Source organism: Malaclemys terrapin, chromosome 19 (assembly GCF_027887155.1).
Source record: "Malaclemys terrapin pileata isolate rMalTer1 chromosome 19, rMalTer1.hap1, whole genome shotgun sequence".
Lineage (NCBI taxonomy): Eukaryota > Metazoa > Chordata > Testudines > Emydidae > Malaclemys > Malaclemys terrapin.
Genome location: NC_071523.1, coordinates 8,969,954 through 9,114,132, shown reverse-complemented (window position 1 = coordinate 9,114,132; position 144,179 = coordinate 8,969,954). Strand labels below are relative to the sequence as shown.

At 43.2% G+C, this 144,179-nt stretch overlaps 3 protein-coding genes across 12 annotated transcripts in view; all 3 read left to right on the top strand.

Moving 5' to 3' along the window:
• KAZN (kazrin, periplakin interacting protein) overlaps positions 1-27,025 on the top strand; it is a 744,475-nt gene extending 717,450 nt beyond the window's left edge. For 7 of the 8 annotated variants that reach the window (XM_054009195.1, XM_054009194.1, XM_054009192.1 and 4 more), the window contains 7 exons: positions 2,058-2,263; positions 3,075-3,193; positions 6,314-6,545; positions 8,139-8,240; positions 9,639-9,805; positions 23,416-23,548; positions 26,622-27,025. In XM_054009195.1, coding sequence (XP_053865170.1) covers positions 2,058-2,263; positions 3,075-3,193; positions 6,314-6,545; positions 8,139-8,240; positions 9,639-9,805; positions 23,416-23,548; positions 26,622-26,786 — 1,124 coding nt within the window. In that variant the 3' untranslated portion in view covers positions 26,787-27,025. The remainder of the gene's footprint in view (positions 1-2,057; positions 2,264-3,074; positions 3,194-6,313; positions 6,546-8,138; positions 8,241-9,638; positions 9,806-23,415; positions 23,549-26,621) is intronic. The other variant, XM_054009196.1, reaches the window with a different exon arrangement.
• A 12,950-nt stretch (positions 27,026-39,975) lies between these two features.
• On the top strand, positions 39,976-78,293 carry TMEM51 (transmembrane protein 51). The gene is made up of 3 exons (XM_054009454.1): positions 39,976-40,080; positions 71,589-72,072; positions 77,102-78,293. The coding sequence occupies exons 2-3, from the start codon at positions 71,723-71,725 to the stop codon at positions 77,511-77,513; spliced, it is 762 nt and encodes a 253-aa protein (XP_053865429.1). The 5' UTR covers positions 39,976-40,080; positions 71,589-71,722; the 3' UTR covers positions 77,514-78,293.
• Positions 78,294-84,275: 5,982 nt separating this feature from the next.
• On the top strand, positions 84,276-143,468 carry FHAD1 (forkhead associated phosphopeptide binding domain 1). 3 transcript variants are annotated; one of them, XM_054009471.1, is made up of 30 exons: positions 84,276-84,331; positions 86,042-86,124; positions 87,225-87,336; positions 88,779-88,985; positions 95,432-95,705; positions 97,796-97,869; positions 98,341-98,568; positions 100,497-100,620; positions 101,599-101,729; positions 106,617-106,721; positions 108,374-108,481; positions 110,617-110,697; positions 112,185-112,337; positions 114,046-114,241; positions 117,678-117,748; positions 118,459-118,596; positions 119,952-120,059; positions 120,891-120,980; positions 121,871-122,096; positions 122,815-122,896; positions 123,994-124,100; positions 124,953-125,112; positions 125,460-125,589; positions 128,553-128,688; positions 130,068-130,192; positions 131,192-131,287; positions 133,081-133,301; positions 134,936-135,101; positions 135,933-136,013; positions 139,819-143,468. In XM_054009471.1, the coding sequence occupies exons 3-30, from the start codon at positions 87,241-87,243 to the stop codon at positions 139,915-139,917; spliced, it is 3,813 nt and encodes a 1,270-aa protein (XP_053865446.1). In that variant the 5' UTR covers positions 84,276-84,331; positions 86,042-86,124; positions 87,225-87,240; the 3' UTR covers positions 139,918-143,468. The 3 variants fall into 3 exon arrangements, with proteins under 3 accessions (XP_053865446.1, XP_053865447.1, XP_053865448.1); XM_054009472.1 differs by lacking the exon at positions 135,933-136,013; XM_054009473.1 differs by lacking the exons at positions 130,068-130,192; positions 134,936-135,101; positions 135,933-136,013; positions 139,819-143,468 and having other exon boundaries at positions 133,081-133,170.
• The last annotated feature ends 711 nt before the right edge of the window (positions 143,469-144,179 follow it).

Genomic DNA, 144,179 nt, shown 5'->3' with positions numbered 1-144,179 from the left:
ACGTCAGCCAGATAGCAGGTGCTCAGCCTTGCGGGATGAGGCCAGGAGTGAAAAATACAGGATGCCCATCCAGCCATGTGTAGGCGCTTCCGACAGGGACCTGGGCAGCTGCGCCTAGCAAGGCAGCGTGGGGGTATGATGAGCTGAGCTAGGCACGGCATGGGGTGGGGAAAGGGGCAGGCGAATGCCCCCATCTCTTGGTAAAGGTCATTCTTTCTCTTCTTCATTGCCGTGCATTGATCTGGAAGGTATTTTTGAGAAGCAGGCCATATTCCTAGCTCATGGGTTGTGGGGACACCCCCTGTGAGTTATTCCTAGGGACTTCCATCCCCGCCAATCTATCCTCCCCCCCCCCCTCCCCATGTATCCCATCAATCTGCTTTGCCTAAGATTATGGCCAGAACACCAGTCAATGCACAGAGCATCAAACCCTCCCCTGCCATCCAGGGTATGCCAATTGCAGCCTCGCCTGGGGTTTCAGAGGTCCTGAAAGCCTGCTCAGCCCAGCCTGGAGCTTTTCTTAGCTGATAATCAGCCTGATGGATGGGCAGCTAATGCCCTACTGCGTGAGTGATCCCTTGTGCGTGATCTGTCTGTGCCTGTTGGCGATATGTCTCCTTGCAACAAGCAGCATTTGCATTTCCCTTCCAACCAGTCAGTTCTTTTCCTCTCCTTCCAGGAGCCCTGGGGTTTCCCTGCAAACAGAGAGAGGAAGAGGCTGTATGGTAGCCCAGTCAAGTAAACAAACCTGGGTCCCATTCCGGCAGCGTTTGGATTTGGCTGCGCCCTTGGCAGTGAGATGGGGAGCTGACCAGGGGCTTAGCACAGCTCCTCCTGCCTCTGCTGGGATGGGGACGCAAGCTGAGCCTTCACCGCAAGCCACACAAATAGAGCCTGCGGCCCTGCACTTCTGGAGCACCCAACAGACTCTGGGGCTTGCCCCTTCTCCCCTTCCCGCAACGGGACTAGCGTCAACTCTGCCAAATGCCCCCTTCTAGAAGTGGCAGTGAGGCTGGTGAGGGAGATGGAGGCCCCTGACCCCTCTGCTCTGGCAGCGTGGGCCATGCTTGCCTGGAGCCTTGTAAGGAAGGTCCAAGAGGGAAGTCCCCATCGGTCTCTAGTAGAACAGCTGCCGACCAACCAAGGGGCTGGTGCTGAGACATGCCGCACGCTCACAACACCCATTGGTTTCAACAGGCAGGGGAAGTGTCCAACCCCTCTCGTGACCTAAGGAGGTGCCGGCACGAGAGTCAGTATCAGTGATGGGCAGTAGATCCTGGACAAGCCCACTCATTCCAGCGACCAGGTGGCTGACTGTGCCGAGTCGCCCCATTTTCCTCCATCTGGCTCTTACCTCTTGCAGCCACAAGAGTCAACACTTGTTTCCAATAAGGTCTTTGTTTAGGAGACTGATGTGCTGTAATTCCAGTTAAAGAGGAGACGGAAAGGTTAACGGTCAGTATGTCAGTGCACTGCCTGGCTCCCTATGGAGACATCACTGGGCAAGAAGATCTTCCGTAAAGAGGCCAGGGCTGAAATTGCACCAAGAGGGTGGGAAGATGATCTGCCCTGATTAGACACTGGCTCAGGGCAAGATCACGGTAAGAGAGCTTTCAATCCCAGCCATTGTCGCTCAATGCTTCCTACTTCCTTCCAGTACCGGCTAGTGGCGCAATGGGTCGTGTCCCCCTTTAGTGGCTGGTCCACATGAGGGGTAAGAGCCTACTATTGCTATCTGCTACTGGAGTTACGGCTTTGGCTCAAGGCTTTGGTACTCAAGGTCTGAGGCTCAAACCCTGCTGATGACAAGGCAGGGGGTTGTAAGACAGGTAATATTAGCAGAGCTGAAGTGTTAGCCAGGCCAGGGTTCTTCAGGTTCCAAGAACAGTGACGTGTTCGCATCAACCTAAGCCATGAAATGTTATGTCTCCAGCAGCTGGGCCAGGTTTCTGGAGCTAGAGCCATCCGGGGAGATTTTGGAACTGAAGTGTTAGATCCCTGTGAGCTCCTTGGGCAGGGAGCCCAGCCGCATTTCCACCGTTTGCTTTGTGTTCCAGATTCCGACAGCCTTTCCAGCCCAACCCGCCTAAGCCTCAGCCTGTCTGAAGGGGAGGAACAGATGGACCGGCTGCAGCAGGTGGAGCTGGTCCGCACCACGCCCATGTCCCACTGGAAGGCAGGCACTGTGCAGGCATGGCTGGAGGTGGTCATGGCTATGCCCATGTATGTCAAAGCCTGTGCGGAGAACGTCAAGAGCGGGAAGGTAGGAGAGCAAGCTACGTCTCTGCACTGGGGTGTCTGCGCCATTGGTAGCAATCTGCTGTCAGTGCCAAAGCACGGGATCCCAAACAACCCTCTGAGTGGCGAGGGGCTTCCAAAGCCAGAACTGGGGCCACGTGTCCCAGCTCTACCCCATCCTCACTCGCAGCCAAGTTGTTTGGTGGGAAAAAAGGATTAGTTAGGCCGAGGGTTCCACGGTTAATGCAGGGGATTGTTATGTCTCTCTATGCCCTCCAGTTGGCTAGCACGACCCGACCTGCTCTGTCATCCCCCACCACACGCAGGCTGGGCACTGCTGGGGTGAGAGCCTTCTCCCCTGCAGCTTCTGCCATTTTTAACAGTTTTCTACCTCGTTGCAAAGCTTAGCTTCCCCTCTTTGCCCTCACCCACTGTTGTTAGTTAATCTCTATTGATGTTAGTTTTCATTGGTAGGCTTTTCTATGATACACTTCCCTATAGGATGAATCATTTAATTCATCCTCACAGTACCTCTGCGAGGGTGGGAAAAAAATCATTATCCCCATTTCACAGATGGAGAAACCGAGGCACAAAGACTAAGTGCTGTGCACGAGATAACAGAGGAAATTTATGGGAGAGCCGACAATAGAACCCAAATTGCCTAGGCCCCAGTCTAACACCTTAACCACGTCTTCTCTATAGTTTTGCTAGTTAACGCTGTAAAGCATTTTGGGATCTAGTTTATAAGAACCCATACCGCATACTGCATTGCTGTTCTGTAAGTGACCAAAGTCAATGGCTGAGTTGTGTTGTTGGGTTTTTTTCTTGGAGAGCAGATGTTGCTCAGTTTGAGTGATGAAGATCTGGCGACAGGGCTGGGCGTCTGTAGCTCCCTTCACCGCCGCAAACTCAGGCTGGCAATAGAGGACTACAGGGATGCAGAAACAGGCAAATGGTAAGCTCTTTCTGTGGGCCTCAGAATCCCACTTCCTGCATTCATTGCGTGTGTATGCATGCTTGTGTGTGCACACACATGTGTCCATGTGTGTGTATGTACATGCCCATATGTATGTGTACATGAGTATTAATACATACATGTAGTAGTACATACATGTGTATTAACGTGTGCCTGTGTGTGTGTGCGTATTTACATGTTATCCTCAGAAGGCAGCCAAATTATCTGGAGAGGGGGAGAGAAAAGAAAGAACAAGAGAGAGGAAAAAAACAAATGTCAGGGAACGATTCTTACTGCTGTGCTCAGTGTGAGAGAAAACTCACTTTAACAAAACTGACACTTCTGTTTTGCATAATTACTTCCTTCAGTGACGTCCCCATCATTTTTGCTCGGCTAATTAATCAACGCTAGCGTGTGGTGCTGCTCCTCACAGAGCCGGCCTGGGTGATTAAAAAAAGAAAGAAATCAAACTGTCTCCTGCATTTAAAGCCACAAAACCAACAACCACATCAACGCCCTGGTGAGCTTTGGGAGTGAGTCTGGCTAGCAATTCAGCAAATGACCCCAGTGGAAGCAAAACCCCAATAGCTGTCAGTCTTGTACTCGGTAGTATTCAGTGTTATGGAGATATCTCCTCTGTTCCCTAGAGTAGGATTTCAAACAAATGAAGCAGACACATGCCTAGAAGACTCCATTCCCAGGTTTTACATAAGGCCCACCAAGATAGGACAGGTTACACACTTGAGAGCTATAGGCAGGTTGAATGGATTGAGTGAAGCTGCTATTCTATCTTCACCTTCATACTAGATCTTAAAGCATTAAAACCAGGTTCTGCATCGTCCGGGACTTAGTCAGGACTATTCTATCCTAGAACTTTGTAATGGTTGTTGGCTGCATTGTATTATTCAGCTTCTCAGACGGGGGTTGAATTGCGAACAACATGCGCCTACAGTTTTCCATTCCTAGCAGAGATTCATTATTTGCCAGGAATGGAGGGAAGCACAGGGTCGGATCCATACTCAGGGCAGGCACAGGGAAGGCCCCAGACTCAGGGGCAGGACCCATCCCCTCTCTGCTAATGCAGAGGACCCCGGAGAGGGCGAAACTGGTGCTGTTCTGCTGCTCAAGGGCGGATGAGATTTGGGAAGGCTGCAGCTGCCCGGGACCTTTGCACCTTGCACGGCCCAGAGCTGAGCCTCTAGGAGTGGGCCAGGGGGAAGCAGTTGTGGGTCAGGGGATCTCTACGACATAGATCTACTGGCTATTGTACCTGTGCAGATCACTGGGGCTGGAGCCCCAGAAGCGTCTAGCCTCAGATGTGCAGCTGTGCCTCTCCCTGGGGACAAACACACCACTCTCTGAGCTGGGTGCTGCTTTGCAGACTCTGTCTCTATAGAACTGTCAGACCAGAGCTTAGACGTGGCTAGTGCTTAACTCCCTTGTGACTGGCAGCTCCAGGGCTGCAAGGACCTGGCTTTATGGGAACAGATGACTCTCACAGAGGAAAGCAGTGACAGACACTAACCATTTGTGAAGGGTTATTTCCCCTGCTTTTGTAAGTGTTTTTCATTGCTGCCCGCCAATGAGATTCGTTCTGGGAAAACTCTGTCTCCGCAGAGTAAGAGAGCAAAGCAGCTAGTCCACAGAGTGTGCTGCCAACGTTAAGGGAGAAAATTGGAAAGATTCCTCTGTTTTGTGGCCGGGCTTTCTGCTCAGTTTCTGCTTTATTAGAAACTTCAGAGCTGGGAATAGGGATGGCGAGGCTAGATTAATGCAGAATTAATTAATCCTTTAATGAATTAATCTATTTAATGATGTGGCGCCAACTGCCACAGCAGCTGGGCAACTCCCATCTAGTTGTAAGTGAACAAACACAAATCTGTGCCAGCAGATCACAGGTGTGTCTCTAAGGCAGCGCATGGGGTTATAGAGCTGTAAATACACGGGGCACGCATCGTGAGAATCAGGCTCGGAGTTGCCTGTTTCTGCCACCTGTAATGGTTGGTGGTTTGAATAGTGTCATCACTGGAGGCCTTTAGTGATTAACATGGAGACACGTCTCCTGGTGCTGTGACTCGCCCCTGTTTGCATTCCCTTACAACATATAAGGCAGACAGGAGAAGCATGCAGAATAGGGTGACCAGATGTCCTGGTTTTATAGGGACAGTCCCGATATTTGGGGCTTTGTCTTCTATAGATGCCTATTACCCCCGACCCCCTGTCCCGATTTTTCATCCTTGCTATCTGGTCACCCTAGTGCCGAAATGTATGCTCCATTACAGCAATTCTGGATTTGCCTGTCCCATTGAAAAAAACATGCATCCCGGTGTGCCCCACCAATGGTCTTCCATGCTGCAATGCTGCCATCCTGTGGCTAGCTGGTGAGCAGCACGGGTGTGTGCTTTATCTTCCTGTGGGGGCGGCTCCAGGGAGTCCTTTAAACGTATTCAATTATTATCCAATATTTATCCAATTATTCAGGCAAACCTGGATAATTGCACCCACCTCGTATTGGCATTTGTTTCAAAGGGGGAAAGTCACAATAATCAACCCAGCACCAAACCGTCAGCGCACTTCCTGCTTGGTTTTTAAATTTAGGGAGCAACAACAACTTTCCTTGTAGACATTAAAGCGTACATAGAATCCCAACAGTGATTTAGGCCCCGATCCGGCAGAAGACTTAAGCACGTGCTTGGCTTTATGCACGTCAGTGTTCCCACTCCAGCCAATGAAATCTCTAGAGAGACTTTGCAACAGTGGAGAATCACTATAACGGAGCTGCCATGCTTTTTGCCTGCCCAGAGCTCATCCCTAACTCACATTTGCTACACGGCCACCCCTTCTCTGGCATGCCCCCTAAGCCAGGTGGAGGTGGGATCTGCTGGGGCTGGAGCTAACCCCACTAGCCTTATACCAGTGGGTAGTTCTCCTCCACAAAGGGAATATTCCAGTGGCATAAAGCTCAGTGGCACAGAGTGACTGGTGTGGACGAGAGAATCCGGCCCATTGCCTGCACAGCCCCTGTGCAAGGTATTTGCATGATTTTTAACATGGGGTAACAGAAGCGTCATGCACTTTGATGACCTTCCTCACACCTCCTGTCTTCCTTATGCTCCACAGCTTATCTAAAGCCTCTGAACTGGATCACCACTGGGTAGCCAAGGCCTGGCTGAACGATATTGGGCTGTCTCAGTATTCCCAGGCTTTCCAAAATCACCTCGTGGATGGAAGGATGCTGAACTCGCTGATGAAACGGGACTTGGAGAAGTACCTTAATGTGTCTAAAAAGTTCCACCAGGTCAGCATATTGCTGGGAATAGAACTGCTTTTTCAAGTCAACTTCAGCAAAGAGGTGAGACGAGAAATGGTTAAAACAGGCGGTTTGGTTTGCCAAACGATTAGCCTTTCCTAGAATCAGAGAAGATCCGGGTTGGAAGAGACCTCCGGAGGTCATCTAGTCCAACCCCCTGCTCAAAGCAGGACCAACCCCAACTTTCTATCGCTCCAGGCCAGTGCTATTCCTCTGAGTGTTCTCCATTCCCAGTTCCTGTCTCTAATAAATCAGTTACATTGGGGACAGTGCACCCTCGTCTCCCATTGGCCTCTTTGATAGAAATAGCCGTACCATGCAGCAACTCCAGGGAATGGAGATTTCAGAGTTTGTTGACTCTGCCGGAGCAGCCCTCACTGCGGGTTACCATACGTCCGGGTTTTCCCAGGCATTGCCTCTTTTTTGATCCTCCACCTTCCGTCTGAGAGGATTATGGGATGTTTGGGATTTTTGTAGAGCAGTCGTTGCAGCTCAGAAAAAGCCCCAATTGGTCCACATCCCAAATGGTCCCTCCCTGCATCCGCAGCTGATTGGTCCATTCCACTGCAGCCATACCTGCCGGATCCCGCCCATCCAGGCCCCGGCTCCCAGTCCTGGGGAGGGGGGTCTGCAGGGAGGCGCCGACTGATGGTTGGTGGTGTGTCTTGGGCTTGCACCAGCCTCCTGCCACCGAGAGTGGGAGCGACACTGCCCCCCACCTCAAGAGTGAGGCTGCAGGTATCCACTCCCGCACCCCCAGGTACTCCTCCCAGTACACACACACCCCTCCCGCACCCCCCAAATACTCCCTCCAGCACCCCCAACTGTACACTCCCTCTGACTCCCTCTACCCCCTCCTCCTCCAGATCCCCCACCCTCTGGCAGTGTCCTCTTTTTGGGAACCTGAAATATGGTAACTCTGCCCTCTCCCCATGAGGCACATCCAAAACTGAGCTAGTAACAAAATAACCCCTTAGCTTGGGTGAGGAAGGGGAATGAAAGGGCCGCACTGAACTCTGTTGTTGGGAGATTTGGGAATTGCTCAGGTAATGTCAACCCGTTTTGCTTCCCCAACAGCAAATGATTCTTCTTAGACAGCCGAACGGACGGATAGGTAGATACGATTGTTGTTTGCAGTGTTGTAGCAGTGTGCGTCCCAGGATGTCATGGACAAGGTGGGTGAGGCCATTTCTCTTATTGGACCAACTTCTGTTGGTGAAAGAGGCAGACTTTTGAGCTTACACAAGTCCTGAAGAAGAGGTTTGTGTTAGTGGAAAGCTTGTCTCTTTCATCATCAGATGTTGGTCCAATCAAATGCCTTACCGCACCCACCTTGTCTCTCTAGATAGTTAATTACATAGCAAAGGGAAATCCTAATTCAAGAAGTGATCCCTCCTGTTTGAACCATTTCTTATTGGCCTGGGTCTCAAATAATTTACTGAGCTGCTAGTTCCCTTTCTCCCCTCTGGCTGGCCAAGATCCCAGGGGATGGGACTTCCAGATCTTAGGCTCTCCAAAGGCCGAAGAGGGCACAGCTCTGGTCTTTGTGGAAGATGTGAGATGTTAGGAGGGATCCGAATAAGGAGAGGGCAGGGCCTATTTTACTGTCAATAATGTCAGCGTCCTTGTGTGTAGGTTCTGCAAGAGCGGCGGGCTCGCTGCGAGACCCAGAACGTCGATCCGCTTGTCTGGACAAATCAGCGGGTGCTCAAGTGGGTGCGGGACATCGACCTGAAGGTAGGACCTGCTTGTAAGGAAGTGGCTTGTGGGTGCCGAGAGGGGTATAATCATCAGGGAGGGGAAGAGTCTGTCTGGGCAGGGCTCAGTCTTCATCATTCAGCTCTCAAGTGGACATTGGAAGCATCCGGTGTAGAAATAGCTAAGCACCATGGACAGGGTACCTGGGGCATGGTGGTCATACAGGATAGAGCAGTGGTTCCCAAACTGGGGTTCACAAAATGTTACAGGGGGTTCTCAGGGAAAAAATTCTCTAATGGCAGACAGAGTTGTCCCTAGGGACCCTGGGCAACACGGGGCCAGCAGCCCAGAGCCCCTAGACTTCCAAGAGCTAAGCAGATCAAAGCAAACAGATCTATCACACTGAGAGATTTCAAAGTAGCAGCCGTGTTAATCTGTATCTGCAAAAAGAGTGAAACACACAGACAGAAGATATTTATACAGGTGGAAGTACGCATACCAATTGTAAGAGGCCAATCAGTTTTTTCTTCTGCTGCTACTGATAGCTCATCTCAATTGATTGGCCTCTTGCAGTTGGTATGTGTACTTCCACCTTTTCATGTTCTCTGTATGTATAAATATCTTCTGTCTGTGTGTTTCACTCTATGCATCTGAAGAAGTGGGCTGTAGCCCACGAAAGCTTATGCTGAAATAAATTTGTTAGTCTCCAAGGTGCCACAAGTCCTCCTGTTCTTATCATACTGAGGAGATTTAACCTTCAAGACTCCTTATAAGAAATGGAAAGGGAGGTGGATATTGTTTGCTGTTTTTAAAATTAAATAGGCAGCTAGTATTGTTTTTAAAATTATTACGAAGAACAAGTTTAAGCTTTGTTTTAACGTGTGTTGTTTGCCTGGACTGCTCAAGATCTGAATGCTTGTGTAGGAGGAACTCTTTGAGTTGGCTTCTTAAATACCTTCCTGCTGTTTCACATCTGATACTCCTTGATGAAACATAGAAGCCTTGTCTTTTAAACAGGTTTATTCAGAGTGATACAAGCTACGAAAGTGAGATCTTGGAAGAGTGTTGCCGTTTTCATAATGTAATAAAAATACCGTAATGATAAATAATAATTAATAATAAATAGTGTGTAATAAGCATGTCACAAAAACACATTTTATATTTCCAAGATCACACTTTTATAATGTATACTCAGGCAAAGGAGAAAATCCCTGGAAATATTCATTTTGAGGAGGGGGTTCACGAGACTTGACATTTTAGTGAAAGGGGTTCACAGGTTCTTAAAGTTTGGGAACCACTGGGATAGAGAAACCCGTCTGCTGCCCAAAGCAGCTGCCGCTGTGAATAGCACCTGCTGACTTCTTACCATCTCCCAAGGAGGGGAGCAGAGGTGTCCTTTCTTGCCAGGTAAATCCGTGCTCTGGTTGTTGCTTTTAGGAGTATGCGGATAACCTGATGAACAGTGGCGTGCATGGGGCCGTGCTAATGCTGGAGCCCACGTTCAATGCAGAAGCCATGGCCACAGCTCTGGGCATCCCAAGCAGCAAGCACATCCTGAGGCGGCACCTGGCCGAGGAGATGAACGCCATCGTTAATCCAGACAAGTGAGGCCCTTTGCAGCATTTGCTCACCAGCTCTCGGGGTGTGTGTGGGGGAGATTCCTGCCCCTTCTCCTCTCATGGACTCACTGGGGATGGTGCAGCTCTGCTGGGGAACACAGCCAGGGAGACTGCAGCCCCCCGTCTGCCATGGTTCTGCTCTCTGCAGATGCAGGGAGGTTTGGGGGAAGGGGTAGGACTAAGAGAGGAGATGGGGGTAAGGCTGGCGGATCTGGCAAGCCACACAGCCACCATTCACTCCCTTTCTCCCTGCATACAGAGGGAACAGCAACTGTGGGGGCTGCTCCAGCTTTCTGATGCAGAATCGCTGCAGAGCAGCTTGGGAGCGGCGTCCTTGTTAACCCACCAGCATGTAACTCTGGTTGGGCCGGATCCAAGGCCCATCAAATGAAAGTCATTGGGACACCTTCCCTGGATTTCAAAGGGCTTTGGGTAAAGCCCATTGCACGCTGGCCATCTGCAGCCTGATCGTTCTAGCAGCTCAGGAACAAGTCCCACCATCCCAAAATGGAGTCAGTGGCTCCTGGGGACCTCCTGGAAGGAAAGCCGTGGGAGGGGAGTGTTGCATTGTGTTTCTTGCGCTGCACTGAATTTAAGAAGGAGGAATGCAGTTCCAAACACGGAGAGGCGGCTGCTGACCTGAACTCCTGTCAAAAGGACAGACCTATTCAAAGAGCAGGTAATTCTCCAGGCAGCAAAAGCCAGACGGCCACTGAACTAGAAATCCTCTAAAAAACTAGAACAGCCAAAAGGGCAACACACCTCCCTCACTCCCTACTCAAGCACAAACCAGCCCGTGGGCCTTTCCCAGTAGGACAGAGTCTCAAGACGACGTATATATGTGTGTGCAGCCTCCACAGAGAGCCATTCTTAATACTGTACTAGGGCGGCGGGAGACGTCTGAGGAGGGCATACGATGAAATTCACCCCTGTGCAAAAGGCCAGCACAAAACTCCAACACTCAAGTCCCATGTACCATCATACATAGACCACCCAAGGCACAGCTAAACTCTAGGGGTTTAAGTGGGATTTGGGTGGTGAATAGGTCCTGTGTGGAAGCGCTGCACAGAGGTGATTTTCACCCATGGGGAGTAAGAGATAATTTTGCCAACTACATTCACCCCAATCTAAATCAACTGAGCCTTTATTAGAGCTAAAAATAGCCCAAACGCAGCAGAGGAGGGGATAACGAAGAATATTGATCTTTGCATGGACCAAAAGAGGGAGTCATCACCCACCCTTCCCCAGTTCCTCTTCACTGCCAAACTCTGCTGAGCACAGCCTGCCCAATGGACCGTCTGGGACAGAAGAGATGACCCCTGTGCTGAGTCCTACCCGAGGATGTCTGAGGAAACCCTGGAATCCCTCAGGCAGGCTGATGGTTGAACTGGGGAGAGAGGCAACAGATATTCCATATCTCATGGGCAACTGCACTGCACAGCCTTGAAAAGGAGGCCTGGATTCTGGCCCCACCCAGGTGAATTCTGAAAGCACAGTGAATGGATGGGGATTCCCAAGGATGAAGCAGGGACAGGCAACCTAGCATTGCACAGAGGCATCAGTAGGATATGGGCACCGGTGCCTCACTTATTGCTGCTACTCAACACAACATTTCTGTCAGCCCTTCCCATGATGCCATTGGCAAGCCAGCAGATTACCTGCTACCTCTCATGTTTGGGAGCAATGAAGTTAGTTATTGTCTACAGTGTTCAGTACCATTCCAGCTGAAATATCACCCTGGAGATAATTCTAACCACCTGCTTTTCTACCTTTGCACCCAGGAGCATGAGGAGTTGTCCGTAGCGGAGTGTTGGTGCCAGGGACAGTGTGGACTTGCTAAGAGGAAATTACATGGAGGGGCTTGGTAAATCAAAAAGGAATAGATTATTCTTTCAGCTAGGGTGACTAGATGTCCTGATTTTATAGGGACAGTCCCGATTTTTGGGTCTTTTTCTTATATAGGCGCCTATTACCCCCACCCACCCCCTGTCCCGATTTTTCACACTTGCTGTCTGGTCACCCTACTTTCGGCTGCTAAGGATTCATCAGCATTCACAGCCCATTTTCATGGTTTTGGGAATTGTGTGATGGTTTTTGAATTAAGTTTATTGAACATTTTTCATAATATTGAAATCATAATGAAGCTGTCTGTGCTATTTCCAAGCAATCTTGTTAATGTATCTTGGTGATATGTCTGTTTGTCATGTTTCAGTAACGTATTAAAATAGATAGGGAAGGAGTGTGTTCCGGTGGTGACAGCAGGAGAAGTGGGAGTCAGGACTCCTGAGGTCTACTCCTGCTCTGCCACTGACTCACTCTGTGACCTTGGGCGAGTCATTTAACCTGACTGTAAAGTGGCAATAATGATACTTACCCACCTCACAGGAGTGTTGTGAGAATTAAGGTTTGTAACTTGCTTTGAGATATGCACTTGACAGTGCAAAATAGCATTATAGTATGTACATATTTATATATATTAAACTGCTAAATAAATCATCAGGACAGTTCATGGCTTTTAAGACACTGGTTTGAGGAGGCCTCTGAGTAGAAGAATCCATCCATTGACTGTAGTGCTCTCAATTCATCCCTCTGCTGTGGGTGGTCCTCATCTGTCATTCAGCTGCTCACGGGCTGGGAACTCTTTACAGGTTGCCATGTGAGAACGTGGAATGATAAAAAGACACACCACAGGTGCTCCTTTCACTTTCTATGGGGAGAATCCTCTTCCCAGTGGACATTCCAGTAGCTTCCACTAGAATTCTCCAGTTGGTCTCTGCTGGTTCTTACTGGTCTCTGTTGATTTCTACTGGCTGCTTATGTTTTCTCTTATAGATTCCAAGGCTAGAAGGAATCATTGTGATCATCTAATCCGACCTCCTGTATAACACAGGCCAGAGAATTTCCCTAAAATAATTCCTTGAGCAGATCTTTTAGAAAAACATCCATAGATTCATAGATCCTAGGACTGTTTGTTTGGGGAATTTGTGTTTTTTTTTTTTTCTTTCTGAAATTAACAATTTGTCCAAGTCGACATGAATTCACAAAACGTTTCAATATTGCCGAAGCTGCATTTTTTAACTGAAAAAAAGTTTTTGTCTGAACAATTTCACTCGGCTCAAGTTCCGTTCAACGTCTTCCTTGTGCACAATTTCAGGCTCTTTATAGTTTTTTTTTTTTGTTTAAAATAAGGCCGTTGATGAAGAAAGTGATGATTCCCCAGCTACCCAGATTGTTCTTCTGTTTGTATTGGATGTTTGTCCTTAGTTGGTAGCCCATTAACCTCTTATGTGGACCAGCCACTGGGGCTGGTGGCAAAGAGTGACATGGTGGTGACATGGCTTGGCTCTTCAGTGGTATAACCATAAGTGGTCATACTACCAATATATATAAAACACAAAGCTCTTTTCTGTCTGGGATACCGCCAATCAACCCACCATGGAGATCCTTACATGACTGGTTCTCTCTGATCGGGAGTAGATGGGCCTCATCTAGGTAAAGTGCTACCTTCCATAACCCTGTGCAGCAGGCCAGCACAAGGTCTATGCACAACGTTAGTCTTGTACTGAGGTGCATAGGTCTTATGTGGGCTGTCTGCATAGGAGCAAACTTCACCCAGAGGGAAGATGAATCTCTATCCCGGCTTCTAATCTATGGAACTGTTTGCTTTGCTCTGTAGAACCTTGCTATGATATTTGAGCTGCAATAGGCCTACACTGGCTAAGATCTGTATCCAAATAAGGTTTCCTCAGTGTTTTATCATAACTCTCAACTTACTTTCCACCGCTTTCTCTCTCTCCAGCATAAGCCCTTGCCAGCCACCTGTTCCTAATTCTGCAAAGCTGCATTCAACTTCTGTTCAACTCTTTCAATTTTCCTGTCGCTATGATACCGCCTCAGTGCTTATCTTACAGCCCCATTGTGTTAAAGTCCTGGATGTCATTTTCCAAAGCTATCTGCTTTCTTGATCGTTTGGCTTTGGCTTTGAGATCTCGCCACCAAGCACAAAAGAACCCTTAGGAAAAGCTACAAAAGTTCCTCGCCCAAATCCAGACTGTGGTGATGACAGTTAGAGCGTTTTCTTTCTTCTTCTTCAGGCAAGTTACATTTCTGAAAGTCAGAAGTGTATTCAGAGCAAGAAAAAGCCTGAGACAGATCAGAGCCTACTGTGGAAACACCCATGGAAGGCTCAAGAAACTCCCTGGGGGTGACAGATAAGGAGCCCACTGATGGGGTGAAGGGGCAGCTCCTGGTCTCTGAAACGGAACCACCAATCTCTGCCACTCTGGTTCCACTCTTCTGTCCAGCAGAGTGGCCTCAGGACTGCACAGTAGCAACCAGGACAAATCCCAGCAGGATTTGCTACTTCATGGAAATCCAGTGGGGTCCACAGGGCCTTTCCCATGCTCCCAAATCCTATGCAGTGCTGGTGAAGGAGTCTCCTGTGGGAAAGAGAACCAATGCTGCTGGAAATGGAGCATTTCTAGAACCGTTTTGACAGCTAAATCCGATTGTGACAGATTATGCTATCGACCCCCACCACTGCCTGTGGTGTTCTCTTTACATGCACAATGCGGCTGCGTTACAGTTGCCATGGTAGCCAGAACGTTCGGTTTCCTGACTTTTCTGTGTTTGAAACCTCAGCCAAATGTTGCATGAATCTAGTTATTTTCCTGGTTTTATATGAAACCATAGTCCCTTAATAAGTGACCAGTTTTCCTCAAAGTACAAAAGAACACAATCAAAGTTGCTACCTAGCAGTTTGCAGGTGAACTCTTTGTAAGCTGTAGAAATCCCATCAGTTCTGAGGAATCTTTGCTCAATTTTTGCTATCACCTGGCAAACCTCAGGTGAACTTTCGCTCCATGCACTCAGTTTGAAAGCAGAGGCACATCATTAAAATATGATCTTTTGCTGCGGAAAGAGGCCAACAGGTTAGATTCACCTAATTAGTTTGCAAGAGATTGTGCAAAGGTTCTAAAAATGTCTCTCCACAGCTGCTGGGACCAGGAGCGGATTTACCATGAAACAGGTCGTGTGGTGGCACGGAGCCCTCAATGCAAGACAAATCTCATCTGACAACCTGCCCCTGAGTCCCGGCCGGCGGCGCAGCAGGGCTCGGGCAGGCAGGCTGACTGCATGCCATGGGCAGTGGCCCCATGCCACTCCTGGAAGCGGATGGCTTCTGGCACATCTCTGCACACCCTTGGTGGGGGGAGGCAGTTCCACACCCTGGCCCTGCCCCGGGCAGCGCACGGAGACCCACTGCTCCTCTCCCCCCAAGGGGCGCGCAGCGATGTGCCAGCAGTGCTAAGGCAGCTCCCTGCCCACTCTGCCTCTCTCCTTCCGCGCCGCGCCACGCCACTCCTGGAAGCGGCCGGCATGTCCCTGCAGCCCCTGGCGGGGGCATCTCCACACACTGCCCCTGCCCTGAGTGCCGACTCCACAGCTCCCATTGGCCGCGAACCTAGGAGCTGCTGTCAGAGGTGGCGGAGTGTGCCGGTTGCTTTGGGAGCCGCGCCACTGTAGGTAAGCGCAGCCTCCTTGGTCCCCTTCCACACCCCAACCTCCTGCCCCAGCCGAGAGCCCACACCCCACACCCAAACTTCCTCCCAGAGCCTGCCCCCCGCACTCCCTCCCACATCCCAACCCCCAGCCCCAATCAAGGTACCTCACTTTATTTTCATTTACTTCCCATTACTTATTATATAGGAAGAGGATGAAGGAAAAAAAAGAATGAAAAATGGCGGGGAGATGAGAGAGAATGTTCTTTTTCTTGGCTGGTCTTTTGCCACATTTTCTATCTTTCCTAACCAGCGGAATAGCTTGCTTTTGGGCCCCTAATAGTGTCCCTATGAAATACTGCCAACTCTCCTCAGTTGTTTTTCCCCTCAGTCTTGATTCCCATGGGACCTTACCTTTCAGCTCTCTGAGCTTACCAAAATCCACCTTCCTGAAATCCATTGTCTCTATTTTGCTGTACTCCCTTCTACCCTTCCTTAGAATTGTGAACTCTATGATTTCATAATCATTTTACCCAAGCTGCCTTCCACTTTCAAATTCTCAACGAGTTCCTCCCTATTTCTTAAAAATCAAATCTAGAACAGCTTCCCCCCCAGTAGCTTTTTCAACCTTCTAAAATAAAAAGTTGTCTGCAATGCAGTCCAAGAACTTATTGGATAGTCTGTGCCCCGCTGTGTTACTTTCCCAACGTATATCTGGATAGTTGAAGTCCCCCATCACCACCAAATCTTGGGCTTTGGATGATTTTGTTAGTTGTTTAAAAAAAGTCTCATCCACCTCTTCCACCTGGTTAGGTGGCCTGTAGTAGACTCCTAGCATGACATCACCCTTGTTTTTTACCCCTTTTAGCCTAACCCAGAGACTCTCAACACTTCCGTCTCCTATGTCCATCTCCACCTCAGTCCAAGTGTGTACATTATTAATATATAAGGCAACACCTCCTCCCTTTTCCCCCGTTTATCCTTCCTGAGCAAGCTGTACCCATCCATACCAACATTCCAATCGTGTATTATCCCACCAAGTTTCGGTGATGCCAACAATGTCATAGTTGTATTTCTTTATTAGCACTTTCAGTTCTTCCTACTTATTACCCATACTTCTCGCATTTGTATATAGGCATCTAGGATAAATTGGTCCTATATAAATGAAGAGATGGACAGACAAAAGTTTGAAGTATTAAGTATCTGGATGCGTGGCTGGTGGTCTTGCTCACGTGCTCGGGGTCTAACTGCTCACCACATTTGGGATCGTGACGGAATTTTCCCCAGGCGAGTTTGACAGGGACCGTGAGGTGTATTTTCTTTCCTCCACACTCTGGGGCATGGTTCGCCTGCTGAGATCATTTGGGTTTAGCTCACCTAACCAATCCCATGCCATTGCAGGGCTTCAGACATTGGCAAAATCTCGATCTCCCCTGTTTTCTGTCTCAGTCCTGAGGACTGAAACGCTTTAATCTAACTAATGTATTTGGGCTTAGTATAGGGGTATCTGGGTGAAATTTAATAGTCTGTGATATACAGGGGGTCAGGCTGGATGGTACCTTCTGGTTTTAAACTCTCTGAAGCTCTGAAATAATGTTCTGTGTACCACTGGCTTGGAATTACAATCCCAGTGTGAAATTCTCCATTGTCAGAAAGCCAGCACAAGTCTCTTGTGTAACCCACTAGTCGGTGTCTATTATGTGCCCCCTGGGTGCCTAATTCACACAGGATATAAGTCTGTTATAGCCCCTGCTACAGAATCTGGCTTTTTAGCTCAAACTGTAGAGACTTGTGCTTTCAGTTGTAGGCTTCCGGGCGTCAATACCTGTTGTTGGCCAAGACAGTGATCATCACGTAAATATTGGATAAAGCTCCATTTGGAGGGATTAAGTGCGATTTAAGTGGTAGCGCATAAGCCTCGTGCTGGCCCTCCACCCAGGGAATGTGTTTCACTCCGATTGATTTGTAGAAGGAAAAAGCTGAGTGCCTGCTGCTACCAATGGATGAAATGCTGATAAATGGACCGGTGGCGAGCTCTGAGGTGCTGCTGAAAGTTCTGATCGGTGTGGAGGTTTCATAAAGGGTGGGTCTCTCCCGTCAGTCTTTGCACAACATTCACACTGACACCCAATGATTGTAGATTGAGGCTAGAATACAGCCAGCTGTTGTGATTGTAGCTGAACTGCGTAGATCCAATCTAATCTGTTGAAGCATTTGCACCGTTCTCACGGCTGTTGTGCTTTGGGGAGGTCTGAGTCAGCTGGGATGCAAATGTCGTCCTTCATTGTTGCCAGTCCAGGGACAAAATCTGCCTCTCTGGGCGATGTGCTGTATTGAAAGGGGTGAGGGGTCTCAGTCCCAACCAGGGATAAGAGGTTAATAAAACCCAGGTTCACTGTTACAATATTTATTAGCAAAGTGTGGTCTGGGGGTTTGTGGAGGGGAACCAGATGTCCCGTTTTTAAAGGGACAGTCCTGTATTTAAGCCCTCCTGCAGGTGTCCAAACTTTTTCTTAAAAACAGGCAAATTGTCCCATATTTTCTGTCTCCCCCACATCAGTACTGGCAGGTCCTGCTGCTGGCTGGATCCCTGCTCACCAACCGCCTGCCCACCAGCGGTGAGTGGGGCGTCCAATGGCCGACAATGGGGGTGGGTGTGCAAGGCTGGTGGTGGGGCAAAGCGTGGGGCCCTGCTGGTCTGTCAGCGCAGCCCCTGCTGCATGCCAGCTCTCGGCCAGCAGGGCTGCGCCCCCAGCACGTTTCCAGCCGGCTCTGGCAGCGCACTGTGAGCTGCGGTGGCTGGTGAGTGCGGGTAGGTGCCAGGCAGTGGCCGATTACATGTGGCCTCTGCTGCCCCCCCGTTGGCCCTTTATGTGCTCCTCCTCTCGCTGTCCTCTCCCTGCTTTGCCTCTTCACTCCCCCCAGCCCTGCTCTTCCTCCATCTCCTCCCCGGCGGGGCACGTCCCGCTCCCAGCGCTGTGCGGAGAATCAGCCTCTGCTCCAGGCACTCAGTTCCCCAACAGCCTGGCCGACAGCTCCTTCCTTCCCCCACTGCCTCTGGCTGAGCTGGTGCCCTAGGAAAGGCCCAGACCCTGCAGCCTGGGGCGCTGGCCAGGAGGAGCAGAGCCCTGCATATGCCAAAGCCCCGCACCACGCTGGCACGGGAAACCGCCCCGCCCCTCAGCTAAGCTCTGGAGTGGCAGGGGGAAGTGATTTCCAGCCTGTTCATGCCCCGACCCTGCAGGCTTCACGGCAGCCCCCCAGGCAGGGGCTTAGGACCCTCTTCACCCGCTCCGTCCCCAGGCACCCTCCTCTGCTGAGCCACCGCTCTGGCTGGGTTCGCTGACGCCCCTGCAGTCAGGTTCCCTGGGCCCTGGTGCACAATGAGTCCTTAGGGCTTAACCCCTTCCTGCCCACGCTGTAGTCGGGGGACAAGTGGCGGCTGGGTTATGTTGGTGGTCAGCAGCAGCCTGGAGGTGTTAGTTGCCTTTTGACGCTGTGTGGGCAGGAAGGGACAAGCGGGGTGGGGAGGTGGGAAAAGATGAGTTCTGCAAAGACCTGGGCCAGGTCATCCCTTTCCCCCACCCCCACCCTGCGGCTGGAAGCAGTTCCTATCCCTTCCCTCCTGCCCCGTGCCGAAAGGCTACTGCTGGCCACATTCTGGTATGAATCCTGGCCAAAATCTGGGGAGGGGGGCATGTGACCCTGTGTGCCTCCACCCACCCACCTGTTGCCTCGGGAAGACATGGCGCCAGGTACAAGGAGAGGCAGGTCCATCCTGGGGGCCCAGCTAGGCAGGAAGGGCAGAGAGCACCGGGAAGGGAGGGTCACGTCGGTCAGTCACACACCCATGCCCCCCAGTGAAAGAGGTGTACGGGAGTGTGTGTGTGTCACCTCTCCCCATGTGAACTCTAACGCCTTAAAGATAAGAAGGTAAATAAAAAGCATCCAGCTACTCCGTATTTCTTTTTAACAGGGGCTTAGTCAGCTTGATGTTACTTTGAATGTTTATACAGCGTAGTTCTGATTGACTGCCATCGAACTCGCTTCAATATGAGTAATTTTACCAGGTGTCCCGTATTCAGCATAGGGAAATATGGTCACCCTAAGTTTGTGTCCAATTATCATGGCTTACTTTGATTGTAACAACCACCCATTAAGAAACCATTTGAGCTGTATTTAGTATTTGTTGGTAGGAAGAAACCCCCGTGTGACAGTCTGTCAGAGGGTATTATCTGTCCTTTCGGAGGTGAAAAAGAGACCAAGTTAGCTGCGGTGGTGTGGAGCGGGTATTGTTGCTGCTGGTGACGTCCAGTCCTGTTTTCTTTAAGACAGAACACACAGGCGCGCACACCGGGAGAGAAAGAACAGCTAAACTAGAAAATACAGCTTCCGTTTCTGGTGCTGACTTTCACTTGCAACTTTGCTGCTGGAACAATGCAGGCACTGCCCAATGTCTTATCAGCTACTCCGAGCTTGTTCCAGCAACGGGCTGTTTAGGGCATTGCTTTTAGCTTGGCTTTCTGGTCACCAGGCTTACAGCAGCGTTGCAAAGATGGAGTTGTCTTGGCCAGCTGAGCCAGACAGTTTTTAGAAAGACGGGAGACAGGGAAGAGGAGAATTAAGGGGAGGAAGGAAAATTACACATGAAGGAGGGAATGAGAGCAGGAACCAAAGTCTCATACATGCCAGCCATTTTTCCGAATTGAGCTGAAGCTGGGGCAGCTGGTAATGTCATTGGTTCCCTCTCTCTGGCCTGGTCTGGTCAGGATGGTCTCAGGATCAATATGATGAAGGCCCAACAGTGTTCTGGTGCATCCTGGGGCCCCAAGTGATGGTGAGGGTGGCAGCCATTATGGTGAAGCTCACTCCTTGCAGTCCATGCTTTCCTCTTCCCCAGCATCCATGTCGTGACACCCCTCCCCCCCCCCCCCCAGTCAATGATGCCCAAGGAAATGGACATACATGCCACTCATTTCCAACATAAACCTTTTCACCCATCTCTAGAATCTTTCTGCTCATTCTCACGCCGCCCTGTGACTTTACCAGGAGCTTTGCAGATCCCTTAGCACAGTGCTTGCAACCTAAACAGTCCAGTTAGTATCAGGCTGTTAATCGCCTCTTTTTGCTGACTTTTACAAACAACTTTGTATAACAGGCTGAGTTGGACTTCTGTTACCTTGGGCAAGGTAGAGTAGCGGCATGTGCACCACAGCTCTGCATGGCATATGCGCCATTCATTCATTGCCTGGCCCTTCTGTCCACGAAAGCAGGATTTATGCAAAGTATCCAGTTGAGAGCTGAGAGGGGGAATTCTCCTGCAAATTTCCAGCGCAGGCAGTGAGATTTCAAGCTTCTGCAGGCCCAACTATACAGATGGCTCTGGTTAGTTGGCTCGCCCGAAACAGATGGTTCACAGTGCAAATATTGTGCTTTTGTGTGCACACACATACACACACCCCCAAAGAGCCCAGGCAAATTGGGAGCCCTGGAGCTTCTGAGCTGTCAATATTGTACTAGCAATTAGATGTGTTGACAGCAGAAGGCGTTGCGCTGGGGATGGCAGCATTGTGCATTGCAGAACCCATCCACTAGAAAGCGATATTTCTGCCTGCCCTGATTACTGCTCTGTTACTGTCACGCAGCCAGAACGGCAAAGGCACAGCCCACTCTCCTGGCATCACAACCAGCTGTCCAAAGGATGGCTCATGGCACTGCTAATGAGAGGGGAAGGATTTCACTGCTAGGTCAGCTGTTCAAATCCAACGTGGCGGGAGAAACTTTAAAGATGCTACCATCTTACTGGATCTTTGGAGACCTATACAGAATAAGTTGGGGAGTTTCAGTCCATTGTCCCAACTGGTAGAAGAGGCAGAGAGGTCAGGGCCGGAATGTGTCTGGAAAATGTCCCCATCCTCATTTCCAGAGATGGTCCCTTCAGCTCAGGATAGAGGGGCAGTGAGAGGAAGTTTACTCTGCCTTTCTCCAGGCTATACCTGTTCAGGGGTGAAGCAGGATATGAGATGATCAGAGATGATGAGGTGCCTGAGGGGAACCTCACAGAGGGGGAGCCAGGAGGCAGCATCCCGAATCCATTTCTCCCATTAGAGGAATCCAGAGTTGTCAGCAATGGTTTCTCCCTCCTGCAGGGAGGGAATAAGACCAGCATAGCAGCCAGTGGGCTAGAGCTAATAATGGGCTGGCAGCAGGAGGAGGAGGAGACGGAAAGGCTGGTGAGATAAGAGTCGCTTCCCAAGTAGTTGTGTAAAATCAAAGCATGTGCATTGACAGTGGGGAGGCTGAACGACCCTGGCCCCACGGTGTCTGAGAATGGAGCCTAGCCCACTGCTGGTCACAGGAGATCGGCTTGTGAGATCAAATGACACTTGTGAAGAAAAGGGGAATGTCCATGAAAGCACAAAAGCGAGGTAGGTGCAGGGACTGACGACCCTGTGTCCCTCGAGCGAGCGCAGCAGCAGCAAAAAGATTTCCGTGTGCCGCTGTGTCACCACCGCCTAACACTGCAGAGCGAGAAGAAAACATGGCTGTCGGGGACTGTGGCACTGGGAGGGAATGGCTGCTGGGAAGTAGAAAGCCAGGGTGTCGATTGATGGGAAGGCAAATTGAAAGCGACTGGATGACAGCAAGGAGCCAGTTACACAAACTCTGAGCAATGGAGAGGACTGGACTATGTCACGACACAGATGGGATAGGGGCCTGTTATGTCTTCCTCCCTGCACCCTGTAAAATCTTGTTTTCGCAAATGCACCCTCATCTATGTCCGGCTGGAAAGCCCAGAGTGCTGTTCATTGCCTGAAGTTCATTATTTTGGGAAGCCGCTGGAATTTGCTGATTCGAGTCAGAGCACAAATGGAGCTGACCTCTTCTGAAGCTTCTGGGGACGTGGAGCCAGGTTTTTGTTCATCTCATGATAGACACAGGGGGGCCAGGTGGAAAGTTTGGCTCTGAATCTGGCCTTTCACAAGTACTGGGTTTGTTGAAGTTTTGTTTTGGGCCTGACTCTGGTGGACAATGTTGGTTCATGGGACTTTGGCCAGTCACCAGTACCTGACGCTTGAGAGGAAGGCAAAAATGCCATACACTTGGCCAAATACGCACCTCTACACATAGAGAAGGGGGGGGAAATTCTTTCTTGATCCCTGCGGCCATCACAATACACTGTGCAGAATGAGATCACATTAGTCCTGCCCTAGCATCAGGGCCAGCTCTAGTTTTTTTGCTGCCTAAGCAAAAAACAAACAAACAGGCGGCCGGACTGCCGAAGCAAAAAAACCACGGCGGCCTCAGGGAGTGCATGGAGGGCAGTCAAGGCGGCTCGTACGGGGATGAAGTGCGGCACCCGCCCGCTCCCTCCGCCTGTGGGCAGCCAGGCGCTGCAGCCCACTCGCAGCCAGGCGAGAGGGGCTCACCCTTCCAGCCTTGGGGTGCCTCTCCCGGCCAGGCAGGCAGAGCCCCCGGGGGCTGCAGGAGGTGCTCGCTCAGCCACTCCTTTAAAGGTGGCTCGACCGAGCCGGGCTCAGAGCAGCGCAGGAGGCAGAGGCCAGTGCAGGCGGCAGGGAGTGGTGCATCCCGGGGAGCCCGGCGGCACAGTGAGCAGCAGGGATCGCTAGTTCCTGCCCCCCAGGCCAGGGTCCGTGCCCTTGCAGGGCTGGGCTGGGACTACCGGAATGCAGGGAGCTGGCTGGGGGCTCCGGAGCTGCGGACCGGGCTGCCAAAGCCAAAAAAAAAAAAAAAAAGAGAACAACGGCAGGGCGACCGGAATGTGCTGCTCTAAGATTGGCCGGAATGCCGCCTTTTACAGTGTGCCGCCCCAGGCACGTGCTTTCTCGTCTGGTGCCTGGAGCCGGCCTTGCCTAGCATGTATGTTACAATTGAGCCTCAATTATTGGCTGTCATGGATGCATGTTATAACTGGTCATCGGACGAACCAGTCCTTTTAAAAAATCCAGCCACCACTTGTTCGATTTGGTGGGTTTTCCCCCCGCAACCTGGAAGGGTTTGGGAACGTGGCTCTTTCGTTTACTGACTCCACATTCAAAACTGCTGTGAGATGAGTGCCTGTTCATTGCTCAGCCCTACAGGTGTTCTAGAGAGCGACCGATATGGAACGTCAACTCTCCTCAAACAGGGTTCGCTCAGGCGCTCCTCCAGCGCTACCAGGCAGAGCAAGGAGGAGGGGAACAGCTTAAAGTGCAAAGCAAGCAGGGTAAGTCTGTTCACGTTTTTATAGTGGAGGCTGGCGGGGAGGCAAATATGACACTATGGCCCGAACTGGTTACTAAACACGATTGAAAAATCTGGGCCTGAGCTGTTTTGAAAAGATGACTTGATTACTGCTTATTCTGGATCAGATCCCCTTTCCCTGCTGTTCTCCCTTTGAAGTTCTATCTCTTCACTTTTATGGTCCTATCAGTACAGCCTATGGCGGTTCATATAAAGACCCATGAAAAACTGGGCAGGCAGGAGAACTCTAGATTGCCCTAGTAAACCCCTCTGCATTTTTCCCCCACTGATGCTAATAACAGTTATCAACCAGTGCGAGTAAGGGCATTAAGCAGCATAATGCAAGATGGGTGACTATAAATCATATTCTTTAAGGTAATTAAATTGCCCTGAAAAGCCCAGGGAAAGTTGGCATTTTTAAGCCTGGAATTTATGTGATGAGTAGCTCAATAACAAACCAATTATAACTTGCATAGGCTGGGCCATTTAATCACCAAGTCCAAATGACTCCCTTCTCCCTGCTGGAAATGACTGATTTTCTGCTTGGAATTGTCATTTCATCTCCATGATAATTGGGGATGTAGATACTCAGAAGAGGCATGTGTGAGCTAATGAAATAATTAATTGCATTCATTTAAAAATTAGCTCTCTCTCTCTCTCTCTCTCTCTCTCTCTCTCTCTCTCTCTCTCTCTCTCTATATATATATATATATATCTTAGAAACACTCTAAAATAGTCTTAGAAATATTTAGAAATACTCTTATACACATAGGTGTTGGGCCAGCAGTCTAAGGCAGTCCAGTTCATTGGCTCCAAAGAGTCAAAGCTTTCTCTAGAGATCTCAAGGGAGCACTGGATCAGCCCTTTTGTAGGGTTAGTATCTTATGTTGCTTTCTAACGCCCCTTGCTGGCCAGTATTATGAACTCCATTTACTGGCAATGTGCCATGCCTCGCCAGATGGCTAGAAGGCAGGGCCAGCCTGAAACAAGGGCTGGAATCTCAGCTGATCCCAAACTGAAATCTCGCCATTGATTTTAATGGTGCTGTACTGATTAACACCCGTGGAGGAACTGGCCCTGGGTTTTTAGGATTAAAGGGGAAACAATGGGGGACTTCAGGACAGACTCTGAAACCATCCCCCCACAACTTCTTCCTTAGGAACAACAGATAGAGAACGCAGAGTCCCTGATGGAAGCTGCAGGGTGGTTGTTTGGAAGTATGGAGCAGATGCAAACTAGACAAACGTACTTCAAGCCATAATGTGAGGCTATCACCAGAGAAGCCATTTTTTAAAGTGTGGGTGGATTCTCCTCTGAAAAGTAACTGTAAAAATGCCACCCTGGAACTTCCCTGCTTCTTATAGTTCAGTGACTCGGGGTTAGATTCACCCAGTTTATAAGCACAAAATAATAATAAATTCCTAACCGTCAGCCCTGAAAACGGAGGGCCTAATTCTGCTACCTTTACTCACGCCTCATTCTGTGGGTAGTTTGACTGGAAGTACCCCGAGTCCAAGTGGCAGAATCGGGCCCCTCAGCGAGGGAGCTGACAATCAAGCTGTGCGCTGATATGACTGGCAATGAGGAATCTGCCGACAGAACTTGGTTAAAAATTCTATTGAGGACACCTGAGCCAGAATAGATCCAGCTTGTTCTCCTGCAGCTGTATTGGCTAGGCAACGCTAAGCAATAGGGACCTGTTTTAGTCAGTAAGACAGACTCGGGGAACCAGACCTGTGGTGTAAAGATGAGCCAGATTTAATCACTTTTCTGCTTATTACTACACTTTTTAAAAAAAAATATCTTTTTCTTACTTAATACAAACGCAGCCCTGCTGACTTCACTCGAACAAACATGCTTGTCTCCTCTTAGAACAGCCAGTCCAGCTATTGGTGAGCGAGTCGGATTTGGTATTGCCTCGGGAATCAACAGGTGTCAGTGCCATTCTGATTACAGAATCGTTATTAACGCTATTGGTGCAAGAGGCAGAACGAACAGGGTTGGACGCTCCAGACCAGCTGGTGTAAATCAGCATCACTCTGTTGGCTCCAGTGGAGCTATACTAACTTACCCCTGAGGGCAAGATCCTTGTCTGGTGTATGTCTACACTGCAATTAAAAACCCAGGGCTGCCCCGTGCCAGGTGACTCAGGCTCATGGGGTTCAGGCTCAGGGGCTGTTTAACTGCAGTGTAGACATTTGGGCTCAGGCTGGAGCCCAAGCTCTGGGACCCTCCCCATTTGCAGTGTCCCATAGCCCGAGCTCCAGTCTACGCTGCTATTAAATATCTCCTTAGACTGAGCTCCTCAGTAGACATACCCTCAGAGTCCAGATTGAGTTTCCAGTGCTGGCAATGAGAGAAACAAACCTTTGCTTTGTATACTGAGCAAATTTGGATCTGGAAGCTCTTGTGATATGGAACTCTGCGGCAATGACATCTTTACAATCCTGCTTCTGACTGTAAGTGGATTTTAAAGGAGCTTTGGGTCAGTTCTTGATTAAGCAGATCTGGTGCCCCCTTCCCTCCATGACAATATCCTGCATCCTGTCTCTTTCTCCCCAAGACAATAGAATCATAGGACTGGAAGGGACCTCGAGAGGTCATCTAGTCCAGTCCCCTGCACTCCTGGCAGGACTAAGTATTATCTAGACCAGGGGTCGGCAACCTTTCAGAAGTGGGGTGCCGAGTCTTCATTTATTCACTCTAATTTAAGGTTTCGCATGCCAGTAATACATTTTAACGTTTTTAGGTCTCTTTCTATAAGTCTATAATATATAACTAAACTATTGTTGTATGTAAAGTAAATAAGGTATTTAAAATGTTTAAGAAGCTTCGTTTAAAATTAAATTAAAATGCAGAGCCCCCCGGACCGGTGGCCAGGACCCGGGCAGTTGTGAGTGCCACTGAAAATCAGTTCGTGTGCCGCCTTTGGCACGCGTGCCATAGGTTGCCTACCCCTGATCTAGACCATCTCTGACGTGTTTTTCTAACCTGCTCTTAAAAATCTCCATACGATGATGGAGATTATCCTTACGTTCCTCTGATTTCATTTGCAGCTTCCCCTGGGGAAAATTGGAAGGGGATTCAGCGGAAAAGACACTGATTTCCATGACGACTATGGATCTCTCAAAAACGAAGAGTGCTGTGAGGATATGAAGCTAAGTAGGCCAGAGCAGTGCCGTCTGGAACGCTTTGGCAGCCTGGAAGTCACCAATGTGTAATGAATTGGATTGTTCAGGCAAGACAGGACTCACTGAAATCAATGGTGACATTGTGGCCAGCAAATGGGAAAGAAATCTGAAGAGAATGACTGAAACGCAGACTTCTTTGGTTGTACATATTGTAGCCATTGCTAGAGGAAACTCTGTTCAAACCTAACGCAGTGGCGTGTCTTTGTTTAAAGTGTCTGTATTGTGTTAATGCTGAGGGACCCAGATAAATCCAGTACTGATTCCCTATAGTCAAAGATTTCCAGCAAGCATTCCAGAAAATTTTCAGAAATGAACTTGGGCCCTCAGTGAAACGATAGCAATGCTCAGCCAATGAGCTGACTGATCCATTCTTCTCTCTGGGTGGGCCCCCCACAAATACAAAACGCACTTATGGGATGACTGTGGCGACCCGGGACTGCCAGCTTGAATGGGGCAGGAAAGACCAGCCCCAGTGAGATTGCTTCCAGTTGTCATGACCCAGCATCAGCTCATCAGGTTTGTCTATTGCTTTGACGTCGCACTGGGGAGGAAGGATAAAAAGAGAGAGGAAACAGGAGGAGGAGGAGAAATTAGGTGAATGAAAATCAACACGTGCTTTGGAACAGGGTGGAGAGACTGGAAAGGTCTGGCCCTTTGGGGCACCCTCAGTGCTGTCACTGACCCTCATTATGCAAAGTGGTGAGCACCCACTGGGAGCGCTGCAGGAGATCAGTGGGAAGTGAGGCAGTGAAACGCCTCCCATTCAGAACCTCGAAGGATCAGGCCCTTTCATTGTTCTCCAGGGCATAGATCCCATGGTGAGCCGTGCTTTAGAACTACCATGGATAGACAGTAATGTCAGGCAGGGGCAGTGCTTCCTCATCTGAAGTCACTTCAGCATTGTGCAGCAAGAGATCAAAAACCTGACTCACCTCTCAGCCTCTGGGGCACTCACAGCTTCCAAAATTGACAGATAGGAGCAGCCCTACTCTTTCAGCCTGCAGTCCCGTGATTTCACCAACATGGGCAAGCTTTCAGTGCCTGGGTGGGAAGTGCCTGCTGCTACCAGAAGCGATGCTGGCGATTCCGTAGGTGACATTCTTCCCTGTGAGTCAGCCCTGAGCCAGTGCCCCAGCACGGCGTTAAGGAGCATATGCTGTTGGAGATGTCCTTGCTCCGATTAAAAATGTGGATAGATGAGCTCCTGCCCCATTGAAGAGCTCAGAAAGCTTTTTACCAAGCTAAGCAGAGTGTTGGTCCTGATATCTTGGCCAAATTCAAACCTTGGTACATACATTCTGCCTAGCTTCTTAGGATAGTTCCCTTCCCTCCCTACGAATGATTGTTTAGCGTGTCTGGCATAGGCTGGGTGCTGTCTTCCTCCCCAGAGGTGGATGCATTTCAGCCGTGGCTGAGCCATCTATTTGCTGCAGTCTGTAAAGCACTTTGGGGACTTTCTGGCTGTATTATTATCGGTATGGTCTTACTGTGGTACAATTATTGGTATACATTCCTGGGCACACAGGATGCTTTCGTTTATTTATTAGACGTTATGGGAGCTCATCGGGGCTCTGGGTTCTAAGTAAATGTTTTCTTTTGGTGAAACATATTGTCAGGCAGGCAGCTGTTGGGTTTGTTTTAGGCATAAAGGCCTCGCTCCAGCTCTGCCAGTTCCCACCATCTGAGGATCTGGCCTATTACAGTCAAGTGGCTCACTAAGGGATCCACAAAGAGGAAAGATCAATTTGACACTTTTAAGGCTGCAGAGTAGATATCAGACAAGCCCTTTGGAAAACTGAGATGAAGAGATGCCCTGGGACTGCAAGGTTCATTAGCATGAATGGCAAAAAATGAAAGGCGGGGGGGGAAAAGATCAAGCAAGCAGCATATGAAACTCAAATCTCTGTCTGGAGGAGAACATCACTTACAACACGTATTTTCTGCTCACTCTTTTCCTCTCTCTCATTTTTCTTTTCCTTTCAGGTATTGAGTGGGACAAACAAGTATTTGGAAAAAGCAAATTTAAATATACTGGGCTAAATTCTGATCTCACTTACAGACAGGTAGCTCCACAGTCCTGGGTGCCCAGCATCTCTGAAAATTAGGCAACTTAGGGTACATCTACACTACATGGGGGAGTCGATTTAAGATACGCAAATTCAGCTACGTGAATAGCGTAGCTGTATTCGACGTATCGCATCTGACTTACCCCGCTGTGAGGACGGCGGCAAAATCGACTTCTGCGGCTTTCTGTCGGCGGCGCTTACTCCCACCTCCGCCGGTGGAGTAAGAGTGCCGATTCGGGGATTGATTGTTGCGTCCCAACGGGACGCGATAAATCGATCCCCCAGAGGTCGATTTCTACCTGCCGATTCAGGCAGGTAGTGTAGACCTAGCGATGCCTGAATATGGATTTAGGAGCAATCAGCTAGCATGCTAGAGGCTGCATCTGCTAGGCGCATATGCGCCTAACTCCCATTGAATCAATGAGAGTTAGTTAGGTTCCTACCTGCAGCCTTAGGCACCAAAACAGCTTTAAAAATCTGGCCCATAGGCCCTAATTCAGCCTGGTATTTGAGCATGTGACTAACTTCAAGCATGTTAGCAATCCCATTGATTTCAATGGGCCCACTCGTGTGCTTAAAGTTAGGTACCTGCTTAAGTACTTAGATCTTAAGTGGCACATAAATCTTGTGTGTGTTCTCTGCACAGGGGTGAATTTCACATTCAGGCAGGACCGCCCAGAGGGGGGGGGCAAGTGGGTCAATTTGCCCTGGGCCCTGCAGGGGCCCCGCGAGCCCTGGCCGAGAATCCCTACTCACCCGGCGGCGGTCCGGGTCTTCGGTGGCACTTTGGCGGCAAGTCCTTCAGTGCTGCCGAAGACATGGAGCGAGTGAAGGACCCACCGCCGCCGCAGACTCGGAGCGCCGCCCGGTGAGTACAAGCGCCGCAGCGGGTAGCGCCTTTTTTTATGTCCGCTCCCCCGCTTTGCCGCAGGCCCCCTGAATCCTCTGGGCGGTCCTGCATTCAGGACCCAATCCCGCAGCTGCTCCATGGGCGTAATGGCTGCAGAAAGCATATTTGAGTTGATCCAAAGCTCCTGGAAGTCAATGGAAAGACCCACATTCTCAGCTGGCTTTGCATCAGATTCCCACACAATTCCTTAACTAAGGGCCTGATCTAAAGCTTCTTAAAACCAATGTGAGTTTTTCCATTGACATTACTGGGTTTCAGATCAGGCCCTTACATTTTAGTCAGATCTAAGACTTACTGAATTCTCTAGGAAAATCGGTTGTCCAAATGCCAGCTTTGCATCAATGAGCTCCACTGACAGCTGAAAGCGACTATTCAGTGGGCGCTAAGATACCGTTTACTGTTTCTCTAGGAAAGGAACTGTGACGTGTGTATCATGTGAAAGCTATTTCAGTATCATTGGTTTATTCAGTTATTAAATACCTTGTTTTAATAACCACTGGAACTGTGCTGAAACAGAGATAGGGCAAATGTTTCTAACCAATTGCCTCCACAGAAGTGTAACCTCAAAAACCACTTCACCTACTGAGTAACATACTATCCTCTATTCTAGAACAGTGGCATCAAATGTCACTTTGAATGGCCCTTTTCTTTACTGGTTGAGAGCTCACTTGGGAATCATTTCCTTGGTTAGCAGCAAGGTGTTTATCATCACGTATTTGAATCCAGGAGCCCCAAAGAGAGACAAACCTGCTATGGGCAAGGCCAACAGTGCAACTAAGTCAAAGACTTAAACATACATCAACCATGGGGACTATAGTATAGATGTAGGAGGAAAGGAGCTATTTAGATGTCATGCAAATGAATCCGGATATATCAGGCAGTTGAACTGCACCAGAGAGGAGGCAAGGAGAGGGGACATAGGAAAGGCTCCATAAGGACAACAGGCCAGATTCTGCCCTCTGATATGTGCATGCGAGTCCCATTGGTTTAAGGAAAGCGTTGAAGGGAGGAGAAAGCCACCGCCAACGGGCAGCAGAGAGACAAGCAAGGAGAAGCAAATCTGTTTCGAAAGGCAGAGTTGACAGAGGCGAGAGAAAACAAACGGTCTGGGTATGGATAAATCAATCCTATGTACATACAGGAATCATGCCACCTGCCTCTGAAATGCGGACACCTCTATGGTGAAAGGCAACGGGTGTTTAACAGGAGAATATGACACCACTGAGTAGGAGAGGAAATGCGAAAGTATTGACATAACTATATGCAGGGACAGAGCATGTAATCACCACACAGGAATTTGGCAAGGAAATTCTACTTAACATTCTGGTAGACACTTCTGTTATTTCATGTCTGCTACAGGCTGCATCTCGTGGTTTTATTTTTCATCGGTACAGCCTACTTTTCTTTCACTGTTACAGAAGTGATACCAAGGTCAGTTCTTAACATTCCCTTCTAATCGTTACAGAGCTGACTTGCCCTCAGCCCACTGTCTCTAAAACATCCAGCTTTGGATGATATTCAGTTTTACAGAATGGGAACCCGACGGGAAACAGAGCACAAGGAGCTTATTTAAAAACTCCACTCTTGTTGCCAACCTTCAGAGTGCCACTTGGAATTTGCTAAGCATTAATCACACATTTGGAAAGAGACCCAGTTAAAAATGGAACCGGGAAGAATCTGAAGTATTAATTAAGCAGTGTCTCCTGAATGTTTTCAGTCCGATATTTAATGGTCACATTTTTGACAGAGTAAATAACAATTTAAATACATAAGATCACAAAACCAGTAACATTAATGTAAACATATAAAGTGTATGTTGTGTCTTCCTCTAGTGGCTAATCCACATAGAACATATAACAGCCTACTATTGCTGCCAGCTATGGGAGTTACCCCTGTAGATCAAGTAGGCTTGATATGACAGCCTTCACAAATATTACATAAGTGATCAGGAGAGGAAATGTGGAAGAACTGATGTAGCTATATGGAGGGAGGTAAATCAAGGTCTGGGTCTTAATACTGGGAGTTCTGAGTAGAGCTGTGGGAGGATGGAAGTTCCACTTTGTGAAGAATTTTGAGATCTCTAAATTTAGCTTCATTCCAAACAGAAACAAAAACAGAAAATTCTCTGTTATGGAAAATTCCAGGGGAAAATAGTTTCAGGTCAATCAAAATATTTCATTTTGACTGATGGAAATGTTTCCCTTCCATTTTGACTTTTATAGATTTTTGACTATTATATAATAAAATGCAAAATTAAAAAAAATCTAAACAAAGTAATTTCAAAACAAAAGTTTAAACCTTTCATTCCAAAAAAAGTCAAACCCAGAAATTACGACATTGTCAACATTGTCAGAACTATTTTTCCCTGTTTTCTCCTTAAACAAAATTCCAGAAGAATTGACCCAATTTCCCAAAATGTTTCAATTTTGATGGAACTGCATGGTCTTAAAGAATATGGTTCCATCAAAGTTTCTCTGACCAGCTCTAGTTCTGAGTTCAGATCCTGGGGTTGACGTGTTTGTTACTAATGCTCATTGAAAAATAGTTGTAGAACAGGTGGAGAAAGGCTTGCTTAATCAGACTGGACTTCCAAAGTGCTGTGCATGGAGGCTTTCGTACCCCCACTCCAAGAAGACATCCACATGACCAATGCTCAAGATAAAAAAATTTTGCTTACACCAAACATCCCTAAGTGATTTCCCCAGTCTGAGGGCTGCCATCTTGAAATCATAACATAACATAACACAACCATCCAGAGTGGAGAAACAAGGAGTGGGGTATAGTCCTGCAATTCCTGCAGTCCTTAACTCATGAAGTGCTCCCATTGAAGCTGGCCTTACAGAGGGTTATTTGCATGTACACATGCAAATAAAGCCTTTAATTTGGATGGGCATGGTGGACCTTCACCAAATCAACAGAGGGAGTGTTGCCTGCTCTGTCTTTCTGCCGAAAATATTACCTGTCGATTCATGCTAAGAGTAATTTAAGGCATTATCCCTGGGAACCAGCCCCTGAAATTGGACGTGACCCAGATCCACCAGTGAGTCAGAGGCCACCTGGTGCAGGGCTGATGGCTCATGGTTACGTGCTGGGTTGGGCTGGGCTTGTCTCAATTGGGAAGAAGATTAAGAACTGGGAGTGGGATGAAGGCAAGAGCCCATAGCTCCAGGTAGACGCATTTGTCTAGGTGACCCTGTGGAACACACAGTGAGCTATTTTCACCTCTATTGGGGAGAGGTAGAGGGGATGTAATTTGGGTTTCATATTCACAGGAAACGTCTGTCTGACTTTTAAGGCCTTAGGTAACAAATAAAACTGAGCTCCTAAGGACAAGCAGCAGGCACGTCTTGTCTGATGAGACTACAGATCTTCTTCACCCCCCAGCAAGAAAAGATGCAATGAAAACTCAGCCCCAGCAGATTCTGGACCCTTAGATATAATTTGTGAGCCCATTGGAGTCAGTGGAATTTCAATGGAGTTAGGATTGAGGCCCTTAATATCTAACAGCTGTACGATGCCACTAAATCAAATCCTTAATAACTGCAGAAGGATAGATGGCCTAAACTCTCTGGAAGAAAGCACCACCACTAGACACAGGGAAATGTGACAACAAGAGTTGCCATGCATTTTAGTGTACATAGAGACATCCTGATTGTATAGTGCCATGGGAGTTAAGATCCAGCCCTCCCTGCAGGAACGGCAGTCAGGTGCGGCAAGCACCTGCAAATGTGGAAGCCCCGATTAATGGACACATGCCAGCCAAGGGGAGGTAAAACCGGACACACGGTCATAATCACTGCAGAGCGTGCCAAGTTGGTCAGCGTGAGGTAGATACTTGCTGCTCGACTCTTAGACAGATCCAACTGGTACGTCTGTTCTGCTGGGTTGCCTGCTAGTCACAAGCTGGAACAGTTTAGGGGCAATGCTTCTCATTTGGGCTTTGTGTTATACTGCAGATGAGTCATAGATAAATGGCACCAAAGCTGTGCATGGAAATTCCCCCGCCGCCATTCCAATTAACTTTGAACAAGCCACAACACTGTGTTGTGCTACAATAGAAAAATCGCAGCTATGACTTTGTCTAATGGCATCATAATCACATAAGGCATGTGTTTATGCGACAGTGGGATCTGGTAGGTTTGTCCCTGGGTCTCTACGTGTCCAAAGGATATACACCTTGCAAACCACAGGAACACGCGGCCATAAGGCTGTTGCATTAGCTGCACAAAGTTAGTAGAGGTAAATTCCAAAGGAGTCATGTTAAACTAGCCACCAACTAGAGAGTGCCCATAGAGACAGATGAGTACAGTGGAAGCATTAGGGAAAAAAAGCAAATTGCAATTGTTTGAAGGGGCTAAAGTGTTCAGACAACGCTCTAAGTAAATGCAAAATTGCATTTGCAGCAACATCAATGAATGCTGTAAGTTTTGCTAGTTCAGTAAAAAGAAGATGATACTAACGAGAAAAGAAACAGAGAAAATATTGTCCCACATATTAGGGCTGTTGTTTCAGGGTGAGACCTCTTTAAGGAAGTCAGGCATAGCCCTATGGCTCCCACCTGTCACTAACTAGCTGAATCTCAAGTGGGGAGATAAGACCAACAAGCAGCTTACTTGGGGGCTGGGAGGGAGCGGTATGTAGGGAATTGCCGGAGAGTCTGGATCAGGGAAAGTACCAGAAAGGGGCTTGTTACACTAGGTAGGGGACAGACCTGGCTAGTGACACCTGCTCGCTCAGTAGAAGCAGCCTTCTGAGGCAGTAGGTCTTCGGAGGGGCCAGGCAGCAGGACCCGTTTACCTAGCTGATTGATATTGGACTGTATTTGAACAATAAATACAACTCTAGGAAAAGGGACGGAAATACTGATAATGGTGGAAATTCCTTTGTTGCAACTGGCTGGTAAGTTGGCCTGTGGGCTTACATGAGTGTGGAGAAACCAAGGCAGAGGCAGGGTCTGATGCTGAGTTTGGGGAGACCCTGTTACAGCTATCTAATGCCTATTAAGATAACGTTCCATATATTACCAAAATGGATTGGTCCATATGAAATCTCCAACCTAATAAGGAGCTAAGTTTAAATAAACTTTAATAGTAATAAAATGCAAGTTTTTTAAATGCATGAATATCAATGTCATAGATAATGGTGGCAAGGGGGCTAGATCCTCACCCTGTGTAGATTGTAATAGCTCCATCTGAAGAGCTGGCATATGCCTTTTATCCAATACAGCTAGAGTCACTGACTGTGACCTCCCATTGGTATGTATTATTTTGTTATAGTGGGTACCATCCTGGTTCACTGGCCTGGGCAAAGGCCTGGGAGTCAGGGGAGCTGTGTTCTGTTCTTAATGCTTCCGCTGACTCACTGTGTGATGCTAGGCAAGTTATGTAACCTCTCTGTGCCTCAACTTTCACACCTGAAAAATGGGTATAACAATGCTTGTTTCTTTTTTTTTTTAATACATATGCAGTATTGTTGTAGCCGTGTCAGTCCCAGGATATTAGAGAGACAAGATAGGTGAGGCAAGCTTGTCTCTCTCACCAAGTTGGTCCAGTAAAAGATATTACCTCGCCTACCTTGTCTCTCTCTTTTTTAAAGTGCTTTGAGATCTACAGATGAAAAAACTGAATAAAAGCTAAATATTATTCCTTTAAAACTAGAGATGAGTCTGATCTAGAATTCTGGATGGACGGAGGTTGGATCAGGATTTGTTCTTCTATTCAGACTTGTCTCGATACAACTCCAATCTTGGTGAATGTACTGATCTGTATTAGAGCTAGGCCTTGCACTTCAATTTTGCCTTTAAAATCATTCTGGCTTTCCCTGGTTTAGTTGCTCATAGGGGTACCACACACTGAATGTTCTTGCTGGATGTCTGCTAGATAAATAAAATATTCCTACATGTCAGAAGCAAAATAACATGAAATTTCATACCTAATTTTGCTAAATAAGCTAGTGGGGGTTGTTTGGGTGCTCACCAGGAGATATCTTAAAAGGGCTTGATTTTGTGGAAGTGCTGAGAAGTTAACCTCTGAATATCAGGTTCTTTTAAGATGTCTTGAATTGGACATCCAAAAATTGAGGCACCTGAAATCACTATTCAGTTCTGAATTAACTTCCATGTTTGCTGTAACTGTTCTCATCAGCACTGCAAGCTCTTCTGTGAGGTTGTATTCAGCATAATGTATTCTGGTCTTTTACATACGTTCTAGTCGCTGTCAATGGGAAACAACAGCAAAAATGAAGTAAACTGTGTCTGAATTTCTCAACCATTCAAATAATTTTCCACTGATTGATCAAAACTGCACATCTGGCGAAATGAGTGAGAATACATCTAAGCAATTTCATCGCTTCCTCTCAGTACAATTCCTCCCTTATCTGATACAGTAACTATTTCTGCAGCCCTAGTGACCGGAGATGCATATGGCTCTCTGTCTCTACTGAAAACTCTTGTTCCATGAAGTGGTGCCGTCACATTGAATTCCTTAATAATAGTAGTTGTTAGTAGGAACCCCAGACTAGATGGGCTAGTGGCAGCATTTTCAGCACCATGTTGCTGAGACATCTACAGAATGGAATTAGATGATGATAGTCACTGATGAAGGTCAAGACACCATCTACCATCCACCCAAGGGCCCCCAGTGTTTCTAACACCAGGGGAACTGAACTATGTTAGAAACCGTTTTCAAAATGCCCACAGTGTAGACAGGGTTCCAGAGGCCGCTCAGGGCAAATCAGCAATCCTGTCTGACACCGACCATGGGGGAGAAAGATGTGATGGGGAGAACCAGCGGCAAGGACAGCTCCAGGAAAATCATGAATCCACTAGCACACAAACCTGCTTAGGGTTGAACACCACAATCCTTGGCTTTGACATGGTTGTTGAGCTACTCAGAACTGACTACTGCAGATTGTGGCTAAGGAGTTACTTCCTTCTTCCCTCATGCCCTTTAGTCAGACTGTCTGCTCATTTCCAGAATTTCACCAGAGGGTATTTTTATCAGAATCTACACAGGAAAGAATTACTTCATCCACCGCTAATATACAACCACTTCTGGGCTGGAACATAGCAGTAGTTTAACAGTGCATGACAACACTATACATTAGTTTAGGACAGGAGGTGAAGAATACCGGATCCAGATGAAACTGTATAAGGGGAATTTAGGGCGGAGAAAGTAACTTCAGAGGCAGTGTTGTCTAGTGTTTAGAGGAGGGAACTGGAGTCAGGCAGCCTGGGTTCAAATCCTATCTTCCCTATATGTGGAACTCCTTGCCAGAGGATGCTGTGAAGACCAAGACTATAACAGGGTTCAAAAAAGAACTAGATAAGTTCATGGAGGATAGGTCCATCAATGGCTATTAGCCAGGGTGGGCTGAGATGCAAAACCATGCTCTGAAGTGTCCCCAGCCTCTGTTTGCCAGAAGTTGGGAATGGGCAACAGGGGATGGATCACTTGATGATTACCTATTCTGTTCATTCCCTCTGAAGCACCTGGCATTGGCCCAGAAGACAGAATACTAGGCTAGATGGACCATTCGTCTGATCCAGTATGGCCGTTCTTACATACAAGCAAGTTTGGGAAAAAGGCAGCATTTTTAAACATAGGTTTCAAAGTAGAGGTGCCATAAAAATCCTATTAGCTGTATCTATAGCCCTAGTTAGAGATAAGCCGATTCATGAAAAGATTATTGTTTGATCTTCAAAGCCTTTGGTGGAGAAAGGGAACAAAATCAGATTTTCTGGTTGCCCTTTGCTTCTGTTTTATGAGGCTGCACCTGCTACATTATTCAAAAAAGCTGCCCGAAGGAATACACCACAAATCCAGAGGAAAAGAGGAAGGCGAGCGATTAACTCTCCAGCATCAGCCCTGCCACACTCATGGGATCAAGATGACTTAGTTCATTTTTACACCAAAGTTGCTTTCCAGCCAACGAGTAAATGGGATATTTATTTGCATTCTCCCCAGTGCCATGTTCACAGTACAGCGCAACAGATGTAATTACTGACAACCAAAGCAAAAGCCTGTGCGTAGGGCTCTTGACCTACTAAAAGATGATAAGCCTGAAAATACTGTGGTAAACAGAGATTAAAACAAAACTGAGCGCTCCTGTAGAGGAGAAGGCTGATCGCCAACCCAGGGACTCCACAGCTCTGGTTTCTTTTTTGTTCTTAGGGCCCGATCCAAAGGCCACTGCGGTCAATCTACGTCGTTCCACTGACTTCAGATTGACCTTGGATCAGGCCCTTAGCGCGCCACAGCAAATGGAAAACTGAAAGTCAAAACACTGAGTTATAGTGAACATGTGGCATTTGATATCTGATGTTTGTTAATGGATACAGGCTTTGGAGCAGGGACTGTGTCTACTCTGGCTTTGTGCCCCACTTATGAAATGGGGCCCCAATCCTGGTAGGGGCCTTGGAGCACAACTGTAATATAAACAATATGTACCACTAATACTATTAGACACCAGTACCGTTCCAAAAGATCGCAAGGCGCTTTAGAAATTTCACTAGCTGCTAGTGCAAAAGGGTGGGACAGATGATACCATTCCCACCATCTGTCAGAAGGCAGGGACAATGTGGATTATCTGCAATATGGCCTATTTTTCAATTGAGAGAAGTGGATATCCTAAGTCAGGGGTAGCCAACCTGAGCCTGAGAAGGAGACAGAATTTACCAATGTACATTGCCAAAGAGCCACAGTAATACGTCAGCAGCCTCGCATCAGCTCCCCCTCCCTCCTCCTCTCCCAGTGCCTCCCACCCACTGGCAGCCCTCCCCAGATAAAATAGAATATCAGGGTTGGAAGGAGGTCATCTAGTCCAATCCCCTGCTCAAAGCAGGACTAATCCCCAGACAGATTTTTGCCCCAGATTTCCTAAATGGCCCCCCTCAAGGATTGAACTCACAACACTAGGGTTAGCAGGCCAATGCTCAAACCACTGAGCTATCCCTCTCTCTGTTTTGTGGTGTGCAGGAGGCTTCACCAGGCTGAGCCCCCCCAGGATGACGGGGATGCTGAAACTGGTCTAGTGGGAAGGGTTGGGCCTGACAATGACTCACTCCATTTAGGTTGGGGTCAGGGTCAGGTCAGGCTTCAAAATTAGGCCCAAGCAGATCTATAATTGGCAATACTGAAATAAGTAAGAATAACTGTGTTGATCTGGCTCTTGAACACCTGCCACCAAGGCAGGCCTGCCAACGGGGGGTGGGGAGGGCAAAGGGGGCAATTGCCCAGAGGCCCAGGCGATTTAAAGGGCCCGGAGGCTCCCGCCTGCTGCCATCAGCAGTGCAGCGCAGCTAAGGCAGACTTCCTGCCCGCCCTCACTCCACGTCACTCCCGGAAGCCGCCAGAACGGCCCTACGGCCTGAGCTCCGAGCGCCAACTCTGCAGATCCCATTGGCTGAAAGGTGTGGCCAATGGGAGCTGTGGGGGCGGTGCCTGTGGCAGCAGCACATAGAGACCCTCTGGGCCCCCAACCTAGGAGCCGCTGCCAGAGGAGTGTGCCGGTCGCTTTCAGGAGCTGACCGAGGTAAGTGCTGACCCCTTCCTGCACCCCAGCCCCCTTCCCCAGCCTAGAGTCCACACCCAAGCTCCCTGCCCCACGGAGGGGGCATGGAGTGAGCAGGGGTGGGGCCTCAGAGAATGGGAGGGACAGGGGCATGGCCTCAGGGGTGGGGCACATGTCTTTGGCTTTGAGCAATTAGACAGTTGGCAACCCTACCGGGTGGGCATGCAGAAGCCCGGGCCATGCTCGAAGAGCGGGCCCAGCAGCACTGCCCAAATGTCAGGCAGACCGTGTCTGTGGCTTGTGGGTGCGTGGGGACCCACTGACTGTTCTGCCCTGGGGCTGGGAATTGCTGCCAGTGGGCCTGCCAGAGGGGGTGGCACTTCAGTAGTGGGTCCCAGACTCCCAGTGAAAGGAGAGGTGCTATGGGGATGTCAGGTAACACCCCTGTCCCACGGGAAGCAGCTGTGGGAACATCAGAACCCAGCTCCCGCACTCAGAGCCCAGGCCTGGCTAGGGAGGCTGTAGGCACCAGCAAGGGCCACCTGGATCTCAGTCTGGGGACATCCCGGGGGCCGGCCCCGAGCCCACCTACTGGCTAGGGCGGTTCCGGGCTTGGCCGGCCGCCTGCACACGCCTCTCATGGCCGTGTCGGGAGGCTCTAGGACCCGGGCGCGGCGTCTAGGGGGCGTGGAGCGGCCGCGGGGAGGGCGCTGCTGGAGCCGCCCGGTTGCTGGTCGCTTCCTGCTGCCGCCCTGCCATGGAGAGGAGGCGGAGGCGGCGGCGCGGAGCAGCGCTTGGGGAGGGCCGTCGGGCATGGAGCGGCCCCTGGGGCGCGCAGGTGAGTGGGGCCCGGGCAGGACGCGCTCCCCGGAGCCCGGTAACTTCCCTCGCGGACTTCGCTCCCCGTGCCCGGGGGAGGGAGCGAGTCCGTCCCAGTCTGGCGCCTCCCGGGGGAAGCTGTGCCCTGACCTGGGGGCGCCTGGAGCCCAACCTCCGCGGGGCGCCCCGGCTCCAGGCAGGCTCCGAGCGCTCCCCAGTGGCGGCGCCTCCCCTGCCCGGTGCGCTCGGATCGCAGGGGGGCTGGACCCGCTCCCGGGCGCAGCCCCGCCAGCCAGGGGACTCCCCCGCTCCGGTGCGCCCTGGTGTCCCGTGGACGGGCTGTGCCACGGCCCGCCCCCGGATTCCCACGTCCTGCCCCTGGAGAAACCCGGCGCTTCTCCTGCGCGGCTCCCTCTTGTCCGCGCTTCCCGGACGGACTCGTTCCTCCGCCTTCGCCCGGAGTAACTCGCTCTCTTTCTCCTGCTGTAACACTTGGCCCCGGAGGCTGGGAGCAGGATCCCTGCCGCACCGGGCTGTCCCGGCGGGCTTCTGCTTTGCATCAAAGGTGCTGGGTGGGATCCCGGCGTTCCTCCGAGTGGCTGTTCCGCAGGGCACTTGTAGACTTTCCTGGCAGCGATGCCACTTACGCAGGTTGTCTCGGATTTGAACCGAGAGCTTCCATAACAGGGCGGGCCGAACAGCTCCTTGGACTAGAAATGATTTGCACTGCGATCACTTTATTTCGTTAGCCAGAACTTGTCCTCCAAGCCCCCTATGAGCCCGGAGTGGCCAAATTGACCGACCTGCCGAGCCCCATATGAAGTTGGAGAGCCGGGTGCAACTGCCAGGGCTCGGGGTTTCTGCCCTGTGGCAGGGTGGTGTGGCTAGGGAGGTGCCGACTGAAGCCCTGAGCCCAGCAGGTGCCTCCCCTTACCCCTTTCCCCACTGGGCAGAAGCCCTGTGCCCCATCAGCCTGCTGCAGGGCAGAAGCCATGAATCATCCGTCCCCGTGGACCCCAGTCTGGTAGGTGGAGAATGGGGGGACATGAGGGGCTCCCTGAGACACACTTGTGGCTCGCAAGCTGCAGTTTGGCCACCCCTGCTATAATCGGTGTTGCGGTTTGCCCGTTGGAAACAGCAGGACTTGAATGCCTTATTAATGGGAGTTCTCGCGATCAGTGGGTTTCACTGTAGGTATCCTTTTCAGGTACCTCTGCCGTATGAGAAAGGGTAGCCTTCTGTTTGAGGGATTCAGCAGGGACTCTGGAATCTGGATTCAGTTGCCTGTTCTGCCACCGACTCCCTGTGTGACCTCAGGCAAATCCCATAATCTCTCTGTGCTGCCTCCATTCCCCACCTGTAAATGGAGATAGGACGTTTTTTCTCCCACCATTTATCTTGTCTGTAAGCTGTTTGGGGGCAAGGACTGTTTGTTACAGTACATAACACGGTGGGGCCGCTATCCTGTTTTGCGTTTCTAGGTGTTAGTGCAATACAAACAATAATACCTAAGGGCTAGGGTAATAATTGCTATAGTATCTGGGTGTCAAGAGGGTATGAAAGGATTATTTCACCGCGGATATGATGGAGAACTACAAAGATGACTTGGGCATGTATAATTCAACCTAGACGACTGTCCTGTCAATAAAGTTGCTCCCCCGCCCCTGAGCTGTATGTAATTCATTATCCAATCATTGCTTGGGTAGTTTATAATTCCGTGCAGTTTTATTAGTACTCTTTGTAGGCATGTGATGAGCACAGTTGAATTAGGCTAGAGAGAAAACTTGCCAGTTTGAAATGATGCAGAATATTGGGGAATTCTAGATGCTCATTAACTACTGAGGTGATCCTCGGGGGTACTTTCTGTATGCTACCCTTGCAAGTATTATGGGGAAAAGATTGGAGTGGTTCCTTAACTTGAACAAGTTGGCATTGCTATCTCATATGAGAAGATTGTGTGCCTAAGAATAGATTTATATCTAATATTTCCCAAGCTGGTGTTTTCAGCATCTCTAGTGTGTTTTAATTCACCTGGTTATAGTGGAGTGGTTAATCAAAGAAGAAAATTTGCCTACCAGCTAGCCAGGTTTCAGAGCTGAGGACAGAACTTCCAGCAAAAATACTGAGGAGGGATTAAACCGTGTAATTGATTTATAGTGAACATACACCCCTTCTGTAGGTGGGCAGGGGTTGGGGGTGGGCGGGGGGAGGTTGGAGTTTACTGAGATGAGGGATAGTAGAAAAGTTGCTGGGTAAAACATCTTTTTTGTATTAAAAGGGAAGAGAGACATTTGGGACCAGTTTGGAGCCAGGAGTCTGAAAGCTTCCTAGCTACGCTACTTGGCTTTTCCTAGTCTGATCCAGACCCTACCCACTGGCACTGGTGTAGGCTTCTGTGAATCATGTTGATTGTCTCACTCATGAATAGTGGAAGTCAGGGCATATCTGCACTGCCCCGTTGTTTGGACTACCGGGGAGTGAATAGCAGTGTGCACCAAAGTACTCTGCTAAAAGTTCCCTGTGTGAATGCTGCAGGCACAAGCCAAAAAGTCCTTAATTCACATTAACCCTCTTCAAACAAGATGACATTAATGAGAAATAGGAACTTTTTAGTTCTTGTCCATGGTGTCCACACAAGGGAGGTACAGCGTAGCTCTTTGGTGTGCACTGTTATTCACACCCCAGTGGTCCAAACTGCAGGGCAGTATAGACTTGCCCTGAGTCTTATGACGTACGCTAGCAGATCTGCTCTTTACAGAGATTCTTTTCACATGTGTAACTGCAACTTTCATAGCCCTAATATTGCCTTCTAACTTTCTCTTGTTAAAAATTAATAACAACCACCTGGGAGCAAATAAAGTCCAGTTTAAAGTTAGCCCCACTCATGCCCAAAGACAAAGAAGGAGCAGCTGAAAATCCAAGAAGTTTAAAATACTCAATTTAAATACAGTATAAATAGAAAACTAGTCTCCTAAAATAGAGAGATGGAAACTGGCTTTACAACTCTTGTGAAAAACCTGTTTTTTGAGCAACTGAACATGTCAACTAAAGCAATCTTAGTACCATCTGTTGTTAGTATAGTGAGCTATAACTTCATAATGGTTCATTCTATCTTACTAGCTGATGGCCTGTCGTCTAACCGGGTATATCAATAAATTATATGGGGCTTATGGTTATTCTGCACGTCGGGTCATATTTCAGCATTCCAGCGTGTCTGTGTGCTAGTACCTTTCCAAAGCGTGTCAGAATGAAGAATCATTCTTAGTTTATATTTATTGTTAGAAAATTAAATGGTGACCTTCCTTCTCCATTGTCTTGTGCTTTGTGTATTTCCTCACACCAGTGCAAAGGGAATGTGAACACTTCCTGATCAGTTGTGTTCAGTGCCCATTTGGCACTGATCTAAATGATAACACACAGTGCAAGGCAGTGGAGAGTTGGGCCTCTGGCTTTCTCTCAAGGGACCTTGTTCTGCATATGCTTAAGCACGTGACTGACTGTGAATGTGCTTGTGAACTTCTGCAGCAGTAGGGGCTAGAAGGAAAAAGTGGAACTGAGGTAGTCAGCAGAAATCTCCACTTGTCCAAGGCCAATTTGATTCAGTCTGTGGCTTTGCTTAAGGGAACTTGCACACAGACATATTGTGGGAGAACGAAACAAAAGGACTTCTGCCACTTGGTGTATTGTAATAGAAAGAAACCCAATTATGTACTGGGGTAAGGAGCCTAAGTCTAATTTTCAGAAGTGAATTAGGCACATATGTTTTATGAAGGTCTATAGGGTTTGGGCTCTTAAGACGCTTAGGGGCTTTTAAAAATGTTATCCCAGGTCTTTATTAGAAGCAAACCAGCTAACAGGTTTTTATAAGAACTGCTAGAAATGTTTCTACAATTAAAAAAAAATCTAATTAAAGTAGCTGTTTTTTAAAACCTATTTAGTAACCCCCTGTAATGGAGTCACCGGGCAATGCTCTGGAACTATTCCATACGAAGCCAGTCAGGACTCGGGGGGAGCCTCCTCTCTCTGAGCAGACTGTCTCCAGGGCAAGAAGCTTACACAGCTTTGACCTTCCTGGGTCTGACCTCGGAGCATTCAGCATCCCCTTCTCACACCGTGCACTTCCCACAGCGAGTCTGCACAGGCGGGGCTCCTGGGGAAGCCAGAGGGCCCTGCACCCCACCTCCACAGTCAGACGTGACTCTCAGCCAGCCAGTAAAACAGAAGGTTTATTAGATGACAGGAACACAGTCCAAAACAGAGCTTGTAGGTACAGAAACAGGACCCCTAAGTCAGGTCCATCTTGGGGGCAGGGAGGCCAGACTCAGGGTCTGGGCCCTCCTCCATTTCCCCAGCCAACTCCAAACTGAAACTCTCCAGCCCCTCCTCTGGCCTTTGTCTCTTTCCTGGGCCAGGAGGTCACCTGATCTTTGTTCTCCAACACCTTCAGTTGGCACCTTTGCAGGGGAGGGGCCCAGGAGACAGGGTGTCGGCCATTCTCTGTGCAGACAGCATCACACTGGCCCTCCCAGGCTGTGCAACAATCACACGCCCTTATCCTACCATCTAGATACTTAAGAAATGCATAGGGGAAACGGAGGCACCCAAACAGTATTCAGAGAAAACATTATGAACATTCCCACTTTGTCACACCCCCTGAAACCCAAACATTGCTGTACTAACAACCTGTTAGTGAAGCTGACTTTATTACCCAAGGGATGCAAAAAGCAAACAGAGAATAAGTAATAACACAAAACTTCTAATAATGTAAGATGGTATTAATAACACAGGTGAATGTTTTAAGATGACAGTAATGCTAATACAATTGGTAGTAGAAATAAAAGCAAGCTTATTTCGTTCTAACAGTTCTTTTGGCAGGAGTGTGCGAGTCATGCGTGACAACATCCTAAAAGACTTTACTATGCAGTTTGGTTAGAATATTGTACATTCTAGTCCAGTTTTTTTCAAAACAATCTTATCTTCAGCTGTAGCAGTGACAAATTCTGTCTGTTACAGTATCTAGAGAAGAGACAAGCCATTCCTTCCATTTGCTTTAAAAGTAAATGTGTTCCAGCGTACCGTCTCTCTACACTTGAACCTGCCTTGCCATCACTTAGATTCAAAAGCCTTCAGTCTTTGCCTCTTATGTCCTTTCGGTATAGAATTGAATTGTCTTAAAGTCAGACATTAACCTTTTTTCATCTCTTTCCTCTTATCATGTATTTCCCATTCCCTTTCCCCTAGATATATTAGAGACAAAGGCATTTGTTATGAGTAGATCATGCACGGGGGGGATAGAGAATTGGAAAATGCATGTTATGAATAGTTGATGCAAGTGGTCATTTGAACAAATTACAGGAGCACACAGGACCAGCTGGTATGTACAGGGTTAATTTACTATTAGATGAATTAGAGGGGTCAAGTAGATGGTTCAACAGTCTCCCAAGGGATGTGATGGAAGCCCCATTGCTTGAGTCATTTTACATTCTCAAATGATTTATAGTTTTGTAGGGGCCTGGGCGGGACACGCTCCCCAGAGCCCGGTAACTTCCCCCGCGGACTTCGCTCCCCATGCCCGGGGGAGGGAGCCGACTCCGTCCCAGCGGCGGGGGGCCATTCACCCTGCCTGGCGCCTCCCGGGGGAAGCTGTGCCCTGACCTTGGGGGCACCTGGAGCCCTCCCTGTGTGGGGCGCCCCGGTTCCAGGCAGGCTCCAAGAAGAAGGAAAGAAAAAATGAGTTCAATATATTATTTGCATCTTGTAGGTACTTGTAAAATAATACATTGCCCGAACAGTATTTGGCCAACTGTACAGAGCTGATCCAATAGCCATAGAAAAGGGTTTGAGTAAATTATTCAGAATAGCAGTGAAATTCATCCAGTGATTCCCTGACCACTGTTCCACTGTAACTGTTCAATGCATCTCTCTTGCTTTTGTTATTTCCCTCCTTTTCTTGCTTCCTTTTCCTGTAATAGGCCCTGGTCTATTTTTCCCCCTGTGTTGTCTTCAGTTTCTGTCTCTTTCCTTTTCCTCTCCCCTACACCTACGTTCCACCACTTCTGTTAAAATTTCTTTTCCTTTCTCTCACCCTCCCCTCCCCCAATTCTTGTACTTCCCTTTTCTAACTTATCCTGTCAGGCTCGTGCTTTCCTGCCACCTCTCCCCCACCCTCCGAACCCATCCAGGGACCCACCTGTAGGACTTGGAAACTTTACCAGGCACTTTCTCAGGCTAGAATTTCTCAGGTCTTTTACCCAAAGCAGATGATAACTTTCCTCAGTCGGGGATGTAACTCCAAATTTTGTGCCACTGAGCAAGGAATGAGTGAACTCATGCTGTGATTCAAGCAGATTTATAGTTCTGTGGCAATGCATCTTATTAGTTGCAACATGCTGTTAGTAGCTGGCCACCCTTGTCTCATGCAGTGACTTTTGGGCACAGTCGTGGTAGGCAACTCCCTTTTTCAAAGCATTCTTTTGTCAGCGCTCTGATGAAGAACATGGTCAGGAGTGGTGACAGATGGGAGCTTCCTAACGGTGTGAGAGTCTGAATGTTACTCTCAATACCTGATTTAATTTTAGCTGTTTTGTTTGCAAAATATTTAGTGTGCATAAAAAAAAGATGCAAAACCACATCTGATGTACAGAGGCTGTATTTATTCGGAAGCTAGGGGAATTGGCCTGGGAAACAAGGAAGGGCGGTGAGCTGGCAATTTTAATGTTTTGCAGAATATAGGAAATAGGCTTCTACTGGGAGGAGGAGATTGCAAGTGGAGATAGTGTCTAAAATTCTGAAGGGTACTGAAGGAAAATTACTTGGGAGACAGGATCAAGAGGAACATGGGGGTGGTGGGGTTCGATCCAGTCAGTCCTTTTAAGAAGAATGACTTTGGACCTTATTTATCTTGTTTTACTTTAGCTGGAAAGGGTAAAAAAAGACTTTGGAGCTGATGTAATACAATAGGAATCATCAAAATGCAGGAGGGAAGTGGCAGGGCTTTGAAAGATGACAAAAGTGCAGTTGAATTAACAGAAGGGGGGGAAGACTAGGAGTGAGAAGGCACCATAAGAACAGCCATACTGGGTCAGACCAACGGTCCATCCAGCCCAGTGTCCTGTCTTCCAACAGTGGCCAATGCCAGGTGCCCCAGAGGGAATGAACAGAACCGGGAATCATCAAGTGATCCATTCCCTGGGGACACCATCCCTGCCCAATAATAGCCATTGATAGACTATCTTCCATGAATTTATCTAGTTCTTTTTTTTGTAATCCTACCATGCTGAAGGGGACAGTATAGTAAAGAACTGGAGAAGGCCTCGGACCAACCCCAGCATTTATGGCTACATAAGATGGCTGACACTTTTAATGCCTCACAAGCATAAATGTAAAAGCCAACACATTATGGAAACTGATTTGTGAAGAGTTCTGTAACTCAAAGAACAGTAACCGTGGGACAGTTTTCCATGGACACAGGAGCAAGGAGTTAGAGACGCTTAGACATTGTATGAAGTGAGTGATTCCATACAGCGGCAGTGCTGCACGGACAGACAAGAAGGTACAGTCTGTTTTTCAGGCGTTTACAGACTGGAGCTTTTCCTAGGTTAATCCCAACCTAAGGGGCCAGTTCCTTGGGGGGAAGGGGGCTAAGCCTAGTCATGTTCAATGGATTTTGCTTCTGAACGCATTCCCAGCAGTGAGGGTTCTAAAGTGCAGGGGGTGGCCTTGGTGGTCGAGAAAGCAATACATAAACCTCCGCTCATGTGCTTCCTATACAACCCTGGTCATCGCACCTGACAGAATGGGATTTTGGGAGGCCTTCCACCCCCTTCTTAAAAGCACAAGGTAAACAGCAGTGAGTTTTGGATCAAGTCATGAAAGTTGCCAAGAAGGCTGATGGCATTTTGGGCTGTATAAATAGGGACATGATCATTCCCCTCAATTCGACATTGGTGAGGCCTCATCTGGAGTACTGTGTCCTGTTTTGGGACCCACACAACAAGAAGGATGTGGAAAAATTGGAAAGAGTCCAGCGGGGGGCAACAAAAATGATGTGGGGGCTGGAGCACATGATTTATGAGCAAAAAGAAGAACAGGAGTACTTGTGGCACCTTAGAGACTAACAAATTTATTAGAGCATAAGCTTTCGTGGACTACAGCCCACTTCTTCGGATGCAGAGCATAAGCTTTCGTGGGCTGTAGTCCACGAAAGCTTATGCTCTAATAAATTTGTTAGTCTCTAAGGTGCCACAAGTACTCCTGTTCTTCTTTTTGCGGATACAGACTAACACGGCTGTTACTCTGAAACTTATGATTTATGAGGAGAGGCTGAGTGAACTGGGATTGTTTAGTCTGCAGAAGAGAAGAATGAGGGGGGATTTGATAGCTGCTTTCAACTACCTGAAAGGGGGTTCCAAAGAGGATGGATCTAGACTGTTCTCAGTGGTACCAGATGATAGAACAAGGAGCAATGGTCTCAAATTGCAGTGGGGGAGGTTTAGGTTGGCTATTAAGAAAAACTTTTTCACTAGGAGGGTGGTGAAGCACTGGAATGGGTTACCTAGGGAGGTGGTGGAATCTCCTTCCTTAGAGGTTTTTAAGGTCAGGCTTAACAAAGCCCTGGCTGGGATGATTTAGTTGGTGTTGGTCCTGCTTTGAGCAGGGGGTTGGACTAGATGACCTCCTGAGGTCCCTTCCAACCCTGATATTCTATGATTCTATGACGATTTGGTGCTGAAGATAAGTGACAAAGTGATATGTAGACTCAGGATAGTCACTTTGGTTTGAAATTAACTTAATGTGTTCAGAGTAGCAGCCGTGTTAGTCTGTATCCGCAAAAAGAACAGGAGTACTTGTGGCACCTTAGAGACTAACAAATTTATTAGCGCATAAGCTTTCGTGGGCTACAGCCCACTTCTTCGGATGCATATAGAATGGAACATATATTGAGGAGATATATAAACACACATTCAGAGAGCATGAACGGGTGGGAGTTGTCTTACCAACTCTGAGAGGCCAATTAAGTGAGAGGAAAAAAAAACTTTTGAAGTGATAATCAAGATAGCCCAGTACAGACAGTTTGATAAGAAGTGTGAGAATACCTACAAGGGGAGATAGATTCAATGTTTGTAATGGCTCAGCCATCTCCAGTCCTTATTCAATCCTAAATTGATTGTATCTAGTTTGCATATCAATTCCAGCTCAGCAGTCTCTCCTTGGAGTCTGTTTTTGAAGTTTTTCTGTTGTAAAATAACCACCCGCAGGTCTGTCATTGAATGACCAGACAGGTTTAAGTGTTCTCCCACTGGCTTTTGAGTATTATGATTCCTGATGTCAGATTTGTGTCCATTAATTCTTTTGCGTAGAGACTGTCCGGTTTGGCCAGTGTACATGGCAGAGGGGCATTGCTGGCACATGATGGCATGATGTGTTCAGTGTGTCCTTCCAAACTACAAAATGGTGGTATGCCCAGAGATGATGTGTTAGAAGCCTGAAGTAACAAAAATTCTGCTTTCTTGTCCTGTGTCAATAGTTACAGCTTCTGAAAACAGATGATCCGTTTTTGGGCTTGCTCTGAACAAGAGAGTATATGGGGTGACCCCTTCTGTAGAGCCGGACTGCATTTGCAGCAACAGAGTTGACCATAGAATTCACCCCAATTTGTGCCCAGCTATCTGAGGGTGGGCTGAGCATATAAAGTTTGAGGAGTAGGAAGAGATGTTTGCTTTTACACAGCTATGGTTGAGTTTGCTTAGATGCCAATTACCAAGATCGTCAAAATAGTTTGATATTTTTTTAATTAAGACTGTTACAGTAACTTTGGCATCACAACATCAGTAGAACTTGCATATTGATTTCTGACTATATTCAGTGTGGAATGTGAGCAGTGTGATGGCTTCATTTTGTAAATACACTTTTGATGTCACAGCCCAGCTATCATGAGGGGCAAAAAGTGTGTGTGTGTATTTGTTTACTGTTCTCCTGTCTGAATGTATATGTTAGTATATCCTTTATACCAGCTTAGTGAGCAGGGAGTTACCTGGCATCTTAAAACCAGAGACCCAGATGGCTCTAACCTGAATGAAAAGCTGCATCCTGTAAAATGCACAGGTAAGAACGTTTGCTAGTTCCTGATGTCTGGAAATGTGCAAGTAATTCTTTTAGGCAAGGTAGGATAAGTCCAACTTAGCTCTGTTTTCAATGCTTGGATGTGTGCTTCACAAGTACAGCATGCATTTCCACAGGAATGTTGAGCAATATTAAAGCAAAGTCTTGTGTTGCTAACGTGAGATAAATAAAGCCCTAGGTATGAAATTCTGTCAACTGAAGTGACCTCTGCTTTTGATTTTATACAAGTGCCATATCTCATCAGTTTGCATGATTTAAGAAAAGAAATATTGTGAAATAAATGGCTTAATTTCAATGTATGGCTTAATTTATTTATTTTTTATTTATTTTTTTATGTAGCTTAAGACAAACATTTGGCTTAATCATTACATTTGGTCTGAATTCCTATAGCAGCGTCAATTGCAAACACAGGGAACTCCCAAAGGAACTAAGAACTTTCACAAACCTCATCACCTTCCGCTCCAAGTGCAATTGACTTTGCCTTCTCTAAAATAAGTATAGCTACATCCATTATTTAAAAAAAATTACAAAACAAAACATTCTACTGCGTACGCTTCTCCTCCTGGGAAGAGGATGAAAGAATAAATGTGACATGTCAGTCTTATTGTTTAATGAGCTACTGGAAGGTTCTTGAATGCTACAGTGATGAGCACAATATCAGAACCTGTATAGATTAGAATAAAACAGGGAGGAAGCAATTACAGTAATATACGTGCACCCGTTGGAGAAAGTGTACTACTTATGATTGTCTCCTTGTCAGCAGACAACTGTTGCCTTGAAATAAATTTTGTCTCTACCTGACGCTATACAAGGAGAATGTAAAAGGTGCCATTCGGTAGCATGGAGATATGTGAACTGCTAGTTTAAAAAAATGAACAGGCGAGAGAATGTCTCAGGATACAGTAGTAGAAAATTGGGGTCCAATCCAACTCCTTGGGCTCTTAAGATTATATGTTTAAGACTGATCCCTCCCGCCTTCTCTGTTGGGTTTAAGTCTCCCATTCTAATCTATCGGTTAACTATCCAACCTACTGCAGCTGCATTGAGTTCTTGGAAAACCAGAGATGTGGCTATAGTTAAAGATTCTAGTGAGTGTCCTCTGACAGGTCACATACTAACCATTTCAGCTCAATTCATTTTGAGCATTGTCCAAGATGCTCATAGGAACTAAGTTTTTATCAGAGTATAAGTTTCTCCACAGAGGTCCAGGTAAGGAGAGCAGCTTTCTATCTAGCTTCCACCATAAGGCTGAAGTGTATGTAGCATTAGTAACCAAATCATTGTATTAATCTATAGGCTTGCAGAACGTGTTCTTGAATCTGGTTGACAGAGCCTGTTCCGGGGTACTACGTTCGTTACAGTAAATAGACTTACCTTACTTTACTAAACCTTAATTGCCAGATTCGGGTAGTATCATCACAACTTGCTTTTTGTTACATCCTGTGTTTGTCCTGCCTAGAGAGAACTTGGTCCAGTGAAAGATATTACCTCACCCACCATGTCTCCCTAATGGATTTATCACAGGATTGTGAGGCAGGAACTGCTGAAATCTAATCCTACTTCTGTGATTTAAGGAGTCTTGACAAAGTCATTTTCTTCTGTTCTCCCCCAAGCCTTTTGTGAAATGGGGACAATGCCTACTGAGCTTCATTGGGTTGCTGTGAAGATTAATCAGAGTGCTACATAAATGTTAAGTATTACTCGAAAGCAAACCAGGGAAACTCATGAAATCTCAGGAAGGCCATAATGCTGGGCCTTTTGTTGTTGTTGTTGTTGGTTGCTGAAGTGTATGTTACAGTCTGAGCATAGTGTTGTTTTTCGCATGTGCCCAAGGACTTTCATAGTTTAGAAATGTTAAAACAGTTGCACTAAACGGGACTGCTCACTCTTGAGGCTCCACTTCTAAAATTTTTAAAACCTGCTGACATAATTAGCACTGAGCCGTTATGTATGGGAGGATTTTGGTACTTTCTTGGTCCACATGTGCTTTATTTTACCCCTGAATTTAGAAGACTCTGTGCTTTCATCAAGTCACTCTTTCTACCAGTCCCTTCCTTCATTAAGGACTTGTTGGCCCTAGAGACCATTCAGACGGGTACCTATGAGTTTAAAAAATAGGTGTGAATAGTTAACTTCCTTGAAGTAAATGGGAGCTGCTGGGCATTCAGCATGCTTGGAATTCAGGCCAGAAGTAGGCATCTATTTTTGTAAACCTTGTTCTAGATCATTTTGGGATTCTATTAGAACAGCTAAGCACCGATGTGGAGATTGGGGAAGAGACTGACAAACACTGTCAGTGCGCAACTGAACAGTAGCGCTTATCTGACAGTCAGATCATTATCTGCAGGGGTGTTATAGCTGTGATGGTCCCAGGATATTTTAGAGAGAAGGCGGGTCAGCTAATATCTTTTATTGGACCAGCTTCTGTTGACAGATATTGCCTCATGCACCTTGTCAGTCAAACCACTAGGCAATTGGAACACACTTCAGGAATTTAGGATTTCCCAAACAGGGCAGCACCTATTCTGCCATGACAAGGCAAAAGATCTCAGGTTGCAGGATTCTTTGGCTACAAAGTTGCAGTCTATGGGTCATTCATTTGCAAGGGATAAGTAACTAATTATTTGGCTCAACTGGTGAGGGATTTTACTTTGCTTAACGTCTTTCTGATTTTAGAGTTTAAAAGGAATTAATTGTTGGCTGGAATATGGGAAGTTCTTCTTGGTGAACCGAGATGGGTGGGGGCAAGGGCACTAGACCATTAGTTTCTGCAACATTTGTTTCTGGTAAACAGAAAGTCATTCTCTAGCCCTTAAAGTTGTAAAGCACCTTGCAGATGTGAGAGCCTGTTGTCAGCTTGAGTCTCGACAGCCGGAGAGCCCCAGCGCAAACTGACAAGCCTACTGCAATTTCACTCCGTTGGTGCTTGGCACAGCTGTGAGCAATGGAGACTGAGGAAGAGAGAGGAGTGGCTGATGGAGCAGCTAGAGGCTGTGGGCACCTCCAAGTACTGCAGACTTCCCATGCCTAAGTCACAAGGCTGTGGAAGAGCTGTAACAGGGGCGATTGCTCCTCCCCACTTCTACCAGCAAGGTATGGCAAAGGGGCTTCAGACTTGGCAGCCTCTGCTTAACTGTGTCTGGGACAAAAGAGGCAGCCTGCAAGCAGGGCCTAGGGACGTCATTCTGATAGCACCCACACTTTCCGGGAAGAGGAAGAGTGCTGGAATTTCTAAGTTTCTCATATGGCTGTTTTCCCTGGAGCTGACTGGTAAGCTACTTCCTCCTCCAGTGTGGTAGCTGTGTTAGTCTGTATCCGCCAAAACTATGAGGCGTCCTTGTGGCACCTTAGAGACTAACACATTTATTTGGGTATAAGCTATGAAGTGGGTTTTAGCCCTCGAAAGCTTGTGCCCAAATAAATTTGTTAGTCTCTAAGGTGCCACAAGGACTCCTCATAGTTTTTCATTCTCCAGTGTGTCACTTGACCAGCTGATTTGACTCCTCTAGCTAGCAGAAAACAGAGTTTTCGAGCCCTGGTTAGTGCATTTTCTCTCGTTTATAATGATTCAATCTCTGCACTAGAGGAGTGTGCGAGACAGCTGGGCAGGCTAATGAGGTCAGGCTGTCCTGCTTGTTTGATGTGCAAAAGGCGTTGAAAGAATATTCATAAAAGGGACACTGAGAGCTAATGGATCACTTACATTGTTGTAAATTGGTGCAGGCATGCTCTCTGCTACTCCCACTGAAGTGTAACGTGGAGATATGTACGCTTCTTAAATCAACCTGCCAGTCCTCACTGACTCTAAACTGGTTAGGTTGTTTTGCATGTGCTGCAGGTAAAATGCAGTCTGACTACTTCATTTCAGACTTCGGGGGGATTTAATTTCCCATCCCCGGGTCAGTAGATCATGCCTTCCCAGCATGATGTGCTTGAATGAAAACTGCAGACATTTCGTCAGTGTAGCTGCCTGGAAATGATCACCATAAATCAACGGAAGTGTTTTTTCGTGTGAAGTTAATTTACAATGGGCAGTTCTGAATCTAGTACAGGATTGCAGAAGAGTGTTAAAATCCATCCTAATTTCATAGTAGCTTGCTGGTTGTTGACTTGTTTAAATTTTAGAGTTGACTTAAAAACATGGAACACTGACATTTTTTCTTCTGCTGACTAAGACAATATTTAAAGCAGAATAGTAGCTAATATGTAGCCTCTTCTATAGTATAATACTGCTGGTGTCCAGAATCGTATCCCTTTCAATCAAAATGGCCAACCCAAGTGCTAGGCTTGAAATGCCAATAGCAATTAAACTTTTAAAAACACCACTTAATTTTAAAGAACTGGATCTGACTAGTAAGACTTGCTAAAGATCATTCTTATTCTTTAGCTGATGGCGGTGGGGGTTAGGAAGGAAGTTTTACCTATATATAGCATTGCATAATTGACCCTTTTTTTAAAGAGTCTTTCTTCCCACTCCTCCCTCTGAAGCATCAGGTTTAGCAGTTGGCAGATGGAGGCTATCCAATCTGATTGACTGACTGGTCTGCGCTGTTACCTTATTACTTATTTATATCACTTTCACCATCATAGCTATGGCAACTACTGTGTTAAGATCTGGTGAACCCTAGACTGAGTACAATGGGTGCCGTATCTGTCTTAAGAGCAGGGATCGCTCTTTGCTCAAGTTCAGGCGCATCTTGGTTCTCCCATTATTTGTGCTCTTTATAATACACTAGTGGCCACAGCTGCTTGTCAGGATTGGGGCCCCATTGTGCTATTGGCAAAACAGATCCACCTGTTAAAAAATAAATAAACCAAACTTCTTGCACAATTCCTTATCTGTGTAGGGTGATAACTGGTCTAAATTAAGGTGGATCTATAAGGCCATTTGTTGAGAGGACTAAAGGGATAACTTTTAAAATATTTGGGAGGAATGGGAAAGGTTTTGGAATTTGGGTGCGGTATGTAGAATTTTGGCAGGAAGTGGAAGCATTTAAACTTGTAAAAAATGTAATTGTTCCTCAGAATTATATTAATGTGGCTGCCTGCCTGTGCTAATTTGAAACCAGTAATTGAATGAGCCAAATATAAGCCAACCCTGCCCTATGTATACTTTCCCTAAATGCTATTCTGCTCCATTAAAGTCAATGGAATTACAGACCCACTTACCCGAGGCCTCGAGTGTTCCTTATGGACTGGCAGGTATAATTATAGGTTTGGTAGAGTTGAGATTGGCTCTTCAAAACATGTTCCCTTTAAGATAAGTGGGTTATTTCTTTTCTCCAGATCTTTATGGAATAATGTACTCAACATGTACATTGCAATGGCTAAAACCCATCTGCCCTGCTACATACAGCACTTTCTGATTCACACCTTTATGGAAGTGGATTTAGAAATCTTGAGCTTGCTAAGGAATAATGAGATGAATGGATTTCCAGAAGCTCTTGGATCAGGAAAGAATTGGTGCACTTTAATGAGTGCCTCTCTGGCTTGCTCCTGGAAAAAGCACACAAGAGCTTAACCTTGGCCATGTATGTCTTCAGTATTAAATTCTTAAAATCAGCTTATCCTCATTATGCGTGGGGTTCCACTGTTCAGTGCATCCTGTTCCTGGCAATGAGAAGCATGCAAGGGAATCCTGACCTCTGGTTCACTGTTGTATTAACCCTCTGTTCAATTTACTGTTCCTCGTGGAGTCGAATCCTTCTACAAATCATGACTGTGCATAAAATGGGTAAATGCAGATGACTGCTGCTAAAGAACCCGCTGATGGAGCCAAAGCTGATCGGCATTTGCAGTATTAATAAAGACTTCTCCAGCTTGTTCAGTTCCACCTCATACAGAAAATAGCTGTGGAATAGCTACTAAACATGAAAACGGAAGGGAGCTGCATTTAATGTAAGCCTAGGGGACTAATCAACTGCAGCTTCCATTGGCTTCAATGGTAAGTGAAGCCAGGGCTTAGCACCTCCGAAATTCAGGCTCCTAATTTACATTTGTAGTAGATTTGAAGAGGGGTAGAGTAAAATGTATTGGATAATCTGACCCTGGGTCTCCTAACGGCAACTGAACTCTGCGGACTTTGTTTGTTTGTTTTTTTAACTTCCTAGTAAACATCTGGGGATAAAGGCTTTCAATCATGCCAGCTTTTGAGAGGTACAAACTCTATGATGTCTGTTCTTTGAGTCTATAAAGCTTTGACAGATCTAAGCCAATAAACATTAAGGCTGGAATTTTTAAAAGAACCTACGACACTCGACCCCCACTGACAATCCCAGCTTAAGCCAGGGGACCCATTGTGACACTGCTACCCATATTTTTCATAGTAATATGATATGATTGTGATATAATCATAATATATTTTATGCCAGATAGGTCATGTGAGAGATCATTGGAAAGGTTATGATTTATTGAATATGATTATCCTATTTATATGCATGTATCATTTCTGTATCTGAAGTTAGGAATGTTGACTAGGTATCTGTAGTACAAATTGTGTTTACACATGGGGAACGCCCACTAAACAGAATGCAATCAGTCTAGATGGCTAGCTGGGAACAAGTCAATGGACCATTAGGGAGAACAATAGGTCTTAGAAGATGCTAATCTCCCGCCTTCCTGGGAAGTCTTCCTGAGGATGTTACAACCAGCCTTTGAGTTATGGCTGCAGGGTCATGTGATCAAGACACCTGGTACTGGAATCCATCTTGAAATGCCAGTGTTTTTCCACTGACTGGCATGGGAACTAAGTTTGGAAACAGAGTTCCCACCATATGTAAAACCTATTTAAGGCAGGGGAGTGGCATAATCGTGGTTCATTCTTCACTGAATCCCCGCCCAGGATAACTGCTTGAAACATTTAAGAAACAAAGACCGGGGGGGGGGGGAGGTGAAGGACTGAGCCTGGGCTGGAAGGGTGTCTAGCCTGTGAATGAAATATCTGAAGTTTTTAATCTGCAAGCCAGTGCAGCTGGCCTTCAAGAATCTCTGCAATCTGCCTAAAACAACATTTAGGGTGAGAATTTGCTACTTGTAACCAGTATCTTAAGCTTAGAGTGCATGTTTATTTACTAAAGTAATCTTCCTTGAGCTGTTTGCTAACCCTTATAATCACTTAAAATCTATCTTTTGTAGTTAATAAACTTTTGTCTAAACCCATAACTGTGGAATTCATAACTGTGAGGCAAAAAGCTGTTGCATCTCTCTCTCCACATTTAGGGAGAGGGTGAATTTTATGAGCTTACGCTGTACAATTCTCTGTGCAGTGCAAGACCGTACAATTTTGGGTCTACACTCTAGAGGGGGGCGTGCACTTGAGTACTGGACAATTCCTTCGCTGAAGCCTTCCCATGCAGGGGCTAGTCAGAAAGCCTGTTTGCATGTCACAACAGCTGGGTTTGTCCCTACCTGTATGTGTGCTGGTGGAAGTGTCAGACTGGGAGCAGGTCTGCAGCTTGTCAAAGCAGTACCATTAAAGGGAGCCCAGGCTGGTGGGTCAGGCAGGCTCAGTGGTTCCCCAGTTCCAGGTGGCACCCCAGAGGAGGGGGAACCTGTCACACCCATTACCCAAGGAAAATTAATATGCAATGGAATCCAGGCTGTGACAGATAAGGCAATTTCCTGGCCTTGAAAGACCTTACTGTATTCTATTATTATGGGCTGCAATTGCTTGTAACCTCTCTAAGGGGGCAGATGTTTAACCATCATAGAATATCAGGGTTGGAAGGGACCTCAGGAGATCATCTAGTCCAACCCCCTGCTCAAAGCAAGACCAATCCCTAGACAGATTTTTGCCCCAGATCCCTAAATAGCCCCCTCAAGAACTGAACTCACAATCCTGGGTTTAGCAGGTCAATGCTCAAACCACTGAGTTATCCCTCCACCATATGACAGAGGTCAGACCTGGAAATTCAAAAGACTACACTGAAAATGTGCCATCCAAGAATGGACTTTTGGGACAATAAGCGTTAATGGATTTCCCGCGGAATCCCTACGGCTCGCCCCTCATGCAAATTATCCAGCTTCAGTTATGCAAAGAAACAGTCTTTTGAAGCTAAGCCTGAGGAGAGAGGGCCTTTGTCTGCTGATTACCTGTTATGGAAGGCCAAGATCAAAGGCCTGAGCTGTATAAAGAAATGGCTGATTTTCCCAACCTTTGTTCTGGTTCTGGATCTAAGACAGATAAACTATAATCACAGAGAAAACCCAGTATGGGTTCTGAAGGACTAAAATCCACTAGAGCACTGTTACAGCTGGGGGAGTCCTCTGGTAAGCGTTTTACCATGTGTGTAGGTTCTTTTATTGTTTCAATATATTTCTCTGTAATGATTTTACCTTAGGAATAAATGTGCTTGCTTAGAAGGAGCTGTGTGGTGACTTTTATAACTGCAGGAAATACACTAGTCACAGCCTTTGAATAGAAAGCAAAATGCAGGCACTGGCTTGTTTAGGCAGTTGGACTTGCTCTGGATATCACCGTGTAAACTCATTGAACTGTGCAGAACTTAAAACCCCCACTCCGAAGGGAGTGAGATGCGGGTCTCTGTCCAAGGGACGTGACTGCTGGGAGCTGGAAACTGTTAAGTGGGTGCCCTCGAGGGATTCGTGAGGGGGAAGGACAGGCACAGTTGCTTTGAATCTGAGACACTTGCTCTTGGCAACAAAAAGAAAATACAATTTGGGTATTTTTTTGTTTAGCGAATGACTCACTCAAACTTCAGAGCAGCTATCTGGCAGTGTTGTACTTGTAAACCACAGTAATTTAACTTTCTAAATGGCAATCCATTCCCAAAGCATGCCCAAGCATTGCATTACAGTGGCATTATCTTTCTGGCCAACATTTTAAAGTTGTAAAATTTATCTACCTAGGTTCTGGTATACCTTTTTTTATTTATTGCATCCTCAAGGTTCAAATTCATCAATGGCCTAAAGGGGCCACTGTAGTTACAGAGTGCTTAAATCTGTAGTGTGCAGGCTAACGGGAAGTGTGACCACGGTGGTAGCAGAAAGCATAGACGACCAATCCCCCTCCCCCCCATTTCTGCCAGGCTATAACTGTCTTCTTTTAAACTGGATTAGTCATAAATTGTGCAAACTACAGTAAGTACAATTTGTTGTTGCAGCAAATGATGGGCTTATCTTCAGCAATTCGGGGGGGGGGGGGGATTATACCTGTTATCTTAGCTTAGATTCCTCATTTACTAGCATCAATGGCAGATTTGTCCTTCATGTCCGGGAATGCCTAATTAATTCAGTGGTCTGATGGGTAGACTCCATCTCTGCTTTAAGAACAGGAGTACTTGTGGCACCTTAGAGACTAAGAGACTATGCATCCGATGAAGTGGGCTGTAGTCCACGAAAGCTTATGCTCTAATAAATTTGTTAGTCTCTAAGGTGCCACAAGTACTCCTGTTCTTCTTTTTTCTTAGAGACTAACAAATTTATTTGAGCATAAGCTTTCATGGGCTAAAACCCACTTCATCCTTGATGATTTGCTGGAGAGGTTTAGGGTATTGTAGTCGTAAGAACGCTTGATAGAGATCTTGTAGATGTTTGTCTATCAACATTCTTACAACTACAATACCTACCTGGTGAAGTGAAGAAACAGATTGACAGAGCCAGAAGAGTGCCCAGAAGTCACCTACTACAGGACAGGCCCAACAAAGAAAGTAACAGAACTCCACTAGCAGTCACCTTCAGCCCCCAACTAAAACCTCTCCAGCGCAGCATCAAGGATCTATAACCTATCCTGAAGGACGATCCATCACTCTCACAGATCTTGGGAGACAGGCCAGTCCTTGCTTACAGACAGCCCCCAAACCTAAAGCAAATACTCACCAGCAACCACACACCAAAAACACTAACCCAGGAACCTATCCTTGCAACAAAGCCCGTTGCCAACTCTGTCCACATATCTATTCAGGGGATACCATCATAGGACCTAATCACATCAGCCACACTGTTAGAGGCTTGTTCACCTGCACATCTACCAATGTGATATATGCCATCATGTACCAACAATGCCCCTCTGCCATGTACATCGGCCAAACCGGACAGTCTCTATGCAAAAGAATAAATGGACACAAAGCAGACATCAAGAATTATAACATTCAAAAACCAGTTGGAGAACACTTCAATCTGCCTGGTTGCTCAATTACAGACCTAAAAGTCGCAATATTACAACAAAAAAACTTCAAAAACAGACTCCAACGAGAGACTGCTGAATTGGAATTAATTTGCAAACTTGACACCATTAAATTAGGCTTGAATAAAGACAGGGAGTGGATGGGTCGTTACACAAAGTAAAACTATTTCCCCATGTTTATTTTTCCCCCCTACAGTTCCTCACACCGCCTTGTCAACTGCTGGAAATGGGCCATTTTGATTACCACTACAAAAAGTTTTTTTTTTTTTTTTTTTCTCTCCAGCTGGTAATAGCTCAACTTAACTGATCACTCTCATTACAGTGTGTATGGTAACACCCATTGTTTCATGTTCTCTCTCTCTCTCTCTCTCTCTCTGTGTGTGTGTGTGTGTGTGTGTGTGTGTGTGTGTGTGTGTGTATCTTCCTACTGTATTTTCCACTGCATGCATCCGATGAAGTGGGTTTTAGCCCATGAAACCTTATGCTCAAATAAATTTGTTAGTCTCTAAGGTGCCACAAGTACTCCTGTTCTTTTTGCGGATACAGACTAACACGGCTGCTACTCTGAAACCCTTCTTTGCTTTGTGACTTCCAGTAGAACCCCATATTCTAGTTTGCAACATAGGATTTCAAATGATGGGTACCCCTGCAATTCTGAATGCATGCTATACGCTACCCTGATTTCACGTAGGAGGGTGAAATAGCCCTCAAGCTTAATTTAATAGGCTTGTTACGCATCATGGCTGCGTCAGGGATTTGACCTTTTCCCTTAACTGTGGACTCATCTACGGCTATCTCATGACTCAGATTGTTGATATTTCTGAAAACGTGGGAGGAGAGCAATGTAATGGGGAAACAAATCAATCCAAAATTTGTTGGGAGGGGGCAGGTGGAGGAATTCTCCGATGCCCCTAGAGGTGAATTGTTGTGGGCAGTGATCTCTAAAGAGCTCACTGACCTGCATAAGTGCACCAGCCAGCATGATTCCTCTAAAAAAGCTCCAAGTTCCAAAGAAGCTGTGTTCTTTCCCACACATGCCAAAGGTGGTATCTGTGGCTGCCTTTGGGTTGGAATTCTCTACTTGACCCCTGCTCGGTGTCCTTTGCAGACTGACCAGCATATTATCATTTTCCTAAAAGAGGTGCAGTTATCCATCCAGATCTCATGTGGCTGAGGCTTCTTAAATCCTTTAATTTCAATTGATCGTTAAAGCATCTTTGAGGAAGGCTTAAACTCCTATGCTCCTATGCTCCAGGGGACCACACTGAGCACTTTAAAGGAACACAAAACAGAAGTGGCTTCCCCTCTTTAGCTGTTGGCTTACCTAATTATTTAAACAGGTGTGTGTGTGTGTGTGTGTGTGTGTGTGTGTGTGTGTGTGTGTGTGTGTGTGTGTGTGTGTGTGTGTGAGAGAGAGAGAGAGAGAGAGAGAGAGAGAGATTCACATAGGAAAACTGTAGTTTTATAATGGGGGAAAGAGAGAGAACAAACCTGCTGTCACCTGAATGTGGGATCCAGCGTGCCAGCAAGAGCCCAAAATGAGTGAGTACGTCCGATCTATTAATTCATATCTGAATACTGGGGACATCCCAGCAGAATTTTCAGAAGCCTTCTCAATCCATCGCTGACTTTGCACTCTTAGCAGCTGACCCCTCCCTGTGATCTGCTGCACACCATCTATCCATTTCCTCACTAGTCAGGGGCGGCACCAGCACAGCAAGCGGTGCCTGGGGCGGCAAGCTGCGGGGGGCGGCCTGCCGGTCGGTGTGAGGGCAGCAGTCAGGCGGCGTGCCTGTGGGAGGTCCGCCGGTCCCGCGGTTCTGGCAGCAATTCGGCAGTGGGTATGCTGAAGCCGCAGGATCGGCAGATCACCCGTAGAAACGTCGCCGAATCCGCGTGACCACAGACCGCCTGCAGGCATGCCGCTGAAGGCCACCTGACTGCCGTGCTTGGGGCGGCAAAAACATAGAGCCGCCCCGTCACTAGTCATCCCCTAGTATGATGACCTGACGCCATTCTGTCCATTCTCTTAAGTTATTTCCATCACTACACTTGATGTGACCAAAGTACATAAGTTCAAACGTGTTGCTTTCCAAGAGCAGAGTCCACTGCTCTCCAATAATATTTCTAACGAGTGTTTGTCATCTTTTTCTATCTGGGAAATGTGCAGGAGTCTTTGCTAGCATCACATATCAAAGGTTTCAGGTTTTTTTTTCTTGTCAGTGGCATTAGTTTCTCAGCATTCACATCCATAAGTTGCTGTGGAAAAAATTAAGCTTTTCACCTGATGAACTTTTGTTCATTTGAGATGCCACAGTTTTTCTATACATCTGTAAGGGAGGCCGGGGCAAAATGACTCATCCCTAGTCATCTTCTGATTTCTTTGGAGTATCCTCCTTGGTTGGATATATATGATCCCAGAAAATTAAATGAATCTACTGCCTCTACAGTGTGAACTTTAATTGTGATACCCCCTTGCATCCTATTGTTATTCATTTGTCAACATATGTGCATTTTGTTTTTGCCACATTCAGGAATACTCCATATTTCTCGCTAACTTTCTATAGATTCCAACTTTTGTTGTATTGCATCAATAGTTACAGCAAAGAGTGTTGTATTATCAGCATATTTGAGGTTGATTAAGAAGTGTCCACCAATTGAAATCCCAGCTCCTTCCACTTTATGAAAATCTTCCAGGGCTTGTCTCATAATAAATTCTGCACACACATTGAAAAGACTTGGACAGAATGCACCCTTGTCTCTCACCCTTGCCAGTGGAAAACCACTGCACCGCGGTCTGTTGTTGACAGTGGAGCCTTGCAATGAGTTCAAGCGAGATGCTTCCGAATCCCCACGTCTGCCAGTATCTTCCAGAGACTATCATGTTGGAGGGTATCAAACGCTTTGGAGTAGTCATTGAAACACACAATCAATGGGTGATTATACTCCTTGCACTTTTCAGTGATACGAGACGATATTTATGATTTGATCCTGTGTGCTTTGTCCCTCTCTGGAACCAGTAGTTCTGCTTCTATCATTTTCTTCATGTGATCCTGAATTATGTAGAGCAGCACTTTACTTGTGTGCAATATCCGGGAGATGGTACAATTGGGTAGTAATTGTTTTTATATCCCCTTTCTTTGATAAGGGCAGAAGGATGGCTTTCTCCCAGTTTCCTGGTCGATTTTCTATGCATCCACTTGGGGTTGCAAATTTTCCACAAGAACAATACTGGCGTCACCAATCACTTATAGCAATTCTGCTGGTACGCTACCCTGGTGCTTTCCTGGCCTTCGTTTTTGTAATAGCATGCATTGCTTACTCATGCAGGATTGACGGCTCTCCTTTCTATCGCCCTATTCAATAGTCTATCATCTATTGTAAGTGGATCTGATGAGGCATACAGATTGGCACAGTAATCTCTCCATCTCCATTTGATATTGTCACCTTCAGGAAGAACTTTGCCATCATGATCCTCTTTTATGCTTGGTCATGGGGTAAAAAATGAGGAGCATAAGAAAAACCTGGTTTACAGCTCTACGTGGGAGTAGAGGGAAACAACTTCTCCAGCATAAACAACCTTTCTGGCAACAGCAGTTCTAGTTTGGTGATTTAGTATTTCTAGGGTAAATCATTGACAGTCCTGGAAATGCGATAACGGCAGGTGTGTGTGAGGCAGAGGCAAAGCTGGATCTAAATGCAGGGACTCAACCCATCTCATGGAAGCATGATTAATTGTGAGGTGGGGGGCAGGGCAATTCCTCATTAAATTGGAGACACAGAACTCCCTTTACCTTTTTAAAAAATAAACAAAGTGAGGGTGAGTCTCTTAAGGCCCAATTTAGGACTAAATTGGAGTTGAGCACTCACCACCACATGGGATTGGCAGTGAAAGGAAAGAGTCAAGTGGCTTGGTAGAAACCAGCCTATAAGGTGCCAAGAGTACTTCTTGAGGCTGCATCCCCTTTGATGCTGGCTCTGCCCTTCCAGCAAGACGTTGGAGCTGGTAATCCAGCCAGGCTGGCCTGTAATTTGAAGCAGATGTTTCTTAAACAGATGGGGGCAGCACTAACTGCTGATGCCCCAAGCAGAGGAGAAGAGGTTTGTCATCTTACAAAGAGGAAGAGGAGGGAAATTCAATTAAAAAGTGGAATATTTCAAAAATAAAATTAAAATCCTAGTTTAATTTACCCAGTTCCCAACTGCATTTTAACACTCAAAGGACTCTGGATAAAACTTTCAAAAGCACCTTTCCCAGACCTGAAGAAGAGTTCCTGTGTAAACTCGAAAGCTTGTCTCTTTCATCAACAGAAGTTGGTCCAATAAAAGATATGACCTCCCCCACCTTGTCTCTCAATATCCTGGGACCAAAACAGCTACAACACTGCAAAAAGCACCCAAGTAGTTTAGGAGCCTAAATTCCATTGACTTTCTGTGAGATTTAGGTGCTGAAATCACTTCCGAAAATGGGAGATGAGAAACTTAAGTACATAATGCTTTTGGAAACTTTACCCTCTGTCTGAGAAATAGTTTCTTACTCTTTATGGTGGCACAATAAGAGGAGAACAAGTCAAAGGAACCACTGTCCTGTGCATTATTATCCTGAGGTGGGAGAGAAGGAGGTAGCTGAGGCCTGCTCAGTGCGTACCCATGTCAGCCGTGTCTCAAGGCAGTGCTTTCAGCTCACTTTAAGGAACATTAAATTAATGTGTCTTAAAATAAGTTTGGGGAGGGAAGGTGAAATAGAACAAAGACCATTACAATTTTGATTTCTGCCACTTGTGGGTTCGCAGCTGGGGGCTGCCACCATCCCTTTCTTTACATTTAGACGAAGGGTAATCCCAAATTTATGGGATGGAGGTGCGAAACGTTTGGGTGTTATAATATGGAGTCATGGTATGGAAGAAGCTGGAAACTACTGTGCTGAGTACTCCTAATAGAGTAAAATAAAATTAATCACCCGCTCTTACGAAGGAGCTAGACAATGCCGGTAGAATCCTGCCATCTTGTCCGTATAGGGCCTGAGCCAGAGCTCCCTGAAGTCAATGGGGATCTTTCTGATGGCTTCAGTGGGCTATGGATCAGGTCTATAACAGGGAGAACCACACAGGAGAGCATTATGCAAATTTAGTAAGTGGTCAAATAAACATCTCAAAGATAATGTCTGACAAAATGTCCTTTCTTGTCTTTTGGTAACAGTTTAATTTTACATTTCATAAGGAACTGGTAAATTTATAGTAATGAAGGAGAGGAAGAAGTCTTAATAATGTAAACCTTTGGTACAGGATTCTCCTGTTAATTTGCCAAGAGCAGGAGAGAGCTCTATTTCTGTGCATGCTGGTTAGCAAGGGTCTGCTGTAGTTCAGATAAACATCTACACACCGTACTACAGGACATGGCTATAACATGTTTCAAGGGACAGACATTAAATTTCAACACGGGAATGTAAGCAGCCACCAACTGTTAAATTGGAAGTTACTGACGAACGAGGGCTAGTTTAAATGGCAAAGAAATACCAGATAGCGACAACTTTCTGGCTCCATCCATTGGGTGTGAAAGGTTACAGATACCAGGAACTGGGATTTAATTTGCCATATGTGCTTTTTGGTGCGTCTTTATTAAAGACAGGAGTGGGAAGAGGAAAAGATCAGGGAAGTTTTTAAACAAATCTACAAGATAAGGTGAATGACTTTCAGTAGCATGCAGATTCATCAATGTTCATCACAGAAAGCTTGGGCGACATAAAATGTAGCAAAGAACTGTTGTGTTTAGCTGCAGCAGTAGCAAATGAATAAAATAAGCTGTAGGATACAGCAGGCTTTTTTTAACTTACAGAATTCAGTAAATTCACAAATTGAAATTCAGGAACTCTGCACGACCGAGCAATACGCATACAGACACAGCACTTAAAGAGTTAACCCCTTTTGAAATATTAGATACCTTATCTAGAGCAACTGAAAAGAAACCTATTAGTGGCAAAGTTATTGCATGCACTGTAATAGACTAGTAGAAGAGCTGTACCTAACAGGCAGTTACAGGGAGAAAACTTTACTTTGTATCCTCTCTGTTTGTTCATTCCAGCATCTGGTCTGACTCTCTTTTTACTGCAGCCATATATTTAACTGACAGCTTCAAGGCCTTCCCAACAGTTAAGACCTAAACAGTCGTCTTTGTTAGTGAACTTTACCTCCTTAATTTGCATTCTCTTTGTTCCTGGCCCCTGACATGTGTTGTGTTTGGCTTATTTACATATACATACATTATTTTTGTGATACTGGGCCAGTCACCTAAAAGATGCAATTTGAATTGGTTACAGCAGAGACCCCCGCAGAATTTTCTTGTGAACTTCACCTTCAAGAGCTTGGATTGAAAAGTGGGCAGATATGATCCTCTGCATGGTTGCTATGGGAATTGATTTGAAAATCCATTTTGAGTAGATTTAAAGAGAACAGCGGAACTTGGTTAAAGATGGGTAGAGCTGAGAATCATTTTATAACGACACATTTTCTTGAAGTTGGGATTTTTGGGTTTGCTCTCTTCTTACTCAAATGACTTTGCTAAAACTGACCTTTGTATCAGTAGAACAACCCTTGATAAGCACAAGCCTGGCTTGGCCTGGCTTTATTTTTCAATGAAAAGATTTTACCGAATTTTTACATACGTTTCCATTTCTTTAGCATATGTCACAAGTAGGAAGTTGCCTCATTAAGAACCATGCAGCCTCTAGGCCCATATCCTTCCTGTGTGTAATAGATACCAAAAGAGAATGTGGTATGTACATCATATATAGCTCTGCCATTGTTGCCATAACTGCAGAATTCATTCTCCACTTGCAACACGATCCATATTTAGTAACTAAACTGTTTAGCAAGAGTGAAGAGTTTAGCAACAGAGAAGTCTGAACCTAAAGCAGTGCACGCATGATGGAAGGGAGCCTACAGTGTATATGGCTCAGACTGAGAGGAGAGGTCAGTCCCAGGAAAGGAAATCCTGGACCTGGGGTAACAAATTTTCTACTTAGTATAAATACTTTCAAATTTTGTTTACTTGCTCTCGTTACTGACATTTTCATTGGAGAGAACTTGGATTCAGCACTTACGGAATTCCCATCTACTGCAGTATTCATTATTTTATCTTTGTTCCATAAAGAAATACAAAATAATCGAACTGTTTTTCATTTGGACACTAGGGACGACTTTCCTACAAACTTAATTGGCCAATGCACTTGGCAGAAGCAACGGTCTTATATTTAGACTGGTTCAGTGATTTCTCTTTCTCTGCTAGATACTATCTACATTGACTTGGGATCAATCCTCCAACTCGGAGTGGTTAGAGAAATCTGTCCTTCATCCGGACTAGATGTTAATTGCTACAAAGCATCAGAATGTAGGATCGCCATGAAAATCTGAAGTCAGATTCTCTGTGGTATTATGCCCTCTGTCAGCAGTCCACTGCTCTTTCCCACCTGGCCAGTGTGGGTCTGTTCCCTCAAGTAACTGGATCATAGCTCAGTGGTTTGAGCATTGGCCTGCTAAACCCAGGATTGTGAGTTCCATCCTTGAGGGGGCCATTTAGGGATCTGGGGCAAAACTCTGTCTGGGGATTGGTCCTGCTTTGAGATGACCTCCTGAGATTCCTGACATTCTATGATTCTATCTACCACTGTTCTGCAGTTTAAAGGACACAAGAACTAGCCTTTCTCTTAATCTAACCAAGAAAACACAATACTAAATATAGCTGAATTATAAGTCAGTGATAAAAGGTATCGGGCAAATAAAAATAAGCATTCTACAGTGCTAAATACCCAAGTACCATATATTCATGAGGTCCCATCCAACATAAATAACCATGGAAAAATAGAGGAGCGGGAAGAATAGAAAATGAATCCATATTTGTGCAGTTGTGATGTTTTTCTTGGCAGCAAATTAAAGGTGGAACATTCCAAACAAAATCTGTTGCAAAGTTTATCTAGTCCCCACTGTAGAATGCTAGGAACTCTGCTACAGAGGTCCAAGATACCTTTATATAGATTCCACTACTGGCTGCAATTCTTACCTTTCAGATTTTAGGACGTCACCAGGACCTAGCTCACTTTTTTTTTTAAACCAAAGCGTATCCAGTTATCTTTCATAATTTGTATAGCTTGTACCAAGATTAATATAAGATGCTCTACTGATTTCTACAGTGCTTAAATACTTGATGTAGTAGATTTCCTGCATGCCGTAAAATTTTAATCAAAAGTTCATATTCCTTCCAAGAGCTTTCCATGATATGCTCGACAGTGTAATGGGATTCAGTATCTCGCAGGGCTCTGCAACATAAAGCCAAGGAGCAGAATGCAGAACAAAACTCTGCAAATGATCATAAATGGCAGAGAGTTGCACAGGTGGAGTTCCTGGTTTAAAAAAAAAACCCTGGCCTCAAAGAGCTTCATACAGATGCGTTGGGAACCCATTTTTCAAGGATGACAGAATGTGGAATTAAATATAGAATTGCGCGTGTGCAGCTTTCCACCAGACCTTAGTCCCTATTAAATGCTACTAGTAACCATATGCAGAGGCTCCTACCCCAGAGTGAGGTGTGGGGCTGATGCCACAAGAGAGACTGCAGCTAGTTTTTAATATGACCCAAAGCCTTGTTTGAGTCCAAGTGCTGTTCAGATTTCTCTGTGTTGACCTTAAAGCCACATTACTGCTTGGTATAATCTGCTACGTCACTGGGACTCTCAGCACTGTTGCAATAGCACGTGGCATCAGGGAAGGTGACTGCAGGTGTCAATGGATGAATTATCTGGCAGCCAATACCCAGCAAACAATTCATCTCCATAACAATTTGTGAAAATCAGACACACTAGAATCTGAGTATCTGAGGCACATTTGGAAGAGATTGCAACTGGCATTTAAGAGAAATCTCATGTTCCAACATGATTGGTTTGGGGGAGGTGGAGAGGAATTCTGAAGCAATTGCTCAGCATTCTAATGTTATGATGCTTCAGCTAACCTGTAAGGTCAGTTTCCTCCAGGTTAGTGCTTAATTTGTGCCAGGGCTTGCCAGGGCTGATCCCTGGCACCTCTAGGCTTGGCAGTTCATAGCCCTGGCACCTCTGGGCTGCATCAGTTACGAACGTAAAAAATTTGCTTGAGCCTTGGCTCATCTTTCATTACAAATTAAGCACTGCTCCAGATTCTTAATAAGCAACAAAGTCATCATGATACAGGTGAGAAATTTGATAGTGTAATTAGCATTGCACAATGATACTCCGTATGCCTGGACTAAGGTAAAAATTAACACTAACCACAGCATTTCAGCTCGGGAAGTATGTACGTAAAGTATGAAAACCACACCAAAATACAGCAATAATGCCAGTGAAACTTTGCTAAGTGTTACTGCACGCAAGTCCTTCCTTTATATCAGCAAAGACTTCATAGTAAAATTCTGAAGTGAGGTTTCAAAATACTAAGACTTCGTTATTTTTACAGGCTGCACTACTATGTTTACTAGTGTTAAAACGAAACCAAATCAACAAAGTATGTTTTGTAATGCAATATCCTTTGTTGTTTACATACTAATTGGCAAAATTCAGTAATTCATAATTGATCTCCTAGATTGTTTTACTTTGCTTTTGCTCTACATGTATATGAGATTTAGGGACCTATCATAAAACCTTCCAAAGGAATAAATGGTTACAGGCATACTGATGTAAGCACACTGAGAGGTCCCTAAATACCTGGAATTAATACCTTGTTAGCTTAAGGCTAGCCATAAACTGCTTTGGTTTGGCATCTATCCAGGCATTAATAAGGTGCCAGTTGCTATATTAGCTTGGGAAGCCAACCAAGATTAGTTCTATCAATGGTGAAAACAAAAAAATCAGTGTACAAGGTGTTGGGTGGGGGCCAGGGGCAGAAGATTCTAAGGTCAGGTACAATGCCTGTCTGCTTGCTGGTTCAAGAACTTGACCTTCTGACTTGGATAAGCCTTGCATGTCAGTTTGGAGACACATGGCCGAATCTTGTCATCACTAGTTTCTATTGCATTAATATCGCTTACCAGGAGAATGTCTTCCATGTCAGTGAAGCATCTTTGTATCTGAGAGAGAGAGAGAGAGAGAGTGCCCAGAGAACACAACAGCTGGGAGAAGAGGAACCTGTGGTCTAGCTTGCTCCCTTGCACAAATGCTGAGACAGATTTCTTGCTTGATTTCTTGTGTGTGAAGAGACTTCCCTCACACTCCCAGGCAGCGGCCAGACAGATCTTTAACCAGTGCTTCATTCAAAGTATTGTTCTTAAGGCTTGTGATTTTTTTTTTTTTTTTTCTATTTTGGTTTTGGGACCAGTATATTATGCAAATTGGAATTAGTCTTCAAGATAGTGAAGCCCCATAGGGCATGTGACATAAAGAACCTTAAATGTATATTACCACGCTGTATTTTTTTTAAAGTACATTTCATTCTGAGATCCCAAAGCATTGTACAGATTATATAGGTGATCAAGGAGCTATTGTTCACCAATAATAACTAGCACTAATACCTAGCAGTCTTCATTTTGAAAGTGCTTAACACAATCACTTTGACACCTTTCTGAGGTAGGTAAGTCACATAGGGTAAAAATTTCAAAAGCACCTAAGTGTCATTGAAACACAACAGGAACTTAGGAGTCCAGGTGCCTAAATCACTTTTTCAAATGGGACTTAGGCCCCTAAATCTCTTTGGTGCTTTTGCAAATGTTACCCATAAGCTCTGACTCGGGTTCCTTAGTGCAACAGAAAAGTGTCCCTGTTAAAGGTAGGATTATAACCTAGGAATTCTGGTTCCCTTGTGTGGTGTTTAAACCACATAGCAAGGAAAGAGAGAAATTCTCCAGTTGAAACTATAGGGTGAATTGCATTTAGACAGACTGTAACCACTCAAGTTGGAATTTGGCCAGAAGGACGCTTCAATACCTCCTGTTTTTGAAGAACTTGGCGGGGACAGAGGGCAACTTTGGCAAATGGCCAGGATCTCCCTTTCACACCTCACACCAGAAAAGCAGCATGGAACAGAAAGCCTGGGAATACTCTCTTCCCATGCATAACCAGAATGGCCAGTAGTTTGGCCATTATATTAGCCCTTGACTTACTCTGCATGGTCATAAAAATGTGCTTTAATTCCAATATTAAGGTTGATAGAACAAAATGATGCCAAGTGACCTTCTTGTTCACCGTAATTGTAGCTCATTATATAAGTCACATGTACTAATTGCTATTCTTTTTCCTTTTCCAGATTTCTCTCTAAACTCAAGCATTTGGGTGGATTCATAAAAGTGCGAAGCTTGGATTTTACACACAGGTGGTTTTTTTTGGAAGTGGCATGCTATAAGCTGACTCTGCTTATTATCTAGTGATCTAGCACTGGGTATGATGGCCCAGTCCAGGTCAAATGGATCTTACTATGCCCTGACTGCTATAGGGTTAGGAATGCTTGTCCTTGGGATCATAATGGCAGTCTGGAATCTGGTCCCAGGATTTGGCAATACTGATAAGCCTCATTCATCTGCTGGAAATAGTAGCAATCCAGAGCATGAGGGTGGAGGAATATTGAAGAGTAAGACCTTTTCGGTGGCTTATGTATTGGTTGGGGCTGGAGTGCTGCTGCTGTTGCTCTCCATTTGTCTGAATGTCCGGGACAGAAAGAAGAAAAGACAAAATGAGGATGTTGCTAGGATCCAGCAAGGAACTTCTGCTGAACCTCGACATCAGGAGGACAGGTAAGTCTTTCAGTAAAAGGGTGCTGGGTCTGGTGTACAGGTAAAATTAAAAGGTGTTCTTTTAAAAAAAATAAAAATAAAAAAATCAATCACATTTAGAAATTTAGTGTTAAGATCAGTTGTACCACATGTTAAATTACAGGCGTCAAGGAATATAAACTCTGGCAAGTCAAGTGTAAAAGTATAATTAGGGAGGCCAAAAAATATTTTGACGAGCAACCAGCAAAAGACACACAAACAGAAAAAAATTAAGTACCCTAGAAGCAGGAAGCCTGACAAAGAATCGGTGGGGTCACTGGATGATTGAGGTGCTAAAGGAGCACACAAGCAAGAAAAAGCAGTTGTGGAGAAGCTAAATAAATTATTTGCCTCTGTCTTCACTGCAGAGGATGTGAGGGAGATTCCCACATCTGAGCCATTCTTTTTAGGTGACACATCTGAGGAACTGTCCCAGATTGAGGTGTCAATAGAGGAGGTGTTGGGGGAAAAAAATTGATAAATTAAACAGTAACAAGTCACCAGGACCAGATGAGTTCTGAAGGAACTCAAATGTGTAATTGCAGAACTGCTAACTGTGGTATGTAACCTATCACTTAAATCTGGTTCTGTTCCAGATGACTAAAGGATAGCTAATGTAATGGCAATTTTAAAAATTTTTAAATTTGCGATCCTGGCAATTACAGGCCAGTAAACCTAATTTCAGTACCAGGCAAATTTGGTTGAAACTCTAATAAAGAACAGAGTTATCAGACACCGATAAACACAACGTGTTGGGAAAGAGTCAACACGGCTTTTGTAAAGGGCATTCATGCCTCCCCAATCTATTATAATTCTTTGAGCGTGTCCATAATCATGTAGACAAGGGTGATCCAGTGGATATAATGTACTTGGACTTTCAGAAAGCCTTTGACAACATCCCTGACCAAAGACTCTTAAGCATAGTCAGAAGTCATGGGATAAGAAGGAAGATCCTTCCATGGATCAGTAACTGCTTAATAGCTTAAAAAAAACAGGGTAGGAACAAATTGTCAGTTTTCACAGTGGAGAGGTAAATAGCGGGGTCTCCCAAGGATCTGTGCTGGGACCAGTTCTGTTCCATTTATTTATAAGTGATCTTGAAAAAAGGGTAAACCATGATGAGGTGGCAAAGTTTGTAGATGATACAAAATTACTTAGGATAGTTAAGTCCAAAGCAGACTATGAAGAGTTGCAAAGGAATTGCTCAAAACTGGGTGACTCAGCAACAAAATGACAGATGAAATTCAATGTTGATAGATGCAAAGTAATGCACTTTGGAAAAGATAATCCCATCTATACATATAAAATGATGGGGTCTAGATTTGCTGTTACCACTCAAGAAAGAGATCTTGGTGTCATCAAGGATAGTTCTCTAAAAACATTTGCTCAATGAGCAGTGGCAATCAAAAAAGCTAACAGAATGTTAGGAATCATTAGGGAAGTAAAAACATTGTAATATCTTTATATAAAACCATGGTATGCCCACACATTATATAATGCATGAAGTTCTGGTCCCCCCCCATCTCAAAAAAGATATATCAAAATTGGAAAAAGTACAGAAAAGGACAACAAATGTGATTAGGGTATGAAACAGCTTCCATATGAGGAAGGATTAAAAAAACTGATACTGTTCAGTTTGGAAAAGAGACGACTGAGGGGGGATATGATGGAGATCTATAAAATTGTGACTGGTATGGAGAAAGTGAATAAGGAAGTGTTATTTACCCCTTCACATAACACATGAACCAGGGGTCACCCAATGAAATTAATAGGCAGTTGGTTTAAAACCAACATAAGGAAGTACTTTTTCACACAACACACAGTCAACCTATCAAACTAGTTGCCAAGGGATGCTGTAAAGGCCAAAACTATAACTGGGTTTGAAAAAGTATTAGGTAAGTTCATGGAGGATAGGTCAATCAATGGCTATTAATTAAGATGGTCAGGGACACCACTCCATGCTCTGGGTGTTCCTAAACTTTTGACTGATGGAAGCTGGGACTGGATGACAGGGCATGGATCACTTGATAAATTGCCATGTTCTGTTCACTCCCGCTGAAGCATCTGGCACGGGCCACTGCTGGAAGACAGGAATCTCGGCTAGATGGACCATAGGTGTCACCCACTATGACCATTCTCATGTTCTTAAGTCTGAAGCTTCAAAAATGTGATACAAGGTTTAGAAAACCTGGTGTATGAGGAAAGGTTTAAAAACAAACAAACTGGGCATGTCTTGAGAAAAGAAGACTGAGGTAGGACTTGATAACAGCCCTTAACATATTTGAAGACTGTTAGTGAGAGGACAATGATCAATTGTTCTCCATGTCCACTGAAGGTAGGACAAGAAGTAATGAGCTTTATCTGCAGCAAGGGAGATTTAGGTTAGATATTAGGAAAAACTTTCTAACTATAAGGATAGTTAAACACTGGAACAGGCTTCCAAGGGAGGTTGTGGAATCCCCATCATTGGAGGTTTTCTGAACAGATTAGACAGATTCTTGTCAGGCATGGACTAGGTACACTTGGTCCTGCCTCAGCACAAGTGGCTGGAGTAGATGACCTCTTGAGATCCCTTCAAACTCTACATTTCTATGATTCTGTGCTTCTGTGCATGAGTTGATTGCCTTAGAGGTCAGGAAGGAGTTTATCCCTCTATAAATATCATAGTATAATGTGCTAAGTGAATGATAAATGTTCATCTTCCTCAGAAGTATAAGCAGTTGACCACCACTGGAAACAAAGTACTTCACTGGATGGACCCATGTTTAGAACAAATAGGATACATCCTATATACAAAGCTTTAGGAGATTGTTTGCTTCTCTAGTGTAAAAATGCTATGGTGTGCATCTTATAACCAAGACCCCACTGGTATAATTGTAGAGGAGACAAAATCCTTTTTTGTGAGCCAGGCAGAGCTTCTAGACGGCAGAGAAGTAAAAAGGAGTGTGCTATTGCTACAGGGTAATGTGGTATCTCTCTTTCTGCTGTGGTTTGTTAAGTCCAGTAATTCTGTAAAGTTACAAAACAGCCTTTCAACAGCATTTATGAAAGTATGTACAAGAGCCGCAGAGAAATGAAACAAACTTTTACATCCATTGAAGGTAGGGAAACTCCAATAAATACTGAGCAAAGAATGTCTCTGTTACAAGAACATCTTAAATAAACAGTTTACTAACACTGACTCAACATCACAGGGAATTCAGTGACCTAGCCTGGCAGTGCGTAAACTGTGATGGTGTTTGATTCTGACTGTATCCTGCCCCCAAAACATTGCTCTTTCCCTCTGAAGAAGGACTGCTAGAAGCTGGGAGTGGACAACAGGGCATCACTAGATAAATTTCACTCCCTCTGAAGAAGGGAAGAGGTTTTTCATATGAAATACGTAACAAGAGAGTATGAGGTGGCAACTCTCCAGCTTCATTTAATTAGAAAGTACCATGATGGGAGTTATAGAAAACCCTAAGGTAGTTATAGAATGACAGAATCTGCAGAGAAAGCTCTTGTGCTGTAACCAATTATGTGAAGGGAAACATACTAATGCTAATAAAATGCAGACTGTGTACTTACACAGACTACATGTAGATAGATTGGCACAGTATCTAACATAATGCCTCTCCCTTACCTCTTCCTCCCCTCCCCCCCCCAAAAAAAAAGAAAAAGAAAAAATAACCAGGTTTACATGATTATACCTTCATTTAATGCCTTTCTAATTAAGGTATGTCCCTCTAAATTAATTCCAATTGAGTGGTACAGCTGGTAAGGAGAGATGTTAGGGTAATTCTTCACCTGTCTCTTGGAAGAGAATCACTATTCTGATATCCCTCTTTGTGGGGAATGGAATGGAGAAACAAGGAATAATTAATGCAAGATGCCTGAACTGTAACTCGTTAGTCATAGGGCAGAGAAAAGGCACCTTAACATCAAAATAATGGTGCTATAGTCAGTTTCACAAAGGAAAGAAAAACTGGCATTTCCAGTCTGGTACTTAAACAATGTAAAGATGCAACTGTAACTCCTCCTTTCTGTTCCTTCCTTGATTTTTATTTTATTTTATTTTTTTTAGCTTGGGTGGGATGGTGTAACATTTAACAGTTGACTGAATGTTAGTTGCAGAAGAATTTTAAATTCGAACACTTGGCAGTTGCACATAGCATTTCTCATCTGAGGATTGTGAAAGGCTTTACAAATGTGATTTTTAGATGGGTAAAGTGAATTGTCAATTGCAGTGAGTCCTGGCTGTTAGTATTCCCCCGTTCCCGCCACACAGTCACAGACTTGCAAGCAGATTGGGACTTTTGTATCTGGAAAATAACTAAAGATGGGGGAAGGGGGAGAAATGCATACTCATGTTCTTAGCCTGCTTATTTCAATGACACACTAGACTAGACTACATAAAGCAATGCGTAAAGTGTCTTTGCTGTCTTTTTCAGTGTACACAAAGCCATGTGATAGATCAAAAGTAATCAGTTTACACCTACAGATTTCTCCAGAAAATTTAGCAGAGAGCGAGAGAGGGTTAACTAGATGTCCTAAACAGATCTTTTCCACTTCTAACTTCTGAGTCCAATCATTGCTATAAGAACCCAACATATGATCACCTGAAAGACTTATTACTGTGTGACATCACCAAAATCCTAATTTTTACATTGATATGAATACTTTGAACTCAGTTGTACACCCTAAAACATTACTGTGGCCCAGTGATAAGAGCAGGGAACCATGAACCAGAACTACTGGAGGCATTCCCATCCTGGAAATGAATTTCACATATGGGGCAAGTCACAATTTCCGTGCCTCAGTTTCCCAACTGTAAAATACAGATGATAATCCTTGCTCACAGGGATGTTGGAGATTTAACTAATGTGTGTAAGGCACTTTGTGATCCTTGGATGAAATGTGCTGTAGAAATTTATATTGTATCATCATGTATTTCTGGTCCCAAAATTTGAATGACCAGCAATGCAGCTGAAATGGCTTAGCATATTGATAGTATTAAAATTGTCTCCTACAGTCAAGAAGAGGATGATGAGACACCATCACGATACTACGTTCCCAGTTATGAGGAGGTTATGAACGAGGGCTATCCTGAGACGAGAGAATTGGACAGAAACACCAGGATCAGCATGTCTCTGCCCTCTTACGAATCTCTAACTGGGATTGATGAAAATACACCAACTACAACCACCGCAGATGTCGATTCGAACATACAGCGTGAGCCAAGCAGGCACAGCTCTCGCTTGAACAAACGACTGAAACCCCTGAAAGTTCGGAGAATTAAGTCTGATAAGCTGCACCTAAAGGAATTCCGAATAAACCTTCCAGACAGAAACAGTTCAGGTCAAATAACAATAGAACCATTGACCCCTCCTCCCCAGTATGATGAGGTCCCAGATAAAGCACCAGATAGCAAGGAAGCGACCTAAAATCTGTGGACTTTCCAGGGGAAAACACTACTAGATACTTGATCTATGGGTACAAATGCAGTCAAATTCCTACAAGCTTCAAAAAGATCAAGGAAATGCTGGACTATATACCTCTTTTTCAGAAGGACAGAATGATTCCAAGACGTGGCTTTTCATGAAAGACCACTAAAAATTAAACACTAGTGCATCTGATACTCTGAAATAAATGATCTTCACAAGTATCAAATCTATACTTTTGTTTTAAATTAAATAGTACATTGTATGCCTCTCTTGTAGTTCTTTTTTCTACACTATATTTTTTTAAGCCACTAAATTGTTGTCTTTTTTTACCAATAATTTTAAAAGTAGAAAAGGAAAGGTAATTTTTTTTTTTTTTAGTTTCTCTTCTTCCACGTAAGAAAAACCAAACAGTGTGGCTTTCGCCACTTCCATTAAAATGGAGTTGAGATAACTAAAGAAAGCAAGTCTGCATTTTGTAACACTTCAGTCATGCTGTGAAATCTCTTGAATGAAATGACAATTTTGAACCATCAGATTTGTTTAATCCTTTCAGCAGTACTCATGATGCCAGTGAGAAGCTTTCTAAGCACTGACAACCATAGAGGAGAAGATGGTTTTTGGTGTTCCAGTGTGAAGGGAGAGTGTGTTTAAGGTTAACTTGTAAATTCATTCAGTTGGCATCTACTCCATTGTGCCACTTCAAAAATGTTTAATGTTCTAAGTTAGCATTGAATATGCTGAGCAATTGGAGACTTTTTCTAAATAAATGTTTTGTGTGTATGTGTGTGTTGTAAATGGGAACAACGCAAATACTTTAATCAGGGGCTGTAAGAAATGTAGGGCAAAATGTTTTCTTTCCATTCTAGCTTGGGAAATGGCAGTTTCAGCATCTTTGAAGCACACGATTTCTCTTCTGGATTTTTAGTAAGGCCACAAAGATTACAAAAGCATGCTCACTCAAGCTGTGATGCCATATGAGGCATACCTGTATGGGTCAGAAGACAAACTTTTCTGAACTCACAGAGTAGAAGTCCTCAACGTGCAAATCACAAGCTTGATCCCTATGTCTCTGGCATGCTTAAGTGCACTTGCTCTGACATTTGGCAAGCCAAAAATCCGCCAGTTCCTCTGGTGCCTCTTCCTGGTAATGGTCTCCACTGTTTGGTGATGCAGCTGAGAAGAAACCATTTGCATTGATGAATGTGGTGACGTGATATAAGACAGAGAATATGACATTAAGAAGGCAGAATGCAATCAAAGAATGTGGCTGGCCTGTATAAGACAATGCTATGTCCTAGTATGTATGATGCAAATACAACATGATCAATATTAAGTTTAATTATGTAACACTTGCAAGGTTAACAAATGTCTCCTGTCACGGGACAATTTTGATGCTGGCTGCAAACTCCTTCAGGCACTCTTTGCTACACTAGACTCTATCTAATAGTAAAAATAATCTAGAAAAGAGGCTTTTCTGCCAGCTTGGTGTTTGGAAAACATGTGAAGGACGCTTCAGAGATCACGCTACATATAGATGTGTTACTGAAGCATATTCTCTGTACCCAGAAGCTGGCCCCAGCAAGAGTGGAATGAGCCTTGCTCCTTGTCAGACATCAGTCTTTTTATAATATTTCACTGATTTGCAATGCCTACTATTCAGTGACCTCTATTCTGGAGTTGAATGGAGGAGGGAGTTGTCTCATTTTTGTTTCTGGTAGGGAAGACCCATTTGAACAAGAATTTAAAATATCCTATAGGGAAAAGCTGTCCCAGTACCCTATGTTCCTGTTTGCAAGCACATTCTGATTTGTTTATCACAGCACCTGTCCATATGCAGCTCTAAGAAGGCACAACTTTTGGAATCCTTGTCTGTGATTCAATCTTTCTAGTTTTCCACATTCACGTGGAGAATAATAGAATGGGTGCTATTTTATTTATGCTAAGGGCCAAATCTTGCTGTATTGTACCTGAGCAAGCCCACTGAAGTCCAGATTTTGGCCCTTAGTTTAAACCCTCTGCTGCTAGTTTCCAAAGGAGTAGTAATGTAAGAAATTGTTGCTACAATGAAGTGATTGAGAGAAACTTGTTGAACCTGACCCTTTTCCTTAAGGGGGCACCTTCCTTTCCAACCCAGGTCTCTAAAACAGATAATTACCCCTTGCCCATTCTAACTTGATTTCTGGCAATTTCTAATCGAGGTTGGAGCACTATATCTTACTAAACTAAAATTGAGGAAGAGGAGGGACGTGTGCAGTAATGATTAAAGCTAAAGGCTAAGAAGGAGCAGCCCAGGTTCAAATTCCAGCTCAGTCAGTTAGTTGCTTGCTCTGTTGCTCTTTCGTGAAAAGGAAGATGATCTCTGGGAAAAATGAGAGAGTTTGAACTGCCCTTTTGCAGGGTCTATAAACTACCCCCCAAAAACGCAGACACTGTTTGAGGATAATCTGTTTCTTTGGCTGTGAAGCTACTTTGTGCCAAGTTTCAAGGCAGAGTCTCTTGACTACAAAGTAATCCTTCTTCAGCATAGTCTTGTCATTTTCTTCCTAAACTGGCGTTTTGGGTCTGATACTGTCTTAGTTTGTACCCTGATATAATTTTTTTTTTATCCGCATCATAAGCAAGTCTCCCCCGCCCGCCGCCCTATTGTGGTGACTATCATAATTCCCTTTCTCTATATCAAAAGATTGCCTAGGCACAGAGGGCTGAAACCTGCTCCCTGCAAGACTCAGTGGGAGTTCTTCCACTGGGAGCAGCATTGAGTCATTAAAGAAACAACCTCAGGGCTGTTGCTGAAGGAAACACCAGCTATGGGTTGGTGCTAGCAAATGGACAGAGTTGACTCAGATGTAAGATATACTAAATCTACATCATATATGGCACACCCATTTAATTTGGATACTTGCCAGGGAGAGCAGCTCCAAGGTAGTGCGTTTCAATTATTTTGAACAATGGATGGTAGTTATCTGTCTGCCTATTTCCAGCAACTATCACGTATGACTTGGGTGTTTGCTAGCAAAAAACTCTGTTCGCTTCCCAAATCTATTATGTCAGATTCGTCAGTTGTGCCTTAAGAAAGCATCTAAAATGTGTTAACGGATTAAAAAACAGAAATTAATGAAATACAGCAAATGAATATCAATCAGCAGTCAAATCTTTGTCCTAATTAGCATAGGTTACTGTCATTTATATGCTATGTTTCTGTTTTGGGTAGGTGTGCTAATTAAGATGATTATACTAAATCATTCTGCATAGTATTGGAGTAGTGGGACTCTACTACTCGAGCTTCACTTGGGAAATAACCTGGGGACCCCAGGCTGCAATAGCCAAGAAAAAAGGTAACAAAATCAAGCTTGGGTGAACATTCTTGTTCCACAACAGCCACTTGGATATGGTTCAGTATAGTGTATGAACTAGTGAATGGGTCACATTTTCTATGGGAGAATGAGACAAGAAGTCAAAATGAATTATGACTAAATCTCAAAAGGAAGTAGAACACCGCCCAAGAAACAAGATCTTAAGCTATGCTGTGCATATACAGGAAAAAAGGTATACATCATACAATTTTTCTGACTTTATATAAGCCCCACATATAAACACGTCAAGAATTCTGAGTCCGATTCAGACCTGCTTTAAGGAAGTGCTCAGCCACGGAAGCCAATGGAGTTGCTCCTGTTTATACCTGGGATCGTAATATACCAAATGGGTACAATACAAGATACTGAAAGACTGCATGTGTAGTAAAACAAGAGTTCTGTTCCTCTTAATATCTGTACAAAGTGGTTGCAGAATTTTTCTTTGGTATTACATAAATTACAAAGTTCGTTAACCAAACACAGAATTATGCTTCGTACCTGACCTTTATAGGTGAATACATCTGTGGTGGCTATAACCTCACCAGCATACTGCACGCTTGAGTATTGCACCATTATGTCAGCTGGCTAGCTGCAACACCCATCACAAGTCCTGAAAGATGTGAGAAGTGGATATCGGTTTCTAGGTAATACAGTAAAACTCTTTTAATCCACAGTTTCTTCTTTGTCCAAATCTGTTCCCTTCATTATCTGCAGGCCTCTGTGCTTTTTTAATCTCTATGCTATTTTTATCTCCTAAAACATTCTGGATGATAATATTTGTAGTAGCACAAAGGGAATATGTTTTCATAATTCAATTTTCAAACTCCCTGTAAGGCATGTTTCTAGGAAGAACTTATCTTAAATGCTATTGCTATTAGCTTCTTGGCTAGCACAGACACAGCATTAAAGCAAGCAGATCTGAGCTGAGCTACAGTCTTCTGTTTTTTGTTTTTTTTTTTTTTTAGCAGGAGTAAAATTACTGGACTTCATTGTAATCATTTTTTTTAATGTTCCAATCAAGAAATAGTATGGCTGTAAAAGGGAAAGAATGAGCTAGAGAGTTGAATCAACTTGGAACCAAAAATTTGGTTTTGTTTAAGAAGAGTTCTTTTTCTACTGATCCTTAAGATAATTCAGTGGAAATAGCTTATATAAAGGAATACATAATACCATCTGACAGTATAATTTGGAAAAGTGAAACCAACTTTTCCTCCTTTGAACTGAGAAATTCAAAAAATGAAAATAGTGGAAATGTGAAATATATTTTTAAAGGTATTAGTAAACCAAGTAAGAAATTCCATGGTGTTTTTAATGAAATTGATGTGCCTCCAAAAGAAATAAAAAATTTACTGGCACTGTCTGCTCAGACTTGTTCTACAGAACAAGTTATCCTGCTTTCTAATTGTGTTGCCAGAAGAGTTGCTCTCAGTTAAGAAATTGTGGTTTACAAAACTGACATGAGAAAAATGTCTGTCACAATGACGAGAATTTAGGAACAAATTATTTTCCTTTAAACCAGTTACTTTACATTATGGAATCTAGGTTAAAAAAATTCTTAGAAAATGTGGATTAAACAGTGTCATGTATGATCACAATGTACAAACTCAAAATTACTTTGAACTTGTACTTCTCTGGATTGTGAAAGTATTGTTTTTAATAGGTAAGGCAGAGTTACTGGGATTTTTTTCTGTATCCAATTTTGAACCCTGATGTGCAGCTGACTGTTGAAGTTACAATGATTGCATGGAATGTAATCAGGGCAGACTTTGGCCCTTAGTGGGTTTTTTTTTAGGTTGTCTTTTTCATTGTTAACTTTGTCTAATTTCTGTATTCCCTCCTCACATACAGGTTACCTGTGGTTGTTGTGTTTGCTTGTTTGTTTTTGTTTTAAAAACAGCTCTTTCCCCTAGCCCACAGGCCTATTATAGAATCAGGTATAGATGATGAGATCTGGATGGAAAACAAGCTGTGTTTACACTAGGATGTTGTGTTCTTGGGCAGGAGTCAGGTCCACCCAAGCCCTGTTGTGGTTAGCTGATTATTATTTACAGTAGGGTGGTGCCCAAAGTTGGTTAGGTGCTATACATATAGGGTTCAAAAAAGAACTAGATAAATTCATGGAGGATAGGTCCATCAATGGCTATTAGCCAGAATGGGCAGCGATGGTGTCCCTAGCTTCTGTTTGCCAGAAGCCGGGAATGAGCGACAGGGGATGGATCATTTGATGATTCCCTGGTCTGTTCATTCCCTCGGGACCCCTGGCATTGGCAACTGTCAGAAGACAGAATCTATTTCCCCATGTTAAGTATTTTCACACCTCTTGTCAAACTGTCTGTAATGGGCTCTCTTGATTATCACTACAAAAGTTTTTTCTCTTCATTAAATTAGCCTCTTAGAGTTGGTAGGACAACTCCCACCTTGGGTGTGTGTGAATAATCTATCCTTACTATATGTTCCATTCTATACATCCGATGAAGTGGGCTGTAGCCTACGAAAGCTTATGCTCAAATAAATTTGTTCGTCTCTAAGATGCCACAAGTACTCCTGGCAGAAGACAGGATACGGGACTAGATGGCCATACTGGGTCAGACTAAAGGTCCATTCTTAGGAGGCGATGGGTTCTGGCCTGACAACCTTACAATGTGAAACAGCAGCCCTCTTTCCCCTCTCCTCCCCACAGTAGGGTGACCAGATAGCAAGGATGAAAAATCCGGATGGGGGGTGGGAGGTAATAGGAGCCTCTATTTAAAAAAAAAAAAAAAAAGCCCCAAATCTCGGGACTGTCCCTACGCAATCGGGCCATCTGGTCACCCAACCCCAAGGGTAGGTGGGGTGGAAGGAATACAACATCCAAGCACCGTGGGCAGGGGGCTGGGCGGTGCCCGCTGTAAACCTTATACTTTTTACAGGTATGACCCCTCCTGAATGCCCACGTTTTATCAGCAGGGCCCATCCCCTCGCCGGGATTCTTGCTGTCGTTTTCGTTCCTAGTTCACCAGTGTGTCCCCGAAATGTTTAAAATCCCAACGGGGGCCCTGGAGGGGGGGTGTCCCTAAAGTGTGAGCCCTGGAGGGGGGGTGTCCCTAAAGTGTGAGCCCTGACGCTGTGACGGTGTTTATAGCTCACCTTTGCCTGTCTCAAGAGCAAGACCCCAGCCCCGGCATGGGGGCAACGAGCCCCAGCCAGGGCCGCTGCGGCCCCCCAACCCCGAGCGCAGCGCCGGGGCTGGGGCCGCTCGAGGGTGCAGCCCTAAGCCGCGGGGCGCCGCTCCTGTCCCCCCCTCCCCGGCCCGCCGGGTGCCTGCAGCCCGGCCCCGAGCGCTGGGGCAGCCTCCCCGCTCCGCCTCCGCCTCGGTTGCCCCGGAGACCCGGGTAACACAGAGGCCTAGCACCGCCTCAGGCCGGCCTGGCTCGACGGGGGGACGCCCCCGGGGCCCTAATGCCCGCAGCGGCCTCGGCAGCGCTGGTGAGTGGGGAGCGGTAGGGCCGCTCGTGCTGCCCCGGGCTCTGCGTGGGGGGCGGCCCAGCCCCAGGGGCTATTGCAGGGACGGGATTCCCAAAATGGAGCAGGCCCCCTCTGGCCTGAGGGGCAAGATGCCCAGCGCCCCCACTGGTCCCCTTGGGGCCCTGCCACCCCCGCCCGGCAGGGACCCCACTGACCCCAGCACGCCCTTGTGCCAGGCCGCCACTGACCTCAAGGAGACACCAGGCCCCCTCGTGCCAGGCTCCCACTGGCACGGCCAGTCTCCTTCGGCTCAACCCCCGCTGATGTGAGGGGCCCCCTCGTGTAGTCATCCCACGAACTCCACCGCCTGCATCGTGCAAGGCTCCCACTGCCCCCATGGAGCTCCACAGGGGTGCCAGGCCAGCCCCCTCCCCGCCTCCCCTGTGCAAGGTGCCCACGTAGCCAAGAGACCCATGTAGGTGGCAACCCTCTTGACTCCAAGGGCCTTGTGGAGAGGAACCCTGCCCTGTGCTAAACCATCGCCTCGCGATTAAGGGCTCTGGGGAGGATAAAGTTTTGTTTCTGAGACTCACTGGGGCAGTACGGTACAGGCTGTTCTGTGGGTGGGCTAGAAATCTGCCAGGGACAGAGGCTGCAACTTTACACAGAGGGTTAAAAAATACTTGCGGTCGTGTGTGTGAGAGCCAGCATATCGCCACACAAACAGCTTAAAAACTAAGGCCTGGCCTATGCACAGTTTATGTACAGGTGTAACTATATTTGGTAGGGGTGTGATATAGTTATACTGGTCAAACAACTAGTGTGGACAGTTATACCCATACAAAGATGCCTTATTCTGTTATAGAGGATTATTCCACTTCCTGATAGGAATAAATTGTCCTGGTATAAGCACATTTATACCAGTATAGTTGAATCCCCACTAGGGAAATTGTACCATTTGAATTATAGTTAGAGCAGGACAATTGAGTTAAGGTTGACAGACACCAATGCAAACTGTAAAAAGCAAAGAAATAAGCAATCTAGGGATTCATCACCATGCTCTGCTTGCTAGTTTCCCTTCTCACCCTTGGTTATTGCCCTTCTACTACCCAAAGCCCAGAATTCCCCCCACATTATCCTGAGCCAATGGCTCTCAACCTTTCCAGACTACTGTGCCCCTTTCAGGAGTCTGATTTGTCTTGTGTACCCCAAAGTTCTCCTCACTTAAAAACTACTTGCTGACCAAATCAGACATAAAAATACAAGGGTGTCATAGCATACTATTACTGAAAAATTGCTTTTACTTTCTCATTTTTACCATATAATTATAAAATAAATCAATTGAAATATAAATATTGTTTTCTACATTTCAGTGTATAGTATATAGAGCAGTGTAAACAAGTCATTGTCTGTTTGAAATTTTTGTTTATATTAAGTTTGCTAGCGCTTTTTATTTAGTCTGTTGTAAAACTAGGCAAATATCTAGATGAGTTGATGTACCCCCTGGAAGACCTCTGTGTACCCTCAGGGGTATGTGTACCCCTGGTTGAGAACCATTGTCCTGAGGAACCAATGGCCCCTTGAACTCTGACCACTTTTCTGTAGAAACTTGAGATATAGCCCTCCCTTGCAGGTACACATATCCTAGAATATCCTCTCTCCACATGATTTTTGCATGATTATGTATCCCTTGGACTCAACATGAGTTGCTACCCTTCTGCTTTTCCACAGCCTCGTGAGAGGAAGTGAGGCAGCACCGATTCCCAAACCATTCTCTCTGCTTTCCAGCAATGGATCCAATGATGGTGTATTAGGTTAGTGCATGTAGCCAGCTTTACATGTGGAGACCTTAATAGGTCTGCATGCCCTCCGTCAAATTATACGTATTGAACTCTGCTGCACTCTCAATATTTGTTGTGTAATTTTCAGTATCATAGTGCAGGCTTTTCGAATGACATGTAGCTTTAGTTTGTTTGCTAAGTGCTGTTATTCTCATTCCTGGCTATAGATATAAAAGGTATGTTTGTATATAGTGGAATGCAAATGAATAGTTTCTCCAGTGCTTCTTGAACAGATGATTTGTGATAGGCTACGTGGGCAAATGGTTATTGGAGAACCTTGTTAAAATATTGGTAGCACATCACTGATGACCTGTGAAATGCATTTCAAAATGATGTGCAGAACTTATACCAGCAGAAATGTGAGTTCTGTGCATAGAGCACTTGCAGGACTGAACGCAAAGTTTTAAAGCAGAATTGGTATTTTACAGATGAAACTCACTGTGGGAGGTAGTCATCTTTTTTGGTGTGATGTCAGCTGCATATGATACCAATTTTGCAGAGGGTACACAAGTTTCTCACCCTGCTGTGAATGTTAGACCTCCTAAAGTGAAACGGTCATCTAGTCTAGGTTGCAAGTGGGGAAACAAATTTACAAAGAAACATTGGTAATAATATTTTTAAAAGGTCAATAAAAACATTTGCTTGTTTGGATCTAAATATTTTCACCCTACATGAAACCCAAACATTGCAGCATCTGTGAAAGTGAAATTGACCAGTCTGCAGATGCCTCTCAGTCTCAGATAGCATGAATGGTATAAAAAGTAAATTAGATATTTAAAATTCTTTCTGTCTTCGGATGGGATTTGAATTTTAATGGTAAATGGATGTGTAACTCTCTCAGGCTGTCTTGAAAATCAGTTTTAATCTTTTTTTTTTTTAGTTACACAGGATAGAGAATTTGTCTTTAATTTTAAATTCAATCTGACAGCATCCCTGTAAATAAATTATGATATTTCTTCCATGGTATTTGATACTGTTCATTTAAGCTATTCAAAATGTTTTGACTGGAATAATTGCAAAAGTGCATTGGATAACACTTAGAAAATGAGTTTTTTAAAAATAAAACCTTACAGGTAAAAAGAGGAGACAATGAAAGCCTTTTTAAAAAGTTCAGATGGTGTTTTTATGCTGAGATCAAAAGTAACTACTATAGGAAGACATGAAGATTCAGATCTTGTTCTGAAGGTATGAGCATAACATTTATTTTCATTATTATTCTTTACAGCACTTACTCTTACTTAACTTCATTACCCCATTTATAATAATTCCAGTCTTTCTTAGTCAGCAGTGGTTTATTTGATTTCATTTAGAGCCACAGGGATAAAATGGCAATTAGAGAACCTGTTTAAATATTTAAGTTAGACAACCAAAAGAGAGAGGAATTATTTGATATGGATTAGGGTCATATAACATGAAGCAACAGCCGGTAACTAAAAAAAGGAAAACTTAACATAGACATTAGGCACCACCAGTTCAATTAGACAACTCAATAATTTGCCAAGGAGGTTGCTTAAGTACCATCATTACAGGTGTTCATACATGAACTAGCTAAAACACTTAGAAAAGGATAGGGTATTATAGAAAATAATGCCTCATTAGTGCTAGGGACTAGATCCAGAGCCCATTGAAGTCAATGGGAATCTTTCCTTTGACTTCTTCGGGGTGCTTCGAATCAAGCCCTATGTGAATAAGGGTTGGATCAGAATGTCATTTTACAGCTGTTTCATCTGTGATTAAGTTTAAGATCACAATTAAAAATAGTTCCTTTTCTTGAAATTAGTTTGCTAAAAAACACAGATGTGTCTACACGGGAGCGTTTTTAAGCCATGAGCATACATTAGGGGTATTGTACACTCAAGTGTACCACACCCCAAGTTAGTCAACAAAAGAGCCAACTGAAAACAGTCTGCACCTTCATACTCAAAAGTGATCTAAATAGTGTTTGTTTATTTAGAACACACATGGAAATATATGTAGTAGATCTTAATGTTGGTACTATTTAACACTTGTATATTAGCACTCTACAGTAAGTGTCAAGGATGCTTTACACTACAGAGAGAAAAAAAGACAGGTTCTTGCTCCAAGTAGCTTACAATCTAGGGTCCTGATACTGCAAACATTTGCATATGTGAGTAGTAGTCCCACTGAGTTCAATGGAAGTACTAAATGTGCAAAGTTACTCGAGTTTTAAGTGTCTGTAGTATTGGGGCCTAGGTTGGATATGAAACAATATGCTATAGAGAAAGATCACAAGAAGCAAGGGGGAGGGGAAAGTTCTTAATTTGATTATCTTATGCATCTATCTGTAACATCAGTTATCCATTTTTATTGCTGTGATCTGGTATATTTTGGTACCTATTCAGATGACCTGTCTGACTTATAAAATGCAAAAATGTGAAGCTTTAAAAAAAAAATCTAGCCATTGAACAAAATAAAAAAAAATACTGTATCTTGCATAATAGATGAGCAATCAGCAGCCATTTTGACTACCTCTGAGCCAAAACATATTATGGTATGATATTAGCCAGATGAGACAAAGCAAAATAAATCCCAGCAAAATCCCCATTGCGATCCATAACTCTGGGAAATTTTTTGCACTGATTTCTGAAACTGTTATCCAATTTCAGTCTGTAGGTATTGAAGATCATCATGCAGTCATTGAATTCAGCGATTCAGAAAACAGCTTTGTTCTTCAAGATTTCAACTCTCTTCATGGCACTTTCGTTAATGATTGCCATATACAGAATGCAGCAGTGAAAGTGGGTGCAGGGGATATTCTGCGCTTTGGTTCAGGAGGAACATCCTATGAGCTAGTGATAGAAAACACTTCTCAGGTAATGTCCCAGGAGTAGATAATATCTTCCTATTTTGTAAAGTAGCTGCATATGAATGTCTGCTCCAGGGGTGAAATTCTGGACCCTTTGAGGAGTTTTCACCCAAGACCTTTTAGAAATTCCTTTTTTAATTAATTTGTTCACCCTCTTATGCTAATGTAAGAATAATGCAGAGTGGAACCTGACAGATGTATAAAATCTAGAATTGAGGAATGGACAACACTCCTTTTTTATAAAAATAATTATATTGATACAAAGAATGGAGTTAAATGTTTGGTAAAAAATGGGCTGAAATTGCTGAAGTCTGACTGGATTTGTTAATCATGTGACTATACCAAATTACCATTTCCTTGGTCCTATTCAGGACCTCCTTTCTCTGGTAAATCTCCCTTTGACATCAAGCTACAGTGCGGAATAAGGCTCCAATAGCTATGTATTTGGTTACATTTAAAACCCAAACATATTACTATATTAATATACCAGAAAAATAAAATCTAAAAAATTCTGCTTATTTTATTCATTTTTTCCCTCTCTCATGTTTCTCCCTCTTGTAATTTCTGCATTTCTGGTCCTTTTTTCCATCCCTCACCTTTCTAGTTCTCATTCATTTTCAGTATTATTATGTACTAGAGGGTCACTCACAAGGGGCTCCTTGCATACTTCCATTTCTCACTCCACAACTCTCTGTGTGCTGTCTTCCCATGACTCTGGGCTGCTTCTGCCATCACCAGAGGATCTGTGTGCCTCCCATTTCTCCTGTTCTGCCATTCCAGGTTCCCTCATTCTCCCCCACACAAACCAGTGGCTCTGGGTTTATCTCCATTTCCACTTCCCCTTCATCCCCCCTCCTGCCCCGCCTTTTCCCCCATGGCAGGGAGTCTATATGCTTCTCCTTCTTCCACACTGGCTCCATCAATTCCCCACCACCAGCATCAGAGGCCCTGTGCACTATGGCAATTTGGGGCTCTGCCCTGCCCCCTTTCTGGCCCTGTTTGTTTTTTCTGGTGGCTGAGGAACTCCCTGAGATGGGAGCCCTGTGCAAGTGCATCCAGTGCATATTGGTTAATCCAGGCCTGCCACTAAGGGCTCTGTGTGCCCCTCCATTATGCTCCCATTGTGCTTGGTGCTGTACAAACAGCACAAAAAGATGGTCCATGCCCAAGGAGCTTCTTTTCTTTTCCTTCTGTTTTTTCCCCTCATCCTCTTTGCATGTTCCATGTTCCCCTTCTCTGTTACTCATTTCTTTAGCTAGTACAGTGGGTGTACTTTAAAGGGTTTTATTGGATTGAGAGACATTGCCAGTTCCAGCTGTATGTCCTGTTTTAGGTGTAGGTAGGGCCCTACCAAATTCACGGCCACGAAAAACGCATTATGGACCGTGAAATCTGGACTCCCACTGTGAAATTTGGTCTTTTGTGTGCTTTTACCCTGTACTATACAGATTTCATGGAGGAGACCGGTGTTTCTCAAATTGGGGGTCCTGACCGGAAAGGGAATTGCAGGGGGGTCACAAGGTTATTTTAGGGGGGTTGCAGTATTGCCATCCTTACTTCTGCACTGCCTTCAGAGCTGGGTGGCTGGAGAGTGGCAGCTGTTGGCCAGGCGCCCAGCTCTGAAGACAGCGCCTCGCCAGCAGCAGCGCAGAAGTAAGGGTGGCAATACCATACCATGCCACTCTTACTCTGCGCTGGTGCTGGGGGTGGTTCTGTCTTCAGAGCCGGGCTCCCGGCCAGCAGCCGCTACTCTCCAGCCACCCAGCTCTGAAAGCAGCGCCCTCACCAGCAGCAGTGCAGAAGTAAGGGTAGCAGTACCACAACCCCCCCCACACACAATAACCTTGTGACCCCCCCCCCCACTCACACTCCTTTTTGGGTCAAGACCCCTACAGTTACAGTGCCATGAAATTTCAGATTTAAATAGCTGAAATCATGAAATTTACAACTTTTAAAATCCTATGACTGTGAAATTGACCAAAATGGACCATGAATTTGGTAGGGCCCAGGTATAGGGCATGCATCTCAAACAGAGAGACTTTTTTTCTTTTTGAAAAAGTCAGCATAGCTAGATATGGTATGGAGGCAAGTTGTTTTCCATTTGAGAAGCCTTCTCTCTCAAAAGCAAGGGGAAAATGTTCATGGATTTATTGAGAAGGAATAGGAAAATAAGAGGTCTCTAGCTCCATCTGCTGCACAATCTCAGGCACTTAACTGAGAGGTTGTAAAACCTGGATTTTTCTTCTACAACTGCACTAGGGACAAGAAAAGTTAAGCCTCTAGAAAACTCAGAAATATCTCCAGTTTGTCTGATACTTCCTTAGAAGTACAGAGTATCCAAACTGGAAACTTTCCTTTTCAAGTTGTGTTTTCAAAAGTTAAATGGTAAAAATAACAGATTATAAAAACTGTTACCTTTTTAAATTTGTGCTTAAAAGCAATTTGATCCTTTTTCAAACTCAAAAGTATACCTGGATTATATGTGATTGCGTTATTAGCAATAGTATCATTCATGTCCTTAGCATGAGACAGGCATCCAGCAAAGACCCAATGTCACACCACAACTCTTGAACACAGTATAAAATAAAAGCATTCACATATATAGGAAATGACATTTTAAAAGGTAGTACTCCTGTCACGGGACAGTCAGCTAGTATCACCAAGATTTCAGGCAATTTATATGGGAAGGAATTGATAAGAACCCGTAAGACTTTTATTGCTCTGGGTCTTGAAGTTCTCAAGCAATTGGAGAGCTAGAAATCTGCCTTGAATAGGATAAAAAACAAACTGATAGATTCAGGCTTGTCTTTGGAGACATGCCTCCAGAATGTGGGGAGGAGTGCTCAAATGCAGCAAATAGTAAAGGATATCACAATAGTTTGTATTCCCATATTGCAAACACAGAAATGCTGCACTTCAAATAAATAGTCAAGGCCCAACTTTCCAAAGTGGGTGACTTAATGGGGTGACATATTCTTTCACTCAGACTAACATTGGGCATACAAAATGCACATTTATATTAACACTTTGCACCGTTATAACTCCATCACAGTATCTTAAAGTGCTTTACCAACATATAATAATTAAGCCTCATATGCCCCCTGTAAATTAAGGAAGCATTACTTCTATTGTACGGGTAGGGAAACTGAGGCAGGGAGCTGTTCAGTGACCTATCCAAGGTCGCAGAGTGAATCAGTGGAAGAGCCAGGAGCAGAATCCAGAAATTCTGGTTCTCAGTCCTATGGTTTAAGCACTAGGCTACATTTCCTATACATAAATTAGATGGTAAATTCTTCTGGGCAGGGACTGGGATTATCACTGTTGTGTGTAGAGTGCCAAGCAAAATTAAGCCATGATCCTGGGCCTCCGAGCACCACCTCAGTACAGATACAATAGTCCGTGAGTGCCAATTTGAGTATCTGGATGCAGATTTTGGATGTCCTAGCCTAGTTTAGTAGTTTGGACTCCTCTCCCCAAAGTTACACAGAGTGCTGATAACTGAGGAGAAAATCCTGATTTTAGGTGGTGAAACCAACTTTATGAACTGATGCAGTTAGAATTCCAATACTGTGGCAGAAAAACTGTTTAAATAAAGTTTGTCCACACCAGAACATCAGGCATTTTCATTTAAAAAATATTTTATGTACAATACATACTGACACACAAACAGCACAACATGCCTTTTTAAAGCTTCAGGCTTTATGATTCCTTTTTGATATAATAGCTTTGATGTTTGACATTGCTCACTGTAGAGGGTAAATCATTGTTAAGTTTCAGTGCACCAAGTATTTGTAGAGATATAAAAAGATGATTTCCCCTTTTTTTTTAGTATTAAAGGTGAAACAATTTTTTAATTATAATTGTATAAAATGTTAAATTATTCAATCCTGAACAAAACAAATGTGTAGCCCTGAAATTACAAATACATTTTAAAGGTAAATAAAAGCCTTTTTTTTAACCTGTCAAGATCTGAGCATCACAAACACCTATACAGAGTGAGGAGCTGCATTCATAATGCTGCTTTAGGTGTGTGTGATGTTATCAATTCTTGCAGGAGAAACGTTGGACCCTGAAATTGGGTCTGGGCAGGTAAGTAAAAGAGGACATTATTTTCACATTGTTTGCTTCAGATTTTATTTATAAGTTTTTAATTCATTCATGCATTCTGTTTAAGACTTAGGATCTTTTTTGTATGTATTTTTAAAGTATTTCAGTTCACCTTAAGTGAACCCAAAGTGACCAGCCATGGCCTTTTTCTCCACTGTTAGTTATTTAAGGGGGACTGTGGGGAGGGCAAAGTCACATTCTGCTGGTATGTATTATCTTATTATGTAACCTTCCTTTGCCTGAAAGAATTTTAGGTACCTATATTGCCACAGTGTCACAGAGCAAAAGATAAACTCTGAGGAGTCAATTGCTAACGCCTCAGTGGTAAACAGATTTAAAAGAATAAAACAGACAAAATATTGTTTGTTTCCCAAAGTGGTTATATTTTTCCAGCTGCAGGTAGGCCACAATCAAGAGATTGTTTGAGTCCAGCCTCTTTCTTTGCTTGGAAAATCAGCGTATTCCAGTCATGTAGTGCAGACCTGTATCCAAAAAGGATGGTGTTAAAGAATGATGGTTGGCAGAATACTGAAGTCCAGGGAGCAATATTAGCTTTTGCCTGAAAACTTGGGTGGCTCCCTAGAGAGATACCTGGCTCACCCTTTCTGTGGAAGGATACTAGTGTGATATGACCAAAGCACTTGATTTCATGGGCCACACAGCTGATAAGAAACTCAGGCTCTCCCCTTTCCAAATTCTGGGACTTGTCCGGTAGCAAGGGGAGTGTTGTACTGCATGCTTACTGGTTGCCAGTGGGGTCATCCCTTTGTGGAAGGTCCAGCTTCTTCTAGAGATGGGTCAAGTTAGCAGTGTTTAGTGTTGGCTCAGGATTAGGGTTGGGTTCAGGTTTAATGCTGAACCAGGGATATGGTTTGGATAGGATGGGTCATAGCTCACAAGCCTTTGGCAGTTTTCATCAGAATTCATTCACAACCAAACTGGAAACTAGACCTCTCTTGATTTTGGATCTGACCCAAGATTGAAACCACAGGTCAGGTTTGTATTCCAGGGCAGGAATATAAACCCACACCATGAAATTAAAAGGAATTGGAATTCAAAGCTTCAGTTTTGGCTCATCTCTACAACAATTGAAAGGTGCTCTTAACAACAGATGAGCATGCGGTGCCCTACATAATTTCTCTGACATGTAGGGCTATCAGGCTGGAAAATCTCATCTCAAGCCATGTGTCCTCATGGAGATAGCCTTTGTTTCAGAATACCAAATGACAGATTAAGATAGGGGTTCTCAAACTGAGGGTCATGAACCCTCGGGGGTTGTGAGGTTATTACATGGGGGTCGCGGGCTGTCAGCCTCCGCCTCCAAATTCCGCTTTGCCTCCAGCATTTATAACAGTGTTTAATATAAAAAATTGTGTTTTTAATTTATAAGGGGGGTTGCACTCAGAGGCTTGCTATGTGAAAGGGGTCACCAATACAAAAGTTTGAAAACTACTGAAGAAGATAGTCTCCTGTCCACACCACAGGGTTGTTGCTCACAAACCATTCACTTAATCACTTTATAGTTCCCTTCATTCAGTTACCCCAGGTTACAAACTTTTATTCAGTTTCTCTGAACATGGGTTTCCATCCATTGTCTCAGAGTGAAACTTTGCCAAAATGCCAGGGTTTTGGGTTGAAATCATGCAGACCAATGGTTTCCACATGAAACCATAACTCAACCGCAAGCTCTATGAATACCTAGCCAGATTTGCCTCCAAAGATCCACAAACTTGATATGATTGGTACAAACCAGTATTGTTTGTGTAAAGGAAATTTGTGCTTTGTAATCTACTAGAATTCTTAAATCTTGTCAATAATATAATGGATACAAGAGAACCAGTTTGACTTTTACAAAGCCTTTGGCAAAATTCTGCGCAAGAGTTGATTAAGAAACTCAGACCTCAGCCAGGTAGGCACTTAAGAACATGCCTAACTTTAATCACATGAATAGTTTGATAGACTTCATTTTAGTTGTCATCATAGCAAAGTGTGCCAACGGAGCATCGGAATGAGTTTTACTAGTATGGATGTACAGATATTAACGTATGATCTGGAAAAGAGGTGAATCAAGAGGTGGCAGATTTTATAGATGACAATAGTTTATGTTATCCAAGTTTAGAGATGACTGTGAAGAACTACGGAAAGACCAAACAAAGCTAAGTGATTAGGTAGCATGATGAAAGATGAAATTCAAAGTTGAAAATGGCAAGGTAATGCAGGTTGATTTGAATTTTTCTTCTATTCATACATGTTGCTGCGTTCTGTATTAATATATAACATACACACACTGTAGTAAGTAATTTTTTTCCCATTCTCTGTACAAGATTGCATTTTTTCCTCCTGCAGATGTCTTGCCCACCAATGAAACGTGACATAGCATGGCCGGGGCAGTTGCAGTTAATTTCAGAGACAAAACTTTATACCCCTTCAACAGCTCCTCCTCAGCTTCCCTTCCTCCAGTCTCAGCACCCATCCAGCGTTCACAACAGTTGGATGCATGGAACAAATGGAACTACACCCCATCCACCAAACAGAAAAAGACCTGTGAGTGCTTGGGGGAGAAGTATGACTTCTTCTTTCTCTCCAGATACTTTCAATAGGCCTACTGCAGTCAGACAAGGTATTTCACGGTGCTTTCATTAACCCTTTATATAGCATTGCACAATAGTAAAGTTGATCATGACTTCCATGAAAAATGATGTTTTTTCACACGTATCTACTTGTCAGTCTATAGAAGGATTGTCAGATACTGGGACCAATTGTCCTCTCACACTAGTTTCACAGTGATGTAATTCCACTAACTTTGGTGGAGCTATTTCTGATTTACATTGGCAAGTGACAGGAGAATTAGGCATGCAGACCCAATCCGATGGAGTTGTTGCATTGTCTTCAGTGGGCATTAGATCAGGTTCATATTATAGAACTGCTGTTTGTTAAGCAGTGTATTGATTAGCTCAGCTTTGAGGTGAAATTTGCTTGAACATTTTCGTTATATGTGAAAGTATAACAGTGTTGCAAAAAAAAGCGAACATCATTCTGGGATGTGTTAGCAGGAGTATTGGAAGCAAGACATGAGAAGTTCCGCTCTGCTCCATGCTGATTAGGCCTCAAGTGGAGTATTGTGTCCAATTCTGGGTACCACATTTCAGGAAAGATGAGGACAAATGGGAGAAAGTCCAGAGAAGAGCAACAAAAATGATTAAAGGTTTAGAAAACATGACCTATGAAGGACAAGTGAAAAAATTAGATTTTTTAGACTGGAAAAGAGAAGACTGAGAGGGAACATGATAACAGTTTTCAAGTACATAAAAGATTGTTTCAAGGAGGAAGGGGAATTGTTGTTCTTAATGTCTGAGGATAGGACAAGAAGCAATGGGCTTAAATTGCAGCAAAGGAGGTTTAGGTTTGACATTAGGAAAAACTTCCTAACTGTTAGGGTGGTTAAGCAGTGGAATAAATTGCCTAGGGAGGTTGGGGGATCTCCATCACTGGAGATTTTTAAGAGCAGGTTAGACAAACACCTGTCAGGGATGGCCTAGATAATATTTAGTCCTGCCATGAGTGCAGGGGACTCTGGACTAGATGAGCTCTCGAGGTCCCTTCCAGTCCTATGATTCTGTGAAAGTGTAACTTGCTCTGTTACTACTTACTGTGTTTTCCATTGGTGATACATTCAACTGTTACATCTGTTGGTTGGAGTAACTTTGTTTTCTCTTTTGATCTGTGGTTATCAGCTGTTTTCATTGGGAGTGCGTTAAAAATAAAGCCATATCTTGCATATATTTTCTAAGTGTAAAGAACAGGACAATGTCATGGCTAAGGAAAGGTTCTAGAGGTTTAAACCCAAATACAACTGAAAAAGCTGAACTTCATTTTTAACCATAGTTGGCATATTATATAAGAATTTGCATGCCAGCAAATTTTAGGGCCATATGATAGGACTTGGGTATGTCCCTAACTCTACTGTAGTCCCTAACACCATAGCATGACATAAATCAAATATTTATTTTTCTTATTCTTGTTTTTATACATATAGTAATACATTTCAATTTGATGATTTGCGGTTTGATCTTTTGTATCTAAATGTTTCAGACAAAAAACCATTGCTGCACAATCATGCCAGCACAACAGAAAAGCAGTGATTGAGGAAAACACTTAAGCATGTGTTTAACTGAATTGTTAAGTTCATTGAAGTTAATGGGACATAAGCACATGCTCAGAGCTAAGTGTATGCTTAAGTGTTGGACTGAAGCTTAAATGCTTTTCTGAATTGGGGTCAAAAAGATCCATATTCTGTATTTCATAATGTTATAGGTTATATAGTCATAGTTATTGATATGCCATATGTCATAACATTATAGCTAGTATATGCATAGTTATTCAATGTTGCATATTCAGAAAAACATTCAGACATTATATCTATGCCTCCACTTGAGGATTTTTATCTTGAAACTATATTATACTTCACTGATTATATAGTTTGTTTATGCCTGTGAATGTCATTTATTATAACATTTTATTATTATTCTGCAATTGCTTGGATAAAGTGCATAGGTACTAAAATGATGGTTGCTTTGGAAATGCTTGTAGACAAACTAGGGAGATAGAGATGCATTCATCCTAATCAGAACAGGCTCTTGTGTTGAATTTCTGTGCAAGTCATTAGAAGCCCCTTTTATTTTTTATATTCAATCTTGACAAATGTACCAGGAAATGGACAATCTGGAGCAAGTGGAGTTCCATTATCAGGAAGTCATCATGTGGATTTACTTCTTCAGGAAAAGGTGATGTATGAATGTGACATGGAGGTAGATCACAGAAACATTGTTTATATCAACAGGAATATATTGAAAGCAGATAGAGGGATTGGTAGGCAAACAAAGCAGAAATGCTATACAAATAGGGTCTTTAAATGACTAATAGTAAAATTCCCTTCACCCACATCACTGTAGAGTAACTGATTTTGAATGGGACTACACACGAGTGAAAATTACTATATGGACAAAGGAATGAGATGTCTTGGAGCTAGTGAATTTCAGGGTGAGGAAATGTAAGATAGCAAATGTGAGTATCTGAAATTCTGTTTTAAAGTTGTTGGACTACGACTATATTTTAATAATACTAGAATGAGCAAGTGTAGCATTTTGGAGACAGAAAATTTATCATAAAATAAAATAATTTGAAAGCCTTTTTTGGAACAGGCGCAATGTTGTATCCCCATTTGTGTATAATATTTAAATTTATTCTGCATGTAGGATGAAATAATTCTGAAAATGAAAGATGAAATCAGTCATCTCTTGGGTTTTGAAAGTGAGTCAAAACATAAAGATACAGTGATAGCCAATCTTCAGGATGAAATTGCAGTGATGACAAAGAAGATGGCTCAGGCTGCTAGGAATGATGTCGAGTTTACTCAAAAACTACTGACCTTTGAGCGAGATATTGAAGCAAAGACGGAGGAGATTAAAGCCTTGAAAGAGCAGGTATTGAACTCTTAAAGGGACACTGTCAGCTTTAATCAGACTCCTCTGTGAATTTTTATTTTTTTTAACTAACAATTGTTGCTAGAAACAAAAGAGCTTAGAGGAGAAAAAGGGGTTGTTGTTTTTTTCAGTTTGTTCACCTCTTTGACAACCCTTTGTATATAGACATTTTATAGACAGCTTCCCTATTTGTTTGTGTGTGTCTTTCATACAGCAACAGGAGAGAGAAAACATTTTTAAAATATGGAACTCTGATTGAAAAGCTATATAAATTGGGAGGGTGACTGGAAGGCATGTATAATATCTGAAACTACTTTTAACACATTTTTATGTTGACTATATTTCAAGTTGACAGTGTCCCTTTTAAGCTCTGTGGTCATGTGAATGCACACAGTGATAAAGAGCAAGAAAGGAGCAATACTTAAAATCTGATACATAAACAGAATTATTGCTATACAAAGCGTTGGTGATTGTTTTCCATGGGTTGTCAGCAGCTCTGGTTTTGTATTATGTTGAAGACGATATATTGCAGGTAGAGCTGCACACTCCCGCAGTGGGCTCCTTCAAACTACTTATCCCCTCTGAATTAGGCTCATGAAACCAATTATTTTAACAATGGGAAATTTATATTTTGTCCCTTATTATCTCTTTGGCCATGATATGAAAAAGTAGACTGCAAAGTTTCATCTTCACTCATGACAGCCAGGAAGTAATGTGTTTGATCTTTATTTGCATTAGAAAATGCAAATGCCTTCGAGTGCTTTCAGTAAGTTATCATCTGAAATATTTGTTCTTGACAATTAGCTGAAGACTCTAGAAAAAAACACATAAACCAATGACCTTGAAATACTAGCCTTACTCCTCCTGTTGCTATAAGTTGGCTCATGATATATAAATCCTTTTGACTTACTCATGCAAGCATCCATGGGGCTGCTCATGTGAGTTAGCTGAGAAGGATCTGTGGTTTGTTTGTTTTTCTGAATGTTTGACTGCTGGAATATTTCAGTAGCAGAGAGACTATTTGACTTTTGTTTGTGCTTAGAGTAATCATGGCTGAACCCTGTTCAGTTTGGATAAACTCTCAGGTTTGAATATTTGTCTAAATTATTCAAACCACTCAGGTCCGCAGAATTGGGATGGAGATCTTGGAAAACAAGTTCACAAATGAAGGTTTTCATGCATTTTTCCCAGTTGGAAATATCAAATCAAGTTTAGCAACTTAGCCATTGTTCAATGCACAAAAAATAAAATGTATTACAATATATATCCAGAATTATATTTAAAATGTATGTACAAACAAATTAAAAAGAACAAAAAACAATTAAACCATATATAATCACCGTTCCACTTGCCTTTTCCTTATTCTAATGGCTGACCATGCAAATAGGGCAACTGCTTGAATCACAGATACACTGTCAGTTCCTAACAAATATTCTGTTTTCTAGAAACAGGCATCTGGGACAAAAACACAGAAAGCCATTTTGACCTCAAGTGGCAGTACAAATTACAAAATCATAAGTAATGGGGTAGGTCTTCCATCTACCCAAAGCCCCATGGACAGAAGTGATTACATTTCTCAGTGCCGTATATCAGACTTTTAAGTTAGCCATCTGCATAGATTGAAAACAGAGAGCTGTAAAGGCCCTCCTTAACTTGCTATTGGACAGACTGTCTAAATATCTGGCATATCCATGGAGTTGGAAATGTAGCAAGAACACTTTTCTCATAGCAGCTTTTCATCACGACTGAATTGGGAAGTATAGACATGAGTGTATTTGACTAATTTAAACAAAAAGCCATTTAACCTATTTCAAATCTCAAAACAAGTTTGGTTCAAATGTAGAACAAAGATAGAGTTTGTTTGACTTCTGCTGGTTCGCCCTATTTAAGGTGACCAATCATTTATTTTCTTTGCATATCTTTTGTAGATCAGCAATCTGCAGAGAGATTCGAGCCAAGTCTTGTGCCATTCCCTCTCTGAAAGAGACTTAGAAATTGCAAACTTGAAAAAAGAGGGTGAGAAGTTAAGGAGGAATCAAGCTCTAACTACAGGTATATTTCCTCTGGCATCTCAGGTAGTGTACTTTAACATGCAGTTTTTAGGGCTAGGATCACAGTTAATATAGTTTAGCAATGAAAATGTATACTTGACAACTTTTCTGGCCAGAAATTATTTTTAGTGGCTTTGAGGATCTTCTAAAATTGTTCATCTCTTTTTTCTATTTCATTTTAACCTCTTTGAGGCTTACAGCTTTCTTCTGACAGAAGAACTAGTAGAGTAGAAATAAGGAACTTTGGGAACTAAACCTGGGTGAGTTGTGGGACAGATGGTTTATTTAAAAAAAAAAAAAAAAAAGGAAAGGAAAAAAAACCCTGGAATATAAGGAACTGTTAGTCACTGTAGATCAACCCCTCGGCTATGTAATCAGTATAGCTCCACTAACTTCAGGGACACTGTGCTGATTTACGGCTACTGAGGATCCGGCCTCCTGTATCCAGTGCTCTGAACATCTTTCAAGGGCTTTGTCTCAGAGTGCAAACCATTTTCCAATTTCCAGCCTTCCTTTATATAATGCTTTAATAGTCAAAATGACTTTAATATTTACACAAAATACTCAGTGTTTTTATTTAACCAGTAGCTAACAATACAGTCCCGTTAGCGAAATCATTTCACTCCATCTCAGTTTTCCAAAAGCAAACAGACTGTTACATTTACTTACACCAGTCCACAGACAATTATCAAAGTTTCAGACCTAAAGATAGATTTTTCAAGAAAAACTGAGCTGTTAGAGAATTGTTCTTGCCCAAAGGAGCATATTCTCCAAAGCTTTGAATTCCTTGGGACTAATGGTCACTAAACAACTCCCAGAGTGTATGGACTAAATTTGGATCTGCTTTCAAAACCAGATATTGTTAATATATGATAAATATTTTTTCTTCTTTGGTGTTTATATGATGAGTTTATTGTTTAGCAGGTTTTCGTAACTGAAATGCAGTTGTTTTCTTTGACCTAAATTCTGTTCTTCGCAGGACTGGTGACCAGTTTGCAAAGAGACATTTCAGCAAAGGAGCAGAGAATACTGCAACTAAAACTGAATGCAGATAAACTAAAGAAGGAAAACAGGGAGAAGGATAATCAGCTTGCAGTCATTTCTGCCAAGGTTGACACCCATGCTTATGTGCACTGTTATTTACTATACTACAAAGGGTTTAGTAAAATAACAACAACAAAATGGACCCAGTTCAACAACTCCACTGATTTCACCAGAGCCAAATTTGGGCCAATAGCTATAGTTTCTGTATTTGTACTGTAGTTTCGTACTAGGCAAGAACTAAGAGTCAGGGAAATGGGTATGTCCTGCCCTCCCAGGACCTTAGGCACATACTTGGGTGGTCGCAACCCATTTTGTTATGGCTTCACTGCTATTGTTACTTGAGCTACCTTTGATTTAGCTAGATTAAAGCTAGCTCAGGTATGTCTATATAGTCTCAATCACACCACCTGATTTCAGTGTTGACATACCAGTGTCTCATCCTTTTATGCCACACTCCAATTTTGCCTCTGCAGTTTCTGTATCTGTCTCAAATTTAATTCTGCTGTTCATGTGGACGTGATTCAGGATTTTTGTGTGGCTCTGGCACATTGAAATCCCACTTGCCCTGCATGGTGAATTCCACTGAATAGCACTGAGTTCCTGTTAAAAGTACTCTCCCTTACTGCAAGGCAGGTGAAAAACTCAGGCACTAGCCTATATGTCTTTTTTTTTATTCTCCTCCTTCCAATTTTAGCAACAGTGCTTTATTTCAAACAAGTGAAAATCCTTTTCATAGTCAGCATGGTCATTCTCTTCGGGTTCCGTGAACCTCTCCAAGACCCTTTCAAAGAAAGCATGTCTAAAAGAAGGCTCCCCAAAACCCAGTGTATAAGCTTGTGTTTGCTCACTCTGTTTGCTGTGCTATTCTGACTGCTCTGCTGTTAGGTTGTGGCCATATTAGAGTAACGACAACACAACTATCCGTTCACCAGAGACAATGGTGCCAAATTCAAAATGTTGCTGGCCCCCCACTTAATGCTATTGCTGCCTATCTCCAAATCCAGTGGGAGCAGCCACTGATCTTCCTGGTACAAGACTGCAAGAGAGCCATCCTGCATGCTCTGTTCCCTGAAGAGCAAATCAACTGCTCAGCGATCTTCCTAGTTCAGCCTGAGAGAAGAGCTCTGTGGTTCCTCCAGCCGCCTAAGAGGGATAGCATATTCCCTGCCAGGCTGGACACCCTATCAGGAAGCCATGGGGCGGGAAGAAAAGCCCAAGCAGGAGGGAGTAGATTTATTTGTGCATGTGAGCACGCTTGTGTGCCGACCACGAGGAAAGCAAAATCAAACCACTTTGTCAAAATGTGGTGCCTCCTTTTGGTGGTGGAATTGGAGAATTCTGGGATGTGAACAGAGCTTGGGATTTAGGTGAACTTTGGGAGAGTACTACTACCTTTTGGTGGTGATGGTTGTTTAATCTGACCCTTCTCTGAGAGTTCATCTGGCTGCTGTCTCAGCTTTTCATCACAGAGCTGCTTCTTCATCATCATCATCTGGCGTCTGATATTTCCTCAAAGGGCTACTGAATAGGTATCCTCCAGCAGGAGAAATTCTCCCTCTCTCAGAGGGCCTGAATTTGATCCTCATCCAACTCTGGGATCCTATGTTTGAGCCCCTATAAATGGAGCTCATCACCTGTTCTCCCTTAGTGAGTGGTTTTTGTTTTTGTTGTTTGTTTGGTGTTTCCGATTTGATCCAACTCAGATAGAAGTCAATGGAAAGCTGAGCCACATTGCTCAGGTATTACAGTGATGAGGGCCAGGTATGTACCTAGCTAGGTTCATTTGTAAAACCAGCAAGTTGCAAGGTGTTTTTATGGAACCCTCTTTTTCAGAGTTCCCGGTTTCCAGCTGTGAATTTTCCTAGACCTTCTCCCTCTGTGGGGTGTGGTGCCATTTCTATGAATCATCTCCTCTGTTTGCTTGTCCAAAACACTTGCATCAGGTTATTTTCAAACCGGGGTTTTCTACTTCTGAGATCCAATCATTGCTCTGTCCCACAGCCAAGCCCACTTCTGATTGTCTTCAATTCTGTTCTTTAAGAAAGCTGCTGTGTGGCTTTTCCTAACCATGTCCTGTACATTTACAAAGATGCTACTCTCAAGCTGTGGTTATACTTCTTGCAAAACAGCTCAATCAAATCAAATTTAGAGCAGATGCTTGATTTTGGTCAGGCTGCATTACAGAATATTGTAACCTAAAACCACACTATTACTTTGTAGTTCCCAAGCAGTGAGAGGAGACCTCAAAAACCAGGCATACCGGATTTTTGTGACCCAAGAAATGTTCACCGAATCCCCACTCGTCCGTCCACGTCCCCTTCATTTCAGATCTTTCCCCTTTAACGTCACACTGAATTGGCTGAAACACAGCAGGGATGAGTTGTGCAATATGCATATTTCTAGAAGAGAAGGAGCAATCAGTGGTGCATGAGAGTGTACTGTTGAGAGTTTGAATGCTGGGGTTTTCCGGAGTACACAGTGGCATACTTGTAGAATTTCTAAGGAGCAGACAGCTGTAACAGCAAAATACCAATTCACTATAAGTAACCCAGTTTTCTTGCCTGTAAATGAAGAAATGTATTTCCTCTCCTTTCCTTCTGAGTTAGATTTTTGGATCCGTTTATTCAATTTTAACTTGCAAGGCACAAAGTAGCTGATGGTTGGAGGCATATGACTCAAGGGTTCATTGTGAGAACATCTGAAGTTCTTAAAAATAGCTAGCTCCTAAGTTCCCTGTGACTCAATGTGGATACAGTTCCATCACCGAACACAGGAGTTGATGTGCTTAGCAGTTTACAGGAGTCACCCGGCTGCTCTCAGGATCAGCTCTCTATGATTCTGTGTAGCACTACAGAAGGCAGGGATCTTTCATCTCATACAAACTCCACTGTACAAATTCAACACTTCCTTCAAGGTGATGGCATTATAGGGCTGACCCTGCAGGCCATGTTGTGTGAGGTGTTCTTTTCAAACCAGTGAGATTAGTGATGAGACGAAGGGGCTGCAGGATAGAGCTCTAGGGATTGTGAAAAACAAATAGTTGCAAAATGGTGCACTAAATGCAGCCTGTGTTGTGATGTATAGCACTTTACCACCACCCATGTTATCCCCTCAAGTTAATCCTGATAGCAATGTGGATAGAGCCGGGTGATTTTTTTTTGGGGGGGGCAAACAGTTTATTTATTGAAAAATGCAATTTTGGGTGAGTCAAAACTGTTCACCAAATTGGGTCAAATTCAGCTAATAGTTTTGACTGCAAAAAAAAAAAGGGGGGGGGGGAATTCTGAAACAGTCAAAGACTTTTTGTTTCAAAACAACTTTGTTTCAAAATGTAGCTCAATTTCACTAAAACAAATGGGTTAAAAGCACTTGAAAACTAAGTACAATTTTTTGCTTTACCCAAAATGAATTTTTTTTGTTTTTCATTTCAACAAGAAAAACCAAAAAATTGTCATTTCATGTTGACCTGAAACAAATGTTGTTTGGGATTTTTTGGTTTGCCTGTCGAACTAAAAAATCAAGTATTCACCCAGCTCTAGTGGGGGTGGGGAGACTGTAATATCTTTTACCAGGCGAGGAGGCATATGCGTATATGCAGGAAACATAGAGTCCTTACATATAGCCCCATCCCAGAACTTCCCTCCATCATTTCCCTTGTTGGGGGGCTTTCAGAGAAGCCTCTTCATGAGTTCTGAAAAGAGCCAGAGTCGGGGCATACAACTTTCACACTGCACTACCCTATGTCCAGGGGCTTTCTGATGTGTGTCTGTATACGCATCAGTCAGAATCTGGCTTATTATCTGAACTTCTGATAACATTTGGTCCTATAAATATAACCAGTTTCTCTAGGCTCAGAATACTATCTCACAACATACATGTGTTGTTTCATGTATTTGTTTTAAAATTTCTGTTTAATACTAGTTCCGATCATCTTGTATGTTTCAAAAAATTCTTCTATTCCTTTCTTCCTTACCTCTGCATTTTCAATAGCACTCTTTTTCTAAAGCATGAGGGGTTTGTCTTACGTAGCTTTGTTAACTCTTAATTGTCTTTCTGTTTTTCTTTTCTAAAGCAGGGAATGCTTTTCTAAAAGTCCAATCCTGAAAGATGCTGAGCGCCCCTTCTCTCATTTCCTTTATTGTGAGTTGAGGACGCTCAGCAACTTGTGGTATTGGGCCTTTACTGTGGTGCCATACTATTTTGGTGTGTGCTCAGCATAATATAAAAATGATCATATCTTCCTTGCTTGATGATTTTTTCCTTGGTTGCTGTTCATTCCAGTGTTCTAGAATTAAAGAGGAAATGAAGCATGAATTCAGAGAGAGAGAAGTAATTACATACCAAAATGTGAGTTAGTTTTCAGTTGCCTGGGTTGTTTTAGCATATAGGCAAGCAGCAAATTGAAACTCTGCGTCCCTAAGAGAATAATTAACTAGACTTGTTAAGAATTGTATTTATAATCCGGTTCTTGTCATGGAAAGGGATGCAACTGCATAACAGATTGGAGAAATGTTGACTCCTGGAAATATTGTAATAGCAGTTTTCTATGAAGTGGAATTCTGTTTGAAATAAGATTTAAACTGCAGTTGGCAATCACTATATTGATTAGTAAATGTATTTTTTTTTCATTTATTTGGAGTTTAGAGCAAAGCATCAGAGGTAAATGAAAACATAAACCTGTCTGTTTTGTACTGTACATGAAACATTATAAGCTAATGATTAGTTTCACCCAGCTCTGTAAATCCAGTATCTTTAAAATGATAGATAGGACAAATGTATTATTAGTTAAAGGTTTAGGATATGCAATAACTGAATTACTCAGATTGTTTAATAAAACAAAAAAGGTCTTGAAGTTAATGTAATGAAACTAGGTTGTTTATTGAAATATAATCTCAGTAATTGGGTGACTTACTATTTTGTGTGGTTGATTCCATTTTATTGGGACTTTTACAGCGCATTGGAGAGCTGGAGCTGCAAGTGAAGAGGCTGCAGGGAGAAATGCAGAAGAACTGCACCGAACAGGAAATCATAACAAATAGGCTTGCAGAAAAAACAAAGGTAAATTTCCATTCTGCCTGCTAGCTTCTCTCTCATGAGGTACAATCCTGAAAAGGAAATTATAATTTTGAATAAAAGGAAAGTGTAAAACTCTAGGCAAATATAGTCTTGAAATTGGGAATGGATTCCCTGACTCCACTGTGGTGGTAAGTACCATAGCACAGTTCCTGTTCTGACTTTGGGCTATGCAGCTTCTTGTTTATTTGTGAGTGACATGCCCACTTTCCCCCTTTCACGTTCCTTTGTGGAGACCCACTGATTAGGACTCATCCCAGCACACATACAAGGGTGGATGCCCCCCAAGGAAAGTCTTTGCTGCTTTGCCCAACCTTGCTGCAGCATTTTTCCTGCTTTTGTTCCTAATGTATCAGCAGAGGCCGGCTCAGGGTTTGGGCTAGCCTGTGCAGCACATGTCCAGGTACACTGCTTGCAGCTGTGTTGTTTTTTTCTTCTTGAAATAGCTATTTCATTTTATTTTTTATTTTTAGAATGAAAATAAAATTAAGATAAAATGTTTTTATGATATTTCTGCTACGTGATATTCTCCATTACAAAGGATTCTAAATTTACTCTTCTCTCCTTTACACTTCCTTGCTGTTTCTTGGGTGGTGTGTTGGTATAGTCCCCTATATCATCTCAGTTTTCTTTCTTCTACAACTCTGTTGATAACACTTTCCTTTTCCAAAGCATTGTTGTGCGACTGAGGCGGCAACTTGTGGAGTCAGATAAGCAGAGACCCATTCTGATGTTCCTGAGTATAATTCTGCCCCCTTGAAAGGCCCATTAATGTGTTTATAGGACTATTGCCTAGATTTTTATTTCTTTGATCTCACTGCTTGCTCTGCAATAAAGAATTCTTACTTTCCATGAATGGGATAGAATTCTGGTGTCTAGCAGTGGTTTCCAACTTTGTTACCTTCAATTCAGTGGATGTTAATTGTAACTGTACTTTGTTCCAAGATGATCAGCTTAAACCACATGCACAGCCCTTAGCACCAAGAAAACAGATATCTACCACCTGACCTAAAAAATGACATTTTCTGTTAATTGGCCATAGTATTAGAACACTGAACATATTTGCTGGCCAGCCACTAGAGGGTATGATAATCACAAACTAGCAGGTACATGAATAGGTCTGATTACATTCAGTAGAGGAAAGACATGCGTGCACACACACCCTAGCTGGTACATTACACATGCATGGAGAATTAGATATGTCCTTTTAGACTGATCAGGTATACTGGTACTGTCGAGAATCAAAGGAGTTGTCTATATATTACTCATAAATCAGGGAGCCTACTGGAATCCTTTCTTTATAGATTGGCTGTAGAATGGAGCACATTCAGTGACTCTCTTATCTTGTGCAAGAGGAGACCCAAAAAGCTCCAGTACCAGTGACTTAATTTAAAACCATGGGCAGCGTGGCTAGAATTATATGACTGATGAGCTACCGATGACCTATAGCTAGGATGTTAAACAGCTTAAGTACCCAGCACTGCAAATTAAAAAAAAAAAAAGTGACATTGCATGACCCAAAGTTCTATGTGGACTCTACTGTTTTTAATAAGATTTCCGTAGGAAACAGTGATAGATCTGCTTATGGCATTATTATATGGTAGCCCTTTGATATTCAAGTGCTTTCATTGTTTCAGGCTCAAGAGGAACTGAAAAAAGAATGTGAAAGGAAATGTCTGCAGTTACAAGAGATGGGGCGCAGAGAAGGCCTCATTAAAGCTGACTTGGAACAGGCAAAAGCTCAGGTAGGAGTTGCTGAAAAGAAAATTACTCTGTGCTCTGCATTATAGCTAACAATAGGAGCGTTTCTGTAGGAAAAATGATTTGTAACAGCCATAAAAGCTAGTGAAAGCCAGAGTGCCACAGAGGAAGTATAAATCTGGAGCACAGAACTCTGTGGTTGCTACATTGATAATTCCAAATTGTGTGTATCATGGCTACAGGGTGTGTTTCCATATCTCATTTACAGATGGCTAGTGTTTTATGATGCATAGGCATTTTATGCTCCTTCTTCTTTCTGTTGTCCTCTCCATCACCCAGTCTCTATATAAATCATCCACAACTGCTGCCTGACTCACTTCAAGGAAAAACAAGCCCCTTTGTAAAATACTTTTGTTTAAGTATCTACTCTGGTGCAATTACAAATCCTTTAAATGTTTAATGTACTAGTTTGGGGCCCTCTCCTTACAGAACGGAGCCAGCTACCACCATCTTTAAACAAGATTGTTGCTAGCAGGATTCAGCAAAGTTTCCTGTCTCATATGGACAATGATATATATTTGGTCTGACAATCCTATTAGAACAGTGTTATAAAGCTATTCAATCATCTCACTCCCATCTTCCTCAGTGGCCTATAGCCCAAGGTTGTTAGCAAGGTTCTCGGCAAAGAAATCCTGTTCACCTTGGTCAGAGAAACTCTGCTATAGCGTTAACTTTTTGAACAGGTTTATGCTAATTAGCCATTACTTTTGTGACTAGTGGAGCAAAGGGTAAATATCAGGCCCCTAGTAACAGCTACTTCACTGGGAAGTCCTGCCAGTGTCTAACAGGAACCCACACAATTGTCATAGATTACAAACTCCTTGTCCCAGGAGTGCGTGTGTTTGTAGATGCGTTAGATGAGAGACTGGGTAATGTTTTGTCACAGCCAAGGGAAGAGACAAATACCACCTGCCAAACAAAGTTATGTTAAGCTCACTTCACTCGAAATGTTTATAATTTGTTTCTGAAAAATACACAGTGGGTGGCATTTTCAACAGCCTTCAGTGCCGGCAATGGGAATTTTACTTTAGAAAATCGCACCCAGACCATACAGCCTAACAACCTGTTCTAGTCTAGCAATCTGTCTAGTTTGTGTAATTTGAAATGCTAGCAGGGCCGGGAGTTAAGACCTTGTAGAGGGATCTTTGGGAAATTGTTTAAATATCTAACGTGTGATGCAATCTGGTGCCTTTGCTCTCCAGAAACATTTTTATGAGTTTCACAGATAAATCATCTCTGACAGAGGTGCTTTAGTAGTATCCAGAGAGGTGACTCAATCAGAGGCAGAGAACTCAGTTCAATCTTCCCTTCGGATTGGGGCAGGAATGTTAACGAGGCTACTAAGAGCCCCATCTAGCACTTGACCTTTACCACATCTGTTACTGTGGGCCCAATCCTGCTCACAGTAAAATTAATTTCAAAACTTGCATTGACTCTAATGGGAGCAGATTTGGACATCAGCTTTCCAGTGTAGTTCCTCAGTGGATCCTTTTGTTTGTGTGTTTACTACTTATGTAGTTAAATTCTTTCTTCTTCTGTTTTGTATTTTGTTTGTTGTCTTTGCTTAGGAATTATTATAGGGATCCTCATTCTGTTTTTTAAATGTATTTATGTTTTTATTTTTATGCACCCTTTCTTCACGTTCCTTCCAACATACTGTACTTACAAAAGATGGCATTCCTTTTTCAAGAATCACTTTTAATTCACTGACAATGATTTAACAATTCCCCTGGTGTCTCACTGTTGATTATACCCTTTAACTTAGTACACAACATGAATAATATTATTAACTACAGGGTTATGCTATCAATGTGGTGTAAACGTAGAGTTTAGTAGTAGTGTTTGTTGAGGACTATTGTGAGATGAATTTATAGCCTAAGGCAAGGGCAAGCGTGGTCACTGGGCTCCAAGGTCAATGATCAAAGAATACCCTCAAAATTAATTCAAAATTTCTATTCCTGCCCTCTATAATTCCTGAAAATTTTCATAGAACAACATAATTATTAAACTGGTGTGCCCTCCTAATTGACTTTTCAGGACTAGCGCAGACTAGCCAAATGGAGTTTCTGTTGACTCTAGCTGTTAGTGATTTTGTTTACTTTATCAACCTCTGCTTTAGCTGGAGTGTTTCAAAAGGCAAATGATTGAAATCGTCTATTCACAAGAAGCAGAAATTCCAGAGACTGTAACAGATCAACAGGTTAGTTCAGGTGACAGCAAACACAACTTCTTGGTGCTTTTACATTTTGTGGGCTTCTGATACTGAGGGAGCAGATCTTTTTGATTGTGTTTGTTTACACACATTTATCTTGTTGGCCCCCATTCCCAATGATACAGACTCATTTTACCAATTGAAAAACAAAGGTAATTTTGTAATGTCTCTGTACCCGTCCCAGACTGCTGGAAAGTTTTTCATGCAGACAAGGTGCTACACGCACCTTATACAAGGTGACATATGACGCTGGTCCAAAAGATGCTCATGAGTACAGAGCTAAGGTACCTTAATGGAGAATTTTGGAGCAGGGAGGTGGGAGAGAGGTGAGTTGAATACGATATGGATAAATTGTACAGTCCCGGTAAATGGATCTGGTGCTGTATCTGAGTTTTATTTCACTGGAATGCCAATTAAGAAAGGAGGGAGCTCATCTTTTAAAAAAATTGTTAAATTCAAATGTTTTACTGCTCCAGGGGTTGGCTTTCTGCCTTCTACCACTTTCTTCATCTAGGTTCAGGAAACCATCTCAGTTAAACACTTGAGTAAGATGTAGTTTAAGATATAATGATTTACTGGTTTCACTTGAAAAACCAACAATATCTAACATTGTTGTATTTAAGAAGAAATGTGATCATTTCCCCCTCCAAATCTGGGGCTGAGCAAGTATGCTTTAATAGGAAAACACACTTCAGGATAGTCAGGGTGGGTAAAATTTTACACCAAATTATAGTTTGAATCCTAGATTTCCAAGACTCTGAAAGTTTGCCCATGACCTGAGTAAAGGCTCATTTTCTCTTTCATTTCAGTCAGCAGGATCTGCCACTGACACTTACTGCATGGAAGTTCTACAAAATGGAGACGATTTGGGTTGCACATTAGAGACATCTTGATCCTGCACGGTGCTGAGTGCTCTGGCCCTGGTGCAGCAAAGCACTTAAGCACATATTTAAATTGAAGCATCCATTGAAGTCAATACTGAGCAGCATACAGATTTGGCAGATAACTACTTTAAAACTACTCAGTTTGCATGCAGCAATCCTGAGTGTGTGTGTGCGTGCGTGTGCTCGCACACACGTTCTTTCATATGCGCGTGAAAATTATTTCAGAGCACAAAATGTGCATGTGCATTGAGAAGCTGTTTTTGAAAATTGGCCCCTTGATGGTGGGATATTCCTTAAACCAACTCATAAAAATTAATTTCTGGGGCCTAGATCCTTAAAGTTATTTAGGATACTCCAAGGTGTTTTGCCAGAAGTCAATGGGAATTAGGCACCTAATACCTTTGAGGATCTGGGCCTTAGTGATTAGTAAAGCACTAAACTATTGTTGTCAATTATTTTACACTGAAATAAGAATTGTTGTGAAAAATGTAAGCTTACATTTACTAAGCCATTCTTTTCAAGTGAAAATGGGAATGTCTTCCATTTTTGTGTGCATTTATTTCTTCTTCTGCCTTCATACCCTTTTGTCAGTTAATGGAAAAGATAAGACAGATCACTGATGAAAATCTGCAGATTCATGAAGAGGAGAAGTTATTACAGGAGGAAATCATTTCCAAGGACTCTGAAGAGAAGGAAGTATCTGAAAGTGTTGAGGTGTTGAAGAAATCATTGGATGAATTCCAGGTCACTTGTTTAAGTGCTTTTTATATACTGAAAGTGAATTAGAAGATAATTCAGATATATGGGGGGAGGGATAGCTCAGTGGTTTGAGCATTAGCCTGCTAAACCCAGCGTTGTGAGTTCAATCCTTGAGGGGGCCATTTAGGGATCTGGGGCAAAAATCTGTCTGGGGATTGGTCCTGCTTTGAGCAGGGGGTTGGACTAGATACCTCCAGATGTCCCTTCCAACCCTGGTAGTCTATGACTCTATGATTGCACACGATTGTCCTAAACACAGACTTAATTTAGATGTTTAACCAGAGAAAAGATCTACTGCAGATGGTACTCAAGAGATGTGTTCCTGCTCTACAAATCAGTGGCAATGCTTTGTTGTTGTTACAGCTGGACAGAAATATTTGGATGAAACATTTTCCCATCACAAAATGCCGATTAGTCGAAAGTTTGCCTACCTGCCCATCTCCCCTGTTCCTCAGCAGTTTGCCTGATGGGGAGCTTGGGCGCTGGGACTCCCCAGGCTCCTAGCCTCCTTGGTAGCCTGCGTGGTGAGCTGCTGCAGAGTTGGAACTCCCAGGACTTCCAGGCTCCTCCCCATCTCACCCAATGGGCTGCCAAGGAGCTGGGGTTCCCTGGGCTTCCTGTCTGCCAGGCAGGCTGCTGGGAGCCCCAGATGTTTAGAACTGCACACAACAAAATCATGGTAATTGCATGTACATATGCAAGTTAGACCTCTGGTTGGCCGTTTGAATACAAAAGTTATGTGGAACTCTAAAAAAAGATGCAATTCTTTATTTTATTATTTTTAATCTTCCAAGTTAGGCTCTTCAGTGCATCACTGGGGTGTGAAGAATATGATCCATTGTCCATTTGATCTGAACAAACTTTACTGTTAATGTGAAAACCCCATTTTTTGGCCATGCAGACTGCTCAGCAAAATGTATTTATTGAAACTGGAGCAAAGATGACAGATAAAAGTTGTCGACTGGGATTTTCAAAGGAGCTCAAGGAAGTTGGGCACCCAGCTCCCAGTGACTTTCAGTGCTAGATGCAAGACTCCTGAGGATACAGTATATTCTTGATTTGGCCTGGATAATTTTTCTAGTATATGGGAGTGGAAAACAACATAATTTTGCTTTTTCAAATTGTCTTGAAATAACTATAGTTATTTCTGATCCTATTGCTGAATGTGTGCTTGATTGACTTTACATTTTAAATAGTGTGTGTGTGTGTGTGTGTGTGTGTGTGTGTGTGTGTGTGTGTGTAAACGTAAAGATACTCTACCTGAAAACAGGTTTGTGGCTGAGGCCCCTAAAAATTACTAGGGGTAATAGTACCAGAGATACAAATATGTTTTACTGTGGAGCACTAACTATTCCCCATCACAGAAGTATCAAAAGTTGTCTGAAATGTGGATCGAAACCCAATTGAGTTCAGAAGACAATGGAAATGGCCATTGCAGGATAGGGCCTGCTATGCATCACAGTACACATGCAGTATCTGATGGAGTGAACAAAGTTGCATTACATCCTACAGAAACCACTTTCCTGAAAGTTGTTGCAATAAATAAATAGGCATCTTTAAAACAGAGCATGATTGTCGTAGTGATAATACAGTGTATTTTGTTGTAAAGGGTTTATTGTATTAACTGTTGTGTTAAGACACAAATGACCCATAATCATGAGGTTTGGATTGTTTGTTATTAATTCTCTTTCAGGCTTTCTTAAAGACCTCCTATTGCAGCAGTAGCTTGAAAAGAGAGATTTGTAACCTTCAAGATCTGTGCATTGACCCCTCTGTCTTGTGGATCCACACACCAATAGTTGAAATTCTAAGCAGTTTACTCTCATGGGTAGAAGCAGTGGAGCAGCTCCTTCAGGATGTGGGCATTGACATGTCTTGCTCTGACAAAGGTTCTTGGTTTTCTTTTTCTTACGTGATGTGTAAAATTTTTCCTATATACTAAGCATGAGAGTTCAAAATGCAGTTTAAAATACTGTCACGTATTAATCTTAGGCCCAGTATTTCACAATAACTAAGGCTGGGTTTAGCAACTACAGTGTCTTAGAAGATAGAGTCAGCTGGAGACATCTGGAGAGCAGCAGAAAGCAAGAGGAATTGAATAGACAAACAAAACAAGGAGGAACACGTTGTGAACAAAACCACTGCAGATAGTTCTGACACTAGACTTGCCAGCTCTCCTTTTAGTATTTGTAGCTGGGATTTTCAGAAGAGCTTAATGGAGCTAGGTGCTCATCTCCTATTGAAATAGCTTCCTTATTCTCCTGTGCTGACACTATTTTGAACAAGTTTGCAGACCTGCAGCATTGTAAATCATCATTAAAGCCCATGGTGGTTATGGCAAAAATATAGGATGTCATGGCAAAAAAGACAGAAGTTGTCGTTTTCGTATTTAGCAAAAAAGAAGAAAGTAATGGGATACAATATTTTAAAGTTGTTTATTTAGGGAAACTGAGAACAATCTATTAAATATCCTTAATTTTACAAATAAAATATTTAACTAATAGTTGCAATGCATCTTAAAACCCACACTCCATTCCCCTGGACTTTATATAGAGTCAAATGTGTAAAAATTCATGGAGAAGTCTTGCTCAATAGTAGGTAATTCAGGGTAATAAAGATCATTTTTACAAGAAAAACCTAAAAAGCAGTTATTGTCCTTCAAGTCATGTCTGTGACAAAACTAACATTTCAATCATTATTAATCCCTCTTTAAAATACTAATATGTATGGGCTTCCAGTTTCTTAGACCCTCTTAGTAGAGATGGTTCCAAACCAAAACCCCAGCCGTGAACATCTCCAAATTTGGAGAAGTTTGGATCTGGGTCCAAAGCTGTGTGTGAATTGCATGGCTGGTCACTATCTTTATCATGGCCCAAACCAAAACCCCAGCTCCTGACATTCCCAAACTGGGGAAGTTTTGTTTTAAGATTGCAGCTTGGCTCCCTCTGCATCTCTTGGGTTTAGCAAGTGCCTGGGTATTATCAAATCAGCTGATTTCTGCAATGGTCATTATTCATCCCATAGCATTAAAAGAATCAGATGCTGAAGCAATTTCTGTCCATCTGTCTTATTGTTTCCCTATATTTATGGCCAAACTGATAGTCACGTAGCATAGTTGATATCACCTAAACCATATTTTGATCTTTGACCCTCTAAATATACTATTTATATTTTGGATCTTCTGCAGTTTCATATCTCCCTCCAGGCCAGTTATTCTATGGTGGTGATTCTTTTCCTTTTGTGATAAAAGAAAAGGCTCTTGGCAGTGAATTTAGAACTGCTAACTATTTTAGTGCCAGATCCCTTATCTTAACTCAATGGTGCAAGGTAACAGATTGTCTTGTCTTTCCCTTCCACTTTAATCTGTATTGTGAAACAGAGCAGTTTCTATTCTGATTTACTGAAAATGAGTTAACTTTGTGTGTGGAAAAACAAACAGCTTTTCATGTCTTGATGGAGAACAATACATCATGTCATGCAACTCACATTATGTAATCCAGTGGCTCTCAAACTTTTTTACTGGTGACCCCTTTCACATAGCAAGCCTCTGAGTGCGACCCCCCCTTATAAATTAAAAGCACTTTTTTATATATTTAACACCATTATAAATGCTGGAGGCAAAGCGGGGTTTGGGGTGGAGGCTGACAGCTTGTGACCCCCCATGTAATAACCTCACGACCCCCTGAGAGGTCCTGACCCCCAGTTTGAGAACCCCTGATGTAATCTGATCCAAAGGTGATTCCTTGCACTGAGAAGAGGGGAAATTAACTTTTCTCTCACATGGTGCTTGCATATAGAGCTGTAAAAATTGTATCTACTCATACAATTTGAATTAAAAGGGAGCAGTAAGGCAGGAGGATGGCAAGAGAACCCACACTGTTTAGGGAAACCATGCTAGGATTGTGTTTTAATGCGATTGTGGCTAGCATGGTTTTAAACGTAGTGCCAAAAAGACCTAAGAATGCCATTTACCTAAGGGAAAGTTGATTCCTCCTCTTTTGAAGGAATCCCCAAAGCAGAAATAAGTCGAAACACAGCCACAATAGCAGCATCATTAAGCAACACCATCATTTTGTGATCATCCTTTCAGGGGAAAGTACTAGTTTCAAGCTGTTCTTAAAATGAACCTCATTTAAGGGCGACATTTTATTGTGGCTGTGTTGCAGGTATTGGCCCATTGATTTCTTCGATTATTTTGCATGATCTCTTTAAATAGCTATAGCAGAGAGGTTTAAGAGAGTCACTGGTGGAGCTGGGATAAGAACCCAGGAGTTCTTGGCTTTCTTGATACTAGCCAGTGCTGCCTCTCCAGTATGATCAAGTGATTCTTATCCAGTGACAATATGCTGCTCCATTGAAGTGTGATTGTCATCCAAGGAAAAAGCTGGTTGTTGTGCCCTCTTCATCACAGGTTACTTACTGCATAAATAAATGAATAGGCAGTGTGTTCCTTTCCTGTGTGAAAACAGCAGAAGGGGAGAATTTATGCTCATTAACCCACTATTTATGAGGACCAAAGCATGAACCACATTTTCTCCTCAGGGCTGAAGCACAGCATGGAAAGGGCATAGCAGGTGGCCTCAAATTCACACATAAGTCAGAAAATCCTGAACAACAGATTTAAAGAAGATCCCCTGGGTCTCAGCCCATTCCATATAGTGTCCCCACCTGAGTGACTCCAGGTTCTTCCCCTACATTAGTAGCAATACTTGTTCCATTGCCAGACCACCACTCCCAGTCTCACAGGTATTGTAACAAGAACAGGAGTACTTGTGGCACCTTAGAGACTAACAAATTTATTTGAGCATAAGCTTTCATAGGCTAAACGTGTCACAAAGGCCATGGAGGGGGGAGGGAGAAGGAGGAGGGCAAAAAGTTATGCTGCTCCAAGTAGTATCAACACCTGCAGCTGTTTCCCTCATTTGTTTTATGTATCTGTGAGATGAATATGCCACATAGAGCGTCTGTTCCTTGACTTCTCCCAGCCCCTTGCCTTCTCAGAGCATGGATTGTGCACATGTATTTGGTGAAGAGGGGGCTAGTAGCAGCTACCCCGTGGTGCTGGATGATTCCATGGAGGCCATTTTCTGACTCTCTTACATCTATTTGGTCTCCTCAGCATTGTAAAAAGGAGGGGAGCATAGAACCTATAGTGAGGATAGTGAAATCTAGGATTAAAAAGGCCAACCTTGAAGCTATTGATTTAGGAAGCAAAACAAACGGCACCCTTGGCTAGGCCTTTCCATGCAGAAATGAGAAAATCCTCAGGTAATAAAAAGGAGATTATATAAACCCCTGTCATTTTAATTTTCATTTCTTGCCAAGGAATGGCCTCATACACGAAGAGTCTGCTGGAGAATAATCATGAAACTATGGGCAGAATTCAAACATTGCAGGTAAAAAAAAAAATGTCATGAAACTCTTTTAGTGGATTTGTATTAAAACCACTAGGGAAGTTGTGGAATCTCCATCGCTGGAGATATTTAAGAGTAGGTTAGATAGATGTCTATCAGGGATGGTCTAGACAGTACACCTCTACCCCGATATAACGCGACCCGATATAACACGAATTCGGATATAACGCGGTAAAGCAGTGCTCCGGGGAGGTGGGGCAAGGCTGCGCACTCTGGTGGATCAAAGCAAGTTCGATATAACGTGGTTTCACCTATAACGCGGTAAGATTTTTTGGCTCCCGAGTACAGTGTTATATTGAGGTAGAGGTGTATTTGGTCCTGCCATGAGGGCAGGGGACCGGACTCGATGACCTCTTAAGGTCCCTTCTAGTCCTAGAGTCTATGAATCTATGAAAATATGGTGATAACTATTAGCGATCTGATTTAGAGACCTTGATTGATTAATCCAGAGTGAAGCAGAGATGTGAAGTGTAGGATATGCCTGCAATGCAGTGTTATGGAAACAGTCTATGTCCAATGCCAGTTTTATAGCTGAATTCTTTTTTCAGAAGTCCCTAATTACAAATGTTGTTTAAACATCATTCTTTTCTGAACAGTTTGTTAAAATGTTAGTGAACGTCCACATCATTCCTTCTCATTATGCTTAAAGGGCCAGTTCCTTAATATCTTTGTTTTCTAATATTTCTCTATAGGCCCAGTTAGACAAATTACAGGAATCCCAGAATTCTCTGCTACACGAAAAGCTGAATGAACTAAAAGTGGAACATGAGACAGAATTACAGGACAAGATAAAACTAATACTTTTAGAAAAAGAGAGAGAAAATAAAAAGGTATAGTAAAGCAGTTTATTTTTAAAAATATGTTTCTTTTATGCACAAGCAATGTATACAAATACATTGTTGTGTTTTGCATGTATAAAGGAGATAAACTCTAGCCCCAAAATTCAGATCCAGATCCAAACTTCTAAAATGTCCAGGGGTGAAATCCTGGCAGCTTTGAAGTCAATGAGAGTTTTGCCATTGTCTTCAATGGAGCCAGGCTTTTACCCCAGATCTGGTGCTCTGCTTTGGGCCCAGGTCTGTATGTTTCTGTTAAAGTAAGGAGAGAGATCAAGACTTGCAATTACTGCACCAATACTAAATGAATATAAGCAGGGGCCAGTAGAAAACAATTATGTCGCTGTTAAAAGCATTGTTGGCTAAGGTTTAGAGCAACAAATTGAGAATCAGGAGCCCTTCTGTTCACGGCTCCATAGCTGACTCCTTACCTGAGCCTGGGCAAGAAAATGTAAACCATTCTGTGTATCAGATGACTGATATTTCAAATGGGCTAATAATAGATTAATTTACCTCACAGTATGTTTGTGAAGTGCTTTGATAATTTTGTATAAAAGATGCTTTATAGAAGTACTATAATATATTCAGTAGTGATAGTGTTTAGAATAACTCCCCGGGAGGCTGAAGCTAGAATTTGCATCTCACCCTTTGCTCCCTCTTCACATGCCCTCACTGGTGGAATGCATATTATAGGGCTGTTTGTGAACGGTGGGATGATGGCATAAATGTATCCCTTTGTAAAACTGCTGTAGCCTCTGTTATGGAAACATCCCTCCGCAATCGAAATATATCAGCATATATATTTGCGAAGAAAAATATCCCTGTTAGATCAGATTTTGGTCTGTGACTTTACCAGTCTTCACTGACTTCCTTTAAATTCAGGGAAATACAGATCTTCAGAATATCTGGGGTTAGTGGGGGGGACACTTACTTTTTTTTAAAAAAAAATCACAGTTCTCTCCAACTTGACTTAATTTCTTGCTAGGAGCCATATTTCAAATGACACTGTGCATTACAAATTTGCCTGAATTATTCATCAGTCTCCTCTTGAACTTCCTTTCCAGACTTCTGGTTTTCAAATTAATCAGCTGATCAGCAGACCATTCACTTCCCCTTTTCTTTTTGTCATCTCTGCAGTATCTCTGATGAAGTATTCTTCACTCTTCTTTTTAAAGTTGTGCCAAGTCCAGCTAATCTTCCTTCATAATCCCTCCTCCCTCCAAAACCCTGACTCATATTAGTTGCTCTCTGCCTTTTCCGTCTTAACAGTGTCTTTCCTCTAAATAATATTTATTTATTTGTTACACAAACCGTCAGCGCTTGGGTGATAATTTGATATGATGTCTCAGATTCTGGACAGTGCTGTTGCTCAGGAAAAAGACAAATTAAAGGAATCTGTGGAGGAAGAAAAGAAAAAGGTCCAACATTTGGAAAATCAATGGAGACATTTGACTGAGGTATTTAGAAATCCAAAGAGATGAAATAGAACAGCTTACATTCCCAATTTCAAAATCCACTCTAAGCTTGGAGCCCATTGGATTGTGTTCGATGCTGGGTTTCAATGTCAGGCAAAATTTAAACAGGAGATGAACGTGTTAGCTATACATCCAGCATGTGTATGCACACACCAAACACACACACTTTGGGAAAACCTTTTTGGGTATGTGCCAATCATCCATAGGGCTCTGAAATGATTAAAGACCTAGAAGCAAGGGAAGCAGCCAGCAGGTAAAGCAGACGAGGATCTGCACCACTTTATTTATAGTCAGATCAATGCACCTGCAGCTGTATTTCTTTGCAGCAACAATGATGTGCAGCCAAGTTCTCTTCCCTGTTGATGTTCCCAGGCCTATATATACTTTCTTTGTCCCTGTTCAAAAGGATATATTTGGCACCAATTGGAATTAACTCTGATACAATAATAGCTAGTGACCTCTGACATTTTTTTAAATCTGTGCAGTAGAATGCAAAGTATATAATTGTGAGTTTCTCCAGTTGAAATATTTAATATTCACAATTTTAAAAAATAATTACTTATTATTTCTTAATTTATTGCAAACTCCTGGTGCTTAAATAAAAAATTTAAATCATGTTTATGACTATGAGCCAAATTCACTATTGGTGTAAGAGGGCACATCACCATTGACTTCACTGGGCATATGCCTACTTACACACGATTAATTTTCCCAGAGATTACATGTATATAATGGGTTGAGTGGGATTTCAACTCTGTTAGGAATGAAAGGAAAGATTCTGGTTCTTTTTTCTCATCTTATTTTCTGATTTAGATCATTGAACTTAAAATGAAAGAAGAAGAAATTGTAAATGCCAAACTGAGAGAAGCAGTGGACAGCTTAGAAGAGGCTAGAAAGAGAGAGGTAACTACAATACTCAGTGGTTTGAGCATTGGCCTGCTAAACCCAGGGTTGTGAGTTCAATCCTTGAGGGGGCCACCTAGGGATCTGGGGCAAAATCTGTACTTGGTCCTGCTAGTGAAGGCAGGGGGCTGGACTCGATGACCTTTCAAGGTCCCTTCCAGTTCTAGGAGATAGGATATCGCCATAAAAAAAAATAGAAAGGAGAATATATTTAGTAGGTTTTGCATTATACACATTTTTGTTTGAATGCAATTTCTTCATTGCACCTCGATGAGCCAGGCTGGTTCAAGCAGATCCAGAGACCCCTGCAAACCTATCAATTTGAGGGGTCACCTCCTATGGAACTGTCGCCCACATGAGAAGTTTGTGGGTATTGTAGTAGTAGCTCATAGTTTTAGCTCTGTAGGTCCCAGGCTCAAGCAGGGGCAGTTACATAATCAGTCAAACTCCAACAATCCACACTTACAGTTAAAATTATGAAATGGGTTGAGAGCTAGGGGACTAAGAGGGGAACCAGAAGTAGGGACAGGGAATAGGCAGCACATTGGCTGTGGCCAAGGGAAGCTGAAACACCCTTTGTTGCGGGAAGTGACAGCAACACCTAGGCTGCAGTAGCTGGATCCCTGAAGCAGGGGAACCAGCCAGTAAGTGAGAGAGCTAAAAAGGCAAGAACCCCGGCCCTTCCACGAACGTCAAATATCCCCACTTTCCCTTTGGAACCAGTTCCAAAATGTTGGGGCAGAGACTGGGAACGGTTCTCAGGTCTTGCTACTGTTCATGAAACACAGCTTGTTCATTCACTTCTTTTATGATATGGAAGAAAAGTTCGGAGCAGAGCTTTGAAAAGTTTCCGCAGAAAACTTCTCAGAGACTTAATAACTGTTTCCTAGGCTATGTTGCAAGATCACCTGTTGATGCAAGACAGACATCTAACACTCATTCAGGATGAGAATGAGTTACTGAAGCAGAAAATTCAGAACGAGATAATGGAATATAAAGAACAAATCAAGCAACATTCAGAGACAATTGTGGCTTTAGAAGACAGACTAATGGAAGCCACACAGCATCAGAAGAATATAGAGGAGGAAAATGGAGCTCTACGGGAAAAAATAAAAAGTAGGTAAATGGATGTATGGGAGCTGTTTTTTATTATTATTATAAACGCTCGGCTACTGTTAAATTAGCTGCATACTTACAGAAACTGTAGTACATTGACTTCTATTCTGTAAGAACATTCTCTTGTGTGTTACCCTGAGGTAGGTCTGGATATCTTAGTAATTCAGTGATAACATGAATGAGAGTATGAATAATATATCTATGAAAAGTCTCTCTTATTTGACTATGTTTTCTAGTATGACTTTTCCAGATGCACGCAGGCCATGCTTTAGTGAAGGATCTGTAACCCTTGAAATCAATGGGATTTAAGCACCTACTTAGAGTTAAGCATGTCTTAAGTGTACCTGAATAGGGAGGGACTTAAGTACAAGTTTAAAAGCTTTCCTGAATTGGGGCCTAAGTGACTGACAGGATGAAGAACCGAATCTAACATTTTCTGTCTAATGTGCCATGGTTGCTAAGCCAAATATTTCCTTGTAGCGGCTTGCTGCCTATTAATACAAAGATGCGAATGACTGGATTTGAACAGACAGACGTACAAAAAGAAAGACCCTAATCAAATAATGTAATTCACTTGTTGATGGGAAATCTACAGAACAATCTCTCAAAAGCCCTCTATTAAACTCAGGCCGCATCACAAAAGCAAACAGACCTCAAGAATGCATAGGTTTTGAGAATAAACTAGTAACTGAGTTGATTGTTTTATTTTTTTCTTTAGTATTTCAGAAAGAGCCTCAGAAGTCCGCATCGTCTGTTTCGCAAGAGCTTTCTGACAATGAAGAGGCCCATGTTTTTCTGATGTAAGCAGCTGACAACTATTCTCTGATTTTGATCATCATGTAAAAGGGTTTAAGGAAAACTAGTAATCAGTAACAGACTTCTAAAAAGACCAAGGGCCTGATTCTCATCTACACTAAGCCCCCTTTATACCACTCTGGTTTTATAAAGGAGCCTCCCCATGGGTGTAAATGGAAGTTAGTCACGCTTTCAGGTCCCTAAGGGTTTGTCTACACAGCAAAGAAAAACCCATGGCTGGCCTGGGCCAGCTGACTTGGACTTAGGCTGTTGGGCTGTTTCATTGCTGTGTAGACTTCTGGACTCGGGCTGGAGCCTGAACACTGGGACCCTCCCACCCCACAGGGTCCTAGAGCCTGGGCTCCAGCCCAAGCCTGGAAATCTACCTAGCAATCAAACAGCCCACGCCTGCAAGCCCAAGTCGGCTGGCATGGGCCAGCCATGGGTTTTTCTTTGCTGTGTAGACATACCCTTAGTGTATACGAGAAAATCAGGCCCAGAACATCTAATACATGTGCATAGAGTCCCATCTCAATGTGAAATGATTCGTACGTGAGAGAAGAGCCAGTCTTTATATCATCTTATTTTTGTGGTTTTTCTTCAGCTCAGTATCACTTCTGTGGACGTAAAGTATATTTAAGCCACAAAAACATAGAGCATGTAGTTCTGACATTGCCTTGACTACTACATTCATTGCTTTTGTGGGTTTGAGTATGGATGGCCAATGTACTGCCCATAGGCCAAGTGATGGCTCTCCGAGTTCTACACTGCTCTTACCTTCACTGTTGAGCTGCATCCAACTGAGACTGTTATATAGTGTTCCACCTTGATTGGAGTAGGTCTGATGCAAAATACCACGTCATTTTATCTGTCATCCATTCTGCAACATCTAGGCATGTTGGCTTGAATTAAGAAGTGAGAAAGACAGTAATACCTAACTCTACGTGCCTGGATTTAGGGGATTTAAAATCATATTTTTAAAATAATGTGTGTGTGTGTGTATTACTTATATGATCTTACCCTATATGACACGTACACTTTAAGTAATATTAATCTTTCAAATGAAATTGGGTTTTGCAATGATCTGCCTCATGAATTTCAGAGGAGAATTAGCAGCTGCTCGGAAGGAAATCCAGTCCAAACAGGCTATCATTTTGGGATTAAAGAAAGACCTCTCAGAAGCCAAAGCCAGAATGTCGGATATGATAGGTTTGTGCAATGTATCATGTCATTTACAATACTGCCATGACTTCCCCCAAATCATACTTAGATAATAGGTGTTAATGGAAGGAGAAACAAGAAAGTGAAAATGGATATTATTTTCTCACTGGAACATTTTCATTGAGGTTTAGGCAAAAGCAAAATTGTCTGGTTTTCAGAAAGTGCTCAGCATCCATCTTATGAAAGTCAGCCCCCTTTAAGATGTCTCAAGTTGGGTATCCAAAATCACTAGACACTTTTGAAAATTTTGGCCAGAATTCTTAAATGCTTTATCTTTAGGGGCTTAAATATTGTATTCTGCATAGGAAGGAAGGAAGGAATATTGTGGAATAGAGTCTGACAAAATAGTTTTAAAACTAGAATTGTGTGTATCTGATTTATTTAGCGTGCTGGTAGCCATGGAATATGGGTGCATGTACCTACATTACAAACAGGATATTCATTTAAATTGTCCACAATAAACAATACAACCTATCTCATCTCAGTACTTTTCCAACCCAGAAGAAAAACTGCACTAGCAATGATATAGACAACTGCTGAAGTGAAAAGATATGCCTTGCTCTGGGTTCTGAGGGGCAGTAAACTCAAGCTCTAATGGACTGCCAGAGTGAGTGAGCTCTGTATCGGAGGTCCTTGGGTGTATGGACTGTCGGAAAAAGCTATGGACTACATACACTACAGCTATGGACTGTCGGAAAAAGCACCTTCATTGATCTCAGCCATCGTGATGTTTTATGGGGAAGAGAAGCATTCTCCAAGACCCTGATCCTAATAGAGTTGAAGGCACCTAGCATCAGGCACTAAGGTAGCCAATAACCACTGAAACCTCTCTCCATGCAGGAGAACTTAGTGAGAAACAAAAGATGGAACTGGAGCGGAACCTAATTCTTGTTGGAAGCCAAGAGAGTGAACTGAAAGTGCTTAGAGAGAAGCTATTTGAGATGTCAGACCTTGTGGACAAGAAGGATAAAGACCTGAGAACTTCAGCTGAAGAATTAAGGTATAAGTCACATCAACATAAAGAATAGCAGAGGGTGAGCTACCCAGCCCAGCAAAGAAAACCACTGACTTCATAAGTCAAATTAGTATTTCGTTTAGATAACTACTTCCCTTGGAAACATTTTAAAATGTAAATTTTTACTTTCCTCTGCAGAAATCTCAAACAATCTTATACGGGGATTTGGAAGAGCCATTGAAAATTGAGTTGTAGCTAAATCACTGCTAGATATCTCTTCCTCTCTATGTATTTGTATGCTTTAATAGTTATTCATGTTGCTGTTTTCAGCAGACTGATTATTCACCTTCACCCGTCATCCTCTTCAGCAATATTTTCTGCTCTTGACACAGGCATACGAAAGAAAAACTGAAAAAGCTGAAGAATGCAGCAAAAGAAAAGGAGAGTGAATTTGAAAAGCTACCACAAACAGATGTGCAGGCCAGTAACACCACAAAGGATGAAGTCCCCAAAACCAAAAAGGCAAGTCCAAATCAAAACAAGCCAAGAAACTGAGGCTACAATAGACGAAACTGAATAATAAAGAATAAACAATTGTTAAATAAAGAAAACCTAGAGCAAGATGTCCTTGATGCAGTAACAGAATCAAACTGAGCGGGCAAGCCCTGGTCAACAATCTATGAGAAGCAATATCCAGAAAGGATCTACAGATAATATATATTTCATAACATTTTCCTTTGGATCTGAGATGTTTGTTTCATTAGGGGCTGCTCTTTAATCAGACACTGCTCCTGATTCTGATCTCACACCAAGTACACTTACATCAGAGTACACCGGTTGAAGTCCGTGGAGTTACAGTGGTGTAAAACTGTACAGTGGTGAAATAAGAATCAGACTGCTGGATCCATTGCTTTCTGGCATATATTTGAAATTTTCACTGCCAGATTTGGTGCTCTAGGCAGCTGTGAGGGAAGGAGGTGGAGGGTTGTATTTACTTCCTGCCTTTAGGTGGAGTGGGCCAGGGAGCCACATTTTTAGTCTCAGACCAGAGCAACAGAAAAGGTTGGTTACTCACTGCCTTGATGAGTCTAATGCCTTCCAGCAGGCTTTCCTGGTACATATGTTTGTTGTGGTAATCGTTTTACTATGCAGCTATGTGCTATCTATGTTCTACACCTAACTATCCAAGGCCATTGCATAATCTGACTGTTGCTATCCCTGTCGTTCCTTCACTTCCCCCACCCTGCCTCTTCTATTCTTTAACCTCTTTTGCTGCATCTTGTCTTAAATTAGAGTTCACATTTTTTTCAGGGCAAGGATTGTATCTTTCTATGTGTTTGTACAATTTGTAACACAAAAAGGTGCTGAATTTGATTGGGGCCTTTGGATGCTACCTCAATACCAATAAATGTGATGTTGATGTAGATGTGGGGTTTATGATGGATGGCTTTATTGACCATAATAGTAGTAAGAGGAAAATGATAAAAGATTTTAAGGTAAAGTGGCTTTAAAGTTCTTGAACAAGAGTTTGTTTACTTGGCTTTGTCATAGAAGTACATTCACTGTTAGACAAGCAGCATTCTCTAATGGGCTAAGCCCAGTACTGAGAGTCAGAAACTTTTGAGTTCTCTACCCAGTTCTGCCAATTCTGCCACTGACATGTTGGCCCTGGGCAAATCGCTTACACTGAAATTCTCAAAAGTGGCTTCTTTTAACTTCAATGGGCGTTGTCAATGCTCTGTACTTGGGAAAGTCCAGGCCCAAGGTGTCCCCGGTCAGATACTCAAAAATTGAGGTACTCAAAATCACTAGTTTCAGACTGGCAGCTGTGTTAGTCTGTATCAACAAAAACAACGAGGCGTCTTTGTGGCACCTTAGAGACTAACACATTTATTTGGGCATAAGCTTTCGTGGGCTAAAACCCACTTCATCAAAATCACTAGCAACTTTTGGAATATTTAACCTCTCTCATTTCCCCTTCTGAAAACTCAGGATAACCGTTTTTACGTACTGCACAGGCATTTTGTGATGATTACTTAGCTAATGTTTGTACAGCCGCTTTGCAAATGTGAAGTGTTGAAAGTGCTAAGTGTTGTTATAATTGCCAATTAGATTGTGTAAAGCAGCTTTGAAAAAAGATACCATCCTCTAGCTCTCCCACAGCACATTCCTGTTCTTTCCTGTGATACGTAGGCAGACAGGGTCTAATGTACAGTATAGGATATTTTTGTGAATAAGAAAATGGGAAAATGTGCGCTGTTTTCCTGCTTTGTATTGAACTGCTGTATATATTACTGTCCAAAATACGAACAGATTCAAAAAGGTTGTAATAGCAGAAAGAGGTTTTTTAATTAACATCTTTATGAAAATCCTCTGTAATAATAGGCAAAATGCAAGATGAACTGACTTGATTTATACAGCCAAAGTGGTGAATCGTGGCTGGGTGTTGCACTGAGAATTAGCACCAGCCACTTATTGCTTACTCATGAGGTGGGGACGTTTGCAGCTGTATATGTGCAGCGCTACTTATTTTTCATTTTATAAATGACTTGATTTTAAACAATACAATGAAAATAAGCATTGAGACCCTAGAGAGTATCCTCCAGTTATCATTAGCTGGATGCAGTTTGAATTAACATGCTTACATAGACATCTGTGTATATTAATCGTAAAGCCAGACACTGAACAGGGGTGGAATACTGAAATGCATAATTTATATATATATTTAAAAAACAAATAGGGGCATAATTTATAAGATCACCTTCAGATGTGGCGTACAGAGTGAATTGCTTTGAAAACAACAAACACATCAATGTGAGATGCAGTTTCTTGAGAAGGCAGGGACGGAAATAATTGAAGAGAGCAGTGCCTTAATTTAAACCTCTGTTGAAAGGGGTTGAAAAAGCTGACTTGACATTCAATTTACACATTGAGACCAATGCTGAATAAGCTGCATCGAGGTGTGGCGGCCGCCATCTTGGCTGACACAGCAGGGACTGAACCAGAGACCTCCAGAGCTAAAACGCGTGAGCTACAACAGCCTGAACTGAAGAGCCAAAGCTTTACAGCTAGGACAACTCCTGTCCTTTGCGGATTGATGCAGAGGGGGACCTATACCACATATTCTCCAGTGTGTTACATAGGCACTGCTAGCCAGCCGACTACTCCTGTTTTAATTCCTTATCTCTAAAACCGATGGAGAGAGCTACTTTTCCCACAGCAACCAGAATTCGATTCTCAAAACACCTAAGATGACTAGCACATGACTTCTAGCTGGTGAGATCAGAATCACAAATATTGCAAGTGGGGTAATAGTTTTAAGGAAAGCTGCAGAATTTTAGGGCCCAAGCACCTGCATGCATGTGTTTACTTTGAACCAAGGTTATGATATGGCAGTTATTCAAGAGTTACATGGTGCTCGTTTGTGCAGAGCACAGTAATTTGTAACATAATCAAAGATGCTTTGGATGGGTTTCTGATTTCAGAAGCAGACTTTGGACTTGGCAGACCTAGGAGCTACATGTAAAGGCCTCAGACATGAGGAGACCATTCAGCGTCAAAAAGATGCACTGACTGAGCTCCGAGACAAAATCAAGACGCTGGAAAAGACTCAGTCTTTAAGTAAGTACAGCACGCAGTTCTTCTGCTAGAACATTTCCTGGTAATTGTGTAGGTTGAATATAACTGAAAGGGATACTGGGCTCTTTCACAACAGTGAAAGAAATCAAATTTGTGATGTTGGGATTACTAAATTTTCATAATATATCATGACTAGGGCCCCAGTCCTCCTAAGACTTACCCACGTGCTTAACATTAAGCACATGAGTAGTCCCATGCAACAGACTAGGAATAAGTTAAGCATGCGTGTAAGTCTTTGCAAGACTGGGGCCTAAATCAATAGAATGTTTAAAGCTAGGAAAGGCAACTAGCCTAAATTGTCCTTATATGGCCAAAATCTGCTCTTACTTTCACCAGCGTAACTGCATAAAGTTGAATGGATTTACACTTCGGCAAAACCAGGCCCATAGTTAAATGATAATAGATGCATACCGTGTATCATTCAGAGATAGTCAAGTGTATATAGGTAGGAAGGGGCTATATTCTGCTCAGAGGTCAGCAAAATGAATCAGCAAGAAGAACCCTTTAAGCTCTGTTCACTATATTTTAAGATTCAGATACTGAGCAGAGGTCTGACTAGACATCTAAATATCATGGGCCACATCTACTCCTGATATAGGCAGGTAAAACTCCACTTAAGTCAATAGTTATGCCTGCTTATACCAGCAACGAACTTGGCTCTGCGAGCAGTATTAATACAGTAAGTTATATGTGTTTTTGCTGTGAGGTTCCTTTCCTGTTTTATTTTAACTTTTTTATTGTTCTCTCTCTACATTTGAAGCTGGGCAAAGTGATTCCCTAGTGCTCATTGAGCTAACACGCTAAAAATGGTCATGTAGCTGCAGTAGCAGCGTGGCTAGCCCACACTGAGTACAAACGTGCCTGAACCCCCTGGGTACATACTTAGCACAGCTAGCTTGTGCCACTGCTGGCTGCGCTGCCCGGCAACACTATTATATGTAGTGCACTAGCTAGATGAAAACTAGTGCAAGTATGTCTGTGCGAGCTGGGAATCACACCCCTAGCTCCAAGTATAGAAGTAGCCTCATTCTCTGTCCACAGTTTATACATCTTCAGAAAAATATTGAAGATAAGTATAATCCCCATAAAATTCCAGGATTAGAATAGTAATTTCCAGGGCAATCCCTAAATTTCAAACCTTGAGTACAGTGTCTGATTACTAGATTTATCGTGGGTTATGTTCCTGATTTTATGAGAAAAACATTCCATGTGTTACCCATTTTATATTTATATTTTTACAGGAAAATGTCTTTAGGAAATTTTGAGAACTATTATTAAACCAGTGTGCTTTTAGTAAACCCATTACATCTTACATGTGACAATGTAACAACTCTGCGTGGGGGGGTTTCTTGTTCCCTTAGCTATTAAAGAGAAGGTTCCTGAGCCACTTATAGTGCTAAAGAAAGACCTATCTGAGAAAATAGCTCAGAAAATAGGCTTAGAAAAGGAACGTGTGCCATCATCAATAAAAAAAATGGAGGCCAAGGTAAACAGAATTTTATATATTATTTTAGTTGTGGTTTCATTAGAATACATAGGAACATTTTTAAGGTGCAATAAGAAAACCTACAGATAAATATTCCTTAATATCTTTGACTTTTTAGTACAGTTCTTGAAGTCATCTGTCTGTACAAAAAGTGACTTCCTGTAACTATATCTATATAGAACGTTTCCAATATCTCTCTCCTTTAACTCAGCCTTACACAATGAATGTTGAGTTAACACTTTTAGGCTGAGATTTTCAAAGCTGCATAGAAGATTCAGACACCCGGTTCTCAATATTTTTCACTTCAATAGACTAGTGCTGATTTACACCAGCAGAGGATCTGGCCCCACTGCCCCTATGTCCTCTGTGGGTCCATCTTACTATCTGCCTTTAGGCTGTGAACCATGCAAAAAGGCAACAAAATGTATACGGAGAACAATAAAGGAACTCCCCTGATAGTGTGAATGAGTGTAAAAAAACAAGGAAGCCAGTTGGTGGAATCAAGTGGCGTTTAAGTTGACGTGAATGTTTTGATGCGCACATTATAGTTTTTTTAATCATTTTCTGCCTTAAAAAGTCAATGGTAGTATGGGCAAGCTCTAGCTAAAGAGAAGAGTGTGATAGCAGGAAAAAATGAACAGAACACATACAATATCATCAAAACCCAACAATCACTGGGCACTGAGCAAGAGGGAGACCCTAATTAAAAGCCGGTAGAAAGATTCATGTGGAGGTGGTGCCCCTTTTGAGGGTGGATCAGAGAAGAAAGAGGCATGGTTAACCAGAAATCAGGTGTGTTTAACATGTCATTTAGTGTACTTTGCACAACAACATAATAGGCCTTCTGGCAGCCAGAAATGACACACTTTGACATTGGTGGGTATTTTTTCACCACAGCTTTGGGTTCTTGCGGTTGTTTTGTTTGTTTGTTTTCTGTGGGAGGGAGAACAGGATTTGGTCTGCAAGTAGTAAGGAGATCCATTACTCTGTCTATTTCAGCTTCCAAGCCATTTTCCCAACACATATTCAAATGTAGCCTTAGAGAGGACAGCAAAGTTGGAAATGTCTGATGCTTTAGACCTCAGCGAGAAGATGGTATGTAAATAAATGACAAGGTACAATCGGAAACAGTATATTGTGGGTCCTGTTAAAATCAGTTTCAGAATTTAGTGATCAGCTTCCAAGTACCCTGGGAATCTCATGTACCCTGGGAATCTCATGTATTTCTTAGAGTATGAATTCGTATCTGCAGGAACTTCAAAACCTCTGTTAGCTGCCTGGGAAATATACAGACCGAGCAGCTCCCAATGGCATGTGTTTCTTTTCCCTTCAATTTTAACCTCCAAAAAAATGTTCCCTTAAAAGACCTTAGATCTTTGAATGTCTCCTTAGTATGGCATTAAAATAAAGCCCAAATGATTTCTGTAGCCAGACTGCCCTCCAGCTAATGGGCCCCTTCAATGGCATGACAGCTTACTGCAGTGGATATGTGCTGGGGTATGCTTTGCCTTAAAAGAAGAGAGGATGTGTAGGAATAAATAGCCTGAGACATAGGGATGTTTAAAATGTATTTTAATGAGTTGGGAGCAAGTGCCATCCTTAACCTTCTCTAAAACACAGACCACACACACTATGTAAAGCCAAATACTCAGCCCCTTTCTGAGGTTTGGCAAAATTAGCAATGTTTAGTTCAAGCCTTTTCCCCAAGCTTAGCTGCTCCTAGCATTCCTACCTCCGAACTGCTCTTCTGTCTCTGCTACTGCCTGCCTTGTGCAGAGTGGGATTATGAGCCACGAGCATTAGTGAGTCAACAAAACACACTTAAAAACTTTCCCCTCAGAATCAAGACTGACTAACAGGGGAGGGTGTTTCAGTCCAACATTACCAAGGCTGCTGCACCTGTGGTGCATGATATAAGAAGGGCTGTGTACATAGAGAAGCCTCTAAACTTCAGGAGACATAGAGGACTGAGTGTTCCGTATGCGAATATATGGTTGGGTATCCCTCTGAGTGACTGGAAGTGGAAGACCGAACCAAAAATCCAGTAAAACAACTGGTTCAACTCCCATGCTGTGTTGAGGTGGAAGGAGTTTTTGCTATATCAGTCTAGGCCTTTATAGCCTGCCCATCATCTGAATGCTTCACCCCACGCTTTCCACTTCAGCAGAGGTTATCTGAGTGACAGCTCTCCGCTTCCCCACAGTTTGGGTCAGAGAATGTTTCCACCTGATCCTGCATATTCCCAGTAACGGCTTTGTGAGCCACTGCTGAGAACCACTGCCCAAGGACACAGTCAGTGCGCTGACTCATCTTGTTTCTATTTATGTCCCAATTACGGTGTGTTATTTATCTCCCCTTTTTTAAAATGTGCTGATCATCACCAAATAACTGTAAATAAAATCTCCCTATTTTAAACCCAACAGCGACATTTCATCCTGGTTTCTACTTCCTGGAAACAACACTGACCTCCAAGGTCTAGTTCGTTTCGAGTCCTTATGCCTCCATTACATCGCTTTTTACAGATCCAGATTAACATGGCTACCCCTCTGATACTTAACCCAACAAATAGTGACTTGAGAACCATTGGATGCTGATCCAGTTCTGCACCTAACTGCTTCATAGTCAAATTAATTTGTCTAATACATTATGAATGAATTTACATATTTGGTACATTATTGTTCTGCTTGATTCCTTAGGAACACATAAAGAGGCTAAGGAAAAAAATACGTTAAATTTAAATGAAGAGGCTAGCACACAATCGTTTATTTACTACCTTTGAATCCTTTACACTAAAACAGAATGAAAGCAGATGGGTTGAGCAGTGTGAGATTTTTCTAATTAGGAGTCAGCACACCTAGTAAATAATTCATTCTCTCCTCTTCATACAGTACCTCAACTTAATTCATGCTCTTGGAAGTCTGATGAATGTGAAGGAGCTGACAGGAGTGCAGTCTGTTAAGCATCTTTCTCAGGATGAGAGGGAAAAAGTGAGACTGCAACGACAGAAGGACCTTGAGCTGCTGTACGATAAGATCAGTAAACTCAAGAGTCGGCTAGAAAGGAAAGAAGAACTACTGAAAGAGTATGAGTCAGACATTGGACAACTCAGGTAGAGAAAACACACTTATTTACTATTTGCTAAGAGCCATGAGAGTGGATCCAGCTGTTTTAGCAAAAAGACCCAAAACTGTGACAAAAATTTGTGAGAAATCTAGCGAAAGGAGCATATTTACAATTCAGTTTTAATTACAGTATCCTTTGGTGTTTCCATCAAAACATTCACTATGTTATTGCGTGGAAATAAAGCAGGCGTAAGCTAGGAAATGCCCTCTTTGAACTTCATAGCTCTCTAAAATGGTATCTTCTAAGGCCACATCAAGCTAACCAATGAAATACATTAGGAATTCTATTTAAAAACTAACCATACAAGATGGCACAATGTCTATTATTGTATTAAATACCTATGTGTTGTTAGGATTGTCCATTACAAGCTATGTATGGAAACGGTATGCCCAGTTTTCAGAAATGGATATTTTAATAGGACATCCAAATTCTGAGCCCCTATATCAGCACTTAGGCATTCATTCATTTTAAGCATCTGAGTGCCCATTTGAAATCCAAGTTTAGGGCTGGTCACTTAACTACATCCCATAGAAACTCGCATTTGAAAATAGAATCCTGCAGATGAAAACGATATCTAAAGGTTTGTAATATGAGCAGAGGGGCGGCAGCTGCTTCTATTCTGCAGCAACATTACTCTTGTCTGTTTTTCCTCTTCGAGATTTATTATTAGTAACAGATATAATAATTATATAGTCTTTAATTATTTATATGATTCTTTGAAGAATCCATGGCAAGTGATGCAGTGTTATTCTGCTTAATAATATGCATCACATGTGGTGTTTGTCTCGTACAAAAAAATGTCTAAACAATTGGGAAAATGAAGCCAAAAAGAACAGTGGAGTGTTGGGTGAGATTCCCTGGAATCTCTGGTTAAAATTCCACCCTGAAATTGAAGGAAAGGTTGGGGTTATTTCCCTGCCTATGAAGAAATCCCCATCCCTGTGGATAGTAAAGTCTCCCTAACAGAACTAGCTACCCCCAGAACACACAAAAATGCTTTTTAAAGGAATTTTTTTTACTTTGAAATGTACAAAATTGCCCCAAATGTGCAGGTATTTTCAACATAATTCCTAAGGACAGAACTCCCAGACTCCCAGCAGCCCCTCTTGCGTCTTCACCTAGTGTTCACAATCATGCACATCGAACGATGTGCTGTGCTGTCCTCACACTCCATGTACTTTGCAGAAATCAAGTATAAACATTCCTAGCAAACACACTCAGTATGTTGTCTGTGGAATGATGCTACCTCCTTGCTTGGTTGTGGTTATGAGAAATCATTTTTGTTTCAATAGGACGAGTAGATTCCCCATCCCTAGCCATTCCTTTCAGCAGAGACATGCACCCTAAAGAGAGGCGTTTATCGTGGACTAAGGAGAAATTTTTGTGGGAAGTCCTTGTTAAAATATTTTCAGCATTTCACAGGAAAAAACAGGGGGCCTGTTTCTCATTTACACTAAGGCCTTTTCCATGCCTCTGGTAGTGTAAAGGAGCCTTAAAGTGGCTGTACATGTAATTTATCCTCTCTTTTTAGGGCCCCTTACACTGCCAGAGATGTATCAAGAGGCTGTAGCATAGATGAGAATAAAGCCCAAAGGACTTTATCTCTTCTGTTTTGTACAGGGCGAATAAGGTATCTTTGCAAGCGTACCAGGCCGAGATGACTAAACTGGAAGATGAAGTCTATAGAGAAGCAGAAGAGAATGCTCTGTTAAAAGAGGCTCTAGAGAGGACACAGTTCCAGCTGAATCAGGAGAAAAGATTGAACAGAGCTGTTAAACTGCATAAGGTAACGGTCTAGGGACAAACATCATGGCAGTGCTTCCATGAACCTGGTAACTAAACATCCTCTTCTCCAGCTGTGTGTTGGACAGTAACCTAATGATTTAGGGGGCTGAATTTTGGTAGGTGCTGCTTGGAAACATCCTTGCTGTGGCAGGCACCAATGAAAGATGATAGAGATAGCTGCAGGGTTAACATGGAGACGTCACCCTGCAATCCAAACACCACAGAACAAGACCCTCCAAGTTTTGACTTGGGTATGTGGAGGAGGGAGGGGAGCTAATCACAAACATGTAGTAAGCTGGAAAGGCCTCTGTGTGTCTATCTTTGCACAGGGTTCAGCAGATCCCAAGGAGCCTATCACGTTAATATGTAACCAAGAATAGAACTAGCTGAGATTTAGGACAAAAATAGTAGCACACTTGCTATTTTTTCCTTGATTTCTCTAATCTAGCTGTGTAGTGTCATGAGCTTGGAGAGTGCTTTGTAGCCCCAAAAGGGCATATGCTAAGTGGTTTTATCCTGACTGTCATATTTAGTTGATGCTTTGGGTCTTCATCAAAATGTCCCTTAGAAGGGTGAATTGCACATTGATACAAGAAAAGACCATTCACATTTGAAGGAAGTATTGAGATTAAACAATAATTGTCAGCAGTTAGCTGCTTTTTTCATTTCGGCTTGATGTTGGCTTTGGGGAATGTGAGTAACTAAGTCTGCTTTGTTGATCTTATCAAATTTGGAGTCATAGTTAGTTCTGATGTGTCTCAGCTAAATTTTTGATAGGATGTCCAAGGCAAGATTTGCAATTGGATGTCATTTTACTGGTATTTTCACCCAGAGCCATTTAGAGGAACTGGAGAAGAGAAGTGAAAAGTTGTCACCATGTTGTACCTGTTCACAAAAAGACAGAGCCAGCAAGGTATGAATATGTCTGAACACTTGCTCATAGTAGCAGATCAATGTAATAATTTTGCCTAACTTATAAGATATGGACTTCAGTACAGCTAATAATAATTCATTTGTGTGTCATAACCTCCATGAATGAAGAGATTGAACTGGCCCAGCAATATGAATGAAGAGCTGTCAGTAAGGTAGTAGTAATATTAATGGCAATGATCCAAAGAACTCAAAGCAGAAACCCCATTATACAGACTGGGAAACTGAGGTACGGAGAAGTTAAGCAACTCATTCAAGATCACATAGCCAGCCAGAGGCAGAAACAGAACCCAGCTCTCCTGATTTCCAGTCCCCTGTTCCAACCAACAGAGCACAGTGAAGTAGGGGAAAGCCAGTGTTGCAACTGAATGAACAGCAGGAGGGAAGCAGCAAGGAACTGTGGAGGGGAGGAAGCACATACAGCAGGAGCCTGGGGAGCAGATGAACAACACAGGGGAAACTGGGAGGGGCGCCATGTATTGAATTAAAAAGGGCCAAATTTGGAACATAAGTGAAATGACTATAATTCCATAGAGGCGCTCAAGCTCTCAGTGTATGCACATCCTGAATTCCTTAGGGGAACTCTGGCCTCTTCATTCCTTAGTTGCCGATTATTATTTGTATGTGCAAGGCACTACACACATCAACAGGTACAGAATTTGAAATTTCTGCAAGCTCTACCTAGAGAACCTTGAAAGACGTTGTACATTTCAAAGCTGCAGCATAGAACCAGTGCACAGTCATCCTCTCCCGACACTTGGATGTCTGGACTGTGCATGCCTTTTTCTGATTACATAACGAGTTAGTGAACTGTAGATTCTTGCAGTAAGCCCCCCCTCATACTGCGTAAAGTTATGGTTCTCTTAACCACTTGGTCAGCCTAAGACAATCACCTTAATTAACCTATGCTCTGTCTAATGCATTCTATGCCTAATTAACCCATTAATTGTAAATCTCCTTTTATAGAACCTGGGTAAAATTTTCAAAAGTGCCTTAGTCCCTCTAAAAGTCAAATGAGATTTATTTTGCTTAGGCCCTTTTGAAAATTTTACTCTCTACGTCTATAGGGGAAGACATTCTTGAAGTCACGATTTACCTTCTCTGCAGCTGAGAGGTCTTTTTTGTAAATCACAGGCTGTTTATGGAATCTAAAGGTCCCTATATCTCTATCTGAAACAGAATTGTGCAGCATCTGTTATTTGCTTATGAATATACCTAGTCCAGAAGGGCCCAGTGGTCTTTCTATTACGGATGTGACCACACCATTTGCTTTAAGCAACTGTAAACACAAGTTATTACATTTTACTTTTTACTAGGAGGAAATAATATGGTCTTGATACACCACACAGGGGGCTCACTCTAGTAAAGTGGAGCTTTAGAATTTTTCAGTATATTTGGAATTCATTTTAAAGATCCATCTCCTGGAGTCATGTGATTATCTGAGACGCTCAGCATTCATTTTTTTAAAAAGTTAATCTCTAGCCCTCATAGTTGCAGAGAAAAGCCTGAAAACGTGATCCCCAGAGGCTCAAAATCCAGAAGGCAAAAGAATAAAAAGAACCCAAAATGTATTATTTTTCAACTCTCATGATTTTTTAAACCAGTTGCCTCAATATGGGGGGCCTGACTCATGATTTTTGAATGCTTGGGATTGGCAATCCTCTGAATTTGTTCTCACAGACAGCATCCTCACACTCACCATCCTTTCACCGTGGAGCACTGGTTTTAGTTCTCCCAGGCACAAGGATATACGGAGGGAATCCCAAGGTAGGGTTATGAACCAGTAATTGGTAATCTTCTTTTCAGATCTACGCCCACCTACCCCACACAGCTCACTTAAATCCCTAATATTCACTAGGCAGTCCACACAGATGACACGAGATAATTTCTTTGTGACTTGTTGATCGCTGCTTAGTTACCATAAAGCTCCATGTACACTTGCAGTGTTTCACAAATAATATCTGACACTCCCCTGTGGGGGAAGGAAACTAGTACATTTTATTTGTATTAACAAGCAGATGCTTAAAAAAGCAGGATCCAGCACCAGATTCCCTAGATCAGTTAGTAAGGATTATAAAGGGTAGGTCACGCATAACAAATCTGATTAACTTCCTTGTGGAAATGACAATGAGAGCTGACAGGAGAGAGGCAGCAGATGTAATGCACTAGGAGTTCAAGAGGGTTTAAACAGCATCCCCAAGGGAGAGAAGTACCGTGTATAAGATTTGTAATTACAGTATTAATGATGGAAAAATTGGCATAGTGTCACTGGTCGGATAAGGAGAGGTGATGAGTGATGCAGGGATTGTCCTAACCTCCAGTCTTAGTCAGACTCCAGAGAAAAGAACTTGCAGTTGCGTGTACTAATTTTCAGACCAAATGCAACTGGAAGGGAAACCAGGACCTAAAAGAACAGAGCTTACTCAGAAGAGTGAGAAGAGAGGCAAGAAACAGGGAAAGGGATTCTACTTGGAGGTCACATGCAGTCTGTTCATGAAAAGGAAGTGGTGATAATAGTGAAGGGAATATTTCTAAAATACTTCACCTCCCTTTGTCCTACTTCCTTTGGCTCTGCACAATCACAAGTATCATCTTATAAAGCAGTGCCCCAGTGTCCGGGCCCTTCAGACTTTGGTCTAATCTGCATTTATGCAAGTCACCAAATCATCAGACAAGTTAGCAGAATGCAGTGGGACTGGCATTCTCCTACAAACAGTTTCATCACTGCAATAAACAGGAGTACAGCTCATTAGGATTAAAATGCATTGGCAAGGCTATATGAGGCTGTGCGAGGAGTGTCGTGTGTAAGGCACGGAAGGTAGTTGTCCCTCTCTGTTCGGCACTGGTGACGCCTTGGAGCACCGTGTCCAATTTTGTGTCACACTTAAGGAAAGATGTGGACAAATTGGAGAGAGTCCAGAGGAGAGCAATAAAAATGATAAAAGATGTAGAAAACCCAACCTTTGAGGGACGATTAAAAAAGCAGGCATGTTTAGTCTTGAGAAAAGAAGACTGAGGGGGGGGACCCGATAACAGTCTTTAAGTATTTTAAGGGCTGTTGTGAAACAGATGGTGATCAATTGTTCTCTGTATCTACTGAAGGTAGGACAAGAAGTAGTGGGCTTAATTGGCAGCCAGGGGGGTTAGGTTAGATATTAGGGGGGAAATTAAATTAAGCTCTGGAATAGGCTTCTAAGAGAGGTTGTGGAGTCCCCATCATTGGAGGTTTTTAAGAAGTTGGACAGACACCTGTCAGGGCTGGTGTAGGTTTACTTGATCCTGCCACAGCACAGGGGGCTGGACTTGATGACTTCTTGAGGTCCCTTCCAGCCCCACATTTCTATGATTCTGTGGTTTAACCCAGCTCTATCAGTAGCTCATTGTTACGAGGATTAAACCAAATCATTAAAAAATGGGTGCTGAGATTCAGATTTAGGTATCATAAGTGGCCTGATTTTTCTTAAGTGCTGGATATGCAGCAGCTTCCATACACGGAACCAGGCCTCATCCTGGCCTTCCATCTTGTGTGCTACACTAACTTGGTGCAGGCATCGTAGACAACCATTTGCACCACTGCACCTCCCTCCATGTGGTGTTACTGCTACTGCATGTTGGCAGTCTACACTAGCAAGTTTACCCTTTGGTTTAAATCTGCATTTATTGCATAATATTGATGTGATGAACACATGAGCATGAGAAAGATAGGAAAGTTCAGGTTTACATTGCAATCTACAAGCTTTAAGTTGTCCCATATAAGAACAATTTTTTAATCTCTCTCTGTCTCGCAGCCTGGACCCAAAACAAAATCATTCCCCGAAAAGCTGAAGACAACAGACCATGTGATAGAAACATTTAAGAGGAGAGCACATAGTAATGCCACCTCATAGGCATTTCTCTTGCAAAATCCTGTGGTAGGAATTTGCCAAGTAATGTAATACTATTTGGGTTAGACCTGTTATTAATTGTATTGTTTTGATGAGAATCCATTTAGCCCTTGTGTAAATACATGAAATGCTGCAGTATATCTTGAATTACCTAGGACTTGTTTTTTCTTAAGTATGTTGCTTATGTACCATATTGTATTTTTGATTATTAGAAGTGTAAGAAAAACGGTCATTTTAATACAAACTGATATATAAATTCAGAAGTGTCTTTTTTATCTTTATACGTATCCTTTTTTTAAATCAAACTCCTAAGGTCTGCTTAGGTTAAATTTTATTATGCTGGTGTAACTCGCTTGAGCCCTGACACAATCCTAAATCCATAATAGAGTTGCAACATGAGGTATGAAAATGGACCACCAGGTTCTAGCAAATAAATTCCAGCATTGCATAAATATGATTGAACAGAACCGTTCTGAGTCCATTGTGTAATTACAACCAATTGAAAGGACGCTGTTCGTTTACTAGTATGTTACTTAAATAATACACCTGCATGAACAATCTGGGAGCCACAGTTGATAAGCAGCCTTAGGGACCAACCCAAATTCCCATACTCCAGGGAATACAGAACAGCAAGGGCTCACCTGTCTGTTACTCTGATCAGATGTATTATTTATTACTATAGCGTTCTTGAAAACTAAAGGCTGTTTTCCTTTGCAAAATCAGAGCAAAATGTTGGTAGTAGCTACCCCCCAAAATAATCCTTGATATCTGAGAAAGCTAATCTTGCTAAGTAGTGAGGCAGATGTTCGCCCATTCACTGCTGGGTCAGTGCAGTAAGCTAGTGGTTCTGGTACACATTGTCCCCACAGTCATTCTCCCTTTGTTGTATTCTGAACAGTTTGCACAGATCCTTTCAACAATGGGTAATTTGGATTCTAGGCTGTATAGATAAAATCTTATTATATTGCAAATTGTCTACATTTTGGCACTAACAAACTGGCTCATTTGTGCTAAAATGTCCAGTGTGTGGACGTGCTTTAGTCAGAGTCTCACTGCTAACGTTATGTACGGTACAATAGTCCGTAACCAGTAGCTCTTTTCTGGTGCAGACTTGGTTTAGTTCCTAACACACTGGGTAAAGTCTGTCTCTGTTTAGGACTTGGCCTATTTTTCTTACCAGATGTGCAATGTGCTTCCATCTGTACAATGTCCTGAGTTTATTTTGGGACAATACATGACCTCATATGCCTGTTTTATTTTAACATTTTGCTCTGACCCCGTCCATCTGTTCTGTTTGAACCTTTGCAGCAGTTCTTCCTTGAGGGTTTTATGGGGCATCATTATTTTGCAATCCTCATATATTGCCCTTCCCCCTGCCCTATAACATTAGCTAATTTCTATAGCTGCAGTATCCTTGAATAATCTAGTTTTGCATGTGGCTATCACTTCAGTATTGTCCCAAGGATTTGAAAAGTCTCCTCTGTCTTGCTTGTGATAAATTTAATCTTGAGGTCAGCGGTTAGTAAGGTAATCATTACCAAACTAGCATATGCTCCATTATTTCCTACTTTTTTTTCTTTCATATTCTTATCCATTGCTCTTCCCAGTGCATCAGCTGTAGATGTAACTTTGCTACAATATTTTCAGGTCATCTCAGAAGCTTGATCATAATTTTTTTAATCCGCAGAGGGCAGTCACTCAGGGACTTCATAAAGAATAATTGCTGGCTTATGGTCAGTTTCAGACCCTTTATAGTCTAATTAAACAGTTCTCTAGCAAATACAATGTTTAGCAGCTTTTTTATCTATATGTCTAATTTCCATATGTCAGTCAATATTGTATCTAAACAAGAGGTCATCACTGATAATCAGACCTTTGCTCAAGGTTTTCAAATGTTTCAAAATATTTTGCAACACAGGGAAACTGTTACAGTTATATCATTCCTGCAGAGTTCTGATGACACCAAAAATCAAGAGCTTTGCCCTTGGTGTGCTCAGCATGTGATGCTAAAAGTCTAGTAACGTCCAACAATCTGAGAAGTTGAGGAAACTAGTACGAGCCATGTACTTGGTGTGTTACTGCTCCTCCCAAATTGTTAAAAACATATAAATGAAGTAAATTTGCCCTGATTTTCAGAGGTCCTGAGCAACCGCAGCTTTCTGTAGAAGTTAGTGGGAACACATATGTGCTCAGCACCTTTAAAAATCAGGGAAATTATTTTTTAAAAGCTTATTTTTAACAGGGTACCTATTCTCAAGATTCAGTGCACAGAGCCAATGTGCTACAATAACCTTTTCCAGCAACCTCATGCATGGAAATATCTACATCTTTGCGATTCGCACTTGCATTGAGTCATTATTTTATCTTTGTATTTGGCACTGGTTCAACTGCTGCTGGAATACTGTGTTCAGTTTTGGTGCCCATAATTCAAGAAGGAAATAGATAAATTAAGGAGGGTACAGAAAAGAGCAACGAGAATGAATAAAGGCTTTGAAAACATGCCTTACAGCGAGAAACAAAGAGTATGCCCTGGTCTACACTGGGGGGGGATTGATCTAAGTTATACAACTTCAGCCACGTGAATAACTTAGCTCAAGTCGACGTTCTTAGATCGACTTACCGTGGTGTCTTCACCACGGTGAGTCTGCTGCTGCTGCTCCCCCATCGACTCCGCCTGCACCTCTTGCGGCGGTGGAGTACAGGAGTCGACGGGAGAGTGCTCAGGGGTCGATTTATTGCATCTAGATTAGACGTGATAAATCGACTCCCGCTGGATCGGTCGCTGCCTGCAGATCCGAAGGGTAGTGAAGACATACCCTATGAAACTTAACCTTTTCTTTGTTAAGGTGTGACTTGATTATAGTCTGTAAGTACACCTCTACCCCGATATAATGCGACCCAAGATAACACGAATTCGGATATAATGCGGTAAAGGAGTGCGTCAAGGGGGCGGGGCTGTGCACTCCGGTGGATCAAAGCAAGTTCGATATAACACGGTTTCACCTACAACACGATAAGATTTTTTGGCTCCCGAGGACAGCGTTATATCGAGGTAGAGGTATATCTACATGGGGAACAAATATTTAATAATGGGATCTTCACTTCTAGCAGAGCAAGATATAACACAATCCAATGATTGGAAGTTGAAGCTAGACAAATTCAGACTGGAAGTATGGTGTACATTTTTGACAGGATAATTAACTGTTAGAACAATTTATCAAGGGTCATGGTGCATTCTCCATCACTGACAATATTGAAATCAAGACTGGATGTCTTTCTAAAAGAGCTGCTCTAGGAATTATTTTGGGGAAGTTCTCTGGAGTGTGTTATACAGGAGGTCAGACTAGATGACAACAATGGTCCCTCTGGCTTTGGAATCTATGGAACAAGTTCTCCTTTATAGCTTAGACATATTTGTTTGCTCTGCTTATTTCTTCACCACTGCTGTATACTTCATAGAACAGCTTCTGAAAAGTTGCTCCACTAATTCCATTATAAATGTTCTTTAGTAATTGCATCTCTAGTACTGTGAACTGGTACTTTAATTAAATATCTTTTTCACGCCCTATAGCCTGATGTGGTTTTTGTGTTTGTTTTTTTCTTACTGCCAGGCCATTGAAAAGGACACAAAATAACCACGCTTTTAACTGCTGCTCGCAGTTCTCTCCCACTCATTCAGTCAGGCCTCGTGTTGAAACCAGGAGGTTTTGACAAGAGACTGGCATTCAAAAATATCTGTTTCAAGTCAGCCAGCTACCATCCAAGGACTTGATATTCTCAAAATAGCTGGTGACAAGCATAAATCAGCTTTATCAAAACTATTTCTATTGCCAGAAAACTTAAGACCTGAACCAAAGAAGAATAATTTAAAGCAAACAGAAGAAGAATCTTTATCTTGTTGAACACGCAAAGCAATCATTAAGGGTTGCATATTCAGCTGCTCTGTAGCCCTGCCTGGGTTTGCAGGCACTGAGCTCTAGCTACCTGATTGCAGCTGCTCAGGTAGTCTGCTTTGCATCAGCAATTAAATTGTGGGTGCATATTATGCCACGCCTTGGAAAATTTACCCCTGAATATATTAGACCTCTTGACCAAAATGGCCTGTTATGGGTCATATCATTTGTGGGAGGAAGCCTATTGGTGGTTGTTTTTTAAAAGTGTAATTCAGGTTGAATGGAATTCAAGTGAAGTTCGCCGCCATTTTAAAAGTGTGTCAAGACTCTGGAGACCACACATAGATACCCCTCTGTTGCTGAGATGTCATC

What these genes read in the sequence shown, in the direction of transcription:
- FHAD1 (XM_054009471.1), top strand. Translation starts at nt 87,241, where the DNA reads ATGAAAGCCTTTTTAAAAAGTTCAGATGGTGTTTTTATGCTGAGATCA. An exon ending in ACTTCAGCTGAAGAATTAAG is followed by an intron (nt 125,113 to 125,459) that starts GTATAAGTCACA and finishes CTCTTGACACAG; the next exon opens with GCATACGAAAGAAAAACTGA. An exon ending in TAGACCTCAGCGAGAAGATG is followed by an intron (nt 131,288 to 133,080) that starts GTATGTAAATAA and finishes CTCTTCATACAG; the next exon opens with TACCTCAACTTAATTCATGC.
- TMEM51 (XM_054009454.1), top strand. Translation starts at nt 71,723, where the DNA reads ATGATGGCCCAGTCCAGGTCAAATGGATCTTACTATGCCCTGACTGCT. An exon ending in CCTCGACATCAGGAGGACAG is followed by an intron (nt 72,073 to 77,101) that starts GTAAGTCTTTCA and finishes TGTCTCCTACAG; the next exon opens with TCAAGAAGAGGATGATGAGA.